At 45.5% G+C, this 144,179-nt stretch overlaps 4 protein-coding genes and 1 long non-coding RNA gene across 7 annotated transcripts; 3 read left to right on the forward strand and 2 right to left on the reverse strand.

Moving 5' to 3' along the window:
- Window positions 1–357: 357 nt before the first annotated feature.
- Window positions 358–19,753, reverse strand: DCTN4 (dynactin subunit 4). Of its 2 annotated transcripts, XM_069969116.1 has the most exons (14): window positions 19,567–19,753; window positions 17,928–17,998; window positions 14,971–15,149; window positions 12,338–12,381; window positions 10,813–10,920; window positions 9,522–9,542; window positions 9,314–9,387; window positions 7,729–7,841; window positions 6,590–6,699; window positions 6,399–6,472; window positions 5,975–6,029; window positions 5,002–5,109; window positions 3,519–3,616; window positions 358–2,567 (listed from the first exon to the last, which is right to left on the reverse strand). In XM_069969116.1, the coding sequence occupies exons 1-14, from the start codon at window positions 19,699–19,701 to the stop codon at window positions 2,345–2,347; spliced, it is 1,413 nt and encodes a 470-aa protein (XP_069825217.1). In that variant the 5' UTR covers window positions 19,702–19,753; the 3' UTR covers window positions 358–2,344. The 2 variants fall into 2 exon arrangements, with proteins under 2 accessions (XP_069825217.1, XP_069825218.1); XM_069969117.1 differs by lacking the exon at window positions 9,522–9,542.
- Window positions 19,754–34,161: 14,408 nt separating this feature from the next.
- Window positions 34,162–49,791, forward strand: SMIM3 (small integral membrane protein 3). Its single transcript, XM_069953684.1, has 2 exons — window positions 34,162–34,168; window positions 49,072–49,791. Exon 2 carries the CDS (start codon window positions 49,099–49,101, stop codon window positions 49,273–49,275), a length of 177 nt encoding a protein of 58 aa, XP_069809785.1. The 5' UTR covers window positions 34,162–34,168; window positions 49,072–49,098; the 3' UTR covers window positions 49,276–49,791.
- Window positions 49,792–71,198: 21,407 nt separating this feature from the next.
- LOC138790473 (protein NDNF-like) lies at window positions 71,199–88,339 on the reverse strand. 2 transcript variants are annotated; one of them, XM_069969118.1, is made up of 4 exons: window positions 88,230–88,339; window positions 82,226–82,435; window positions 73,452–73,552; window positions 71,199–72,802 (listed from the first exon to the last, which is right to left on the reverse strand). In XM_069969118.1, exons 1-4 carry the CDS (start codon window positions 88,313–88,315, stop codon window positions 71,454–71,456), a joined length of 1,746 nt encoding a protein of 581 aa, XP_069825219.1. In that variant the 5' UTR covers window positions 88,316–88,339; the 3' UTR covers window positions 71,199–71,453. The 2 variants fall into 2 exon arrangements, with proteins under 2 accessions (XP_069825219.1, XP_069825220.1); XM_069969119.1 differs by having other exon boundaries at window positions 82,226–82,440; window positions 88,230–88,321.
- On the forward strand, window positions 84,262–128,326 carry LOC138790499 (uncharacterized). The gene is made up of 3 exons (XR_011363100.1): window positions 84,262–84,326; window positions 127,495–127,616; window positions 128,228–128,326. It is a non-coding gene; the product is annotated as an uncharacterized lncRNA (long non-coding RNA).
- Window positions 128,327–129,069: 743 nt separating this feature from the next.
- LOC138775156 (zona pellucida sperm-binding protein 4-like) lies at window positions 129,070–135,562 on the forward strand. The gene is made up of 10 exons (XM_069955846.1): window positions 129,070–129,141; window positions 131,123–131,399; window positions 133,069–133,259; window positions 133,527–133,624; window positions 133,909–134,036; window positions 134,474–134,663; window positions 134,739–134,889; window positions 134,966–135,044; window positions 135,148–135,261; window positions 135,424–135,562. Exons 1-10 carry the CDS (start codon window positions 129,070–129,072, stop codon window positions 135,558–135,560), a joined length of 1,437 nt encoding a protein of 478 aa, XP_069811947.1. The 3' UTR covers window positions 135,561–135,562.
- The last annotated feature ends 8,617 nt before the right edge of the window (window positions 135,563–144,179 follow it).

Consider the following 144,179-nt stretch of genomic DNA (forward strand, 5'->3'; position numbering starts at 1 on the left):
GACCTCCAACTTCATCATTGTTGGCTGCATATAAATTGTTTGACGTGGCTGATAAAGCTTTTTTTTGTTGGCCTTAATTTCACTTTTCACTCAGATGCTTGGTTGGTGCAGAGGTGAACTTGCCCTTTCAAAGCAGAAAGGAGCCATGTTTCTTTTTCTGCATAGGAACTGCTATATATGAGTGATTGGTCAGGGTCAAATAGCTTGCTCAATTGTTCCCATATATCTAATTCAATCTAATGGAGTGTAATAACAACCCTCCTCCAGATCCACTGTAGTTATCACCAGATTGTACGTAATAGGAGCCTTAGATAAATAATATGGCAGTAAAATGAAGCAGTGTCTGACAGCGCCCCCCCCCCCCCCCCCCCCAGTAACAAACATCATATATGTACTTAGTGTTTTCCAAAAAGAAAAATACATGATAATGCCGAGCATCACGGGTGGCATCAAATAAAGCGTTAAATAATAATAGGTTTTAAGGCAAAAGTGGAGAACGTTTATGGACTATATGTTCTGGAAGGAAATGTAAGCATATATTATGGGGTTAATGTATGACATAGACCTACTTAAAGGGGCAGTACTGGACTATTTTTGCTGCTTGTTTCTTTCATGGAACCACTAGGGGGCTTTGAAGGAATACCAGAGAAATATATTACTGTATAAATATAACAACCTAAAGTTTAAACACTAATAATGTAAACAACCTAGCAGTCTTCAAGGGCAAATCCACACTTCTATGGAAGAGATCTGAGGAAGTCTTTGAGCTCAGATCCCATGGCACATTAGCATCCAATCACTATCTGGCTTCTTGTCCAATAGTGTGCACATACACGTCCACACCACTGCAACTATGTCTATTGCCCCCTGTGTGTAGGGTCCTCCTGCAGTCAATACTTCCTTCCGTTTTCACTGTTAGGGTAAACAAGTAATGACAGATTAAAGCTGTGACTGCAGGATCAGACTACACAGGGTTTATCTGTAGTCTGTTACCATGGAGACGCGTGAGGCTGACTAGAAACTATAAACACAAAACCGGAGGTTTTAACTGCATTATAGCAATAAATAGGAAATGGTTGCAATATGGTATGCGTGCCTAGAGAATAGAGAACCCACTACAGCAGGCTAGGATCTGTTTATATTTGCAACCCTCAGGCGTCTATATCAGGGACGTTCACAATACTATGTTCAGGCACATTCGGAAATGACTTGAGTCAGATAAACTGCCCTAAATATCACTAGTACAGATGAGTGACTCTAAGGGGTTAGAAAAAAACACAGCTACTTTTTTACAAAACAGCACCACCCCTGACCTCAGGTTGTGTGTGGTATTACAATTCAGCTCCATTCACTTCAATTGAACCGAGCTGCATAACCCACATCCAAACTGAGGACAAGAGGTTGCCGTTTTTGGATGAAAGCAGTCATGTTTTTACAAGCCTGGATAACCCCTTTAAGATTAGTCAAATCTGAATCCATCGAATCGGCCATCAATTTATTGAGTCTTGCAATAGTCACCCTACTTTCCAAGTGTTCTGACTCCCTGGGGAAGTCCAACACAGTCCTAGGAGACCTTTGAACTGACTTCTGATTTATTAGATTTGTCTTGGGTGAAGTTTACTGTGGATTAGATCATCTTTAATCACTAACCATATGCTTCTCTTATGGCAAGTTAAAGGGGTAACTATCCCAAAAGCCCAGGCCTCACCTATGAAAAAACAATTCTGACATGTCCCTGTGAGTTTTTTTTTTTATACATTATAGGGACCCTTTACTTTATAATACCAAGTCAGTGGCTAGTATTTAAAAAATATTTTTTGTATACTGCCAGGATTATAAAGCAACAGTGACACCTGCAGGCTACAGATAGAAATGCAACCACAATACTATAGAATTGAAAATGCACAGTCTTCTAGAACAGCAATTCCCTAACATAGGGGGAAGGATCCAAACAAGTGATCACTACCCCTATACTAGCCTTGGGGAACCCTAGTAGAGAAACAATGGCCTATTGCAAAGTAATATATAGTAAATGTCATAAAAACCAATGACTACTGCTCAGAACCACATCTTTTTGTGATATCAGTAATGAGGCGGTTTCCAATACAAATAAGATCCATGTTAGTGGTCTCCCATGTTTACACGTGTTTCATACCTAGTTTGTCTTTCCTTCCAGTGTTAAGGGGATCACGGAGTTGACACAATAAGTGCAGTCCCACATATTACTGCCTCAATCTGTCCACAAACCTCCCAGAACAAGTGCATAAAGCAGCTATTTCTCCAGGTAGAAAGGACCATACGGACTGGTAACCTGCTCCTGTGCAGGAAAAGATCCAAGTGGTTCCTATGGGGCGGTGGGCACCACAGGCCCCAGGTCAAGCTCCACATGGTGGGTCAGCCACACAGCCTCAGAGCTGGACTCGCTATCCTCTGTTGGTCGGATAGGGGTGGGTTGGTTTCTGAAGTCGTGCTTGAGCTTGAAGCTCACAATGACTTTTCCTTTCTCTTGGAGTGGAGTCACCTTGATGAACACTCCAACTTTATTAGCCTTCCTGAAGGCAACAACGCTGTAGGAGACATCAGATGGTTATTACAAGATTAAACATATGCAAAATCTTAAAAAAAAAAAAACAACAACATGTAATGTATGCTGCCACATGAAGGTTAACAGACAAAATTATTCTTTACATATTAGTGGCCGGCTTGGGTTAAAGTCGCACGAAGTTTTCAGCAGCAGTCTTGACACATTTTCAGAACACTATTCTGGAGTCTGTGTGATCTGCCCTTCCTGATAACTTGGATGCTTCCCCCCCCCCTCCCCAGTCTCCACTATCTAATCTGATGTGCACATATGTAGTCTGGTGAAAATGTATATTAAAGTATTGTATTGCCCCCCCATACAAAATCCCCAATATACACTTATTACAGGAAATGCCTATAAAGTTTTTTTTCCCCACACTTACTACTGCATCAAGGCTTCACTTCCTGGATAAAATGGTGATGTCACGACCCGACTCCCAGAGCTGTGCGGGCTGTGGCTGCTGGAGAGGATGATGGCAGAGGGATGCTCAGTGTCCCTCCAGTGCCCTGTGTCCCTTAGTGTCCCTCTGCCATCATCCTCTCCAGCAGCCACAGCCCGCACAGCTCTGGGAGTCGGGTGGTGACATCACCATGTTATCCAGGGTGTGACATCACCATGTTATCCAGAAAGTGAAGCCTTGATGCAATAGTAAGTGCAGGGAAAAGAGCACTTTATAAGCATTTCCTGTAATAAGTGTATATTGGTGATTTGTATAAATTTTGGGGCAATACAATACTTTAATTCAAAGTTTTGCCAGACTTCTCCTTTAAGGCCCTTTTAAACATTTAAGACTACTTGATTTTTTAAAAAGAAGTAAATTACAAATCTCTGGCACTAGTTGATTTGAAATATTTTTTTTTTGCTGGAGTACCCCATTAATGATTAGAATTATAACAATACAGAACAGGCTGCAAAAAAGAAATGAAAGGAAACTTACTCTGGATCATCCTGGAAATCCTGTGGTTCTGCCAGTTCGTCATATTCCGCTGTAGCATCTTTCCCAGCCAGAACCAACTCCTTTGTGGGTACAATCACCTATAATAACAGGATATATTTAGTTAAGATAAAGGAGAAATAATTGTATAAAAGAAACTGAACTTTCCTTTTCATATTCCACCAAGACCCGCTAAAGGTCCCTTCACATGGACAGGTTTTTACCCATTATGAGCAAAGACTGACCATCTCTCATTGAAAGAATGGTTTTAGGCTGTGTTCACACATTGCAGTACTGCAGCTGTTTAAAGGTGTTTAAGAACTTTATATATTGCTGTCCTTAATATAAAACATCCTGGCCCAGATTTATCAAAGGGTGAAATATATACACTGCTGTAAGCTGCCCATAGCAGCCAACCACAGCTCTACTCTTATTTTACCAGAGTTGAAAGCTGAGCTGTGATTGGTTGCTTTGGGCAGTTTACACCCTATGATAATCATATCCTCCTTATGCTTAACTCTTTCCTCAACCTGTCTCGGCAGGGACAGCCCTCTCAACCAACTACTGGCCACAGGAGCTGCCCCATCTCAGCCAGTGAATAGCTAAAAGGGCTGTCACTGCCAACATAAGTTCATTCGTGAAAATGGTGGCGGCCAGCGAGGGGAGTGCGGAGGGGTAAGCATAATATGTTTCTTAGGTTTTATATATGGGCCGCAATATATTAAAAGTTTTAAGCACTGGATAATCCCTTTTACTATGACTACACAGTACCATGAGGTGTGAACAAAGCTTGACATGAGTGAAAGGCTGCGCCACGATTTATGTAGCTCTTTTTCTTCCACAAATGTTGTCAGCATATCCAGTTTTCATGGACAGATTGGCTCTCCGCAAGACAACAGCTAAATGGCAAATCCCTGTTTGTGTCGCACTGACCGAATAGATATATACTGAGGGGTCGCGGCCACGTGAGTTGTGATGCGACTCTATCTGCAACGCAACCGCCATGTAGCCTAAAGACGTCAACAGCCAAAAGACAAGTGTTTGCCGACTGCTGGGCCATTCACTATAAGAATATAACCAATGCCAGTGGTTGGCAGAGGTTTCTTGTATTGGGCTTAATTCATATGAGGCGGAAACACTGTGGATTTGCTCAAGGAAAATTTAAAGCAGAAAACAATCCAAGGAAACTGGGCAGGATTTTGTGTAACCCAGACCTATGTTCTGGCACTGTGCTATGCACTCGACTGTGGCATCGAATTCTTGACACTCATTTCTGAAGGGATTAGGTCAATGGTGGGGTAACCTGCAACCCTCCAGCTGTTGCAAAACTACAATTCCCATCATGCCTGGACAGCCAAAGCTTGATAGGAATTGTGGTTTTGCAAGGAATTGTGGTTTTGCAACGGCTGGAGGAGTGCAGAGAATAGAGGAAGGGGGGAAGGGGGGTGTCATATTAGGACCCCTTTGGAGGGGGGTGAGGCTCTACCTTGGCCGTGCTGTTAATGTCATGAGGATCTCCTTCTTCGCAGGGCATGAGTGTCAGGTGGGTAAGGTTCTCCACCGGGTTAGTCAGTGTCAGCAGTACCTGGCTCTCCTGCAATGAAATAGATCTCTTATAAGCAAAGAATGATTGCCACCCGCAAGGACACAACATGTACGGCAAAGGTGGCTGAACTGGTGATGTGAAATTCCAAGTAGACTTTTCCTTTAAAAAAAACAATAGATAAAGCAAAGTTCCAAATGTGCGAGAAAAAAAATCTCAGTTCTCTGAACAGAGAAATTTAGCATGAGCAAATGTGATAATGTCTGCTGAATAATGCATGAGGAACGGCACACCGCATAGTGTGAAGTGTCAGCTCCGCTTTCTATTAACAGTACAGCCTGACACCTTGTACACCCCAAATGCTATTATATCACCGAAAGCCACCCTCTGGGCTCAGACACAGATGTGAACACGGCCTTACAGATCACTTTAGCTCCAATAAATTTAGGGTGGATGTATCACCTTGATACTATGCTCTAGTTAAAGTGATTGCACCTGTCACTTTAAAAAAAAAACAAACAAACATATGACACGTCAAAAGTCTTGGGTGAGGTGAGAAGAAGGTGGCTGATCAGACAGAGAAGGTCTAATAGACTTACACTGGTCACATGGCACAACGTCCACACTGATATACCTTTTCTCATAGGACAGTAGGCCATAACCTCATGGGTGGTGGGAGATGAGATAGAAGCCTTGACTTACCTATCAAGTGCAGTGTGGATCCTCTGGAGAAGGCACACTGGCTCGCAGATTACACAGTTCAGGATTTCCCTCCCCCATCCCACATAGCACTAGATAAGCTCCACTCTCACTTCCCCTGTTCTGTCATGGCGTCTCTGTTACTAGAGACAGACTAAGCCCAGGTAATGGACAGCATATTGCATAAAAGGGAAACATAGATAAACCGTGACCTCACCTTCATATGACGTAGATTGGGAATGGACATAATTCTAACTTCTGGGACATAGCTCCTGCATTAAAAACACAAAAACAACCAAGTCACATGGTGTCTATAACATTAGATGGAGGTAAAACAACTGAGGGTGAATGCCGCTTGGTTTTAAAAAGGTTGATCTCTCAGGAAATAAAAAGATATAGAACAATCATTGTGGGCTCTGCCGATCCACAACAGGGAGGGGGAAACTTCAGCCCTCCAGCTGTTGCAGAACTATAGTTCCCACCATGTCTGGAAGGCCAAAGCCAAAGGCCAAAGCTCTGACCTATCTTAGCATCTAAGCATGATGGGAATTGTAGTTTGGCAACAGCTGGAGGACCGAAGGTTCCACATCTCATGCACCAATTTTTTTTTAATTTTGTCTTCAGATTTAAGAGAAACTTACAGAGCGACCAGCTGGATCTTGAACTTTATAGAGGTTGGGTTGAACTCTGGCTTGCTCAGATTATGCTCACATTTCTGAGAAGACAAAAAAATACAATAATATATATATTATAGATACACACATATGTTAAGTAAAGATCCCATATGGGTGAGTATGTGATAATGTAGACACTCAAATACTGTGACACTTACCCGGCAGCGGAGAGAGCGCTTTATTAAGAGATGCTTGTGACGGGGGTGAAGCTGGGAGGCACAGATAGGCTGGAAATCTGCCTGCAGCAGGCGCTGGTCCAGAGTGGTGACTGGGAAAAAGGAGGAGGAGTATTTATACAGGGTGAAAGAGATCACTGTAGTGTTGGTGGGACCTGATGGCCTTTCCATCTTAAGGGTGCCTTCACACACACCGGATCCGCTACGGAGTTGCAGCGAAATCTGCTGCAGATCCAGTGTCAGTACATCCCTATGAGAATACATACTCTCAGCGGGACGTATGTAAGTTAACCCCCCGGCAGCAGGAGCATACATCACCTCCTCCCCGCTTCGGCTTGCTTCAGGGGTTCTCGGCAGGATGTCCCCTCAGCCCCCATGAGTAGCTGCGGCGGGGCAGCGCACTGATTGGCTGAGCGGGACGAACAGACGCCGGAAATCCCCGAAGCAAACCGGAGCAGGGAGGAGGTGATGTATGCTCCGGCTGCCAGGGGGTTAACTTACATACTTGCAGCGGTATGTCAATCCCGATGCGAGTATGTATTCTCATAGAGATTACTGACACTGACACCGGATCCGCAGCGCATTTCGCTGCAAATCTGAAGCGTGAAATCCGCTGCGGATCCGGTGTGCGTGAATGCACCCTAAAAAGAAAATTATCAGCAGGTCAGAAGCATCTAAAACGCACAGGGAGCTGAGGATGAAGCGAAGTTTACCTTCATCCTCAGCATGGTTTTAGGGACTTTGTAGCTTAATCCATATGCTAATAATCCATCCCTCATCCATCTGCAGTGATGAGCACCAAACTAACGTCACTGCAGAGGACCCACAAATATTCACTAGAAGGGACGACTGGGGTGGATCAGTGTATTGAGGGAGGTGGTCACCAAACCGCCTCATTAGCATATGGATTAAACTGCAAAGTCCCAGAAAATGAGGGGGGGGGGGGGGGGGGGGGGGGGGATCAAGGTAAGGGAGGTATCAGCAGGTTAGATGCTTCTGGGACTGGGCAGCAGCATTGGGTGAGCAGAATCCCACAGATCAGACAGAAAGTGATGCCATACCCTGGCGATGAGCCATCACTTCATATAGAAATAATAAAAGGGGCTGCCGACTCTTATTACCTTCTGTCAGATTGATAGGTCGGGTATAATAGTCCTCTGGTAGAGGTTCCACCTCCTCCAACGCCTGCGCAGGTTCTATCTTGATCTCCTTCTGATCTTCTCCTTCTTTCAGCCTGGAAACAAAAGACGTTTTATGTCAGCACGTCCCCCGCAGGAAGGTTAGAGGAGAGATGAAGAAGCACACAGCTATGCAAGCAAAGTATTGGCTTCCTTATTGTGGTTACCTCCAAGTGGATGACAGGTCGCAGTAGATCAGACGCCTACACTCATCCTGGGCTTATTCTTTCAGGATTGGAATTTTCAAGCAATAAATTATTATTACTGATCATGACCATAATGCTACCACCATGTTTCTCTGAAAATAACACAGGGTCTTATTTTTTTTTTTAAAAAAAGGCACCAGGGTTAATTTTTCGGAGAAACAAAGATGCCCTCACACTGTAGCCATACTCTATACAGTAGTTAGCCTCATTCTGTATGTCCCATTGTTCTCCTGTAGTTTTTTCCCCATAATGTATACCTCCCTCACCGCTCTGCAGGTAGTCCTATATACCTCCCTCCCCCTGCAGGTAGTCCCCATACTATATACCTCCCTCCCCCCTCTGCAGGTAGTCCCCATACTGTACACCTCCCTGCCCCTTCTGCAGAAAGTCCCCATACTGTATACCTCCCTCCCCCTGCAGGTAGTCCCCATACTGTGTACCTCCCTCCCCCCTCTGCAGAAAGTCCCCATACTGTATACCTCCCTCCCCCCTCTATGCAGAAAGTCCCCATACTGTATACCTCCCTCCCCCTGCAGGTAGTCCCCATACTGTGTACCTCCCTCCCCCTGCAGGTAGTCCCCATACTGTGTACCTCCCTCCCCCTGCAGGTAGTCCCCATACTATATACCTCCCCCCTCTGCAGGTAGTCCCAATACTGTATGTCCCCATACGCTATGCAGACCATGCCCCTCCTCCACTCCCCCCCCCCCACCCAGTACAGGGAGCTCTTAAACCAAAGCACTGCTCTTAAACCAAGTCACCATTTTGAAAAACTGTGAGCTCAAACCAAAATGCTCTTAAACCAAGTTACTCTTGAACCAAGGTACCAATGTACTAAAATCTATACTTTATAAGTGTCCCAGTCACTTCTGTCATGTCCCTAGGACATGAAAAGTTTAGTTTTTTTCATTGGATGGGTTCTGGGAGTTCATATGTGAGTAAGAACAAATTCAAGGTAATACACAGGACAAAATGCTAAGAGGCAGCGAGCCTGTAATAGAAGGCGGCAATGTTCACTCCAAGCTATTCAGTCTGGAGGGGCCAAGAGGCAAAGAATACCACAGACAACCTCTGCGTCATGCACTGTGCCCCTGGGCCCTACACTAAGAATAACCCTGTATTCCAGGTTTGCCCAATAGGTTCCTTTAAGGAACGTTTTTACTCTGTTGAAAGATTGCGACACGCTATACCCCTGGACTATGGGGAAGACGGAAACTTTCCGCAGCAATGATGGCTGATCCTTGGGGGGGGGGGGATCCCAGTATTCTCATTTAGCCATAGATGCTTATTCCGCAGTATTGATGAATGGTTTATGTACTCACGTCAATCCAGCTAGAGGTGTAATAGGAACGCCAGGCCTTTGACGTTGCAGCCTTGTACCGCGGCCATATTTGTCCTGCAGAGTACAATAAATTCTGTTAACTCAAATACTGAGCGAGAAAATCACGACACATGCATTGTTAGGTATAATGGAGTGCGGTTTGCTTAATGCTGCCCGATAGTATGGATGGTGACAGGTCTATAACTTACCGCTACATGTATAGTGTGTTGCTGCAGAACAGTCCCAATATTTTAGCAAGGAGAGCAATTAAAAAGGTAAAGAAGAAAAAAAGAGCGACAGTCGCATTAAAGAGCAAACAACAATTTACCACTGTACATACATAATATCCTAAGCTGTAACCTGGTTTATAGGGGGCTCCAGGGGGCACTGTACCGAGGCTCAGTCTCCTCACTACATGGCCGGCTGGGATGTGAATGATAGGTTTCCTTATTGGTGGTTTGCATTCTGTTCAGTCAGGAACTGTCCAAAGCAGGAGAGGTTTTCTACAGGAATTTGTTCCTGCTCTAGGCAGTTCCTGACACAGACAGAGATGGCAGCAGAGAGCACTGGGTCAGACTGGAATGTATGCACCACTTCCTGCAGGACATACAGCAGCTGATAAGTACTGGAAGGACTGGAGATTTTTAATTAGAAGTAATTTAAAAATCTATATAACTTTCTAAAACCAGGTGATCTGAAAGAATAAAAGATCTCCTTTAAATGACATCAACCAATTTGGTGATATCCATGTGAGGACAGCATTGTTCCTGAATCCTTGCTTTCTTCTACAACAAGTGGCCTGGAGTTAGGGATCTTGAAGATGCTTTGTCCCTGATCTCAGTGGCTACTGGAATTAAGGAATTGAACGTTCCCCATTTAATACTGACGCAATCTGAACTATCCGTCCTTCTCCAGGGGTCTAACTGCGCTAACACAAAGTTTAGATATCTGCCATCTGGTAAAGCTGCTGGCAGGTACATATAAACATACATGGTTCTACAGAGTCTACCTGAGGTAAAACATCACTCTGACACGGATCTACATCTTGGCTAAGGGGCCTATCCCACGGAGCGATAATCGGCCCGATTCGGAAAATTATCGCTCCTTGGAATAGAGAGAACAATCAGCCGACGATCGAGTCATCAGCTAATCGCTCATTTAGGTTCAAACCTAAAATCATCGGTCCCCACCCGCACATCGCTACTTGGAATAGATCGGCGCTCGTTTACATTATTTATCGAGCCCTGGTCGGCCCGTGGAATAGGACCCTAACAGAATGGGGTCCTGGGTACAAGACCATTCCCCTCCAACATTCATATGCAAAATAAGACAAGTCCCTCTAATAAGATCCTGATGTGGTGTGCATGACACAGGGATACACAGGAAACTAAAGAGGTAGTCTGTATCCTGCTCCAACACCTCAGGCCTTTGTATCTGACCAAAAAGAAATCTGGTGCAAGAACTTTGTAATAACTACTAGATAAGGGATTCAATACTTACAGAGAAAGCTAGGGGCATGTAGTTCCTGCGCCGCACCAGCTTCTTGCGGTCCCGCTCAATCTTCTCTTTCTGGGCCAGTTGCTGGTAATACTCCAACAGTTTGTTAATCTTGAGAAGGAAACCACAAGAAACATTAACACTTTATATAACTGGAGCAAATCAAACATACTGAAAATTAGAGATGAGCCTAACTCCAGTATGCTCCAGTCCGACCAGTCGGCATTTGGTTGCTGAAGTTGGATGCAGCCCTAGGAAGTCCGGGAAACCATGGATACAGTCATAGGCCATAGGCTGTATCCATGTTTTCCCAGACTCCCTAGGGCTGCATCCAACTTCTTCAACCACCGGTTACTAAATGAAGACCAGTTGGACTGGAGCATGCTGGAGTTGTACTCATCTATACATAAAGTCATCAAGGGATTGTGTTCTTTAGAAGACTCAGATCTTCTAGTCTTAAAGTATCACTGTCGTTTAAATTTTTTTTTGCAGAAATCAATAGTACAAGCGATTTTAAGAAACTTTGTTATTGGGTTTATTAGCCAAAAAAATGCATTTTTATCGTGAAAAAGCAGTTTGAAGCTCACCCCCCTGTCTTCATGGTTCTCTATGGAGAGGGGAGGGGTGGAGGGAGATGAGGCACCAAAACAAGACAACAAAGCGTTATTTACAGCTACATCACCGGGCTATCTCCTCTGAAGTTAGCACTGACCTATCTGACCTCTGAATACCGGCTTTTACAGAGTTCCTGCTGTGTAATCCTTTGTTCTCTGCTGCCAACTAATCTCCCTCCTCCCCTCTCCATAGATTACACAGGGCCTGACTGATGTAAAAGAGTCGAGATTTCCTGATACTGAGCAGTGACAGAGAGAGGAGGGAGGGGTGGCCTGGGGAAAGTCTTTTTGAATGCAGATAATAGCATATTTGCCTAATAAACCCAATTACAAAGTTTCTTAAAATCACCTGTACTATTGATTTCTGCAAAGAAAAAGGAAAAAAAAAATACGACAGTGATACGTTAATAAAGCTCTCATTGGCTCCAGTTCCACCAAAATTACAGGTACCTGACTGGGCAGCCACATACATATTATTCTACCTATCATTACCCCCAGGCATTTGGACCGCAGGTCTGAATCTCCACAACTCCACTGCTTAAGCAATCGATATAAAGAAATGCTGAAAGTCCCATAGACTTGCATTGCAAGCGTATTGCTATGCAAGTCTATGACATGTCCAGCTATACTCTTGCACTGCCCAAATTGATGGACCTGAACTGGTTAATATTGTGCACACTCTGAGCTTAGGTCTCCATTCCTTTGGCTTCTTCGATACCCCCCAGCCCAGTACAGACTAAACAACACATTGCCAGATGCGTTAGGATTGGTGCCGTTGGCTTTGCAGTGTGCTGGATTATTTGCTCTGTATTGGTAGATGTTTTGCCAGCACAACGTGGAGATCAGATAACCCGCAGACGCTACAAGCCTGTGTAACAGGATCTGTACTGTACACATAATTCGCCTTTACTTACCCTCTGGGTGTGGGGATTCTCAGGCTCCTGCCAACCACCGCTGGCTGCAAAACACAAGCAAAGAGGATCAGGACAGAAGCGATAGCGGCACATAGCAGCACATACATTCCTTAGGGTGTAGCTCACAGTTTATGTCATATTCCATACAGAACTTGGCTGGGGTGTAGTAAAGATATTAGACATGAATTGTATTCTATATGTTCTATAACAGGGCTGTCCACATAGTAGCCCACGTGTACGTGCTGCAGCAGGGAGATAGGGCCAAGGCAAACATCAGGCAACGGCACACTTATAGAAGGAGGAAAAACTAGAGCTGCCGCCGCCAGCCCTCACCCGGAGCACTGCAGCCGCCGCCAGCCCACACCCGGAGCACTGCAGCCGCCGCCAGCCCACACCCGGAGAACTGCAGCCGCCGCCAGCCCACACCCGGAGCACTGCAGCCGTCGCCCGCCCACCCAGACCTGTCATGTTTTCATGTATTATAGCCTCCATACTGTACTGTGTGGTGCTAGCCAGTACTGCATCCATGCTCTACTACTACCCCCAATACTACTCCCCATACTGGTCTACTACTACCCCCATACTGCTCCTAATACTGCTCTACTACTACCCCCAATACTGCTCTATTGAATGCACTACCATTGCTGCTACTACTACCCCCAATACTGCTCTACTACTACCACCACTCCTGAATTTACTACTCCCAAAACTGCTAATACTAGGCCCACTACTGCTACTCCCCTTATCTACTAATACACCCCTCATCTTCTATGCTTCTACACCTCTTATTCACTATGCCTCTACTACTACAACCAGAATAAAATAAATAAAGAAATAAAAATAAAAAAACGAGATTTTATTTTTTTGGCCATATCTCCCAGCCCTAGGAAAAACACATTGGTTTTGGTTCCAGTTCCATGTAAGCAATGAATCTGAAGGGAGCTGCAGCCACTTTTTTTTTACAAGCCCCATTCAGATGAATGAAACCATCTCAGAAATTTCTGCATCATCACTGCTGCCTGTGAACGTCCTGAAACGACAGAGGAAACCTTCCCAGGGAGAATAAGAATGGGGACAGACATGGGTCCAACCTTTAGGACAAGCATTATAGTTGTGAAGACAATTTTTGACATTTCATGCAAGAAGCACACAGTGGGGCTCTTCACTCCCCAGCTCAGCGCTCACTCCAACTCAATACAGGAGACTAGCTTCATCACTGCAAGTGAAACGGACCATAGGTCTAATAGATGTAAAAAGGTGTCTATAAAATGCATGTGTGAATCTAGCCTTCAAAAATTATTTTACATCTACTGGTGCCAGAGATTTGTAATTTACTTCTAATAAAGTTTCACAGTACTTATCAGCTGCTGTATGTCCTGCAGGAAAAGGTGTGTATTATCTCCAGTCTGGAGAGCAGGAGAGATTTTTTATGGGGATTTGCTCCTGCTCTGGACAGTTCCTGCTCTGGACAGAGGTGGCAGCAGAGAGAACTGTGTGAGGCTGGAAAGAAACCACGACTTCTTCCAGGACATACAGCAGCTGATAAGTACTGGAAGACTGGAGATTTTTTAATAGAAGGAAATTACAAATTTCTGGCACTTTCTAAAACCAGTTGATTTGAAAGTTGTTGTTTTTTTGCTGGAGTACCAGAAATAAGCCAAAGGGATTTGCCACTAACTATACTGTATATTCCCTGGCACTTAAAGGGGCATGGTCATTCACTAATCCTTTTGATGTGTCAGACATTTTAACTGGTCAGTGTCAGACCAAATGATCAGGAGAAGTGTATGCGTAGCGCGTTATCCCCCACCTTCAGTTCACATGATCAAAACAGCCGCACAATGGAGCGGTCTGACACAGAGAGTGAAGGGAGGCATCTACTCCTTCTCATACACTCAGACCCTCAGAAGTTTTCCAAAATGTCAGAAACTGGCCAAACCACATACAGGAGGGATAGCCAGGTCCTCCCTCCATGATGTGCACGCACCTCTATGACCGCCGCAGGCCGCATATCTACAGGAGCCTGACAGTACTACAGCGTATACATCAGCTCCAGCGTGTTTACGGTATACGAGACAATGAAGACCATTGTTGGGCGATGAACACACAGTATAACTCAGAGTCATCCTCCTGCCCCAAATATAAACTGCATGATACATCAGAGCTCCAGGCCCAGCTGTGCAAGGAAGATTTAAAGGCATCTTCCAAGATTTCCAGTTCATGGCTATTCCTAGTATGAATAATGAGGATCCGAGTCTTGAGATGCTACCAATCTTCAGACTGAAGGAGTAGTAGAGTAAGTGCCGCTCTCCTTGTCTCACTGTAGGAGTCAGGTTTTATAGAAAGTCTATGGAGTCTGAACCAAGATAGACAGAGAATGATAGGTGGGGTCGTACATCTTTGCTGCTGCACTCTTCTGTTTTGGTGTATTTCAGCCATGGTAGCGTGCATGTGACTAGTGGCATCGCATGTACTGACCATTTTTTGTTGTTGTTGTTTATATCTCTAACACGTCAAATCTCTAACAAATCTCTGACCATTTTTTGTTGTTGTTGTTTATATCTCTAACACGTTTTTTTGCTGTTTTTAAAATGACAGTAAGCTTCCAAGCTCTGCTTACTCAACGTACTCACCCACTGACTTGTCGGCCATGCCAACATCTCTGGAGGTCCAGCGGCAGAAGCCACAAGCGAGGTAATAGGCTTTCTTCATGGTGGTTTTTGCCGGGTCATCGGGAAGTGGAGCTGGAATGCTTGTGGCTCGGGTGGAGAGGGTGTGCATACAGCAGGGGCAGTCAAAGCAGTTAGCGCACCTGCACAGCGACAGACATAGCATCAGGTCAGTCTAAGGGGGCATTCACACACTCCATGGCTGTATCACTACAGTGGCAGGAAGATCTGAATAGGTATGAAGGTCCTGGCATCATAATGAGTTACCGATGCCAGCCTGCAGCTTCACGCCACATAGCATCAGTGATCTACAGAGTGTGTGAATGCCTCCTAATACTGTCATACATAGGATCTCACTATTTACAGGTTGAATCCTAAAGAAGAGATCAGCTCCTCCCTCCTGCAGATCATTTACGGACACCGGTGCACAGTAAGGGTACTATTACACGGAACGATAAACAGCCAAATCGGCCCTATCCGGTCGATTATCACTCCGTGTAATAAAAACTACGATCAGCTGATCGTTGATATAGGTTTGGACCTATAATTGGCGGTCGCCGACCGTGCATCGCTACGTGTAATAGCGGTGCGCGGCCGGTGGCTGAAGATATGCAAAGAAGAATACATTACCTATCCAGGCTGCAGGGCTCCTCTTGCGCTCTGCTTCTCGCCGGGTCCCACACGCTCCAGCTTCAGAGCGTCCTTTCTCAGCTGACAGGCCGCTCAGCCAATCACAGGCCGGGACTGCCACAGCCAGTGATTGGCTGAGCGGCCTGTCAGCTGAGACAGGCTGCTCTGAAGCTGGAGCACGCGGGACCCGGGGAGAAGAAGACCGCAAGAGGGGCCCTGCAGCATGGATACGTAATGTATAAAGTTAAGCAAGGGCTGCAAGGACAACGGTAACGATGTCCATGCAGCCCATGTTAAACGATAATCAGGCCTTGTAATAGGTCCAGTAAACGAGCGCCGATCTAGCAGATCAGCACTCGTTTACAGTTATTATCGGGCCCCCATCGGCCTGTGTAATAGGACCCTTAGTAACTTATCGTTTCTAGTATAATAAATCTCACTTCATCCGCTCATTATAACTACCACAGCTCCCAGTAAGGCTGCACTCCCACAGAACAGACGCATAATGTCACCCATTGGTGACCATGTGGGACTGCAGCCTAACCAGCCATGTCAGACTATGATTGGGACAAAGTTTCAGGTTCTAGCTATGGACTCTGTGCGGGTCCCACTTTTAGCCACAAACCTGAATTTTTATGCATTTTTGCCAAATCGATTTGCCTTTAAAGGGGGTTATCCAGTGTTAGAAAAAGATGTCCGCTTTCTTCCAGAGACAGCACAGCTCTTGTCTCCAGTTTGGGTGCAGGTTTTGTAACTCAGTTCCATTGAAGGGAATGGAGCCCTACTGTAAACCACAGCTGAGCTGGAGACAAGTACGGAGCTGTCTCTGGAAGAAAGTGGCCGTGTTTTTCTAGGGCTGTATAACCCCTTTAATGTAAAACTGCATGAAAGTGCTTGTGATCACACAGTGTTGGAGGGTATTCACAAAAAAAAACAAACAAACAAAAAAACACATTATGATTGTGAAATATGTATAAATTGTTCTGCAGAAGGGGTTAATATTGACACACATCAGTAGCGCAGATCAAGATCACAACAGATGTAGTGCACATGTCCAGCCAACACTCCATTTAACCAGGGAGCCACAGGACCTCCATTTCTGTGATTATTCTGGACCCCAGTAGTCTGACCATTGATCACATACCTATGACCTAGGTGGTGAGTTTTGATGTGAAAACCCCTTTAAAAGAGGTTATTCAGGCTTAGAAAAACATGGCCGCTTTCTTCCACATACAGCACCACTCCTGTCCTCAGTTTGGGTGTGGGTTTTGCAGTTCAGTTCCATTAAAGGAGAAGTCCGGCAAAAATTTTTAATAAAATATTGTATTGCCCCCCAAAAGTTATACAAATCATCAATATACACCTATTATGGAATATGCTTATAAAGTGCTTTTTTCCCTGCACTTACTACTGCATCAAGGCTTCACTTCCTGGCTAACATGGTGATGTCACTTCCTGGATAACATGGTGATGTCACGACCCGACTCCCAGAGTTATGCGAGCTGTGGCTGCTGGAGAGGATGATGGCAGAGGGATGCTCAGTGTCCCTCCAGTGCCCTGTGTCCCTTAGTGTCCTCCTGCCATCATCCTCTCCAGCAGCCACAGCCCGCACAGCTCTGGGAGTCGGGTCGTGACATCACCATGTTATCCAGGAAGTGACATCACCATGTTGTCCAGGAAGTGAAGCCTTGATGCAGTAGTAAGTGCAGGGAAAAAAAGCACTTTATAAGCATTTCCCATAATAAGTGTATATTGGTGATTTGTATAACTTTTGGAGGGCAATACAATACTTTAATAAAAATTTTCGGCACACTTCTCCTTTAAAGTGAACGGAGGTGAACTGTAATACCACACACAACCTGAGGACAGGGGTGGCGCTGTTTTTGAAAGAAGTAGCTGCGTTATTTCTAATACTGGATAAGTGAATGTACCATCGGGCTCGGGCTCAAGCACTGGAGGCGGGCCGACCCACCCCAACTGGGAGGAAACCCTTGCCCCTCTATTATAGGGCTCCATTGATTCTAACGAAGTGGCGTCATAGAGGGGCAGAGGTTTCCTCCCACTGAGGGTGGGTCGGCCCGCCTCCAGTGCTTCAGCCCAGGCCCAGTGGTACATTCACTTTTCTCTAAAAAAATAAATAAATAAATAACTCCTATTACCAAGAATAAAACACATTGAATTGCTAAATCTGAGTCACCTATAACTAGCGAAATAAAACCTGAGTGTGTGAACTCCACCCAACCTACAAAAGGCGTCATGTCAGATAAATGGACTAAGATGGAGCAACAAACCTGTTCTTCTTCAGCTTGGCCTCAGCCGATGGCATATTCTCTAAGCAGCTGGGACAGTAGTGCGAGTCCACCTGCAGAGGAGAAGGGAGGGGAGAGTAATATACCAGTGACTGTATATACAGCGAGAAGGCACCAAGGAGCTGCCACATACAAGACAATCCAAAGATGTCACCGTCATACTGATCAGCCTTAACAGCAGCCCCCCACTTACTCTCTTAGGCTTGTGTATATCACTGGTTACCCCCTTTAACCCTCTAAGGACCAAAGCAAATGTCACAGGTCATTAAAGTGACTGTACCACCAGGCCCAAGCTGAAGCACTGGAGGCGGCCGACCCACCCTTAGTGGGAGGAAACCCCCGCCCCTCTATGATAGGGTTCCATTGATTCTAATGGAGTCATGGAGGGGCTGGGGTTTCTTCCCACTAAGGGTGGGTCGGTCCGCCTCCAGTGCTTCAGCCTGGGCCTAGTGGTACAGTCACTTTAAGGGGTTAAAGTGTCACTGTCATTTAATATTAGATTTTTTTGCAGAAATCAATAGTACATTCGATTTTGAGAAACTTTGCAATTGATTAGCTGAAAAATACATTTTTATCATGAAAAAGCAGTTTGAAGCTCTCCCTTCTGTCTTCATGGTTGTCTATGGAAAGGGGAGGGGTGGAGGGAGATGAGGCACCAAAACAGACAAAAAGTCAACTAAAGAGTTAATTTACAGCTACATCACCGGGCTATCTCCTTTGAAGTCAGCTCTGACCTCTAAATACCAGCTTTCAAACAGCTCCCACTGTGTAATCCTTTGCTCTCTACTGCCGACTAATCTCCCTCCTCCCCTCCTCCCCTCTCCATAGGCTACACAGGGCCCGAGGTGGCAGCAGAGAGCACCAAGTCAGACTGGAAAAAAATACACCACCTCCTGCAGGACATACAGCAGCTGATAAGTACTGGAAGATTTTTTTGTTTTAATTTTATTGGTAAACTACCGCTTTAAAGGCGTATTCCTATCCACAAAGGAGCCCTGTGACCTGCTGGAGGTGATCAGGAAGCTGAAATATAGTGTAACAGCCGCCTCAGCCATTTGTCAGCTTCCTGAGCACCATAAGCCAGTCACAGGTAGGGAGGGTATGGCAGGATGGGTGCAGGTCCTATAGGTAGAACTGTAATCCTTTACAGAATACGCTGTCACAGATAGGGGCACCCCTTTAAAATTAAAAGGAAAAAAATCCTTAAAGGGGAAGCTGTGGCTCCTCCTGACCTAAAACTTGTGATTCACATACACTTGTGCTCTATGACCTGAATCCCTCTCATATACTAATAAGATTAGGAATGATAACCGGCTAGGCCTTAAGCCACGGCCTTTCCTAGAAATTCACCCCGGAGCCGGTGCTGTATCATTCCGGCTTAGGTGACAGTAAGTGACAGGCGGCCGTCCAACCAGCTCTTAGAACTTTACGATATTCTACCAATCACAGGGCGCTGTTAGAAACCACGCCCCTTACAGAGGAGGGATAACGGATTGACACATCAAGCTGACCAATCAAAAAGAAGCCTGGGCAGCTTCCTGTTATCCTATTGGTCGTTATCAGCGGACATCAGCAACAAGGATGCCGGATTAGAAAAAGAAGCTGCTGACGGCCGATTTACCTCGTGAGAGACGCATTCTAGGGAGCGGAGCTCGCTGCAGTAGCGGCAGAAGTACAGCTGCGATAACGGGGCTCGGATTTCCTTCTCGCCGTGCACCAAGTACAAGACTCGCTCCAGTTGCAGCAGAGACGCCATTTTGCCGAGTGCCCCTCCCTCGAGGTCATGTGACCGGGGTGGCTCTAGTGGCTTACGCGCTCCTCGGTTACGTAATACATCTAGGTCACGTGATATAACTTTTTTTTTTTTCCTTCTTGTTAACTTTATTAACAAGTACAAGAGCAACAATAATTTTTCATTAATAATAGAGTCATCTCTAATAGTGTTAGCAGGTCATATAGCTCATGGGCCCTGGTTAGTGCAAAAGTAGGACTCGAATCTTCAGCTGTATGGCACTATTTTATACCGGTACCGGTACGTCATGCGTCCTTAAGAGGTTAAAGTGTCACTGTTATTTTTTTGTTTTTTTTTCCAGAAAACAATAGTACAGGCGATTTTACGCAATTTTGTTATTGGGTTTATTAGGCAAATATGCCATTATCTGCATTCAAAAAGACTTACCCCCGCCCCTCCCCCCCCCCCCCCTCCTCTCTCTCATCAACTGCTCATTATCAGGAAATCGGGCCCTGTCTGTTCTATGGAGAGGGGAGGAGGGAAATTTGTCGCCAGCCGAGAGCAGAGAACAAAGGATTACACAGTGGGAGCAGTATGAAAGCCAGTATTCAGAGGTCAGAGAGGTCAGTGCTGACTTCAGAGGAGATAGCCCGGTGATGTACCTTAAAATTAACTCTTTGTTGTGCTGTTTTGGTGTCTCATCTCCCTCCACCCTTCCCCATAGAAAACAATGAAGACAGGGGGGAGGGCTTCAAACTGCCTTTTCATGATAAAAATGCATTTTTCAGCTAATAAACCCAATTACAAAGCTTCTTAAAATCGCTTGTACTATTGATCTCTGCAAAAAAAATAAAAATTTAAATGACAGTCACACTTTAAGGATAACAATCACTGTTTTGGAGCGTCCGTCACACACAGCCCTGATCTCAAACCTATTGGAAATTTATGGGCAAAGCTGAAAAGGCAGGTGTGAGCAAGGAGGCCTAGAAACATGGCTCAGTGACACCCGTCCTGTAAAGAGGAATGGGCCCAAACTCCCACCGACCATTGTAAGAAGCTAGTGGAAGGATAGCCTAAAATGTTTGACCTAAGTCATACACTTAAGGGGCAATGGTACCAAATATTAATGAAATGTACGTAAACTTTTGACTTTGCAAAGAGTTATAAAAAATGCGTGACATTTGGCAAATAGAAATCATTTGGGTAATCCTCCTAATTGACCTAAAACTAGAAGGGTTAGTACCAGCAAATACATGTGGTATCATACAGTCCCCAAACACACCAGCATACTATATGTAAGTGTCAGAGCCAAATAATACTGCCATATTAGGCTTAATAATACCATATAGTGCACAGATGTGGCCATATTATGCATAGACAATGGGCTGGTCCTATAAATGCTGGATTGGTGAGAAATCTGGTGACCGGGGACAACACATGTGGCTGCAGGATGTTCTGTACAAATCACTCAGCTGTTAGTGTCCCTTGTATCACTGCTAGGGATGAACAGTTGTCATATCATGTGATGGCTCCCGATCATCACATCAGCAGGGGGCAGTGTGTCCTCCCCACATCATCACACCAGCGGGAGGTAGTGTGTTCCCCCCACATCAGCAGGAGGCAGTGTGTCCTCCCCACATCATTACACCAGTGGGAGGCAATGTGTCCTCCCCACATCATCACACCAGCAGGGGGCAGTGTGTCCTCCCCACATCATTACACCAGTGGGAGGCAATGTGTCCTCCCCACATCATCACACCAGCAGGGGGCAGTGTGTCCTCCCCACATCATCACACCAGCAGGGGGCAGTGTATCCTCCCCACATCATCACACAAGCAGGAGGCAGTGTGTCCTCCCCACATCAGCAGGAGGCAGTGTGTCCTCCCCACGTCATCACACCAGCAGGGGGCAGTGTGTCCTCTCCACATCATCACACCAGCAGAGGGCAGTGTATCCTCCCCACATCATCACATCAGCAGGGGGCAGTGTGTCCTCCCACATGACACCAGCAGGGGGCAGTGTATCCTCCCCGAATCATCACACCAGCAGGGGGCAGTGTGTCTTCCCCACATCAGTACACTAGCAGAGGGCAGGGTGTTCTCCCCACATCAGTACACCAGCAGGGGGGCAGTGTGTCCTCCGTACATCATCACACCAGCAGGGATCAGCGTGTTCCCCCCCCCCCCCCCCCCCCCCATGTCATTTGTCAGTAAGGTCTGTGAGATTTCCTCATAGTGTCTTCCATCATAGCACTGCATGCTACAGAGCCTCTGTACGTGTCAGAAACTGTCCAGAGCAAGAGTAAATCCCTATCCTACTCAGGTCTGTTCCTGCCAGGGAGAGAGGTGGCAGCAGAGAGCACTGTGTCAGACTGTAAAGAATACACCGCTTCCTGCAGGACATACAGCAGCTGATAAGTACTGGAAGACATTTTTTTTTTTTTTTTTTTTTTTTTTAAATAGAACTAATTTATAAATCTGTACAACTTTGAATTATTTTCTTTTTTTCCAGAGTACCCCTTTAACAATAAGTATACACTACATAAGAGATCTGCTACATTCTGTGTTGGATTCCAATGCACCTGAGTATAATGGCCAGTAATATAAACAATTCTCGGGCACAGTTATGGGCACACTAGTTGCCCTGGAATTACCAAGCATATTTTGAGTGGATTTTGAAGCAAATTAATAACTTTAATTTGCCCCATGTATATGCTTTGCAATGTTTTAGTGATATGAGCCAGTACACAAGTGCAGTTCGGAGGATTTGTGCCTAAATAACGACAGGTATAATCTGGTGTCCATATGTGCAATTGCAAGAAAAAGAAGGACTACTGTATACATCAAGATCCTGAAAACCAACAGCTATCTTCTTATAACCACTACCATCAACTACTTATGAGAAAATCCATCCTGTACAGTTTTTCCGTAGACGTCACATTAATAATGATGAGACACAGTCTGAACAGCTGTCGGAAGAATTCAAGTCCCGTCCTATAGATAGAGACTATCCAGAGGTCATGCTTACACAAGCGTTAGGAAAAGTCTGTGCTATAGAACATACAAAGTAATAAAAAACAACAACCAAAATTTTCTCTTTTAATTACAGCCCCATGGAACGACAAATCAAGGCGACCCATTGAAGAGAACGGGCCCATTATCCAAACAGATGATACATTGTAAGTGACAAGAGAAGAATCAACGGGATATAAGTATGAGGGAGACTCCTAAAACAATAGGGAAAAAAACATCGTCAACTAGCCGTAATTTAAAGTGAACAAAGATTGTTCCTATGTGAACTGTTCCCACAACATATTCCTAGAAAGAATAGCAACGAATGATTTTATCAACACACGGGGAGAGATTTATCAAACTGGTGTAAAGTAGAATTGGCTCAGTTGCCCCTAGCAACCAATCAGATTCCACTTTACATTCCTGACAGACTCTTTGAAAAATGAAAGGTGGAATCTGATTGGTTGCTAGCGGCAACTGAGCCAATTCTACTTTACACCATGTTTGATAAATCTCCCCCATTGTGTTGTAGCTGTCTGTTTAGTGGATCAGTTTTTAGATGGTTACTTTAAACTTACAGTGGTCCTTCAGCTTACAATGGCCTCAAGATATAATATTTTCAACATACAATATTCCTTTCTGGACTATCGTAACTTGAGACCAGACTCAACATACAATGCTACAGACAGTCAGGATCTACGGCAGAGGTGAATATAACTACATGACTGACCAATAAATGTGGCCATTTTACTAGTAAAACCCCAGTATTAGTGAAGTGCATGTAGTGACTGGCTGTCTAGTGGCGCCACCCTACAGTACAGTGTGATACCACATGTCCTGTACTGCTCTTTACCTGCGCCAAGATGAGTTGCTCCTTTGGGCACCTGTTGTTATAACTTTCAAAATCTCAATCAACAGTAGATGTGATATAAAGCAGGTTTGCAATATACATTCATTATGTTTTTTTATTGTTATCCTGCTGTAAAACAAAGCTGAACTTACCAGAAATCCAGGTCCAGTCTCCCGAAGGCAGATTTTCTGACTTGCGCTGGTTGAAAAAAACCCAGGAATTCCGGCCAGTGCAGATAGTCACAGTGCCCGTCAATCACATGACTGCCTTTGTGAGCGCTCAGATGGCCCGGGAAACACTGGACTTCCTGTTTTCTGACTCTTTGAGAAAAAAAAAAGTCAGAAAACAGGAAGTGCCGTGTTTTCCATGATAACTAAAAAAAAAAAAATGATGAATGTAAATTGCACACTTGCTTTATATCACATCTACTTTTGGTTTAGATTTTGAAACTTATAACGACAGTGACACTTTAATTTATTTTTTTTCTGGGACCCTGTGTGATCTGTACAGGACTCCGGGCCTCTACATAGAAAGTAATTTGCAGCCTTCAGTAGCTCTTTCTGACTGCTGTATGTAAGGATTTGCTTTATCCATATTAGTTATCTGTTTATTTTCCTTTAAATCATAATTTTTTCAAATTTTGTGGTGACATTTTCAGGACCAATTACCAGTTCCCCATAGAGTTTTGGTCTCAACATACAATGGTCGCCTTGGAACCAATTAATAGGGTATGTAGAGGGAACACTGTACACAAACACATGGTCAAACACGTTTTGGAAACGATAGGGGGGGGGGGATTATCAGTTTTGATCCATTTTTTTATAATCAAAGTCAATGGAAAAAGAGATCCAAATGGACGCACACAAATGCATCTGTTTTTTCATCCATTTTTTTCCCCTAAACAGTTACGTTAAACGGACTGCAAAAACGCAGTGTGAACCCAGCCTTACTTGTACACACATAGTTGTTTTTTTTACTATTTGAGCAAAATTATATGCCCACTATGAAAAAAGGTTTTTCGAGCACCTCAGATCCCATTGGACACTAGGGTGCTACTTTTACTTCTACACCTTTTATAGCTACGTCCCTCATGAGAGGGAGGTAACGGCAAGGTCTTTATATTTTAGTAGTTACCTATAACAGTTGTCTTTCCTGTGTCCTAACTGCTCTTAGTACTCAGATACCCCCAGGACTTATAGTACAGCCAAATTGTATGATCAATAGACCCTCACAAAAAAACATGCAAAGCACCCATCAGAACTTGCAGGGATAAAGAAGAAATAGTAACTTGACAACAGATGGCTGGAACTGGAGATGATGGAATGGATGATGACAAAAGCAATGACTGCATGAAAATAGATGTCCCTGACTTTTCTCTAGATCTTCCCCTGACCTCCATCCTAACCCCACGCTATTTCTACAATATCCTATGAAGATTGTATACTAACTGTCCCTAACAGGAACATAATAAAGATGCTAAGACAGTGGGAATAAAGGGAGTGCGGAAAACTATAACATAAAAACGTACAACAGGGCAGCGTCCCCCACATATCAATACATGCAATGGAACGGTGTGCATAGTAACTGTCCAAACAGACTAATAGACAGGAGAAGGCAGAATAACAGAGACTCATATTCTGTACATCTGTATTCATTTTGCGGTCTGGTCTGAGGTCTGGATTTATGCTGCGGTCTGGTCTTATAGGATCCGGTCTGGGCTATATAATTCTTTTAGAGTCAGGTTACAGTAAACATAGCGTGCATATCACAGTCAGACTCACAGGACAACGGCAAGGAATTTCCTAATTTCCATATTGCTGCCAGGTGTGAAGACAGCGAATGTAATGAGGAGCTGCTGGATATAGAGTTCTCCTGTGTATTAGCACAGGGTCACCAGGGGTGAAGATCCACCTCTCTGAACATGTCTGTACATGGATGCAATTAAATATCCTCATCTGTGTATTCTGGACTGTTATCCTGCATTTACACGGAACGATTATCGTTTGAATTTTCACAATAACGATGGCATTTGAGCGATAATCGTTCCGTGTAAACACAGCGAACGATCAAGCGACGATCGTGAAATCGTTCATTTTGATCTTTCAACATGTTCTCAAATCGTCGTTCGTCCTTCGCAAAAAATTCGCAGATGGCTTATTGTAAACGGTCTTTCAAAGATTCACCCTATGTGAAAGATGGGCTTAAGTGATCTTAAAAACGATCAAATTTTCTAACGAATTATTTGTCTAAATGCTGATCGTTATAAAAACCAAATCGTTGTTTCAAAATCGTTAAACAATCGATTGGGCGAGTTATAGCTTCGTGTAAACGCAGCATTACCCTTGGGATTCCAGGTAAGGTTGCACTGTCTACCCTAGGTACATAATACTAGTGTACAGCCTTAGGCTATGTTCACACTACGTATCTTTCCGGTCGTAGTGCAAACCGCGAATATACGCAAATAGTTTTGAGGTTGATGCGTTCGCTTGAAAGTATACGATATACGGCCGCACAGTTTACACTACATATGAACTTACGACCGGATCGTATACGGCGCCGTGAAAAACGAACACGACTATTGTTTGAGGACGGAAATGTTCCAACTCACGGCCGTGGATTTCCATGCGGCCCCGTACGGAGTACTTATTTCAGTCAAATTGAACTTGATTTTTCGATCCAAAAGGTTCTGTGAGTTTTATTGGGCTGGGCGAAGATTTCCAAGTAAATTACCTGCCTCAGATCGCTTCGAAACAAGCTAGGGAAGCATAACTCTACTACGGGCGTATGTTCGTGGTTCGTACGCATCCGGCCGCATGTCGATTTTTCCCACGCCCGTAGTTTCAGCTGCACATGTACGGCGGCGTACGAACTGCGGCCGGAATCGTACGCAGTGTGAACATAACCTTATAATACATCAGCATTGGATACAAGTGTAGTGTATGCTGCATTTATCAATTGGCCCGCAGCTATTTTCGTGATTCGTGCATGGGAGACAGATAACTCTGTCCGCATCTGAACTCTTATCGAAGGACGAGCATGTTGAAATGAGTCTACCATCAGCAAGTCAGGACACCCCTATATGGAATACATAGTCACCCCTGCCAAAATCTCTGGGTTTCGACAACTTTTATCTCATCTTTTTGTCTCATCCAGGGGAGATCACAAAAAGTTTGCACTCTACATTTAAACCCATCAAATAACACGGCCAATAGATAAAGGAGGAAATCCCAGCGACGCCAACAGTCAGGATTTCCTTTATGATACAAAATAATTGTCTAGTCGCATGCCCAAGCTTTTCCTGTTTGTTAGCCCGATACTGTGGTGAGCATCGGCGCCGGAAGGAAGAAGTAATTTCTCTAACCCTTGTCTAAACAAAGAAGATTAAGGGTGCCTTCACACGTACCGGATCCGCAGCGGATTTCACGCTGCGCTGCCTGTATGTGACTCGGCCCCTTTAACCCCCTGCCGCCCGCAGCTCCGGCCCGCAGCATACATTACCTGCTCGGCACCCCGGCTGTGTGGGAGGCTCCCGGATGCCCTTGCTCCCCTTCAGCCAATCAGTGCACAGCAGCACTGATTGGCTGATGGGGACCGACGGGAGCCTCACACAGCTGCGGCGTAGAGCAGTTAATGTATGCTTTGGGTGGGGCAGCGCACTGATTGGCTGACCGCCAGGAGATGCTGGGAGGCCCGAAGCAAGCAGGAGCCTGGAGCAGGTGATGTATGCTCTGGGCCGGGGCTGCGGGTGGCGGAGGTTAAAGGGGCCAGGTTACATAAATGTAACCTATAGACCTTCACAGTACCAGGATCCGCAAAACAAAAGTCTGTGGAGCCGCGGTTGCGAGTCTCAAAACACAGGAATACCCACAGGGTGCCTCCATGATGGGGAGAGCACCACACCACCCTGATAAGTGGCCCCTAAAGTCCCCCTCAGTTGCGTGTTTTGGAACATAAATAGGGAAACAACAGGGTGGCCCCTTTTGTGTCAAAGTGTAACTCAAGGTGCGAGTATTGTGACATGACAAGGGCTTGCCAAGGCAGGTATCCATCCACAGACAGCCGTTTTGGGGTATTTGCCCCTCGTCAGTGCGGAGTAGGATTCTGGCTAGTTGGGGCAATGACAAATCGACCAACAAAACACAGTACTCAAGGATATCAGTGAACAAATTTTTGGGGGCATCAGTGGAGACTCTTGATAGAGTACTTCATTGGAATTTGTTCACTGATCTCCTTGAGTTTAGTGACTACTGTGTTTTGTTTTGTCAGTACCAGGATCCGCAGCGGATTTCACTGCAAATCCGCAGCGGATTTCCGTTACATGTGAAGGCACTCCAAGATGGGTTCTTGCAACATTGGACTTTTGAATTTTGACAGGATCAAGCTTTCTGGAACGAACAGTAGGAACCCTGGCTCCTGCTCGTACCCCTGACTTGTCTTATTCCAACACTTTTTTTTGTTTTTTTGTTAGACACATACATTTACTTTAAGATTACTGTGATTGGATCAGAGAGGGGTAGTGACCAGACTGACATACTCCCACACATGTGAGAGGGTTTGGCATAATAAAATAGCAAAAACTAGTTAAACGAGTACTCCGGCACCCCCCTTCCCCCCCCCCCCCAAAAAAACCCAGACATTTACAGAAAATATACGTACCATCCCACCGGTGACTATCGCCATTCGAATTTCCCGCTGGCCGCGTCCCCACCATCTTTGTCTACCGTCCTCACTTCCGGGTCCGAGTGCAATGAATGGAAGAGAAAAGGCTGCTGGTGCGCATGCCACTAGTGATGAGTGAACATCCTGATGTTCGGTTCGAATCCCGAACACAAACATAGAAAAAAATTATTGCGATCGGTTCATGTTTGTGTTCGCCGAACATTCACAAACAAAGAACAGACATACAGTAAACGCGTATGTTTTGGTCTACGCACATGCGTACAGATTATCAGATTAAAAGGTGTAAATTACGCAGTTGCGTACTAATTTGCATTCCTTTGCGTACATATTGCCATTTTGACCATTCCCATCTTTTTAACCTTTTATCATTTTTCCACTTTATGCGCATCCACATAAAAATACGGATTACGGATACACTATAGAATTTTTTTTGCAGATTGCGGACATAATATACGATCCTTATCCTTAAAAATGACTGAACATGAATGAGGCCTATGCCTTCTTTTTCATGTTGAAGTCCCTCTGAATACACTGTAATTAGGCTGGGTTCACACTACGTATATTTCAGTCAGTATTGTGGTCCTCATATTGCAACCAAAACCAGTAGTGGATTAAAAACACAGAAAGGATCTGTTCACACAATGCTGAAATTGAGTGGATGGCCGCCATATAACAGTTAATAACTGCCATTATTTCAATATAACAGCCGTTGTTTTAAAATAACAGCAAATATTTGCCATTAAATGGCGTCCATCCACTCAATTTCAACATTGTATGAACAGAGCCTTTCTGTGTATTCAATCCACTCCTGGTTTTGGTTGCATTATGAGGACCACAATACTGACTGAAAAATACGTAGTGTGAACCCAGCCCAAGGGTGCGTTCACACCTACAGGATCTGCAGCTGATTTTCTGCAGCAGATTTCAGTTAACTGAACACAGCATCAAATCTGATGCTGTGTTCAGTTATTTAACTGAAATCTGCTGCAGAAAATCAGCTGCAGATCCTGTAGGTGTGAACTCACCATAAGGGTGCCTTCACATCTACCGAATCCGCAGTGGATTTTCATGCTGCAAGTTTGCAGCGAAATCAACTGCAGATCCTGTACTGTGAAGCTCAATGGGTCCCATACACGATGGCCGCCCTGGCCCCCCCGCACGCCTGATCGCCGCCCTGGCCTCCCTGCACGCCCGATCGCAGCCCTGGCCCCGAGCATACATCACCTGCTCGGGTCGTGGCTGTGTGATGCTCCCGGCTCCCCTGCACGGCAGCACTGATGCTGATGGGCAGCGAGGGGAGCCGGGAGCATCACACAGCCACAGCCCGAGCAGGTGATGTATGCTCAGGGCTGCGGTCGGGCATGTGGGAGGGGGGGGGGGGGGTTGTGGGGGCCGGGGCAACGATCAGGCGTGGGGGGGTTTAAGGGGGTCGGCGGCGGTGCAGGGGTTAAAGAGGCCGGGTCCCATGCAGGCAGCAGATCCGCTGCCTGTATGGGACCCATTGAGCTTCACAGTACAGGATCCGCAGCTGATTTTGCTGCAAACTCGCAGCATGAAAATCCGCTGCGGATCCTGTAGGTGTAAACGCACCCTAAAAATAATTCCTGGAGTACTCCACTGACAATGATGACCAGATTTCCTGAAATTCTTTAGAATCAGCCATATGATACAACTGTGTCTACATATATACAGTATGTATATCACAACTTTTCAGGACAATCTTTAGCTGTAGACACAGTTGTATCATATGGCTGATTCTAATGAATGTCAGAAAATTTGCTCATCAGTGTTAATGGAGTACTCCAGGAATAAAGGGGTCTGAATACTGTCCGTACCCACTGTATTTATCCCGTGCATTGAAGGATTCCTGGCAACAGCAGTACAGTATGGACGGACATGGAGAAGACTGGAGATGTGCGTCTGTGTAGTAGTAGTACTAGTATTAGTAGTAGTACTACAGTATAGGACATGATGGATAAGGCAGGAGATGGCGGCTTTGTGGGGGTAGTAGTACTAGTAGTAGTAGTACAGTATGGAACATGATGGAGAAGACTGGAGATGTGCGTCTGTGTAGGGTAGTAGTAGTAGTAGTAGTACAGTATGGAACATGATGGAGAAGACTGGAGATGTGGGCTCTGTAGGGGTAGTAGTAGTAGTAGTACAGTATGGAACATAATGGAGAAGACTAGAGATGTGCGGCTGTGTAGTAGTAGTACAGTATGGAACATGATGGCGAAGACTAGAGATGTGCGGCTGTGTAGTAGTAGTAGTAGAAGTAGTAGTAGTAGTACAGTATGGAACATGATGGAGAAGACTAGAGATGTGCGGCTGTGTAGTAGGAGTACAGTATGGAACATGATGGAGAAGACTAGAGATGTGCGGCTGTGTAGTAGTACTACTAGTAGAGTATGGAACATGATGGAGAAGACTAGAGATGTGCGGCTGTGTAGTAGTAGTAGTAGTACAGTAAGCAACATGATGGAGAAGACTAGAGATGTCCGGCTGTGTATTAGTAGTAGTAGTACAGTAAAGAACATAATGGAGAAGACTAGAGATGTGCGGCTGTGTATTGGTAATACTAGTACAGTATGGAACATGATGGAGAAGACTAGAGATGTGCGGCTGTGTAGTAGTAGTACAGTATAGAACATGATGGAGAAGACTAGAGATGTGCAGCTGTGTAGTAGTAGTAGTAGTAGTAGTAGTACAGTATGGAACATGATGGAGAAGACTAAAGATGTGCGGCTGTGTAGTAGTAGTAGTAGTACAGTAAGGAACATGATGGAGAAGACTAAAGATGTCCGGCTGTGTATTAGTAGTAGTAGTACAGTAAAGAACATAATGGAGAAGACTAGAGATGTGCGGCTGTGTATTGGTAATACTAGTACAGTATGGAACATGATGGAGAAGACTAGAGATGTGCGGCTGTGTAGTAGTAGTACAGTATAGAACATGATGGAGAAGACTAGAGATGTGCAGCTGTGTAGTAGTAGTAGTAGTAGTACAGTATGGAACATGATGGAGAAGACTAGAGATGTGCGGCTCTGTAGTAGTAGTAGTAGTAGTACAGTATGGAACATGATGGAGAAGACTAGAGATGTGCGGCTCTGTAGTAGTACTACTAGTACAGTATGGAACATGATGGAGAAGACTAGAGATGTGCGGCTGTGTAGTAGTAGTAGTACAGTAAGGAACATGATGGAGAAGACTAGAGATGTCCGGCTGTGTAGTAGTAGTAGTACAGTAAAGAACATAATGGAGAAGACTAGAGATGTGCGGCTGTATATTGGTAATACTAGTACAGTATGGAACATGATGGAGAAGACTAGAGATGTGCGGCTGTGTAGTAGTAGTACTAGTACAGTATAGAACATGATGGAGAAGACTAGAGATGTGCAGCTGTGTAGTAGTAGTAGTAGTAGTAGTACAGTATAGAACATGATGGAGAAGACTAGAGATGTGCGGCTGTGTAGTAGTAGTACTAGTACAGTATGGAACATGATGGAGAAGACTAGAGATGTGCGGCTGTGTAGTAGTAGTGGTACAGTATGGAACATGTGGAGAAGACTCGAAATGTGCGGCTGTGTAGTAATAGTAATACAGTATGGAACATGATGGATAAGGCAGGAGATGTGCAGCTGTGTAGTAGTAGTACAGTATGGAACATGATGGAGAAGACTAGAGATGTGCGACTGTGTAGGGGTAGTAGTAGTAGTAGTACAGTATGGAACATGATGGAGAAGACTAGAGATGTGCGGCTGTGTGGTAGTAGTACTAGTACAGTATGGAACATGATGGAGAAGACGAGATGTGCGGCTGTGTAGTAGTAGTACAGTATGGACCATGATGGAGAAGTCTAGAGATGTGCGGCTGTGTAGTAGTAGTAGTAGTACAGTATGGAACATGATGATAAGGCAGGAGATGTGCGGCTGTGTATTAGTAGTAGTACAGTATGGAACATGATGGAGAAGACGAGATGTGCGGCTGTATAGTAGTAGTAGTACAGTATGGAACATGATGATAAGGCAGGAGATGTACGGCTGTGTAGTAGTAGTAGTACAGTATGGAACATGATGATAAGGCAGGAGATGTGCGGCTGTGTAGTAGTAGTAGTACAGTATGGAACATGATGATAAGGCAGGAGATGTGCGGCTGTGTATTAGTAGTAGTACAGTATGGAACATGATGGAGAAGACTAGAGATGCTAGAGATGTGCGGCTGTGTAGTTGTAGTAGTACAGTATGGAACATGATGGAGAAGACTAGAGATGTGCGGCTGTGTAGTAGTACTACAGTAGGGAACATGATGGAGAAGACTAGAGATGTGCGGCTGTGTAATAGTAGTAGTAGTAGAGTATGGAACATGATGGAGAAGACTGGAGATGTGCGGCTGTGTAGTAGTAGTAGTAGTAGTAGTAGTAGTAGTAGTAGTACAGTATGGAACATGATGGAGAAGACTGGAGATGTGTGGCTGTGTAGTAGTAGTAGAGTATGGAACATGATGGAGAAGACTGGAGATGTGCGGCTGTGTAATAGCAGTAGTAGTACAGCATGGAACATGATGGAGAAGACTAGAGATGTGCTGCTGTGTATTAGTAGTAGTACAGTATGGAACATGATGGAGAAGACTAGAGATGCTAGAGATGTGCGGCTGTGTAGTAGTAGTAGAGTATGGAACATGATGGAGAAGACTAGAGATGTGCGGCTGTGTAGTAGTAGTAGTAGTAGAGTATGGAACATGATGGAGAAGACTGGAGATGTGCGGCTGTGTAGTAGTAGTAGTAGAAGTAGTAGTAGTAGTACAGTAGGGAACATGATGGAGAAGACTAGAGATGTGCGGCTGTGTAGTAGTAGTACAGTAGGGAACATGATGGAGAAGACTAGAGATGTGCGGCTGTGTAATAGTAGTAGTAGTAGAGTATGGAACATGATGGAGAAGACTGGAGATGTGCGGCTGTGTAGTAGTAGTAGTACAGTATGGAACATGATGGAGAAGACTGGAGATGTGCGGCTGTGTAGTAGTAGTAGTAGTACAGTATGGAACATGATGGAAAAGACTAGAGATGTGCAGCTGTGTAGGGTAGTAGTAGTAGTAGTAGTAGTAGTACAGAATGGAACATGATGGACAAGGCAGGAAAATTATACATTGTTTATTGTATATGGTATATCACAGCCATGTAGAGATAGTAATTGTAGATAAAGACAGATTTTTAGGAAATGTAAATTGCAGTTATTTAGTTCTTATGAATTCTCTTATGTCCCCTATGCCCCATCCTCAGGGATAAGCATCAATGTATAATTGGTAAGGGTCCGACCTTGGGGACAAACAATTGCCTATTCATCAGTTGTCAGATCATTTCTTATCCTATAGATAAATCCTTCCATCAGTAGCCTGGAGAGCCTTGTAACCTACAGCACTATGATAGATGGTTGATGGATGTTGTAATGGCTATCCTTCTGGAGAAAACGTTCCATCTGTACGGATAGGAACACATTAGGTGTATCTGTTCTTTTAGCTTTGTGTCTCTTTACTGAAAGGAACAGTTTGCATTTGAGGTTGTGAATCGTCATTCCCCGGTTCGCTCAGTCCTATGCGCAGTACATTCTGCAATGTTTCCTATTAGAGTGCTGGCGTTGAGTGACTGGTGTCAGTGCATATTGTATCTCCATCACTAGGTGGCTTGTTCCTCCCCAGATCACTGAGCTTTTATCTCTGGAGGGAGGGGGTGTAGGAGTTTACCCTCCTCCTCCTCCCCTGAAGGCAGACACATCCCCTCAGTGATACAGAGAGAAGGAAGCTCAGCAGGCACATTGCAGCGTCTGAGCGTGTCACCCACAGTACCGGGATCCCATAATGTGTGTGCGGGGGGTGCGCTGCCCCTCCTGAGTTACCGAATCTCAGTCGCTTCAACTTTCTTACATGCTGACTTCTATGGAGTAACACTAAGCGGGTAAGTGCCATATATAATCCAAACTGCATCTACTAAGTCTATAGGATAACTAACAAAGTAAACGTGCCCAGCAAAGTCTACTCTCTCGACTTCCTTGGAGTATAGATCTCCAGGGCGTGCGGCGCCTCCATACTCTCTAACCAACCGGAGATCTAAAGATTCTTATACGATAAGTCTGAAAATGTCACTTCTGGTTAGTAATATTGTTATAGTTGTGGTGTTTATGGTGTCAGTAAGATCCAATGCTTTGATAGTCCTGTGATGGTGCTTTGGGTACACTTCAGTTTATACACTTTTTGTTTATTTTACGTTACGCTAAACCGACTAAATATATATATATATATATATATATATATATATTACCTCTGTAAATAGTCAATTCTTTATTTAACGAATTTATACTGTGAAATAATCCCTATTATGGGTAATTCAATCAGTATTCTGTAGGAATGTGCGGATACTGTGTATTGCGGCCAGGAAGACATTTATTAAGACAAGTGACAGCTCCTGTCTGAGAAGTTTTAGACGAATATGAGCAAAATGCCCCCAAAATAGCGAAAAGGCACAAAAACAGCAAAAAGGTATATACATGTAAATCACACATAAAGGCTACGTTCCCACAACAGGATTTTGCGGTCGTCTTTTGATAATGTAATGATCATGATTGTTATTTGCGGCAGTGTTTTAGAGCTAAAATGACGTCCGTCTGGAAAAACGGCCGTCGGGTGTGAACATAGCCACAGAGGGGGAGTTTAATCAAACATGGTGTAAAGTGAAACTGGCTCAGTTGCCCCTAGCAACCAATCAGATTCCACCTTTCATTCCTCACAGACTTTTTGGAAAATGAAAGGTGGAATCTGATTGGTTTCTAGGGGCAACTGAGCCAGTTTCACTTTACACCATGTTTGATAAATCTCCCCCAGATTGTTTGATGCTGTGTAAATCGGTGTAAATAAATGATTGAATAAATCCGCAGCAAACATGCGACATGTGAACGTATCCTTATACCATAAAATAATAGAAATAATAATATCCCATAGGTGCCAGCAAGACTTTGCTTTATACATGGTTTTAATTTACTAAGGAAATGACTCCATAAAATTGAGTTAATGGTGACGGCCATTTTATGTGTTTTTTTCTTTCTTTTTACATTTTTATGCCCATTGCAACATTCTTGAAAAGCGTTAAGTAATAGGAGTCATAAAATGCTGCAAATTTAATAAAGATGTGTGATGGGATCTGGTACAAGTTATGACCGTACATAAATATCAGTCATGAGGTGTTGTGAGGAATAAAATATGCATAAAAAACAGCTAATTTTTAAGCGGACGTGCAGATCCTTACTACTCATCGATACTCTAAATTAATGCATTTTATGGCTCTACTGATAAACCTGATCCAAGTGTTTCTTTTTTTCCTCTCCCTGAATGGAAACCTTAAGGGTGCCTTCACACGTAGGGGATTTTCAGCTGCGGATCCGCAGCAGATCCGCAGCGGATTTGAGTAAATGAATGAACACAGCATCAAATCTGCATCATTAAATCCTCTGCGGATTTAATTCTGTGTTCATTCATTTACTCAAATCCGCTGCGGATCCGCAGCGGAAAATCCGCTACGTGTGAAGGCACCCGGGAGCTGCGTTCACACTACGTATATTTCAGTCTGTATATTTCAGTCAGTATATTTCAGTCAGTATTGCAACCAAAACCAGGAGTGGATTAAAAACACAGAAAGGCTCTGTTCACACAATGATGAAATAGAGTGGATGGCCGCCATATAACAGTAAATAACTGCCATTATTTCAATATAACAGCCGTTGTTCTAAAATAACAGCAAATATTTGCCATTAAATGGCAGCCATCCACTCAATTTCAACATTGTGTGAACAGATCCTTTCTGTGTTTTTAATCCACTCCTGGTTTTGGTTGCAATACTGACTAAAATATACATATACTGATTGAAATATACGTAGTGTGAACGCAGCCTGAGGCTGGGTTCACACTACGTATATTTGAGGCTGTATAGCAACCAAAACCAAGAGTGGATAGAAAACACAGAAAGGCTCTGTTCACATTGTAATTGTGTGGATGGCCGTCATTTAATGACAAATATTTGCTGTTATTTTAAAACAACGGCTGTTATATTGAAATAATGGCCGTTATTTACCGTTATATGACGGCCATCCACTCAATTTCAACATTGTGTGAACAGAGCCTTTCTGTGTTTTCAATCCACTCCTGGTTTTGGTTGCTATGAGGACCTGACTTGAGGACCAAATACTGCCTGAAATGTACGTAGTGTGAACATAGCCTAAAGGTGTATTCCTATATCAACTTATATACTTTAGCTATGTTCACACTACGTATGTTACAACGGCCGTGATTTCTGCGGTACTTACGTAGTGCTACAGGCTGAGGGAATCCCGGCCGGAGTGTATACACATAGTATACACTTCGGCTGGGATCCCTAGCGGCGCCGTAGAAAAATGACATGTCAGTTGTCTGTGCCCGCTATTCAGTGAGTAGCGGCTGCAGAAAACCCTATCAGTTCACACAATACAGTTCACACATTACAGCTCCGGTCGCACACTTCTTTGTGTGTTGTGGGGAGTTCTGATGCGGGCACGCACTGATGTGCCCACATCAGAACTCAGCGGAGGCAAGGGGCGGGGGAGCTATACTTACCCATCCCAGTGCACCCCCAGCCCCCCTTTGTCACCCTGGATTCCTCCTGTGTTATATAGCTATATTAGTTGAGATGGGAATACGGCTTTGAAATGGGTATTGTAACCTTACAACACATGTTAAGGCTATGTTCACACAACGTATAGAGACGCTGCAACAACGGCCGTACTTTTACGTAGTGTGAACATAGCCTTAAAGTTCTAATCAAGCAGGTCTGTAGGGTGTTAAAGGGGTTGTCCGGCGAAAAAAATTATTCACAGAATAACACACATTAAAAAGTTATACAACTTTGTAATGTATGTTATGTCTGTGAATGGCCCCCTTCCCCGTGTTTCCCCCCACCCACGCTAGACCCGGAAGTGTGGTGCATTATACTCACCGCATGTCGTGTCGTCCACGGTCTCCGATCGTCAGCAGTGACGTCTTCTTCGTAAGTTCGGCGGATCTTCCCGAGTGCCGGCCGCCCTCTGCAGCGTCATCCGAAGCTCAGCCGCGATTGGCTGAGCATAACTGTGCTCAGCCAATCGCGGCTGAGCAGCTGATGACGTGGCCGCGTCATCAGCCGCTCAGCCGCGATTGGCTGAGCACAGTGATGCTCAGCCAATCGCGGCTGAGCGGCTGATGACGCGGCCACGTCATCAGCTGCTCAGCCGCGATTGGCTGAGCACAGTTATGCTCAGCCAATCGCGGCTGAGCTTCGGATGACGCTGCAGAGGGCGGCCAGCACTCGGGAAGATCCGCTGGCCTCCCGAAGAAGACGTCACTACTGAAGATCGGAGACCGTGGTCGGCACGTGACAGGTAATGTATAGCGCACCACACTTCCGGGTACACGGGTGGGGGTGGTGGGACACGGGGAAGGGGGCCATTCACAGACATAACATACATTACAAAGTTGTATAACTTTGTAATGTGTGTTATTCTGTGAATAATTTTTTTCGCCGGACAACCCCTTTAAGACCCCAATGGGTCGCTAAAACAAGCCAGGAAAAGAGCGAGCCAAGCATGTTCTCTTCCAACTCTGTGTCACGAGACCAATAAATCATGTACAACGTGTGACAGTGCCACGAATATTCAAACACTTTTACAGCTCCTGGCATCATGTTAATACATCATGCCACATAGGGAAAGACTCCACTACAGGGCTTCCCCGTCCATGTCATCCATGTTTTACAGAATGTGGGAATAAGCCCCTGGTAACCCTTTTACCATCAATATTTTCTGAGGGCAAAGGTGGCACCCCCAAATGTTACAGTAGTGGAAGCTATTATGCCAGGAGCTATGAACATACCAAAGGCCTATGTATAGGGCAGCCCATGCTCTATAATGGGACACCTGATGATAAAGGCCCACACTATGTTATCTCCTAAGGGATTGAAAGGACCATATGCATTAGAATAAGTTTGATGAGTTTAACCAAAAAGGTAGTCCATCAGGTTGTCCATTGTGTAATCCGACCAATAACAGATCACCATCATCTTGAAAGTAGTCTGTTGTGTTTGAAATTTTTGTCCAATTGTAAGACTAAATCTTACAACCCTGAATCTCTACCGACATAAATCAGGCATGATAGATTTTCACTACCCAACCTCTTTGTTCTCAGAGATCTAAAAGTAGTCTGGTGGTGGCTTAGGGCCCTATTACACGGGATGATTATCATGCAAATTATTGTTATATTGTTCGAATTTAAAGGAGAAGCCCGGCCGTTATGAAAATCAGGCAGCTGGAAGGGGGGAATTTGATAACAAGTATGAACTTACTTCTCCCCGAGCCCACGGAGATCTACGGGACTGGCCTTGGGACCTTAGGGATCTCCAGTTATGACACGATGTCACGACCCGTCCGATGGACCTGCCGCTTAGCCAGTCAGTGACTGAGGCGGAGTGCGACTCCAGTCACTGATTGGCTGAGTGGTCAGAACAGACATTTTTCCCCGAGTTGCGATGCCATTACTCGGCGGGGGGGTTAATGCCTTCCAGCGGGGGTCCTGAGGCTGGTCCCGCCGCTCACCACGGGATAGAGGAGAGGTGACTTCATACTTGTTATCAAATTCCCCCCTGACGGCTGCCAGCTTTTCAAAACGTCTTGAATTCTTATTTAGGCAATAATCGTTTTGTGTAAATACAGGCAATGATCAAACGTCTAACGGGAAATCATTCTTTGTTCGTTCGGTGCTGACACCAAAATCGTTGTTATTCGCTCGCTGTAATTCCGCATTCGTTCACTAATCATTTACTAATCGTTCAGTGTAATTTCACATCTTTCCTTAATTTTCTGGGATCAGGTGGAGTAAACGATCATAGTGACTACTGATTATCATTCTGTGTAATATGGCGAACGATTTCAGGTTAACGATAAACAATCTCCTTTGCAACCCATTATCGGTAAAAATGGTCGTCTAATAGGACCCATAGCCCCCCTTATAGGGAACACAGGGACGATCAGGGAGGACAGGAGAGAGACCTCTCGGCTGAAAAATCATTATTGAAGGTGTATAGGAACCTTCAAGTCCTTTTGTTCAGGTACCATCTTTTATCCACGAATTATCTTTCAGGAAAGAATGTTCTCAGAATATGCTTAGAACATTCCCAGAAAGATCAGTCTTCCTTCATCTGCATCCATCTTTTGTGTGAGACATTCAGTTCAGTCAGTATTAATACTTTCGGAAAATCTTTTAGGAAATTGGTGTGAAAATCCAGAGCAGTGTGTTATTTCTGAGGTAAAATGAAATATTATGTCTGGTATACAGGGCCTGTCTCACAGAATAGGTAGCCTTATTGGCCATGGTAACTAGTCACACTCCACATGCGGCCTAGTACATTGTGTTGCATTCTGATGGCCAGAATAAGGTTAAAATCTCTGACAGATCCAAGTCAGTAGGATATATTGGAAGCCTTTATGCCAACATACTTGATGCCAGGGTGAACAGAGTCATAGACCAGTGCTAAACACCATCCAGGCCATAGAACTGCTCAGAATAGTACAATGTACAAGATCCAGGTCAAGTCAAGAGGCCTGTCTTTTGACCTTCTTCTGAGATGCAAGTAATGGGTGTAGAACCCCTTATCTTTGGCCTGATAAGCGTATTAGGTTTTTACACTCGTGTTATTTGACTCCAGTAATAATCTGTTGCAGACAGATACCTGCAGGCATAAAAACAGCATTGTAATATCCCACATAATAACATGGTAGAAATAAGGGTTAAAGTACAACCTGTCTGATCACTGCTTCCCTCAATGGGAAAGCGGGAGGGACGTGATATTTTACATGGACGCAGTTAAAACAGTCAAGGTTTACTGAGGAAGATCTCCAAACTTCTATTTCTAGTCGGGGGCTGTAGTTGTGTGTGGAGCTCAGGTGGTAGTTGTGTGGGGGGCTGTAGTTTAGTGGGGGCTGTAGATGTGTGGGGAGCTCTGGGTTGTAGTTGTTTGGGGAGTTGTACTTGGGAGGGGGCTGTAGTTGTGTGGGGAGCTGGGAGTGGTAGTTGGGTAGGGGTGGTAGTTGTGTGGCGGGCTGGGGGTGGTAGTTGTTTGGGGGGCTGGGGTAGTAGTTGTGTGTATGGCTGGGGGGGTAGGGTAGTTGTGTGTATGGCTGGTGGGTAGGGTAGTTGTGTGTATGGTTTGAGGGGTCGGGTAATTGTGTGTATGGCTGGGAGGGGTAGGGTAGATGTGTGTATGGAGGAGGGTTAGTTGTGTGAATGGCTGTTGGGGAGTCGGGGGATGGGTGTTGTCTGGAGGGGTGGGAGGCTAAAGGAGCTTTATGTTACCTCCAGGGGGGGGGGGGGGTTGCCGAAAAAAGGTTTCACAAGGGCACCATTTACCCTAAGACCGGCCCTGCCCAAAGCTAGATGGTCACTGACTTCTGTTCATGTCTCCTGTTCTCCTATACTGTCTCATCCTTTGGATTTGTCGTCTGGTTCTCCACTGCTGTCCTCTATGATTTTGTCACATCCTCCACATTGTTGACTTTCTGTTTTCCATATTTTTGTGCCACGGAGATTGCGCCCTCTGAGCATCTCCCATATAGTAGATGGCCTCCTGTGTAGTCCCCCTTTAGTAGATGCCCCCTTCTTTGCATTCTCCTATAGTAGATGGCCCCCTGTGTAGATCCCTGCTATAGTAGATGGTCTTTGGTGCAACCCATATAGTAGACAGCCCCCTGTGTAGTGCCCCCTTTAGTAGATGACCCTCTGTGTAGTGCTCCCCTTTAGTAGATGACCCTCTGTGTAGTGCTCCCCTTTAGTAGATGACCCTCTGTGTAGTGCCCTCTTTAGTAGATGACCCCCTGTGCAGTGCCCCCTTTAGTAGAGGGCCCTCTGTGTATTGCCCCTCTTTAGTAGATGCTCCCCTGTGTAGTGCCTTCTTTAGTAGATGCCCCCCTGTGTAATACTCCCTTTAGTAAATACCCCCAGTGCAGCTCCTCTAATGTAGATGAATTGGAAAAAAAAAAACACCTACCACACACTTCCCGGACGCTGCAGGTCTCCCAGACATCCTTTTTCTCTTGCCTGGCACAGTCAGCACCTGTACCGAAAGAGGGTGGCCGGGAGACCTGGGGCGGCGGGGGAACGTGTGGGAGGTGAGTTTTGTTACCTTCCACATGCAGGTGCACTTTACTGGGGGCCCACCAGAGAATTGTCCGGTGGGCCCCTGAGTGATGTGCAGCTTCAGTGAGATCAGATAGGGGTGGTTTGGATGGCAGTGGGCCCCTAGGCACCAAGGGCCTCGGGCGGCAGCTCGAACCACCTACATCATAATCTTCTACTCTCTATGAGGCTTCTTAACATTGGTGACCCTGTTTCCTTTGAAGCTAAGCCAGCTACACCACTACTCCGCACATCCATGTGTGTTGCCACCGTACATCATGAGTCATGACCCAAGTGACATCAGCACAATCTGTATGTATTAGGAGTGGCGTCACTGCTTCCCAGACGGTTTATAGGCATACATGGTGGATTGGGGTGTATACTGGTGGTTAATTGTAGATTAGTGAAGGTATCTAAGAAAGGATCCTAAATTACCCATCCATATTAAGATGTTTCACGGACACTTGAGGTCAACAAGAGAACTTGGACGGGAACGCAGAGCAGAGAGTTGGTTAATTGCATGATATATTCTGATAATAAGTTCTTTACAGCCCATACTGATTCCCGAGATGGGAATATGAGACCCTCTGTAGACCGCTATAGTGTCCTGTAATGCATTTAAAGTTAGCTGGATGCATTAGCTATTTAGTGGCTGCCGTTCCCTGCGCTATTGACTTCATCAGTATTCTGGAAGAGTTCTGTACTTGGGCAGGACATCAAAGTGTCTGCATTCAGGAAATAATAGAGTCTGCTAGGAGAGAACAAAGAAATGTTCTCATATAAAATGGTAGATTCAGGTTGGCGGGGGCCTCACTGCCACCCCTGGCATCCAGACCCAACCTGACTCTCTACTTCTGACTATAAAGAAAGGCAGATGCACATGCATGTACAATGCATTATACACAGAGCATTTGCCGTCACCCCTTCACCCCTTTTCAGCTGAATAGGATCTCCAAACAACTATCTACCTAGATTGATTGACATAAAGAGCTTGTATTCCAGCACTGAACCATGTATTTCAAATAAATAAAAGAAGGCAGGGGTGACATAGGGAGGAGGCATGCATCCCAAGGCTTACCACAGCCTCCCTGACCCTTCAGGTCTGAGCATGAGCTAGAGCCAACAGTTTCCCTTTAAGGGTACAAACCCACTTGCCGGATCCGTATTTGCAGCGAGACTCGCTGTGGATCCCGGCTCTATACTTTCAATGCCAGACAAACTCGCAGCAGGGATGTACATCCCTGCTGCGAGTTTGTCCGCAGCCGCCCCGTTAAAACCCCGCTGGCTGGACACTATACATTACCGGGTCCCTGCTCCTGCTTGCTTCGGGGCTCCCGATGTCTGCACGTCCCGCTCGGCCAATCAGTGCGCTGCAGCGGGGGGGGACGTGCCGGGAACCGCCAAAGCAAGCAGGAGCGGGGACTCAGTAATGTATAGTGTCCAGCCGGCAGGGGGTTAAGGGGGCGGGCTGCGGACAAACTCGCAGCAGGGATGTACATCCCTGCTGCGAGTTTGTCTGGCATTGAAAGTATAGAGCCGGGATCCGCAGCGAGTCTCGCTGCAAATACGCAGCAAGGGGACTCGCTGCGGATTCGGCAAGTGGGTTTGTACCCTAAAGGAGAACTATCAGCAGGTTAGACGAATCTAACCTGCTGATAGCCCCCAATTGCGCATGGGGCTCCGAGGAGGAGGATATGTCTCTGATGTAACTTCTTGGCCCTGTTCCCTTGCTATTAGCAGTGTAATCCTCGGTCAGGAGCACTGTTAGGAGCACTGCACTGCCACCATTGCCCGAGCCAGTCCATCCGCTTAATTGATTATCATTAGAAGCAGCGGGCCGGCTCGTGCGATGGGGGCAGGGCAATGCTCCTAACGGTGCTCCGGACCGAAGAAGTTACATAGACAGTTAGGAGACATACCTTCCCTCTCAGCGCCCCATGCGCAATAGGGGGAAACAAGGCTAATTCTCCTCGCACTCACGCACACATATATAAATATATATACATATATATATATATATATATATATATATATATACAAACTGGTATACAAAATACCTTTGTAGCATTAAATACATTGCACAAATCAATAGTGCAAGCAAATTAAAACAACCTTGTATTATATCTTATCAGAAAAAAATACCTCACAGCCATACGCACAAACTCATTATTTACTCAGAAAAAGGAGATGGATTATCTCAATGAAGTGTCGGCTGCCCGATAGAAGCCTGTTCGGAAGTTAGAGAGGGAAAGAAAATCCAGTAGCCTGTAGTAAGTGTTATAGCTCACTCAGAGCTTGATTCATAGATTCAGTGCTCTATAATGTCTTCCATCCTGCTCACAGTCTGCTATAGAGATATAGAGGAACAGGATCCCTTCTTCTGTGTGCAGTGTATGGGAGACATCATGGCAGCCAGCCCCCACCCTCTAGCCCAGGAACAACTGGAAATTAGAGCCTGAAAAGGGGAAACTGGTGGAAAATACCAGATACAAATAGTGTAATGGCCAGATAAAATTCAGGCACGCTTTCTTTCGTGAAAAATATGAGAAAAATATGACCATAGTGAATGCTGTGTATAAAATCGAAATGAGTCCAAACCAGTGTGTGGGTATTGTGTATATACTTACATAGAGGTAATGTTATCCCTGAGGAGAGCAACATAAAGGTGTGTGTAGAACATTTATGCTCCACTAACACTTCTGGGAAGAAGGACATAGAAAGCTGCTCCCTTGTGCCACATTTTGGATGGTTTTACCCCCTTTACGCCTTGGAAACCTTAGGACATGGTTGGAGATTTAATAAGTCAGGCCAGAAGACTTCCCCAGATGGAGAATGGGTCACTTCTCTAAATCCCAAGTCATGTTCTGAGGCTTCTTAACCCCTTCACTTCCATAGTTCTTAGCGCACATGCCCCGTGCAGTAGAAACGTGTATATGTATACGTTCCTCGATTAAAGGGACTATAAATGTGTACTAAATGCTCCAATGCGGGCGGTCCCGCACACATTAGTCTGGCCGGCTCCAGAGCTAATGACAGGCAGCCACGGTCCCCTTAAACGTGGCGATGCACAGCAATCGCACTGTTTAAGGTTGTCAGTGACAGGACAAGGACCTGTCACTAAAAATATTTATAAAAAAATTAAAAGTTAATAAATGAATATAAAAAAATTAACATATTACATATCGTAGTGTGACGAATTGTCCCATCTATTAAATTATAACAATATTGTCCCCGCAAAATAAACAACGTAAATGAAAAGCTAAAAAAAAACACACACACCAGGATTGCTGATTTTTTTTTTTTAATTATACATTAGAAAAAAATTTATAAAAAACAATCAAAATTTTTGCCTTACACCAATATGATATCAATACAAACTAGAGATCATGGCACAAAAAAATTACACCTCAACCAGCCCTGTAGGTGGAAAAATAAAAGCGCTACAGCTCTTAGAAGACGAGGAGGAACATTGCTTCAATTTGACCCGGACATCCAGGCACTGATCACCTCAGTCATGAAGGGGTTAAAATACGCTCGGAGACAAAACTTCCTCTTAAAGGTGATACAAGAAAGCTGCTTTTTATATCCTTCTTTACTTACAGTGTACCTATCATGACAGCAATGTCTGCCTTATGTATACTGGCAATGTTGACTTTAATATGGCTGCTCCCATTATGGACAATCCCTTTAAGGAGTTAATATTTTTTTTCTTATCATGACTTCAGGGGAATTTTCTAACACTGGAAATCATTTTCTGTAACCGATCCAAGAGTTAAAAATAAAACTTATTACTGAGATAGTAAAAACATTGTACTCATTTAGCCAAGATCAAAAAGCCGCTCCTACGCAGACACATATTTTCAGTGCAATTATCTCGGTGATATCGATGAAATCACTCGGAATAATTGTTTCCATCCTTCGTCTGTACAAAAACGAGTGCGGCGCCCTGTCCAAGATCACCAGGCCGGGCGTATCGCTCGCCTACTGCTTGTTTATCTTTTCCTAATTGCTCGGCAAACAGTGTAAGGAGAAGAGCAAGCAATGGAGATGCAGCAGGAAGGAAGAGCAAACACATCTATCAAGGCATCTCAAACAGACCCTAACAACCATAAGCATCTCGCCTTTACAGATAGCATTGACAGTGTTTTATAGATAAGGTTTTACTCTGAACCAACGTTTAATGGGGACTTATAGTCATAAACTAGATTTAGGAATGGTGCTTTGATGGGAGGTTGGATCATACCTCCCAAGTGTCCCTCTTTTGGAGGGACAGTCCCTACTTTTGACCCATGTCCCTCTTTATCCCTTACATGTCCCTCTTTGTGACCTAGAAATGAGATTGGCATGAATAAACCTTCTATGTCGCTCTAGAAAGTGTCCGCTTTCTTACCTTATAATAAACCCAAACTTGCATATTATTCCATCATGTGGTGCAAGTTGGATGCTAAAAACTGTTATATCCAGATGAATCATGTGACATTATGGCCCCTGCCACACATGCAGACTCATTGATTTCTATGGCCTCATACACACATCTGTAGGTGTTACGGATCTGTTTTGGGGACATGAGCCGTGCTGCAAAAAAAAGATTAAAGGGTCACTTGCGTTTACATTTTATTTGCAGAAATCAATAGTACAGGTGATTTTAAGAAACTTTGTAATTGGGTTTATTACCGGAAAAATGCATTTTTATCATGAGAAAGCAGTTTGAAGCTCTCCCCCCTGTCTTCATGGTTTTCTTTGGAGAGGGAGGGGCGGAGGGAGATGAGGCACCAAAACAGGACAACAAAGAGTTAATTTACAGCTACTATCTCCTCTAAAGTCAGCACTGACCTCTGTATACTGGCTTTCACTCAGCTCCCACTGTGTAATCCTTTGTTCTCTGCTCTCTGCTGGCGACTAATCTCCCTCCTCCCCCCTCCCTCCAAACCAAGACTGAGGTCCCCTGTGATTTTACACCTATGCCGTCTCCTATGGATATGGGATAAATGTCGGAAAACCCACTTTAAGGAGTTACATCATTTGCTGAGAGGGCAGTATAGATTGCCAGGCATCAGAGGCTTGAGGCCTGCAGTGGCGCCCAATTTACTATTGACACCATGAGTGATCCCACTTGCCACCCACCCCTAAGGCCAGCCATGATAATACCAGTTCAGATAAACAGAAACCAGATCTGCCTTTGGTTAACATTTATCCAAGGCAGCGCTAATAATGTTAGTTAATACTACTCAATATTAACAGTGTTATCTCTCCTATGTATTATATTACATGATTACTTGGGCTGCTTTGTAATCTCATTGCTTTAGCCATTACGTTTCTTTAAGGATGTGTCTGTGCATGTAAAGCATCTGTCTGCAGTAATGTGGGCTTGTGGTTAACCCCTTATCGTACTTTTAATTCACCCTTGAGTCCAGAGCGCTGTACATGAAAAGGGATTAACATACAGAATATAATATAGGGATAAAGGACCCAACCAAAGGCTGTCCAGGCATGATGGGTATTGTAGTTTTGCAACAGCTGGAGGCCTGAAGGTTCCTCCTCCCTGATCTAGATGCTATAGTTGCTATTGACTGCAGCTTCTAGGTTGCTAAACACCTGGGATCAGACTTATCTCTGATCCCAGCCATTGCAGTATAACACAACCAGCACCTGCCGCATATGGAGCAGCCTGAGCCATATCTGACTAGGTGACTAAATCGAAAGCACATAGGGGGAGATTTATCAAACTGGTGTAAAGTAGAATTGTCTCAGTTGCCCCTAGCAACCAATCAGATTCCACTTAACTTTCCTCACAGAGTCTTTGAGAAATGTAAGGTGGAATCTGATTGGTTGCTAGGGGCAACTGAGACAATTCTACTTTACACCAGTTTGATAAATCTCCCCCATAAACTATACCGGCATATTATTGTATAGTATATCAAAGTAATAGGCCGTATTCACATTACTGCTTTTAGTTTACATCAAACAGGGACAGATGTCACAATAGATTTGGGGAAGGGTTTCTGATCTTTCTTTCTATTCTTAGCCCCAACAACAGACATCCCAGTTATTATCAGTAATGTGCACGTAGCCGAAAGCAAGACCGTGAGAGAATCGATTTTCTTCCTCTTTTAACCCATTTGTATCTGTAGCGCGTGCAGCCACTTCCAGCAGACAGTCAGCGACTGAATTGTGCAAGTGCGAAATGAGAGGAAAATTACTAGAATTTAGTTTTTCGGTTTTACTTCCCATTGAAGGGTCATAAATTATGAGTTCTGTCAGCTGGACGCTCTCTACATGACTTGACCTAATGATAACTTTTTTTTTTATAGTGGAATTTTTGGGGAAAAATTAAGGAAAGCATCTGTGGACTATTTCACAATAGTTATTGTTCATGCAGGGGAAGACGGAGGGAAGCGGCGTGACGGAGGGAGTTTTTTTAATTCACTTCTAGATATGACTTCTGCTATTTTTTTTAACTTTATTTAGAAGCATATGAAACGTTTCCTGTACAGATTCTTATCCATATTAGATTCCTGTCAACAGATCACAACAAGAAAAGTTTAAGGTTCTCGTATACCTCAGACTAGTTGGCTTTAACCACTGCTCTTGGTGGGTTCGGCTGTCAGTGTAGGATTTATGGGGCTCTCCCGAACAACCGGTGGTGATAGGGATCGGACGTGATAGGAAATCTCTACCCGACCTCTTTGTTCAGGGAGAGATGTACCATAGTGAGAGCTCTCTCCTTCTTTGGAACGCTTGGCCGTGCTGAATGTTCCTGTGTATGGGGAAGAAGGAGTGGCGGGCAGGAGAGATAACTGATGGGCGAATGATAGTTCATCCGTCAGTTAGTGAAGATACCTTGGGACCTTTGGGTTGCAACCTCCCAAGAACCCTCCAAGCTGAAATAAACACATTGATGAGCCAAGTGCAATGGAGTCAGCCATACCACATCCTAAAAATTTCCACATCCACCAGAATTTCGAAAATGGTCACTAAAGACCGCCATAGAAGAAGGATGGCCAAACCGGCCCATTTATAAAAATCCTGCCAACTGTCTAATGTGTATGGGATGCTCCTGACTTTCCCATAACTGGGAGAGAATCATCAGACATGTTTGATGTCAACTGCCTGATCTTTTTGGACTCCATTTCCCCTGCCTGATCCTTTAATGTTTGGCCATAGCTATCCCATATTTATGGGAAGCCTTTGCACCAGACACTTGGCTCCACACAGTGCTGGCATTGGCCATGAAGCTCTACCAGGGAGGGAAAACAGATGATGGTGTTCTGTATTCTGCTGAAGGGTCTGCAGAGAAACCACTTTTGACATTGGACATTTGGGAATAGGACATTCTCCGAATTGTAGTAGATGCAAGTACCAGCTCTAGGACCCATATTTATGGGTTCCTTGACCACTGTGAATACCCATTGGGTAGATAATTGGAGAGGTGACCACCCAAATATTTCCCCGGCCAAATCCTTTAAATTTCTATAATACAAATAATTGCCCTTTACTCTTTTTGGGTCTATAAGCTGCTTTTGACCATGAATATTATGAATGTATCCTCCTTCTTCTTTTTGGTTTTACTTTTCCCTTTATTGTATAAATCAATAATTAAATGCATTAAAATTGCAATCCCTCTTTATCTTGCAGACTGTCCTATCTATATCAGAAGCCATCATGACCGATCTTGTGACTCCAACTGCGGCAGAGATCCCCAAACATATCCTGGACATTTGGGTCATCATTCTTATTATACTGGCCACCATCTTGGTGATGACATCCCTTCTCCTGTTTCCCGCTGCCGCCGTCATTATGTACAGAGTACGGACACATCCGATCAGAAGCAGCCGATAGCGCTACAAGCTGTAAAATTATCGGGACCGTTTTGTCGACCAAAGCTATGGATTGGAGGGTCTACAATAAAAGGAAGACACCGTTACCGTCTCCTCAGCTTAAGTGGCGCTAAGAAGTTCCAAGAACCAAGAACCAACAGTTTTCTGCCATGCATTGTCGAACATTTTAAAGACCGCCCACTTGTCAATTAGCATAAACTCCGCCCCTTTATCAGTATGGTTTGCGGAATTATTGGCCAGCATGCCTGCAGGTTGTATATATGGACACAAACAACACAGTATTAAATCCAATGTTATGAAGAAGCACTAAGAACAACCCAATTTATTATGTACACAATTTATTGTCCCTTTTTATGGCTACCTTTTTTTTTTAATCATTTTTCAGTCCTTGATGTGTTTTCCATTTGCTGTGTCATTCTAAGAATCCTAAAAATAGAGGCTTTTCTGCTCTGTCATAGTTGTGGTTTACGCTCAACATCAAGTTGGCTGAAATAAAATATCCAACAAAGCAGTAAAAGAGGCATAGAGGAGTGCAATGTCTATGCCGCTAGTATATGGGAAATCCATTCACCTAGAGGCGGACCTTCCATAGAGGCAGAACATGTGACTGCTATAGGGGCCACTGGTGAGAGAGACTCCTGTATAGCAAAATATAATCCAACTATTCTCCTTATTATGTTTCATAGATGGTCCAGAACTAAGCTTGGAAAACAAAGAATCCTATAGAGACCCCATGGATCTGGGTGCTGGGTGTTGCGTAATACGGGACCATAAAGTATAATTGTATTAGGCCCGTGATCGATCGAGTTTTGTGTCCCTACACATGGTCCTATATTCAATCCATTCTAGGCTTCATTCACACGTCCCGTAAAATTGTCCATGGTCGCGGTTTTAGGAACTATTTAAGTGAAAGCAGCCATTCACACGATCCATGCCGCGACCCCCACCGCGATCCGCACCACAAAAAAATGGGACATGTCTTAGTGTCCATCGCAGCACCGATTCGGCCGATTATCGTTCCGTGTAATAAAGACAACGATCAGCCGATGATCGTTGTCATCGGCTGATCGTTGATATAGGTTCTGACCTATAATTGTCGGGCGCCGACCACGCATCGCTACGCGCAATAGCTGTGCGCGGCCGGCGCTGACGATATCCAAAGAAGAATACATTACCTATCCAGGCTACAGGGCTCCGCACGCTCCAGCTTCAGAGCGGCTAGTCTCAGCCAATCACTGTCCGGGACCGCCGCGGTAGAACTTGCACTAACACTGACTGACATGTCCTTTCTCACTGGTAATTCATTGGTGGGCCCTCAGAATCATTTCCTCGGGAGGGCCCCAGATACCCCCAGTTCAACACTGTCCAGGTATAATGGTAATTGTAGGTGTGAAATAGCTGGAGGGCCACAGTTTGACAGCCATGGTCTTAACCATCTTTAAGTACCCCATTAGGAGGACTTAACACCTTCTTTCTCTGTGGGATTGCTTTTCATGCCTGCAGAAGCTTCCTTAATACCCAACAAATCTGTGCAAAGTGATACAGCAGTAAAACTTAGTAGAGAAGGGGGAGAGGGGGAGTTGCAGCTGCAGTTTTTCTCTTTGTCTGTGAAGCTGCATGTTGTAGAGAGGGAAAGCAGTGGGAACACATCTTATCTTGTAAGTAATGCCCTCCCTTCACTACAAAAATGGACCCATTTAAAGGAGAAGTCCAGCAAAACTAAAAAAATAACCATCAGGCAGGGGGGTGCAAGAACATAAAGAATGTATACTTACCAATCTCTGTGCCGGCCCCCTGCAGCTTCTGCTGCTGCAATGTTACCTACCCGGCTGATGGATTGCCCGCTCAGCCAATCAGTGTCTGGGGCCCCCTTACTGCAGGAGCCCCATAGCAGTTGCATGGTCTGCCCTCATGGAAACTACACCACTGCCAAAAATCACCATGCTGTTTAAAGGCGTCAGAAAGTTTCATAGATTTACTTCTACTGTCACGGACAGAGGTGTCAGCAGAGAGCACTGTGTCAGACTAGAAAGAAAAGACCACTACCTGCAGGGCATTCAGCTGATAAGTACTGCAAAACTAGAGGTTTTTTTTAAATAGAAGCAAATTACAAATCTATATAAGTTCCTATAATCAGTTTATTTAAAAGGAAAAAGAAAACTCTCCAGAGTACTCCTTTAAGCCTGTTGAAAAGTAGATAGAAAAGACTTTTGCCCTAAATACTCAGTGTTACAGCTATTTAGATATCTCAGCATCATGGGAACACCTTCCCCATTAATATTGTTAAAGCAGCTGTATAAACACACCAATGTGCGTAATTACTTCTAATATAATATAACTGGCTAATGGCTCGTTCAGCTGGATATAAAACTACACAAACACCTCACTCATGTATAGCCCCGGGGTAAGGCGATTATATTACTGGGATACTAAACATACAAAAGAATACAAATTGAGTCTTTCACTAATCCGAAAACTTCAGCTTGCCTTCTCAGTTTAGTCTAAGTTCGGGTACATATAATTAAGTTCCAAATCTTTTTTATTTATTTTTTTATTATTAATTTAAGGGATTGTCTAGAAAAGCCATTTAATTCAGAGGTAATAGAGGGATTAGGATCTCTATCTATAAACCAGGTGAGTTTCTCTTCCACTGGAGGATTTGACAAATCTGCCCATTACACAAATACCATATTGATTTTAAAAGACGGTGTAATGCTCGATTTGGCCTGCGGGGGCACTGCAGTTAAATTTAAATGCTGTATCTAAAGATACACTTTCAATAGCTATGACAGATTTCTTTCAAATTCACTACATACATAAAAAAAAAAAATGAATGCTTGGCTGAGCGGCCATGTGTTCTGAATGTGGAGAGGGAGGCTAAGCTGCTTCTGCCAGAGACCTGCAGTGGTGACATAAGTTATCTCACCAGGAAACGAAAGGATACCTATTGAAATCCAACATGCCTGATCCATTTCATCGCCAACTTTATGTGCCTGGGGAAGAGTTGGGAGACCACTATACATAGTACACAGTCGGCCGTTCCTAACTAAATCAATGCATTCATCTGAATTTTCTCTATGTATGGGTTCATTAGTCTTCCTACCTCTTGGAGTGTTGGTAGTGGAGCCCCTTGTGTTCACCACCTTTATAACGCTCTCAGTTTGGTGGAATTTCCTTAATAACTGTGAGTTAGAAGCAGAAAGGTAATTGAAATGAGCAAAGTGTAATGCCTCATTTCCCCTGCGGGGGCACTGCAGATAATTACGCCTTTAGTTTTCCTCACAGTTCAGTTCTGCATCGGCAGTGAGACATCTGATTATCCACTTATTGTCACAGGAGCCTTCTAAGAAATAGGGATTCATTAGTAATCATGGTCCTCTAGGTCCTGACTCAATTTTGTTTCCAATATCTGAAGAAAAAAGTATTTTTTTTTTCATTAGAAACAAAAGGCAAGAATTACTTTTCTATATCTTATTATAATTAGAATTTTTTAAGTGAAAGTCTTTAATAACAGGAAGGAATTTGTTTTCTTAGGCCCCTTGGAGACTTTTATGTGCAGTTTCTACATAGAGTATTGATTGTCTTTGTAGAGTTTCTGTTTTCAATTACCAGACTGCACTGGTTCAGCACAAAGCCCGCCGGGGGGTTATGCTTGAAAATAATTCATGAACTTTCACGGTTTCTGCTAGTCGGCGGCTTTAGACTTCATATCAATTAGAGTTCTCTGGTTATAAAGAACCTTAGTCAATAAGCTGATCACAAAGTACTTCCCTGCAGTGATGCTCAGGGAATCATTTTTTACCTGTCGGGAAAGATTTTAGTAATTGTTCAATTCCCTGCAGCTCCCCCGCAGGGCAAAATGAGCATTACACAGTTCCATACATTAAAATCAACAAGCAGCCTTCTAGAGAAAGTAAAGACAAGTAAAGTTAACTAATATTGTATATGAAAGTAGGCTTTCAAAATTGGTCAACCCCTTTAAGTTGCATTTTTATATATGCCAGCATATATTTGCATAGATGACCCTTGAAACTTGATGTCTTCTTCTTGTGTATGTTATAAAAAGACAGTCCCTACATATGCCCAAAAATTGGCCCACAGCTGTCACCATCTTATTGATCCAATTTTAGTGGAAAGCCTACTCTGAAACTGAATAAAGAATCAAATAGGGGACCAGTAAGTTCGTCACTCTTTGGCCTATTCACCCCCCCCCCCCCCCCCCCCAACAAAAAAAAAAAAAAAAATCATGATAAAACTCTGAGCACCAGTTTTGGACTAGGACATTTTTGAATTGCAAAAAAAAAGAAATCCCAATGGATCAATGAATCTCAAATGCTTGACTTTACTACTAGTTCAAGAAAGGGCCAGATTAATGTAGGTTCAGGCTTCTGAATAAGGGCCAGTTCACATAACGCAAAAGCGGTGAAACTGTCGGCCACGGAATCCCGTCTGCCTCAGTGTGATACTGTTTCTCTATAGGAGGGCTCTATGCGAAGAAGGAGAAAAAATGGGCTGTGTACTTGCCAGCTGAACCAGTTTTCCTGCTTTACATGATCCACACTTTTCCTGAAAGGTAATTCAAAGCTTCGCTTTCATTTCTCACCACTGTGTGTGGAGACACACAGTGCTTCTCTCACACCCATAATGAGATCATGGCCCTCTTCTTCTTCCAGATGGTTCATGCTCACTTTTCATTCCTATTGTTACTATCCAGTGATTATTAGTAGGGCCGGATTAAGGTTGGTGGAGGCCCCGGGCGACAACCTCCCCCCCCCCCCCCCAAAAAAAAACCCCAAACTATACCATGATCTATACAGATGGCTGCTTACTGTAGGCGACTTAGCACAGACTCCTCCTCGCTCCTGGCTGTATGGCTCAGCATCCTCCTCTGTTATGCAAGTGGTCACTAGAGGCTGCAGTGCAGGGGAAGATGCCAGGCTCTAGAGACACTTTCTGTACGCTCACGCTCACGCTCACAGCACTTTCTGTACGCTCTTACCCAATGTGTCAGGGCCCTATTACATGGCCTGATATCCTGGGGTCTCTCATGTGCTGTATGTGAGAAGACCCCTCTTCTCACATACAGCACATGAGAGACCCCATTGCCTGAGGAAGGTCCGAAGCGGACCGAAACGTTGCACTATATATTGTTGGTCTCATCTCATGCATTTCCTATGTACGGTCGGAGTAAATACCCTGTATCATCTTGCTAAATAAAAACCTTCACTTATTCTTGCAACATCGAGTGCCGTGGTTTTCTACTATACAAGACTAATGGGTGAAGAACCCAGTTACCACTGAGCACCGGCTTTATAATTCAAGGCAGAGGTGTGCAGCACTGATTCCATACATCTATTATCAGATAATCTATTTTTTATCATTCACAGCCTGGTTTTCTTATTAACTGTGAACCAGATAACACAGTGTGTAAGATAACTCACTTCTTGCGGATTATTCTATTGAGAATTATTATCCTTCTATTTGTCCATGGGCTGAAACTTGCTGAGCTTATAGAAAAGAGGAGGAAATGTTCATTATTACACACAGCGGGGAACAAGGGAATAGTAATACATCAGAATATTACACATTTGTCTTCTGAACACAGAATTGATATAAGAGAATATGTTATGATCTATCTATCTATCTATCTATCTATCTATCTATCTATCTATCTATCTCCTATCGATTATCTATCTACTTATTATCTATCTATCTCTCTCTCTCTATCTCCTATCTATCTTCTATCTATTTATCATTTAGGTAGTGCAGTACTCTGCCGGGATAACTAGTAGTGACTGTGTAGAAAAATAATCTTGTACTCATTGTTGAGACAAGAAGAAGGAAAGAAGACGACATTATACCAAACAAGTCCAGTGAGTGTCAGGTTTGTTGGGTGAAGCTGACTCTTCAAGGTTCCCTAAGTAGGCTAAGCAAATTCCAATGGGGTACTTCAGCTTCTGCTCTTTGCTCCACTTCAGACAAATTTAGGCGTGTGGGTAATCCTGACTAGTTTAAGAATCCCAGGCGAAGTCAAGGTTAAACCCAGGTGACATTTACTTCATCTCTGGGTTTATCAGTGCATAGTAGTTTCTCTCACAAACTGTAACAGAAATTCTGCCTCTCTCCAACAAATGACTAGAAGCCAAGGCCCTGTCCTAAGCCAGGCCTGGTTGTGAGTGCAGTAGCAACTCTCTTCCTATAACTCCTTCACTGCAAACAACTGGACAAAAAGTCCCTCCAACCAGGAACTAACTTCCTATATAGGAGTGACCAGAAGACATGAGCGGATTTCCTGAAGTTCGGGTTCGTATGAATCTGAACTATCGGCATCTGACTCCCGCTGTCTGCCGGCTCCGTGCAGCGGGTGGATACAGCCTAAGGAACACCATTAGCATAGGCTGTATTCCAGTTTTCTTAAGGCTGCACGGAGGCGGCAGACAGTGGGAGTCAGATGCCGATAGTCATACGAACCCAAACTTCGGGAAATCCGCTCATCTCTAGTGACCAGGACTAACCTCCTATTGGGTAGGGAAAGTTCTAGAAGAAGTGAGGTGTAAGAGTGTGATAGGTAGGAACAGTGTGTGGCACCCAAGCTACTGATTGGCTAACACAGAACAGTGAAACAAACCAAGTAAACTCTTTTCCCTCAGCTGTGCACAAAGAACAGGGGAGAGTGAGACACCAAGTGGTGATTGTGGGGAAAGGCACCCATCATCCCAGAATGTGACACCTGACAGATACCTTCTTTCAGGTGGAAATCAAAACATCTGTACATATCTATCTCTCAATCTATGCTTAATCTATGTACTTACCTTTCTTTCCTTCTTAGTGAATGAGCAAACACTTGCTCATTGGTTGATCAAACAATTTTTCACGTCATGACGGCTAACTAACCGCGTGTTTATCGAGCCGTGTAATAGCCTCTGCTTTAAAGATTTAATGTGACTTACTGAAATTTGAACAATGAAATAATTTCTTATTCTCTTGATGGGATTTGTAATCCTTGGAGACAGTATGACTGCAGTATGAGGAAAGTGACAGATCACAGCCAGGCAATGCCAAAAAGGAATTCCAGACTGTATACACACAGGCCCCGTCATGTATAAAGAAACACCGGCCGCTTCTCAGAAAGTGTCAGCCGGATGACGAGAAGGAGCGAAACTGAGAAGCTAAGAAATCTGGGAAGTGGCTCCTGCCTTTCAAGGAGTTCTGAGATCCCAAAGGGCACCATGAGGTGAACCGTAGTCATAGCTATAGTCTCAGTTCATGGCGTGACATCATCAAGGCCTGGGGCACTGAGGAGACTAATGGGTTTAATATTACTGTGAAGCCTCTCTTAAAGACCACCATATTGAGAAGACCCCTTATTCAGACCAGATTTTGTGTCCACCATACATTATGCTTGGTAGCCCCCATACTTTTTAATGAAACAGGGTTTGTAACCTTAACTTGACAGCTATTAATCACATTATATAGGCGAGCCCCCCAGATCATGTCCTAAAATGCTACCCCAAGTACCCAGTGAATTAGTTGACAAAATAAATTAAGACCCTAGACTCTTATTTGTTGATGTATAGAACATTATACCCTAGTGAGGCAATCTTATTGTCTAGGACTCTAGAATGTCCTCCACCATCTTGTAATGAACCAATTTAACAAAAGAGAATAAAGAGATTCTTATTGATTCTTGGTTAAAGGGGTATTCCAACTTTAAATTATCCCTATCCCCAAGATAGGGGGTAAGTGTCAGATCAAGAGAGATAATAAAATTTGCTGCACACACACACCACCATTCCATTAATTCTCTATGAAGCCATCACGATCTCACATAGATGTCAATTTAAATCGGAAAATCGGAATACCCTTTAATTAAATGTTCTTTAAAAGAGAACCTATAGCCAACACTCCCCCCCCCCCCCAAAAAAAAGAGATGTTACTAGTATAGAATAGTTTAGGGTGTCCAATTATACATCTTAATACTCCCTTCCATTCCTGAGATATGTGGGTTTACAGTTTCTCTGATAATCTAGTTAATAGTCAAATGGGCGTGAACTTAATTTTTATAAAGAGAAAGAATATCTGATGATCGGGGTAGTTATACAGTTAAGGGGTATGTATTAGGCATACAGGCACCTCGATGTGCAACATTCACCTTCTTTTGACGGTATAATCACACCCATCACCCTTCACTTTTATCATTAAAATTAACTTCCCGCCCATCTGACTATTAACTGAATTGTTAGGCTAATTATAAACCCACATTATAATGCACACGGTCTTGTTAGCAGCTTCTGATTTTGTAGTCGATCCAGACCAGCGTTTAGGAAGCTTTCACAGTAAATGGTTTGTCCCCGGTATTATATAAATATTTTCTCAGACGAGGCCTCAGTTTCCACTAACAGAGCTGACCTCTTCATACTAACCCGGCGAGTCTTCACCCATCACTGCTGACAGTATGATCTCATGGAGAGGAGGAGATACACCGCAGCATATACAGAAACATTAGCCAAGAGTTTTTATTGAACATTGTGTTTGAAAGTTTTTATTGTTTTTTTTTTGTGTGTGTGTGTGTGTGTGTGGGGGGGGGGGGGGGTATTTTAAGTTTCATTTTAATATGTTCGCGTTTTTTTTTATGTCGGAGCCAAGCTATTCTTTATTGAGAAAGGATCAGAATGTGATTTCTTATTCTTGTTATTTCTAGTACAGGTAGATAGATAGGAGATAGATAGATAGATAGATAGATAGATAGATAGATAGATAGATAGATAGATAGATAGATAGATAGATAGATAGATAGATAGATAGGAGATAGATAGATAATAGATAGATAGATAGATAGATAGATAGATAGATAATAGATAGATAGATAGATAGATAGATAGATAGATAGATAGATAGATAGGAGATAGATAGATAGATAGATAGATAGATAGATAGATAGGAGATAGATAGATAGATAGATAGATAGATAGAAGATAGATAGATAGATAGATAGATAGATAGATAGATAGATAGAGAGATAGATAAATAGGAGATAGGTAGATAGAAGATAGATAGATAGATAGATAGATAGATAGATAGATATAGGAAAAAGAATATAAAAGCAGCACTACCTTGTAAAACGTAGTTTGGTGCCAGCAGATTCCCCAACCAGGGGTATGAATGTCCATATACAACGAATAGTCCGCAGCACTGCGGACTATTCGTTGTATATAGATAGATAGATAGATAGATAGATAGATAGATAGAAGATAGATAGATAGATAGATAGATAGATAGATAGATAGATAGGAGATAGATAGATAAATAGATAGATAGATAGATAATAGATAGATAGATAGATAGATAGATAGATAGATAGATAGGAGATAGATAGATAGATAGATAGATAGGAGATAGATAGATAGATAGATAGATAGGAGATAGATAGATAGATAGATAGATAGATAGATAGATAGATAGATAGGAGATAGATAGATAGGACATAGATAGATGGATAGATAGGAGATAGATAGATAGATAGATAGATAGATAGATAGATAGATAGTTAGATAGATAGATAGATAGATAGATAGATAGGAGATAGATAGATAGATAGATAGATAGATAGATAGGAGATAGTTAGATAGATAGATAGATAGATAGATAGATAGATAGATAGGAGATAGACAAACAGATGGATAGAACAACTTGCTGGCATACAGAAAATGTATATATACACACCACTAGACGGAAAGAGTCCAAGGACAATAAGAGGTTTTCTGGGCAAACAGAAAACTTAGCAAACCTCTACATACATTAAAACAATAGTACAGTCCATATCTATCTATCTATCTATCTATCTATCTATCTATCTATCTATCTATCTCCTATCTATCTTCTATCTATCTATCTATCTATCTCCTATCTATCTATCTATCTATCTATCTATCTCCTATCTATCTATCTATCTATCTATCTATCTCCTATCTATCTATGTATCTCTCTATCTATCTATCTCCTATCTATCTCCTATCTATCTATCTATCTATCTATCTATCTATCTATCTATCTCCTATCTATCTATCTCCTATCTATCTATCTATCTATCTATCTATCTATCTATCTATCTCCTATCTATCTATCTCCTATCTATCTATCTCCTATCTATCTATCTATCTATCTATCTATCTATCTATCTCCTATCTATCTATCTATCTATCTATCTATCTATCTATCTCCTATCTATCTATCTATCTATCTATCTATCTATCTATCTATCTATCTTCTATCTATCTATCTATCTATCTATCTATCTATCTATCTATCTATCTCCTATCTATCTATCTCCTATCTATCTATCTATCTATCTATCTATCTATCTATCTATCTTCTACCTATCTATCTATCTATCTTCTATCTATCTATCTATCTATCTATCTATCTATCTATCTATCTGTCTCCTATCTATCTATCTATCTATCTATCTATCTATCTATCTCCTATCTATCTATCTATCTATCTATCTATCTATCTATCTGTCTCCTATCTATCTATCTATCTATCTATCTATCTATCTATCTATCTATCTATCTATCACCTCTGCTAATCTCCTCCATCATTCGGCCTCTGTAACTATGTTTTCTATTCTAATTTGGCTTTTAATTATATTTCTGTGATTTTCTCAATCATCTTTACCCCGGAGCGCTCGACAAATATCCTGATTTCCATTTGCCGTAATGTAATAAAGGCTTCAGAAAATAAAAATGTGTCTTGCCGAAATCGGGTAATTACAGGGAGTTGGCCTTTTAGGAAAGCGACTGCGTCACAGCATTAATACTCAGACAGCTGTAACCCCGCGTGACTCACTTATAAGTCGCTGATAAATACATTTGTTGTACAGCGGGAGACTTCGAGCTGCTGTCTTCGTCTTTGCCAGTTTTCTTCATTTGTTTTCCTATGTTTCCAAGGTATTTGGATACAATAGAGTCATAAACATCCAACATGGCACATAAAAGTCCATAGAGTATTTAATAAGTAACTTGATCAGAGGATTATCTCCTGTACAGGCTGAGGCACTAGGCCAGACCTAATCTTTGAATTGTAAAGTGCTGCGGAATCTGTTGGCGCTATATAAATAAAAATTATTATTATTATTATTATTATCTTTACATACACAGTTTACAAGACTGTTGCCTTCTGTGTATTGCATTTTCAGATCTGTCCACTAGAGGGCATAAAACAATGTATACAAATTGGCAAATCAATGTAAAGTGCTGCGGTGCTGTTGGTGCTATATAAATAAAGAATTATTATTATTATTATTAGCTCCTCTCTGTACTGCCGCTCATTGGAGTACTTCACTTTAAAATTCTAAGGCCACAGAGACAAGTGCATGAAGTCTAGTAAAAGGAGCTGTAGTAGAGAACCTTGGCATTAGGAATAGGTTCGAAAATTGTCGGCAGCAGTCTAGTCTGCCCTTTTAGTATTATTTCCTGTCCTATTATCTTAGGATATATATATGTTTAGGAATGGAGTGGTAGGTCACGCATGTACGTGGTTCATCTGTTCATTCTGTATAGGAGCCACCAGACAGCCGAGTGCAATGCTTGACTATCTCTAGCAGCTCCCATAGAGGGTATATAGAATAGCCACTGCATGCTAATGGGGGGGTCTAAGCAGTCAGACCCCACGTACTCAGACACTTACGCCATATACTGTGGATTCCTTGTTCTACCCTAAATTTGTTTATAGTCAGTCCAGTGGGTTTCTGGTTCATTTTTTTTATTGTAATTTGGTCTTGTTCCTTAGTTCAGTCTTGCTTAGTCTTGTTTTTTGTCTTTGGAGTCTAGTGTTCTCATGTGTTAGGGTCAGTGATGTCCTTTGTTAGGGTCAGTGATGTCCTTTGTTAGGGTCAGTGATGCCCTTTGTTAGGGTCAGTGATGCCCTTTGTTAGGGTCAGTGATGCCCTTTGTTAGGGTCAGTGATGCCCTTTGTTAGGGTCAGTGATGCCCTTTGTTAGGGTCAGTGATTCCCTTTGTTAGGGTCAGTGATGCCCTTTGTTAAAGTCAGTGATGCCCTTTCTTAAGGTCAGTGATGCCCTTTGTTAGGGTCAGTGATGCCCTTTGTTAAGGTCAGTGATGCCCTTTGTTAGGGTCAGTGATGCCCTTTGTTAAAGTCAGTGATGCCCTTTGTTAGGGTCAGTGATGCCCTTTGTTAGGGTCAGTGATGCCCTTTGTTAAGGTCAGTGATGCCCTTTGTTAGGATTAGTGATGCCCTTTGTTAGGGTCAGTGATGCCCTTTGTGAAGGTCAGTGATGCCCTTTGTTAGGATTAGTGATGCCCTTTCTTAAGGTCATTGATGCCCTTTGTTAGGGTCAGTGATGCCCTTTGTTAGGGTCAGTGATGCCCTTTGTTAAGGTCAGTGATGCCCTTTGTTAGGGTCAGTGATTCCCTTTGTTAGGGTCAGTGATGCCCTTTGTTAGGGTCAGTGATGCCCTTTGTTAGGGTCAGTGATGCCCTTTGTTAGGGTCAGTGATGCCCTTTGTTAGGGTCAGTGATGCCCTTTGTTAGGGTCAGTGATGCCCTTTGTTAAGGTCAGTGATGCCCTTTGTTAGGATTAGTGATGCCCTTTGTTAGGATTAGTGATGCCCTTTGTTAGGGTCAGTGATGCCCTTTGTTAAGGTCAGTGATTCCCTTTGTTAGGATTAGTGATGCCCTTTCTTAAGGTCAGTGATGCTCTTTGTTAGGGTCAGTGATGCTCTTTGTTAGGGTCAGTGATGCCCTTTGTTAGGGTCAGTGATTCTCTTTGTTAAAGCTAGTGATGCCCTTTCTTAAGGTCAGTGATGTCCGTTGTTACGGTCAGGGAAAGATCTAGATAAAGGTTAGGAAAAGTTAGGTACATGCTTGTGTTCTGTTTTTGCTCATCCCCCATCTTGAGCTCCAGACTTCCATCCTCATCTGTCATTTTGTACCATAATCTCTTTCCAATTATAATTCGGTTCCTGTCTTTTATTAGTGTGAAGGCCAGGGGGAAGACCAGGACCCGGGTTGCCACTTGCAAGGTGGTATGGTCACGGTTATGGCACGAGGGTATGTGGCTAGTCCACGGGAGCCTGGTCACGGGGCCCAATTCTTCTTTGTCCCTAGTCAAGGCATCAATGATGAGACCAATGCCAGGGTTCGGAAACAACAGTAGTTGTATGTTTATTTGAACGGTAACTCTAGTAGTAACAGTCTCTGGATGCAACCAGGAATAATCAACTTGGCAGTAGGCAGAATTAGGTAGGACTGAAGAGATGGGTGGTGTTGCAATAGGCCGTATTATATAAGTGTCTCTTTGGTTAGGAAGAATCTTTACTGAGGATGGGAGTAGTTGTTCCCTTGAGATAATGATGCTGGGTATAGTAGTGATGAGGAGAATACTTGCCGTTAGCGGTGATGAGAAGAATATGGAGAATTGGAAGATGAACCCAGATCTTGGAATGGACAGGACTTCTGAAGAATACACCAGGTGACTGGAGTAGATAGATATATATCTGACAGAGGAGTGGCAGCGAAGCGTCCGCACCACAAGGCTGGCGGTACCGGACCTTCTCTTCACAGGACAGCAAGGAACAAGCTTCTCTCTTGGGGGCTAGAGAGGAACAGACTAAAACCCCAAGCCACAAGCTTGATGGCTATTGGAGTTCCTATGGCAGCCGGGGAAGTCACGTAATACTAGGCCTCTTGCATCACCACACCACATGACCAACAAATATACAAATCAATATACATAACAGCATTATCATAATATAAGATGCAATACCAGACTTAAACACTGGGGGCAACATAAAACAAGCTTTTGCAGTGTGTATTACTCTTTCCGGCACTTAAAGAAGCAGTTAACTTTTTTTTTTTTTCGCCCCCCCCCCCCCCCCCCCCCCCCCGGGTAGCCGCTGTCATGTATACTTATAGAAGATGATCGGTGTCCCGTTCCCGTCGGTCAGTTCTCCGTCCCGCTGTGCCGTTCAAATCGGGCGCGCTCATTTCCGCCGGCTGCTGCGAGTCCTCTTCTCTGACCAGTGATTATACGCCTGAAGTCACTCGCTTCCATGCATTCGCTATGGAAGCGCGTGACTTCCGACGTTCAAATTACAAGGCCGAGAAGAGGAGTCACAGCGCCGGCGGAAGTGAGCGGGAAGTGATGGGAACTGACCGCAGCAACGGGACACCGATCATCTTCTGTAAGTATACATGACAGCGGCTACCCGGGGGGCCGGAGAAAAAAAAAGTGAACTGTTTTAAACTAACAGAATACTTTTAGAAAGAAAGAACCTATGTGCTGGGACACTGCATTAGTAAGTTAGTATTCTTGTTACTTGTTACCTGCTTGCTTTTATATATGTGTTCTTCTGACTAGCTGGGGGTTAGAAAGTTCAGACATTCTGTAAGTCATGGAGGTATCTGAGCACTGGGAGCCACCAAAGCCTACTTGACTATTCATATCAATAGGTTGTCTTCCCTGCTTTTTGTATGGAAGACAAAGAATGGAAGACCCCCTTCTATTAACTAACAATGTGTGTGTGTGTGTGTGTATATGTATATATACATATATATATATATAATTTTTTGGACTACCAATGTAACAAGCTGGCCCCTGATTCCCCCTTTGTTCTTTGATGGCAGCCCTGAGCTGGACAGTCATAGATTAGACACCGCTGATATAGAAGCTCTGATGCTTATAAAAGTTTTTATTATCTGAGGACTAGATGCTGTGTTCCTTTTTATGCTTGACATTGTGTCATTGTGTACCGCCAGAGAGTTCATCCCATAGATGAATGGGCGATAAATTATAGCTGTGCCTTGCTCTTTTTTAGGCTCATGGCCAAGGAGCTTGGTGGAAAGCGGATCGCAGTGTGCAAATCATTCCTGGTAATAAAGAATAATGTAAAATGTAGCTGCCTAACAGGATACTCATTTATAAAGCAAATCAGCGAAAATTTATGAGTCACTGAGAAAGGCCATACTTACTGATACAAGGGCGGGTTATACTACAGATCCCAGGGGGGAGGCAGACAGGCCGTGATGTGCAACAAGAATGGAGTCTCTGACGCAGATAAGAAGGAAGACTTATAGTAAAGATCTTTGATGGTCTCCAGAAGAACAACACCTATGAAGGATTTGGAGGTGGAGATTAGATACACCGGATCCTATTGCACCAAAACAGCTAAAGTCATGTGGGTGGTATAAAAGAAGAGAAATAAATAAGGATTTTCCTAGAGGGACAACACGTTAGAAGTGGGGACCAAGCACCATTGCAGTGGGAGTTTTGGTGGATTGGGGCAAGTAAGTATTTTTTATAATATTTAAAGCACTCCAACACATTTTTTACCCCTTTAATGTGAATGTGCCACCGGGTGCTATTACCAAGCACCGGCCGGGCATGAAGCACTGGGGGCAGCTGGCCGGCCCCCATTATGGGGATCTGCCCTCCCCTCTGATGCGTCTCCATTAGAATCAATCCATGTCCTGTCGGTGGTATAAATACAGATTTGGATCCTCTCTTCCCAGTTGTAGGCTTGTTGTAAGCCCAGGTGAGGCCATTGCTAGTGTGAGAATGCTAGAGTAGGGACCATGGGGGACATTTATGAAACATATGCCCGAGGTGTACGCCAAGGAGAAGGGGCAGATTCACCCCTTCTTCCTGGCGCACGCCTCCCGTACGCTCTGCTTGCCCGTTAGGCGGGCTGGGGGAGCTTGCAGGAGCGTGATAACACAGTGAGGAGGTGTGGCCTCCTCCCGCGCCTTATTTATCATGATTTATGCCTCGCAGGCATAAATCATGATCATAATTTACACCTGCTGGAAGTGCAGATTCGGACACTCGGCCGTCCGGATTCACTAAGAGGTGTGCGCCCCTTAGTAAATCCTGCCGAGGAAAAGGAGGCAGGGCCTAATATAAGACTGCCGTCAAGTACGCCGGTCTCCATTAATCCCCCCCCCATGTCTCTGAGGACACTTTAATGTGGTGCCATGGTACATTCTGTTTGATCAAATGCTTTGCTAAGATCCTATCAGTTTTTTTATTGTGTGTACACCGGGGGTAGTATGAACGGAAGGCACTTGCACCTGTAGGTTGCTGTTGCACTTTTTGTTTTTTTAGGTGCTCGGTAATGGACCGGCGGCAACAGCACCCCGCACTGGTCTATTTATGTAAAAAACACAAAAGCGATGTACCAATGGTACATTTGCTTTAAGCTACCTATGGAATGGCCATCAGCCGAAAGTTTTGCTGACAACTATCTCTTCCAGTCCCTCCAAACACAAGAAGGTCCAGCATGGACTAGAGGCTGAAAAGAGGGGTGAACTGCTGCCAGAGTCCTCTGGCTTATCTCTCCAAGAAGAATATGATCAGCCATTGAATTATAACATACCTTTTCTTATTCTCCTCTGACTTAATCTGTTGAGAGACTCTTGCTTCATCTGTTGGGGCTAGCACCACTGACTGATCCCATCAGAATGAATTTGGACCCTCCAGCCTCAAATTTCTGCCTGTCACCATGGCTTTAAAGACTCCAAATTGTTGGAAATTGTTGGGTATAGACTTTCCTGTTTTCAATGTGCATACAAGTTTTTAGAGTAGTAGAGACAAGTTGACAACCTGGGGTAGGATCTCCTGGAACCTCTGTGGCCGGATGGTGTAAATTCATTGGAGGCCCACTGGGTTTATCTCAGGGGGATGCCAGGGGTGGGTGGACAAAAGAAACTTCAGCCATAGGCAGAAATAGGGAAAGAAATAGACCTGGGGGAAGGGTTCACACCAGTTACTTGTCTGTGCAACATGGAGTACTGATAATTTTGCAATGTTGAATTGCTCAAAATAATTTTTTTGCTGTTAGGTTGGATGTGTAACCAATGCTTATTGTTTCAAGAAAAGACCTTAAAGGGAACCTGTCACCCCCCGTGCCGGGGTGACAGGCTCTCGACCCCCCGTTAGAGCCCCCTATACTCACCTAATCCCGCCGGGTCCCGCTTCTGGAGATGGTCGGGTCACAGAGATCTCAGCCGCTGCAGCCCAGTGCGCGCGCTCCTCAGATGAGTCCAACACTCATAGAGAATGACGGAGCGCTGGACTCTCCTGTCATTCTCTATGAGTGTTGGACTCATCTGAGGAGCGCGCACGCCGGGCTTCGGGCACCGATATATCTCCGTGATCCGACCATCTCCAGAAGCGGGACCCGGCGGGATCACGTGAGTATAGGGGGCTCTAACAGGGGGTCAGGAGCCTGTCACCCTGTCATCGGGGGTGACAGGTCCTCTTTAAAGCTGTCCATACATTCAGGGCCGCTTCTGCCATGAGGCGAAATTAGATTATTGCTCAGGAGTCAGGTTTGTAGTGTCTCTATAGGGCGCATGTTCCATGGAGTGGCCATAAATGATGCTGTCTGGTACTCACCACTGACTTCATTGACCCCATGACCTGCAAATGTTAGCTGGACAGAGACATAGAACACAAGGAAGTCAGGACTGGAAACAGGTATTGTTATATGCGTCAGACATCACTACACTACAACTGATCTCTACCACTTTATATGGAGTACAAAGTGTAATGGTAGAATGACCATGAATAAGATCACCAGAAGTAGTCACTATGCATTGACTCATGCACTCATGCCTTACTTACTTATGATTTTCAATAGGCTTGGGGGGGGGCTACTATTTCAGGTTTCGCCTCAGGCAGCAGAAAACCTGGAATCGGCCCTGTGTACATCAGTAACCATACCCTAAGCTGGACCCATTTCATACCTATGTTATACAAGTTGATATTTTTTCCTGGGACCATACAGTTAAATGGGTTATTCTAGGGGGACTATGGAGATGTTGAAGCTAGATGACCTGTATCATATGCAGACTGTGGATTGTTACGCTTCTTCCTCATCACTTTTTACTTCTTTTTTTTTTATACCGACTGTAGTTCCATTCTGACCACTAGAGGTCAATATGTCACCACCTTATGGCTCTGAAATAAGCTGAACCAGTTGCATCCACAACCACTAATCCCTTCCCACATTAATAATGGGAATTGTAATGAATACATGGAGTCTGTGTTTAGGAAGCTTTTGGCTCATGATCCCCATATTAATATTCTGGGTGTGCTGTATACAATAAAAAAAATATGCTGTGATAAATTGTGGGAAGAACCGAAACTCCTCCAAGGAATTGATGCTGGAGATGTAGTCAAGTAAAGTATTATTTCTGGCTGGTGGCATACTGGATATAGTAAATCACAGTAAAACTTACAACCACTATTCATACAAATGGAAATGGGGGGTGGGGGTGGGGGGGTCCTATTATGCAGTCTGTTTCCAAACCTAAAATACTGCATTTGGGCAGAAGGAATCCTCTGAGTATCATATTGGCGGCTGAGTGTTAGGCGGGGCTTCAGAGCAGAAAGATATAGAGATACTCCTTTAATTACAGGATACTTTTTGGTACTGTCATTTACTGTCATTTTTTTGAGTGCTCTTGTGTGGCACTATTATGCCAAATCTGGTCCCATAAATACTCGATTGGTGATAAATCTGGTGACCGGCAGCCAGGGAAGTGTTACGTTCTGGAGGAGACATTGCTGGGAAACCCTTTCTGTGTGGGGGCGACCATTATCCTGCAACTGGGAGCCATGAGAGACAACACATGTGGCTGCAGGATGTTCTGTACATATCACTGAGCTGTTAGTGTCCCTCGTATAACTACCAGGTGTGACCAGCTGTCATATGTGATGGCTGCCCACATCAGCAGGGGGCAGTATGTCCTCCTCACATCATCACATCAGCAGAGGGCAGTGGGTCTTCCTCCCATCATCAGTCAAGCAGGGGGCAGTGTTTCATTCCACAAGGCCTCCATACTCAAACCCGACCATTGTTGGATCTCAATCAGACCTGTATTAATTACTAGAGGATGCGTTTACAGTATAAAGTAGTATTTATTTATTCTAATTATTTAACTGTGTATTATGTACCTCTGTACTGTATGCATAGAAAAAAAAAGCGCTGCGGAATCTGTTGGCGCTATACAAATAAAATTATTATTATTATTATTATTATTATTATTATTATTATGTTTAGGTTTCTTTTTCACAACATCATTTCAAACTTAGGTGGCTGGCTTTAAAATTTAGGATTTGTAATGGGCGCCATAACACCAAATTTTCTTCGCTTAGCACCCGAAAATGGTCCGGGCAGACAGTGTAATGAAGGGGCCGTCTGTGTCTGGATGGTAGAAAAGGGTGTTGTTTATTCTATATAACTGTGTGGTCTTAGCCATCTTGGATCTGTTCACCATATGTACCCTCATGGAACCTCTTTGCCCAACATCTCCTAAAAGAATGGCCTAGATGGTTGGACTATTCATCAAATTGATCATCCTGTTTCTCCGAGTCCAGTGATGCTCCCCTGTCAAAGTCTGTTAACTGGGTAAAATATCTCTAAGTGTTTCATACAGTCATGTCTAGCAGTCAATGATTTCGCACCAAAAGGTACATTACCCCAAAGTAGCTTCTGAGACCCCTTCTATTGGGCAGTGGGGGGAGCACTGTTACACCCTATATGTTCAGGGGCATATAGCTATACGTATATAGCTGTATTACATTCAGGGGGCAAAATGTGTGTAGCTGTATTATTTTTGGGGGCACAGTATGTGTAGCTCTGTAACATTCCACCCGCGCCCGCTAATAGCCACGGTCCGCGGCTGCAGATAGCAGCTGAGAGTGGTGGGATACAGAGCGACCCCTCAGTGACGGGATATAGAGCGAGAGTCAAGGGACGACCCCTCTCTGTGTCCTTAAGGGGTTAAAGTCAATGGGGTCCGTCAGGCACCATCGTTGTCCGGCATGTAGTAGGTATACCTACTCTGTTTTGTTCAGTCTTTTGAAAGTCAATGCAGATGTAAACCCAGCCTTAGGCTAGTCTGAGCCCAGCCTAAATTGCATTGAATAACAAAAGATAGTAAAAAAAAATTGTTTTTTTTTACTCAATTTTTATTTAACATTGTAAATATAATTCAACAGAAACAATAAAAAAAATATAATAAATATTCTTTATTGCTGGTATTATGCCAAACAACAAGTGAGCACAGGCACAACCCCAAGATGGGTGTGATATGATTATTGCAGACTATAGCATTTTATGTTATATAACGCCAAGTATACCTTTTTTTCCTAAAATAAAAAGTAAAGCAGCTTTGCAATAGATTTTAATAAAACTAATTCCTATTGAATTGATTCTACAGCTCCTGCATGGACTATGTTTCCATGGCAACAGACAACAAGCAAACTATGTGTAGTGTAGTCCTGCAGTCTTATACTTTTTTTTTTCACTTGTCCCATACCTTTTACTAACCTATATTTTATAGTTTAACCAGAAGTAATTATGACTGCAGGGCCAGACTACACAGGCTTTGTTGTCTTTTACCATGGAAATACTTTGTCTTGGAGTTGTAGAAACAAAACTTGAGCAAAATCCCACCTCCTGCAGCTATAGACAGAGCATCTCTCCTTTTGAGGAGGCCACCAGCCACCACATTCAGGCGAAGAATTAATGGAGGACTCTCTCTCTCTCTCTCTCTCTCCATTCACTTCTATGGATGTTGTTGTGGTGCTATACTGTTTACGCAACTGCCATTAAAGTCAATTGAAGTCTCTTTGGCTGGTATTGGCTTCAAGACCACCAGCAAGCAAGCAAACTTTACAGGGCTGGGGACTACCCTTTATGAGGTGGCATCTTGTATATTCTTTATCCTTAATATTGGATTGTATAGGACATATCAATGCTATATAAATAAAACAGTGAGTATAATAAACGAATACCAACAGCGCTGTACATTTCCATCCAGTGTCCAATTAAAATAATAACATACCAAGTATTATACATTATTTACATCAACCTGCCATCTGGAGAAGTGAAGTAGTGTGAACAGTCACATGGACAGCCATTTTCTTTTTGATTAAAAGAGTAAAAAGATTGTCTGCTATTTGTTAGAATTTTTCTCATATTACCTAATCACAGGTTGAATTCACAGTCCACATATAATAATGCGTCATATGCTCACATGAAGGAGTAAGTAGAGAATCACAAAGCATCTCTATTCACAACACCAGGACCACAGACATGACCATGAAATGATCACCCCAAAAGTTACAAATTGTCACACAGCATCAAGAAGTTTATGCCTACGTGTTTCCTCCATCAAACAGTGGGATCCTCAGGGGACAGAAAACACAAGATGACAAATGTTGATAAATAGACAATGAGACAGATGTTCGGAGAGTAAATAGGGCCACGGTGATAGTAATTTTGTAAATGGCCACCAACATATTTTACCCTTATAGTCTTATTTTTTATGTACCCTGAAGAATCACACTCTTTGGTGTGGGAAATGTGCAGGGATAAACTTTTTCTTCCAAGAACCAAGATAGGATCAGCATATGTAATTGCTAAAATCTTTCCTTCTATCTTGTTTCTTGGAAGTCTGTCTACACACGCAATTGGAGTGGAGGATCATGCGTATTGGAGCCTGGGACCGGTGAGCTGGCATCATACACAGTTTCTGTATAAACTGTTTGTCCTATGTAAGAGTTAGTTGTGTTACTGTTGTTCATGCACTGGGGAAACCTGCTGTACTTTTTTGTTTTCTATATATATTCATTATTGTAACTTTTAGGATGATCATTTGCAGATTGGTTCTGTGGTCCTGCTGTCATGATTATGAGGTGCTATTTGATTTGAAGTGAATCATAGTAAAGGTGGTATACAATGTGATTCTGTCTTTGCTGATCACAGCTTGTCTAGAGATTGGGCCTGGTAACAAGTGTTCAGTTCCCCTGTGGCACCACCACATGTCCTACAAAGCATTGAAATCAATGTGGTGACCATGTATTGTACGGTACTCCAGAGAGACACTCTTTGCCGCTGCTCTCCACTCCACTCAATAAGGGTCCTATTGTCTTAACTTAGCAAAAGCCACCACAAAGCTGACGTTACTGTTGAAAAAATATTGTTCATATTGGTGCAATGAAAGATGGAAACGGAGCTGCTCAATAATTTCCACGATTGTTCGATCAAAATATGTACGTGATAAGTAATCGCCATAATATCTTATATGATGTTGAGAAGTAAGCTTGCAGTCTGCAATGTTCTTGAGATCAGATGTCCTCAAAATGAACTCAAGTACACCAATCCTGAGCCTTTACAACCTGACTTGGGAACTTTATTGTGTTATTATGGAGGCCGATAAAGTACAAGTCTACAAGATAGGATTTACCAGGTTTTAAATCGGTTATATTTTCTTCCAAAGTTGTTTGACTTCCAGCTTGTCGGCAAACCACCTTCTCAGCCCTTGACCGGGCATTGGTGTTCAGGCAGCTGTTCTGGTGTTTGTGTATAAGCTTCAGATCCAAATGATGTTCTAGATGTCTGGTGTAGATACAGTACTTGGTTCCGGGACCACTTCCAGTCCAGGTCACTGTGGCAGAGGAGCATGTTCTCTTAGATACAGACATGTTGATATCAGGAGGTAAGTTGGAAAATGGCAAATGGCTGTGTATAGTGGTAGTAAAGAGCTTCACCAAGCCTGGACCACCTTTACTGGATTTTAGGCTGATGATAAAGGGATCTCTTGGATTTCCGAGAAGTTTGAAATTGTGGGCTCCTTGAAGACTTTTAGAAACTTCAATTCGTCCATTTATCATGATTTGTATATGAACTTTATGGAGGCAGGAATGGACAAAAAGCCATCTTAGTCCACGGGAAGATGGATCAATGCTCATTATCTTAACACCTTTACGTTTCAGGAAAACGTTCACCATTTCTTCATCTGGAAGCTTTGGTACCTGGGATTTTGGTTTGGGCTTGGTCTCAGCAAAAGTACCGGTATAAGCCACGCTAGTCCCATCCTTAGAATTCATAGCAAACACGTCAAAGTAGTAAAGACTTTTAGGCTTTAGGCCATGTACAGTAGCGTTTAGAGAAGTCCCCACGCACATCTTTTGACCCCCTGCCGAGATTTTAGAAGACAAAAAGTTATCATCATCCACCTTCACGCTCTTATAGGACTTTGGGTGTGAAGATACTTTGCTTTTGGACTTTTCTATAATTGTATTCAGTGATTTCTTTCCCTTGGTATCCAAGTATTGTTCATGTTTTGCATCCAGCTCAGTGGCACACAACGTCTTGTAGTTATGTCTCCTATTAATAAACAGACAGTACTCAACTTCGGCCCCAGAGAGTCCCAAGCTCGGTTCCCAAGATAAATCAACTTTGTTTTCTTCCACAGAGAGGACATCTACCCGAGGGTCCTCAGGGAGAATTGGCCATGGAACAGACTCGTCCCCTTGGTTCCAGACAAAGACCTGAAAGCTGGTGTCGGTTTCAAGTGACATGAAGTCAAGAAAGTAATAGCCATCTGACGTCACTATGGATGAGAAGGATTCTTCTCCATTTCCTTTGAAAGAAAATATTTTCTGAGGGCCTATGTGATGATACTTTTTTTTAGGAATAAGGTGCTCTGAATAATCTAGAAAAAAAGAATGGAGAACTTATATTTACTTTTTTATATGTTACTATTTACTGCACAGAAATTTTTTAAAAGTGAAGATAAAGCGTCTATATTGATGATTTATTTAATAAAGTCTATTAGAATTATTTCTACATGTAATTAGTTATACATGTAATTACTAAAAATGGGCCACAGAGAGTGCCAAGCCTTTTCATGGATATGGCATAACCACCTTAGATTGAAAAAATATTTCAAGCTCCTTAGAAGAAGGGGTCTAGAATTGTAAAGAGATAAAAAACAGTTCCCCCAATGGGCCAAGTAAAAAATTATTTAAAGGGGTTATCCAGTGTTAATAAAAACATGGCCACTTTCTTCCAGAGACAACACGATTCTTTTCTCCAGTTCAGGTGTGGATTGCAATTAAGCTTCATTCACTTCAATGGAACTGGGTTGCAAAACCTGCACCCAAACTTGAGACAAGAGTTGTGCTGTTTCTGGAAGAAAGTGGCCATTTCTCATCTCTCTCCTGAGCGTCACATAATTTAGACACGTATTGCTCATGGAATATGGTTCCTTATGACCATCCAAATATACTGTGTAAGGATGGAGAATACTGATGGCAACATGCACACCTACATCCCATACTGGTACAAGCTCTACATCATACCCTGAGTGGAGAGGACGGACAGTGTCCACAGGATGGGCGATTCGCAGGGAGTCACTCTTATAGTTACAGCGTTCTGACTTTTGTTCACCGAAAAATAATACCTGCAGAAGGATGACATGAGATCCATAAATGTATTCAATCATATGTAAAGGATTTAACGGCAACTTAAAATGAAGGGGGGAAAAAAAGCCAAAAGGAAGCGTATTTTCAGTATGTTTGTTGGATCTGTGGATACTTATATGGTTGTATCACCACCAGGCCTGTGCATTGACCATACATTGGATTAATTCTTATAACTAGTAATCTTCTCTTCTGTTTCATTACACTTTTGCCTAGGATTAGTGACATCAATGTACCACACCATAAGGCATGACAAGCGTCTATCACCGTTAAGTGTTCCTGTCTGAGTGTTCTAAACTTGTGTCCTAGGGGGCGTCTGACTCTAGTGAGTGTTTCTACCTTGGTGTGCCAGGGGTGGTGTCGGTCAACGGTGAATGTTGCCGCTCAGGTGTGCTAGGGGGTATTTCCCAGGTGGCATCTGTCATTGGTGAGTGTTCCCGCTCAGGCGTGCTAGGGGGTATGTCCCAGGTGGCATCTGTCATTGGTGAGTGTTCCCGCTCAGGTGTGCTAGGGGGTATTTCCCAGGTGGCATCTGTCATTGGTGAGTGTTCCCGCTCAGGCGTGCTAGGGGGTATGTCCCAGGTGGCATCTGTCATTGGTGAGTGTTCCCGCTCAGGTGTGCTAGGGGGTATTTCCCAGGTGGCATGTCATTGGTGAGTGTTCCCGCTCAGGTGTGCTGGGGAGTATGTCCCAGGTGGCATCTGTCATTGTTGAGTGTTCCCGCTCAAGCGTGCTAGGGGGTATGTCCCAGGTGGCATCTGTCATTGTTGAGTGTTCCCGCTCAGGCGTGCCAGGGGGTATGTCCCAGGTGGCATCTGTCACCAGCTCGGGTGTGGTGGGCGTTTTACCCAGGTGGCATCTGTCTTTAGCGAGTTAATTATACTCTCCTGTGCCACAAGTTTTCTGTCTATGGTATATCCGCATATCATAACCTGTTGGGGTCCTTGAGGATGGGTTTGGGAAACACTGTCCTAGTAGAAGATGGTCTTCACTTGATCCCATTTCTTAATATAACTATAAATTGTAATACTGAGCCTGAAATACCCTGCATTGCCATAGAGTGAAATGGTAATGGCCTGAAATACCCTGCCTTGCCATAGAGTGATATGGTTATGGTTACGTATAACCCTGGCGTGAGCTTTGCCTCTTACTTCAAGCTATGTTATTATTGAAGTCTTGGGAGAAGCTCCTGACATATTTCCAGTGGAAGCTCGCAACGTTTCTCATTGTATAAGCTTACACTGGGATCCGCCTTGCAGTATAATGACATATTTTGGCCCAAAAGAGGCCTACCAATAGTGCTGGCCTAATCCAGGTAGAATGTAGCTTTGGAGCACTGTATTAAAACAAATCTCTGACCCCTATAAAGATATACAGTATTAAGAATTTAATTAGTACCACATGTTCACCTTAAAGGGGGTATTCCCATCTGGGGTAGTGAGAAATCACAGGGGGTCCGACCATTGCCCCCCCTATCTTGATATCTAAGACCCCCAAAATCTCTGCTGAAGGGATCCTCTGTGGAGCCCCCTGTGATCTCTTAGTTTTGCCCTTTCCTGTGCATACCGTGGATATGGAATCGCTACCTCAGATGGGAATACCCCTTTAAGTAGTTAACATTTAGGTTAGGCATCATACTAAGAAACAATATAAAAGATTCTGCTTAGTGATCCATGGTTTCCTGAAAATATTTTCTGCTAGTAAATTGTTCAACAGTAAATTAAGGATTAACATCTCAGGAACGTAAAAAAAAAAAAAAAAAAACTCTAAAGAGAAGTAATAGCTGCTCACATGCACGGAAGTAAAAATGGTTAAAAGTTAATATATAATACACAATATACATAGCTGGGAAATGTTGACTCAGCATTTAGCAGTAAATGAACCTTATATAACACGTGTGGCTTGCTGGTCACCAGTTCAAGAATGACGATGGCCTTAAAGGGGTACGCCAGAAAACAAAAAGTTATATAGATTTATAAATTACTTCTAATTAAAAATATCAAGTCTTCAAGTACTTATTAGCTGCTGTTTGTCCTGCAGGAAGTGGTGTATTATTTCCAGTCTGACACAGTGCTCTCTGCTGCCACCTCTGTCCATGTCAGGAACTGTCCAGAGCAGGAGAGGTTTTCTATGGCGATTTGCTACTACTGTTCTGGACATGATGGTCACAATGGTCAACAATTGGACATTATTGCTCTATCCAGCAATTTGCCCTCAATGTTGATAGCTAGAAACCCCCCTAGAAAATAATTACAACCTGTATTCATAGGCCTCAATGAGTGCAGTCATTTCTATAGACACAAGGCTGACTCTGCACACATTCCTCCATAAGGGAAGAATAAACACAGTAGAGTGAACGGGAACCAAGCAGTTAACGTGGACTTGGCTATTACTCTCCTATTTGTTTGCATTCAGTTACTGGGAACAAGTGAGTAAACTTTGTCCTACGACAGCCCAACCGGTGAACTCTTTATCACACGAAAACATCATCATATCGTGTAACACGGGGCACAGGAACGGGACAGGAATGTGCAATATATGACTTGGCCGAGCTTCCAGAGCATTTCACAGGGAGAAATGATCTCATCCTGGAAACTGCGCCCGGGAAGTATCTGTAAATACATAGATATATAGATATTAGAGATGAGCGAACCGGGTTCGGGTTGGAGTCCATCCGAACCCGAACGTTCGGTATTTGATTAGCGGTGGCTGCTGAACTTGGATAAAGCTCTAAGGTTGTCTGGAAAACATGGATACAGCCAATGACAATATCCATGTTTTCCACATAGCCTTAGGGCTTCATTCAAGGTCAGCAGCCACTGCTAATCAAATGCCGATCGTTCGGATGGACTCGAACCTGAACCCGGTTCGCTCATCTCTAGCCATGACCCATGCATTGAAGTGCTTACTGCATCACTGTTTCTGTGGGTGTTAGTGAGACCTTGTCCACTCACCCTGTTAGACCACTCGCTGGCTCTCCTCCTCTGCTATAAACCACAAGTTGGCCATGAACGTTAAATAGTTGTGGGCAGAACATTCCTCTGGCCGACAGCTATCCCTCCACTGAAAACATTTGACAAGTTTGCTTGTTTATTTTTTTAATAATAAATCTGGGAACAAGGAATTAAAGGGGTACTCCAGCGGGGGGGGGGGGGGTGGGGGGGGCACTTTTGTGCTGGGATCGGGGAGGAGGTGGCCAAGGGAAAAGACGTCCACTCACCTCCCTGGTGTGAGTCCCAGAACAAAAGTGCCCCCCCCCCGGGGGAGTACCCCTTTAAACATCTTGAAACTCAGCCAGCCCTACCCTTCTTTCTCTTTATAACTGTTCTCAGGAAAGAGTTGGGAGACCCTTGCAGTCGCTGGTCAGCCAGACCCAGGTTAGGTCAACCTCTATGTAGTGTGTATACAGGGGGCAATACCAACCTTGGTGCACTGTGTGGTGGCTGACACTCTAAATGGATATACTATAATGGGGCAGTATAACTGTGAGCAGTATTGTTGAGGGGACTCTGGCACTGGCATTATTGGAGGCCACTGTAGTGGGCATTGATGGTGGACTTTGTCTTGCACTGTGTGTTGGGAGGTGGGTAGTGGGTAGGTCTAAAAGGGTAGAACAAACTGACTATACCACCCAAATGGTCCCCCAAATTTATGGATTTGGACACAGGTCTGTTAGGACCCTATTACACAGGACGATTATTGTGCAAATTATCATATCGTTCAAATTTAAACGATAATTGTTTTGTGTAAATGCAGGCAACGATCAAACGACCAAAGAGAAATCGTTCATAGTTCGTTTGGTGCTGACTCCAAAATCCTCGTTAATCGTGCCCTAATCGTTCGCTGTAATTCCGCATTAGTTCACTAATCGCTCAGTGTAATTCCGCACGGTTCCTTCTTTTGCTGGGATCAGATGGAGGAAATGATCATAGTAACAACTAACGACTATCATTCTGTGCAATATAGTGAATGATTTCAGGTTTTGTTTGCGATAATTTATTGTTAAAAATCGCTTTGTCTACTACAGCGGTGGGGAACCTCCAGCCCGCGGGCCCCATCCGACCCCTGAGACCTCCCGATGCGGCTCCCCTGTAGCGTGCACGCCGTGGGACAGGAGCCGGCATTCACAGCATCTTCCTGTGTCTGTGACGACTGTTAGACACAGGAGGATGCTGTCTGTGCCATCCCCACCAGAGCGATGCACGTCTTCCTTCTCCTGCGGGCCGCACGCGATGACGTCATTTTTTTTTATTTGGGACAGGCACTAGGGGTTAACTATGCTACCAGGGACATGACTGGGGGGTGGGTTAACTAGGCTACCAGGGCCAGTTGGATTCTGCTATCTGATTTACGATTTTGTATTTGCTTACGATGCTCCAATTGTCATGGAAACTTTCCTTCTTGTCTGTTTGTAAGAAAAACTATAATAAAAATGATCTGATTTAAAAAACTAGGCTACCAGGGACATGACTGGGGGGGGGGGGGGGGTTAACTAGGCTACCAGGGACATGCCTGGGGGGTTAACTAGGCTACCAGGGACATGACTGAGGGGGTTAACTAGGCTACCAGGGACATGACTGGGGGGGGTTGACTAGAATACCAGGGACATGACTGGGGGGGGGGGGGCGGCGGGTAACTAGGCTACCAGGGACATGACTGGGGGGTTAACTAGGCTACCAGGGACATGACTGGGGGGTTAACTAGGCTACCAGGGACATGACTGGGGGGTTAACTAGGCTACCAGGGACATGCCTGGGGGGGTAAACTAGGCTACCAGGGACATAACTGAGGGGGTTAACTAGGCTACCAGGGACATGCCTGGGGGGGTTAACTAGGCTACCAGGGACATGACTGGGGGGGCGGGGTAACTAGGCTACCAGGGACATGCCTGGGGGGGGGGGGTTAACTAGGCTACCAAGGACATGAATGGGGGGTTAACTAGGCTACCAAGGACATGGATGGGGGGTTAACTAGGCTACCAGGGACATGACTGGGGGGGTTAACTAGGCTACCAGGGACATGACTGGGAGGGGGTTAACTAGGCTACCAGGCACATGACTGTGGGGGGGGGGGGGTGTTAACTAGGCTACCAGGGACATGCCTGGGGGGGGGTTAACTAGGCTACCAGGCACATGATTGTGTGTGTGTGTGGGGGGGGGGTTGTAACTAGGCTACCAGGGACATGACTGGGGGGGCGGGGTAACTAGGCTACCAGGGACATGCCTGGGGGGGGTTAACTAGGCTACCAGGGAAATGACTGGGGGGGTTAACTAGGCTACCAGGGAAATGACTGGGGGGGGGGGGGGGGGGGGGGGGTTAACTAGGCTACCAGGGACATCACGGGGGGGGGGGGTAACTAGGCTACCAGGGAAATGACTGGGGGGGGGGTAACTAGGCTACCAGGGACATGACTGGGGGTTAACTAGAATACCAGGGACATGACTGGGGGGTTAACTAGGCTACCAGGGACATGCCTGGGGGGGTTAACTAGGCTACCAAGGACATGAATGGGGGGTTAACTAGGCTACCAAGGACATGGATGGGGGGTTAACTAGGCTAACAGGGACATCACTGGGGGGTTAACTAGGCTACCAGGGACATGACTGGGGGGTTAACTAGACTACAAGGGGCATGACTTTGGGGTTAACTAGACTACAAGGGGCATCACTGGGGGTTAACTGCAATAGCAGGGGCACTAGGGGAACAATACTTTGCCTTGCCCTGGGCGCTGCAAACCCACACTACAAACTGCCGCGCACAGAATGCGGCCCTCGAATGATTTTATTAATGTCCGACTGGCCCTCGACATGGAAAAGGTTCCCCACCCCTGGTCTAATAGGACCCTTAATCCTAAGGGCCATATAATTCTGAGGTTGGGTTAACAAAAGCATAATATGGACCCATTATTGCATCTGTTTTAAAATGCATCCTTATTCCACTTGTGACCCCGGCCTATAGCTGGCTCTGGTTGCACGGGACACTTTTGTCCCTGAAGTTGTTGCAAAACTACAATTCCCATCATACCTGGGCGGCCAAAGCTTTGTCTTTGGTTGTCAGGGCATGATGGGAATTGTATTGATGAAGGTTGCCCATAACTGCCCTTATCTGAAGTAACTAATTCTGGGGTGGCCGACTACAACCCGTTCATTTTAGCAAAAGAGCGCCGATCTGCTAAATTGTTTACTGAACCTATTAGACAGCTCGATAATCGGGCAGTAAGGGCTTCATGGACATAATTAATGATGTCCATGCAGCCCTTGCCCAAACATCTGATACCTTACCTCTCCCCGCTCCCGGTCTTCTCTCCTGCAGCTAAGGTATCAGGTGTTTGGGGAATCGTCAGCCGTCTACCGCGCATCGCTATTAGACGTATCGATGCACGGTCGGTGCCCAGCGATTTTAGGTCCAGACTTAAACCAACGATCAGCCGATGATTGTTTCATCGGCTGATCGTTGTCTCTATTACAGGGAGCGATAGGGCCCTTAGTATTTCACAGGTGATATAATTATACTCATCAGTGCATCAGGTATCACAGGTGTTCTTTGTATGGGATATCCTCAAAACATGACCTTTTGGTGGCCATGAGGACTGCAATTGAGAAGCACTGGTTTATCCCATGCATAGTCCCTCACCACTGACATTTATAAGGGTGGGCACTTTGCAGTCCTATTTAGTTCAATGGAGTGCAACTGTGCACATGGCCTGCTGTAACCAGCCCAGTCATGTTCCCAATGTGGTTAAATAAATCGGGTGGTATACCATTAGAAAACCATGGCTTACTTCCAAAAACAGCATCACTCATGTCCATGGGCTGTGTTTGGTTTTGAACTTTAACTTCATTCAATCATATGAGAGTGAACTGCAGTACCAGCCACAGTCTATGGAGAGGAGTGGCGCTGTTTACTGCAAGGTCGCACTCGCAGCCGTATCTAATCTCAAACCAATTGTAAAATATTTGCAGAAAATGATTGTGACCTACAGAATGCCCAAGAGATCATTGAGCCAACTCTGTACAACATGCACCAAGTGAGTAATAAATGCACTGTCTGTAGCCATCTGCGCTATGACTGTACAGAGACTCCCAGAACTGATGTATTACTCATTACATCCTATTCAGGGTAAGGTAATATAAGGACAGGACCAAGCTCTGACTAGAAGACTATTACGGTCTTCATGATGACAACAAACCCACCCCAGTGTTGAGAGGTTCATTGCAGGTAACACTTACCATAGTATTTACGAGGGCTCTTGCGGCCACAATAAATTCTTCATGTTACAGTGATACAGAGGCGTAACATGAAGCTCCTCTTCCCATTAGGCGTAAGAGAGCCCCCAACTATCACACATTTATAACCCCCTAACTATCACAAATGATTTATAATACTGCAGGACCCTTTGGGCCAACTATAGCTATTGGTTTGGGTATGCAAAAGAAGAGCCCGTGGAGCCTCATCAAATAGTCTAAAAACACAGGACTAGCCAGATATCCCTCCGGTGAGGGCCCAGCAAAGGGGTGGCTCCTGTAAGGAAACCACCAAAACCACCATATTAAGTGGCCCTATAAGTCAGTGTAATGACAAGGGAAAAACCAAGGCCAGATATCCATCCACATACAGCTGTTTCGGGGTGTTGCCCCTCATCAGTGTGGAGCCGGATTCTGGCTAGGTGGGAGCAATGCCTAGTAGAGCCATAAGAGGAACAGATCGCTGATGTCAGGGATATCTGGCTAGTTCTGTGTTTCAAGACTTTTTGATGAGGCTTCACAGGCTCTTCTTTTGCATATTCATGTTTCTCAGGGGGCAATGCACCTAGGATTTCACTGCATTGAGCGCTTTCACTAGCAGCCGGCTGTGTTATCGTTTGGCTGGTCTCCCTGAGATCAGCGATCTGTTTCTCTTATTGGTTTGGGTAGAACCACAATCCCTGCACTACTTAAAGTTACTAGTGAACTGTACCAGGAAACATTCAGAATATCTTTAAAAACAGCCATTTTCTTTTATGGCATAATTACTCCTTAAAGGAATACTAGACCTAGAAAGGGATAAGAAAAATACACAGGAGATAATCTTCTTCTCGCTCTATGTAGGACACTGTCCTTGAAAAACAATCTTGTAGGAATCCTGTAGAGAATACAGGGGTTAATATACTACTTATCTCTTCCGTTTATAGAGAAGGAGCAGTTAAGAGGTGGGGCTTAACTAAGGGGGAGGAGTTTAACAATGCAGACAGGACAGAGGGAGAAGGCTCCTGCTGCAGCCAGATGGTTTACAGTCAGACACATGATACCGAGGAGGGCCACATGTCTTCTCTCTCTTTAGTTAACCTATATATGGTATTAAAAAATGGATTTTGGACCGCCCCCCATAGTGGATGATGAAGCACCACGCAGTACAGATTATGTCAGATGCCAAGTGTGAACCTATAACAATCAGTTAGCTTGAATGCGCTCCAACAGTGAATAGTGTAGATCCTATAATAATTGAATCCACTAGTACTATACAACATGATGATACAATAGAATACATAGACTATTGAGGTTAATAGTTGACATCATATGTCTGGGATAACTATGATAATACCATTCATCTTGTGTCTGGCCTGTACTGACTCATCTTATAACTCTAGACAAAGGTATATGGAAGTGTTTGCTTACCTGACTGGCTTGTCCAAGGATAGAAATCCATCCACTAGTTGCCCTACGGCAAGAGGCCTCCTGATATCTCCCATATGGTTAGAGTGCACTGAATAAATGGCATGAGCCATATGACCACCCAGACCGTAGTCCAATGGGTAAATGGAAAGAAACAGGACCAGGATGACTTTCTCCATGGTTGATGGATATGATGCTGTCACATAAGTCCGTCTGCACTGAAATAAAATATGACGTTAGCTATAAAAGTCTATGGAAAAAACGCTTTATGTACCATGTATTTAAAGACAACATAATGCATTATGGGCCTTTTCCTATACATCTGGTCTTAGACTAAGACTATTGTATTGTATTGTATTGAATCAGAAGCATTGCCATATATAATGTATGTGCTGTAGAAGCAGATGCTGTATATAGACATTCACATACACAGTCCAATGCCCTAGGATAATGTAAATGAATGCAGGAACAGAATATGCAGTCTTCGTTTTTTAAAGTACCAGACGTGATGGTGTAACCATCTTGTGGGAGCCACAATAATAGCTATCTCATTCAATTAGGAACATGGCACTGGACCATGGGTTTTGCAGCTCAGCACACTTAAAGTGAATGGAGCTGATGACAGTGTGTGTGTGTGTGGGGGGGGGGGGGGGGGGGGGAGGGGGGGGGGGCGCTATTTTTCAGGAATAGTCGTGCGATTTTTAATCCTGGATAACCCCTTAAACTTATCATTAAAGGACCAAAGTGGAAAATCCCTTTAATTGATGTGACTTGCAAATTTCTAATATAAAGTAGTCATGCATTTTCACATTTATTTAGTCAGTAGTCATCTCTCTGTACCTCACTATACACATGGCTAAATGTTTATGTATTTTGTATGATAAGGAGAGGAGTAAGCTGTAGCCAGACACATCTGGCTGCGGCTTATCTCTCCCAGAAGAATTGGGTCGGAAAGTAAAAGTACAACACAGCCAATCCTTCTTTCTACCGACTTCATTTGCTGGTGTAGAATTGGGAAGCTGACATACACTGCCTTAGACAGTCAGTCAAATCTGCTGAAGGGCCCAATCAGAATATTCTTTATGGGGAGTGGTAAACGAATGCCAGACAGCTCTGGCAGCAGCTTTTCCTTCTGAAAACAAAGGGGTCGGGCAGTGATTTTCTATTACACCCGACCACTATCTCCACTGACATCATCGGTGGAGTGTTGGAAGAGCCCCATACCGCCATATAAGTATAAAGTCGATCTTATCCTGGTAATCTCACAGATGTGGCACCCTGTAATAGTGCATACTATCAACCTGTCATGTATGTGAACTTATAAAAACTAGTGTCACAGAATCACATTTAAAATATAACCTTTATTAAGTATTAGGATAAAACAATTTAACAAAATAGTAATGACCAGGCCCTGTCCGTCCTCTATGAGGCAGGCAGCCACTGAGTTCGCACCAACAATCAGTTGGTTGGTGTATATACGGTACCAGTCTTGAAATGTGTGTCTCGACATGTTTTACCTGGACAGTTGGTTGGGTTCCTCAGGGGACTAAGACCAAAGATACTAGTCAGATGATATACAATGATTTATACTAGGCGTGATAACCAATTTATCAGTGTGTCGGTATCTGGAATGTCAAAAGTTTTAAATCCAAAACACCTATAGACTGGTCAATCTGACCTCCGATAAACACTTGAAGCATCATGTTTCCAGTCCAATTACAGTGTATGGTCAACAATTAAATCACCACATGCCCCATATCACAATATATAGATGAACTCCATGCAGCAACACCTAATACCAAGTCAGGCAGATACCCCCACACTGATAAATCATTGTATATCATCTGACTAGTATATTTGGTCTTAGTCTCCTGAGGAACCCGGCCGACTGTCCGGGTGAAACTCGTTGAGACATACACGTTTCAAGATCGGTATATACACCAACCAACTTGTTGGTACATACTGGGTGGGTTGACCTAGGTCTTGGATCCACAAGTAAGCCTAGTGTGTATAGTAACCTTGACAACCATAGTAGAATCTACAATGGCAGCCATATTGTTTATCACCCATCTGTCTGAACAGGATTTCTAACCTCTTGACAGAGGTCAGTGATGTATAACGCTTTGTGATAAGCTTGCTCTTTACCAAATGGCTGAAGTATTTTTCACAATCTTAAATGTCGTTCTTAAAGGGCTGACGTGTGACACGTAACTTTTATTACTGCCATTGGGAATATTAAGTAAAATGGCATCATATCTCTGTCTAGCATTATCGAGAGGGGGAAAAAAATCGGCAGATCGTGCGCCTTTCTTTAAGAATTTGTGATATTATTTGCTCGCTTTGCGCCCTTACAGTTGCCATGGAAACCGAGAGATAATCACAAACCCATCTAGTTAGTCAGCGAGGTAACAAAAGGCTCCAGATAAGGAGAAGGAAAGTGTTTTCTGCGGCTAGATGTTCAGCCTCTCAGCTTCCATCCTGCTTTTTATGATATATTCCTATTAAGAAGCTCAGGTGTGACAGGGGGCGACCTGCCAATTTCCAGCCGCACCCATGGCTATAACACCTTAGATGGCCCTGTCACAGCTTGCAAGAGTAGGTTTATAGGAGATACAGATGATAGAAGACTATATTATGTAGGAGTGTATGTCCCCTATACTGATGATAGATGAGCTGTATGCAGGGGTGTCAAACTCGTGGCTCTCCAGCTGTAACAAGACTACTATTCCCAACTTTGGCTGATGGGCATTGTAGTTTCGCAACAGCTGCAATGCTGTAAGTTTAACCCCTCTGATCTAGGGTCACCACAGGTATTTGTCTAGAGCTGAATCCACAATTTTGTTGGTTGCTATTAGAAACCATCAACAAACTTGTTGACAGACACGCCCCTAACAGCTTGGCTAATATTGGTCTGGGTTTATTTTTCCAATGTAAAGTGTAAAGGTGGCCATACTCCTTCAAAAGCTGTCAGCAGAATGTTTGCTCGGCCGACAACTATCTCTCCCAACCCCCCCCATACACATCAACTTTCACGTATGAAGAAAGCTGCTACAAGACAGCTTTGATGGCGGTTTATCTCTCTGAGAAGAAAAGAGTTAGGCAGTAAAAAAAAAACTAACAAGCCTGATCCATGCCTTTGCTGACATCAAGTGTTGAGTAGAGGGTTAAAGGGTATTCCCATTGCAACTAACATAAGTATAAATAATACTAAGTATAACTATATTAGATGAGATGGGAATAGCCCTCAAGAAACCTGTAATTGTCATGCTTCCTGAACCACCACAAGTCATCAGGACTTCTCCAGATTGATTTTCTGAGCCCGACCAGCCATAATTGATAATAAGGTTACGGTAGCATGAAAATAACGGGTTCCCTTTAAAGGGGTTTTACGATTTAAAGGAGAAGTCCAGCCAATTTTAAAATCTGTCAGCCGGCAGGGGGGAATCTGATCAGAAGTAGGAACTTACCTTTCCCCGTGCCCATGGTGAGCAGCAAGACCGGCGAGACCCCCCCTAGTTGAGATGACATCACAGTGACTCGGGCGGGAAGCCACTCCAGTCACTGACTGGCTGAACGGCCAGTCCATCAGCTGGGTCGTGACATGTTGGCACCGGAGATCCCAGAGCCTGATGGGGGTCCTGAGGCTGGTCTTGCCGCTCACCCCAGGCACGGAGAGAGGTAAGTTCATACACCTGATCAAATTCCCCCCTGCCTCTGCCCGACTTCTCCTTTAAAAATACTTGTCCCCTATCCACATATACAGTAGGTGACAAGTAGGAGATTGAGGGAAGTCACAAGCCGGGTTGCCAATAGAGAGATCCCCAGGGGGGCACAGAGGTTGGACACCCCCCCAACCCCCCCCGCCCGCAATCTCATACTTGTACCCTCTCCTGTGGATAGGGGACAAGTATTTTTAAATCGTCAAACCCCTTTAAGTGTAAAGACTGCACTATACAGAAAGGGACACTGGGAGATTTCAGTCCTGAAGCCCGTAGAATTGTAAATGCAGCTATAGATTTGATTAGTGTTATGCATCAAACCTATATCAGGACTGGAAGCTAAACACTGGGGAAAGTCATGGAGAAAGGTATACTTCTCCAATTCTTTTCATCCACTGCTGAATTTGGCTTCAAAACTATAATACAGGCTGGGACACACTCACTTTTTATTTATTTATTTTTATTTTTTTTGGGGGGGGGGGACTTATGGTGGACGTGGTCATTGTTGGGAATATTAAACGGACGGTTTAGGAGTAAGCGAGTGCATGGCTGGCTGGAGAGATTTGAGGTGGCATCTTTTCTGGACGATGCATAGGGCATTCTAGGGGGCATCTGAGACACTCTATGGGGGTATTAGAGGGTTATACATTAATTTGTATCTATGGTCGGACTATGCTTGTTCACACTAAGGGATTATAGTCAGACACATATAAAAAACATTGAAGCATTGCACCCACCAATGTATTAAAACCATCTACTGCTATCTGTTAAAAGAGTTTTTACATAATGGTAGGATAGGTAATACGTTCTTGATTAATGGAAGAACCTCCCCTTCCCTGATCACAGGGGTCCTGAGGGTGCTCATCATCTATTAGGGTCCTGAGGGTGCTCAACATCTATGCAGGTCCTGAGGGTGCTCATCATCTATGGGGATCCTGAGGGTGCTCATCATCTATTAGGGTCCTGAGGGTGCTCAACATCTATGGGGTCCTGAGGGTGCTCATCATCTATGCAGGTCCTGAGGGTGCTCATCATCTATTAGGGTCCTGAGGGTGCTCAACATCTATGTGGGTCCTGAGGGTGCTCATCATCTATGTGGGTCCTGAGGGTGCTCATCATCTATTAGGGTCCTGAGGGTGCTCAACATCTATGTGGGTCCTGAGGGTGCTCATCATCTATGTGGGTCCTGAGGGTGCTCATCATCTATGTGGGTCCTAAAGGGTGCTCATCATCTAAGTGGGTCCTGAGGGTGCTCATCATGTATGGGGGTCCTGAGGGTGCTCATCATCTATGGGGTCCTGAGGGTGCTCATCATCTATGGGGGTCCTGAGGGTGCTCATCATCTATTAGGGTCCTGAGGGTGCTCAACATCTATGCAGGTCCTGAGGGTGCTCATCATCTATGGGGATCCTGAGGGTGCTCATCATCTATTAGGGTCCTGAGGGTGCTCAACATCTATGGGGTCCTGAGGGTGCTCATCATCTATGGGGGTCCTGAGGGTGCTCATCATCTATTAGGGTCCTGAGGGTGCTCAACATCTATGCAGGTCCTGAGGGTGCTCATCATCTATGGGGATCCTGAGGGTGCTCATCATCTATTAGGGTCCTGAGGGTGCTCAACATCTATGGGGTCCTGAGGGTGCTCATCATCTATGCAGGTCCTGAGGGTGCTCATCATCTATTAGGGTCCTGAGGGTGCTCAACATCTATGTGGGTCCTGAGGGTGCTCATCATCTATGTGGGTCCTGAGGGTGCTCATCATCTATGTGGGTCCTAAAGGGTGCTCATCATCTAAGTGGGTCCTGAGGGTGCTCATCATGTATGGGGGTCCTGAGGGTGCTCATCATCTATGGGGTCCTGAGGGTGCTCATCATCTATGGGGGTCCTGAGGGTGCTCATCATCTATTAGGGTCCTGAGGGTGCTCAACATCTATGTGGGTCCTGAGGGTGCTCATCATCTATGGGGGTCCCTGTGGTCAGATCTCCACCAATCTGCCAACATGGGAAAACTTCTTTAACAAGAGTAGTTTAGAAGACAAGTGATAAGAAACATAATCCATATACTGAAGCATCACGTATTCCTAGAGAACTTAAAGGGGAGCTCTGATTTTATGTTCATTGAACATGATGCGCACAATCATAAGAGACTTAAGGTTGTTGATTGAGTATTGGAATATTGATCTTTGTTTACAAATCTTGCATCCAGGAGGAAGTTCTCTAAAGTTGGCATTCCCCTTTAAGGTGCTATCTTGTCAGAAAGTACAAAAAAACGAGCACTTTTCCCCTTACCTGAGAAGGTGTCCTGTCCTGGACTGTCTGCACTGTATCAGATCTGCCCAATGGATATCGTGCTGTACTCTATTTACCTGTCCCATGTATGGCAGCACACACAGAAATAGCAATGTTCTCCTGACGCGGCCGCGCCCCGTACAGACACACCTGCAGGTTTGCATGCAATCAGTAAAAATCTACATATGATAAAAACAGGAATGCCGGCCTGTATAATAAGTATGTACTGTACCTCGGAGATATTTAACCCATGGATAGTAAGTCACAAAGGGTTATTGAGACAAAATACAAGTACGCGGCTTTCTTAAGAAGACGCCATCTCCCCAGGACCATATTGCACAGTCTGGTGGTAGAACTTGCTGGTAATTAGGTGGTTGGTCAAGGACAATAAGGTGATAGCTATAGACACTGGCGTAGTAGTCGCTGAGCAGCACTGGGTTAAAGTATGTGTTTGATGTGTATGTATTAAATGCTTGTATGGTTGTAAAAGCGACGTTTGAAGACTGGTGTTCAAACTAGTTCAGTCGATGCTTGAGGGCATGAATGATGGAGACCTGCAGAGAGCAAGTACCTGTAATACACTCTATATCATGCAGAGAGAGACTAGGAAGATAAGCTATGTGGCAAAGATGGCAGCTGCAGTGGCGTAGCTACCATAGAGGCAAGGTAGGCAGCTGCTATGGGGCCCGTGGGGGAGGGGGGCCCAGGGATGCACAGGGAAAATAAGAGCTGTCTTGTGTCTTTCTGCTTAACCCCCTTATGTACTGCAGTGTATAGGTGACCCAGTGTTTACTTACATGCTGCAACACAAAAAAAGGCTTAATAGGCAGAGGACAAGAAGATCCCTGCTTCACTGCTCTGATAACCCCTGACCTCTGTTCTACAGCTGCTGCAATCAAGTAGGAAAATGTGCAGAGCTCTACCCAAAGGTCAGGGGTTATCAGTACAGGAGCAGTGAAACAGAGATCTTCTTGTCTTCCTTTTTAACCTTTTTTTTGTGTAGCAGCACGTAAGAGAACATTGGGTCACTCACACACTGCAGTACATGAGGGGTTAACCAGAAGGTAGTCTGCTCCTGCTCCTACAGTATGTATTTAACCATGATGGCTCCTAATTGGCTTATAGTTTAAATACAGTGGACTGACAGAACATGCAGCCATTGGCTTTCTGCTCTGCCAGTAACTTTCGTAGCTGCAGGCAGGATTCTGCCTCTGGTCACAAGAGAATTAATTTTCTGGCCACATTATGTGTGTGTGTGTGTGTGTGTGTGTGTGTTGTGCAAAGGGAAGGGGGGCGGGGGGCCCCTTACAGTTTTTTGCTATGGGGACCCATGAATCCTAGCTACACCTCTGGGCAGCTGCCTAAAGGCGCCCACACATGTGGTGATGTGAAAGGGTGGATGTTCTTGCAGTTACCTATCCACTCAACATATTGTAAGTATTGATCGCATGATCAGACCTGTTCTCGTGACCATGAGAATTATATAACGTATCACTAGGCTGGAGCGGACCTATAAAACTCTTCAGATTCAGCAACATTCTCCAAACCCGAACGATTGACATTTGATTCCTTGTGGCTGCAGAAGTTGGATGCGGCCCTAGGGCTGCCAGGAAAACATGGATACAGCCTAGGGCATGGGTCTCCAAACTGCAGCCCTTCAGCTGTTGCAATACTACATTTCCCATCATGCCTGGACAGCCAAATCCAGAGCTTAAGCTGTCCAGGCATGATGGGAATTGTGGTTTTGCAACAGCTGGAGGGCCGCAGTTTGGAGACCCATGGTCTAGGCTGTCATCACTAGATTGGAAGTACCTGGTCCGAATAAATAGAGTGAGTTAAATATACAATGGACTCTCATGTCTCAGTCATCAGATATTTATCACCTAACCTGTGGATAGGGAATAAGTTGAAATCCTGGGCTAACCCCTTTAAAACTTTATTCACATGACACGCGGTGACCCCTTCGCCCAATATATGCCAAAAGTGTCAGGCGTCGTGCACCATTTTTCTACCTGTATTGCTATTCAAAGGGAAACTCCGACAAAATGGGGGAGATTTATCAAACATGGTGTAAAGTGAAACTGGCTCAGTTGCCCCTAGCAACCAATCAGATTCCACCTTTCATTTTCCAAAGAGTCTGTGAGGAATGAAAGGTGGAATCTGATTGGTTGCTAGGGGCAACTGAGCCAGTTTCACTTTACACCATGTTTGATAAATCTCAAAGTTTTTACTTTCAAATCAACTGCAGTTACCTATGGGTGTGCTGCTACCTGTGCACCATCTCTAGCCAAGTGTTAAAGGGGTTATCCAGCGCTACAAAAACATGGCCACTTTTCCCCCTACTGTTGTCTCCAGTTCAGGTGCGGTTTCCAATTAAGCTCCATTTACTTCAATGAAACTGAGTTTCAAAACCCCACCCATACTGGAGACAACAGTAGGGGGAAAGGGGCCATGTTTTTGTAGCGCTGGATAACCCCTTTAAAGGGGTTATCCAGTGCTACAAAAACATGGCCACTTTATATCAGAGACAACACGACTCTTGTCTCCAGTTCAGGTGCAGTTTACAATTAAGCTCCATTCACTTCAATGGAACTGAGCAGCAAAACCCCGCCCAAGCTGGAGACAAGAGTGGTGCTGTCTCTGGAAGAAAGTGGCCATGTTTTTGTAGCACTGGATAACCCGTTAAAGTAGCTATAGGGTCTGCTCAGGGGATCAATGGGTATAAATGATCCATTATGTAGAAAATAGTGGTCATCTTATGCACCCCTATAGCTGATAGAGACAACCAGTAGCTCCCAGTACTTACCCCCCAGTCCATGCATTGTGCAGCAGTGTACACAGCCCATCCATATAAACCATACAATGAGGTGATAGCTCTATTTGCTGATGGAAAATGTTGACGTTGAGGACGCCCTAAAGCGTAATGTACTAGTTGAAAATGTCACATATTTCAAGAATGACAGCAATGAATATGTTTTACTGCTGCGGTAAAGAATGCTTGACAGCACAAACACACTGGGAGACATGGAGCTAGTAACCTAAGGGGAAGGCACACGAGCGGCCGGCCGCCTACCAGTGACACCATCTTCCCCATGGTGGCCAATGGCTTCTCCCTCCATGTAGGCCTCCTTCCTGGAACTGATGATTTTACCACAGTGCACAATAGACTATCACATCTATACAATATACAATGACCTCCTCAGGATATACTAGAAGAACCTGCTGTTGTATTAGACAGAATAGGGCTGGGTAATGGGGTGAGGGGTCATCCACAGCTACTAGTTTGAGTGTCGGTATAAGATCTAATTTAAAGGGGAAGTCTAGTCAAAGCGATGTCATAGAAACGCATCAGAAGATTGTTGACGCCTGTGATCTCACACCCCTGACTGACCGTTCATATCCATGTCAGTAAGTGACAGCTGTCAGCTTTCCAGGAACAGAAATCTCTGAGCGGTGCCAAAGGGCTTTAACTTCTTAAGCACCAAACCTTTTTTTTCACACATTCCATCAGTCAGAGCTTTTTATACTATTTTTAGCTCCATTTAACTATTTCAAGCCTTGTTTAGTTCATATATATTGTTTACTATAGGAAATGCAAAAAAAAAGCTATTCTGCCATTGTTTTTTTCATGTTGTTAATGGAAATTTAGGGGGAACTCCGGCAAAAAAATTTTATCTTTCAAATTAGCTGGTGTCAAAAAGTTATATAGCTTTGTAATTCACAAAAAAAAACAATTAAGTCTTCCAGTACTTATCAGCTGCTGTATGTCCTGCGGGAAGTGGTGTATTAGTTCAAGTCTCTGTTCATTTCAGGAACTGTTCAGAGCAGGAGGTGTTTTCTATGAGAATTTGCTGAAGCTTTGGACAGTTCCTGACTTGGATTGAAGTGGCAGCAGAGAGCACTGTGTCAGACTGGAAAAAATACACCACTTCCTGCAGAACATAAAGCAGCTGATAAGTATGGGAAGACTTGACATTTTTAAATAGAAGTAAATGACACATATTTATAACTTTCTGAAACCAATAAACTTTAAAGAAATTTTATTTTGCTGGAGTACCCCTTTAATAGAAGGAAAAAATCTATTTTATGGGTTGGGATAATGAAAACCATGTATTTACTTTTAAAGCTCATAGGTTTATACCCAAAAGCTGCATAGAAAAAAATGCATCCATAGGATGTTAAAATAATACAGACTGTGCCTAGTTAAACTATCCTTTAAAGTCTAAATAATACCGTCATATAGCAAAAAAATACCATATAGTACCCACATATCACTGCTATTGAGTATCCAAATAAAATTTTCAAGTGCCAAGCTAATATCAACATAAAATGCCTGCTAATAATACAGAAAATATAGACCACATAATACTGCCACATAGGGTTAAAATAATACTGCCATATACAGCTACATAACTCCACCATATAGTAACCAAGTAATATACAGCTTCCATACATTATTCCCTTTAAGGGAAAGCATAATGCTGCCATATAGTTCTCATCTAATACTAAAACTCAGTCCCGGGGGTCTACATACACGCTGTATGGGTTAATTTTAGGGTAGTAAAATGGTTGAAGGCGACAGGATCTGTCAGCAGAATAAGAGATGAGTAAGCTGGCATAGTGTGCTGACAGGCCCCTCCTCCATTTATAAAAAAATTTTTGTTCCATAACTTCTCCTATACATAACTAGAGGGTCACCAAACCTTCATTATACAACCAGATAATCCACCCCCCCCCCCCTTAACCCTTTAAGGACAGAGCAAATTTCGATTTTTGCGTTTTCGGTTTTTCCTCCTTGTGCATAAAAGGCCATAGCACTTGCATTTTTCCACCTAGAAACCCACATGAGCCCTTATTTTTTGCGTCACTAATTGTACTTTGCAATGACAGGCTGAATTTTTGCATAAAGTACACTGCGAAACCAGAAAAAAATTCAAAGTGTGGTGAAATTGAAAAAAAAAACGCATTTTGTTTATTTGGGGGAAATGTGTTTTTACGCCATTCGCCCTGGGGTAAAACTGACTTGTTATATATGTTCCTCAAGTCGTTACGATTAAAACGATATGTAACATGTATAACTTATATTGTATCTGATGGCCTGTAAAAAATTTAAACCATTGTCAACAAATATACAACACTTAAAACCGCTCCATTCCCAGGGTTATAGCACTTTTATCCTTTGGTCTATGGGGCTGTGTCAGGTGTCATTTTTTGCGCCATGACATGTTCTTTCTATCGGTACCATGATTGCGCATATACGACTTTTTGATCGCTTTTTATTACAATTTTTCTGGATTTGATGCGACCAAAAATGCGCAATTTTGCACTTTGGGATTTTTTTGCGCTGACGCCATTTACCGTGCAAGATCAGGAATGTGATTAAATAATAGTTCGGGCGATTACGCATGCGGCGATAGCAAACATGTTTATTTATTTATTTATTTACTTTTATTTATAACCTGGGAAAAGGGGGGTGATTCAGACTTTTATTAGGGGAGGGGGATTTTTACTAATAATGACATTTTTTTTTTTACTTTTACACTTATACTAGAAGCCCCCCTGGGGGACTTCTAGTATAAGTGCTTTGATTTCTCATTGAGATCTCTGCAGCATAGATATGCTGCAGAGATCCATGAGATAGGCACTCGTTTACTTCCGGCTGCTGCAGCCGGAAGTAAATGAGTGCCGAGCCGGGGACGGCGCCATCTTGGAGCGGTCCCCGGCCGGCTTCATTTACGGAGATCGCTCCTCCGGGATAACATCCCGGAGGAGCGATCTCCCCACTAGACACCAGGGATGACGCTGCGTCCGGTAATCGGATGCAGCTGTCAACTTTGACAGCTGCATCCGATTACTGTATTAGCGGGCACGGCGATCGGACCGTGCCCGCTAATACCTGCAGTCCCGGGCTACACGCGGCACCCGGGACCGGCGCGGTTCAGAGCGGGGCCGCCGCGCGGCCCCACTCTGAACTCCCTTACCGGCATCAGGGCGTAAATTTACGCCCGATGTCGTTAAGGGGTTAAAGGAGTTGTCCATCGAATGAATATTCCTTTCAAATCAACTGGTGTCAGAAAGTTATATAGATTTGTAATTTACTTCTATTTAAAAATCTCAAGTCTTCACATACTTATCAGCTGCTGTTTGTCCTGCAGGAAGTGTTGTTTTATTTACATTCAGAAACAGTGCTCTCTGCTACCACCTCTGTCCATGACAGGAACTGTCCAGAGCAGTAGGAAATCCCCATAGACAACCTCTCCTGCTCTGGACAGTTCCTGACATAGACAGAGGTGGCAGCAGAGAGCACTGTGTAAAGAATACACCACTTCCTGCAGGACACACAGCAGCTGATAAGTATGGGAAGACTTGAGATTTTTAAATAGAAGTAAATAAAAAAATCTATATAACTTTCTGACACCAGTTGATTTGAAAGAAAACTTTTTTTGCTGGACAACCCCTTTAACACTGGCCGTCCCATGTGCAGGAACCTAAAGCAATGTATTTCATTGATGATAGTTCTGTCAAGTTGCATAACTAGAAGCTTTTGGATCCTATGACCTTTCAGGGCTTCAGGCCGGGCCTAGAGACTTTGTGGCTGTCACATTACAAAAACAACTAGATCAGGGGGAACCATTATCATTGCACAAATCATTAGCGCACCCCTGAATAAAGATTTCAAGGACTTTCCCCCCAGAAACAGCACCTCTCTTGTCCATAGGCAGGTACTGGTACTGCAGTACTCCGGAGAATTAAATTTTTTTTTTTTTTTTTTTCAAATCAACAGGTGCAAGATAGTTATACAGATTTGTAAATTACTTCTATCAGCTGCTGCATGTCCTGCAGGAAGTGGTGTATTCTTTCTAGTTTGCCATGGTGCTCTCTCCAGCCACCTCTGTCCGTGTTAGAACAGTCCAGAGCAGTAGCAAATCCCCATAGAAACTTCCCCGTCTCTGGACAGTTCCTGACATGGACAGAGGTGGCTGGAGAGAGCACCATGGCAAACTAGAAAGAATACACCACTTCCAGCAGCTGATAAGTACTTAAAGACTTTTTTTTTTTTTACTTTAAGTAATTTACAAATCTGTATAACTTTCTGACACCAGTTGATAAAATTTTTGCCCCTGGAATATCCCTTTAAGCTGAAATTGCAGCGCAATACCAGACACAACCAATCGATATGAGTGGCGCTGTTTCTACAAAATAAAAACCTACTATATTTTCTAGGTCATTTAGTCATTCGATAATATAATTCCAATAACTTGACTAAGATTTCTGCTCACTGCTGGTTAATAAAGACAATGGGGGAGATTTATCAAACATGGTGTAAAGTGAAACTGGCTCAGTTGCCCCTAGCAACCAATCAGATTCCACCTTTCATTTTCCAAAGAGTCTGTGAGGAATGAGAAGTGGAATCTGATTGGTTGCTAGGGGCAACTGGGCCAGTTTCACTTTACACCATGTTTGATAAATCTCCCCCAATATCCTCTACTTTCATACAGTGCAGATTTGTGTAGAAACGCTACCGGCAAAGACTGAGGAGTCAGGGCTGTGGAGGAATGGGTCCTAATGGTGCGACTGGGGACTGTCTTTCAGATCTAAATGTTTCCATTTATTCAAAGCAAGAAGAGATTTTGAATTGAAGCACAAAGTTTAGTAGAAAATTTAATTAAATTTTTTTTCTTTTATATATGTACAATGGTTATCTATACATTTTAGATGATACTATAGGAATCAAGGTAAAGTTTTTCATATAATATTTTTGGCATGGTCTATTATTCATTTCCAAAAACCGCCAGCAGAGGGCGCTGACAGATCTAACAATACGTTTGTCAGCCTGATGGATAACACAGAAGACCAATTCCAACCTTCAAAACGTCTATGAGCCTCACACAGGGAATAATGGTGAAAAATAAAAGTGTAAAATAAAAGAGTGTTTTTGCCAATAAAAGTCAATGATTACTGTGATTTATCTAAACCAAACAGAAAATTAGGATCCAGACTTTTAGTGTTTGTTGTGGGGAACATTGGCGGACTTTATTCTTCTCAGGAAAACAGAGAGTGGGCAGCGCAGTAACCCCCCTCCCCCTCCTGCAGTGGGGGGCGCTGTTTGGTCCCTGTACTCAAAGAAACCCCTGCCTTATAAAGCTGATGGCCTATCATCGGCAGCCTCTTCCAACAGCTGATCAACGAGGATGCTGGGATTTAGAGAAATATTTTGTAGGAAGAACAACAACTCCCATCAGTTCCTGAAGGTCTATAGCTGTCAGGTCGTGCTGGGAGGTGTATTTTACAATCTATGGGGTTGGGTGTTACATTTGTTTAGTCATGTAAAATGAATACCCCAGAACACCTAACCCCATAGATTGGGAACTACAACTCCCATCATGCCCTGACAGCTATAGACCTTCAGGAACTGATGGGAATTATAGTTCTCCCTACAAAATATATTTTTTAAATGTTAAATGGAGAACTACAACTCCCAGCAATTCCTGAAGGTTTATAGTGCTCAGGGCATGCTGGGAGGTGTAGTTCACAACTCCATATTTTCTGTTATTTTTAAATTCTAAGGCACCGGATTCCCCACTTCACTTTATTAATATGATCATTTTATTTTTAAACTTTAAACATTTGCTACCGAGTGCGGCACTCCCTGCTCCTCATGAACTGGTACTGTTATTGGGGCATAGTGCAGCGCTCCTACCAAATAATGTTCTACTGAATACAAAAATCCTCATACAGTGACTCACAGGTGACATCTTCTTTGATCTGAGAAGTCACTTTCCTTTTCCTCTTCATCAGGCCCAGACCTCCATGATGATTTCTTGCAGCCACAATTAGTCTCTTCACAACCTGCCAGACAAACATCTCAGGCTCCGCACTTTTCTAGAAACTTTCTACCCCTTCTCCCTCCTGTAGGCTCCCATACAGTAGTAATTCTGCTGTTTGATTCAGTAAAACCAGTAGGTATGTGGGTTGCCCCTGAATGTAGGATCCCCTGCTGATCCCCATATAGTAATAATGCCCCCTGCTGTTCCCCCATATAGTAATAATGCCCCCTGCTGTTCCCCCATATAGTAATAATGCCCCCTGCTGTGCCCCCACATAGTAATAGCCCCCTGTACACTCCCCCAGTAGTATATAGCCTCCCTGTTGCTCCCCCAGTAGTATATAGCCCCCCGTGTGCTCCCCCAGTAGAATATTGCACCCCCTAGTAGTATATAGCCCCCCTGTGCGGTCCCCCAGTAGTATATAGCCCCCCTGTGTGCTCCCCCAGTAGTATATAGCCCCCCTGTGCGCTCCCCCAGTAGTATATAGACCCCGCTTTGTGCTCCCCAGTAGTATATAGACCCCCGCTGTGTGCTCCCCCTCCCATATAGACCCCCTGTTGCTCCCCCAGTAGTATATAGCCCCACTGTGCTCCCCAGTAGTATATAGCGCCCCTGTGCTCCCGCCCCTATATAGCATATAACATAAAAAAAACAAACACTTTTACTCACCTGGATCAGGGCGTCTCCTTTTCTCTTCGCTCTTGTGGTCACACTGCAGCGGTCACAAGAGGCCGTTCTCCCCTGTCTTGGCGTCGGTGCTCCAGTGACGTCACTCGAGTGCCTAAACCAGAGACAGGACAGAGCGGCCTCTTGTGACCGCTACGGCCACAAGAGTGACCGATAGGGAGGGAGCCAATGGCTCCCTCTCTGTCAGTGCTGCTGCATGGTAACTATGAGCGCTCGTTACAAAAGCTCATAGTTACAGTGCAGAAGGTGCCAAAATCACATGGGGTTTGGGCGGCTATTGAGGGCCTGACTCCACCATACTGTTATTGGTGGCCAATCCGAAGGATAGGCCATTCTCTTCAATAGAAGTGAGCTGCAATACCACACACAAAGTGAGGACAAGAGTGGTGCTATTTCTGGAAGAAATTGGACATGTTTTTCCAATTCTGGTTAATCCCTTTAAAAAAAAAAATAGAATGCTGACGCTGGTCTGATGATGCCTGATGACGTCTGATGACGGTCCCTGCAGGTAAGTGCTTTCTGCCCTAGGTGCTTATCAATAAATGGCTGAGCGGGCATTTACATGTGTCACCAAAAAATGGTTAGTGAGGACTCGGGACAGCAGCTGCGCTGGATCAGCCGGGCAGATATACCTTATTTTTATGACACCCTAAACCCTTTAAAATGTTTCTTCTTCCTCTTTTCAATCCCTTTAAAGGGGTTATCCAGTGCTACAAAAACATGGCCACTTTCCCCCTACTGTTGTCTCCAGTTTGGGTGTGGTTTTGAAACTCAGTTCTATTGAAGTAAATGGAGCTTAATTGCAAACCGCACCTGAACTGGAGACAACAGTAGGGGGAAAAGTGGCCATGTCTTTGTAGCGCTGGATAACCCCTTTAAGCAGACTGCTTCTCATCTCTCTCTCTCTCTATACCCTTGAACATATGACATATGGGACTCTGCATTATTTCCCGGACTCTGCTCATTCCTCTGCTGCCGTGATACTGGGTCATCCAGGAAACTTTGTCAGTTTCTTTACTGTTCACTGTCAGGTATCAACCGGACCACACTAAATGGTCAAATAACTTGGCTCCAATGTAACTTCTATACCTGGGCCCCCAACTAATCCATGTTATTTATATTATTCATCTCCTCCTAGGAACAAAGGGATTTTCTGAGTCACCTAAAGAATCCAAGTGCAAACACATTATATACACTGCATCTGTTTGTACACCAATGGGACAGCACTAGTATCGGGTAATGTGACACTTATGGGTCCTGACAGGCATCACTGGATCCTAATCACTTTCTCCGCTAATGTGCAGGGTAATATGCAGTGTCCCAGAGTGGGTGTAACCCTACTGTTCCTAGCACACTTGTCGTCAGTTATTATGTATGTCTATGCTCTGGGCTGTTTCCTATGTACTTTGCACAGTTGAAGGGAGTGTAAAAGGTTAACATTGTAATTATGCTATGTTATGCTTGCCACATTGTTATCCAATCCTTGAGCTGAGTACTTTACACAGTTCCACCTATCACACTAAGGTGTAGTCTGTTCCAGAAGATTCCCCACCAATGGAAGATTTTTCCTGTCCACTCCTATAAAGCTCCTTAAGGGTCCTTAAGTGGGGGGTTCAATCCAGCAGTTCTAGTCAGTTTTTATGTCAGAGAGAGTGTGTATAACCTGTTCCTGCTAAAGTTTACTCCAGGGCCTGGCCTGGAGGCCAGGTCCCGTGCCAGGAACTCTATGTCTGATCCAGTTTTTCTCCTAAAGTGTTCCAGTAATATGATGCAGTGATAAACCCAAGGGTGGGGTAACTACCATCCAGGGATAAACCTTGCCTATGTCTGGAGTGACTATTCTTCGTGTACAAGTCAGGACATGCCAATACCTAGAGGTTCGACTGCAGTGGAGTAAAGTGCAGTAAAGCTGAAGTACTCCATTGACTCTATTATCTGCTCAGTCATCTCTGGAAATCTTGAGTCACTAGCTACAACCAGTTGTGCAACTGGCACTGTGCCTGGCACCCTGTGATCTTTTGGGGCAAGAGGTGGTATTATCCAAACCTTAAGCAGGGAAATCTTCTATTAAGTATTGCACAGTTAAGTCACCTTGACACAGTTCTGCTACTTCCCCTTAGTAGCCCCTTAGTCTTCCCACATGTTTAGTCCTACAACTACAAGCCTAACTTAATTTAACTCACAAGTCAAGTCCGAGTCCATAAAATATATATACCTATAGACCTAAACAGAGCTCAAGTGATCTGTCCACTGTGTGAAGGATTATATTTGTTATTCCACCTTATCTAAAATATATATATATATATATATATATATATATATATATATATATATATATATTTAAATGGACTCCAAAGTCTGTTCTACTCCAAAGTCGTGTGTCAGTGTATCCGGGGTTGGGCATACCACTCCGGGCCACTGTGACAAGTGCCTAGTTGTTACCCCAAACACCTAGCCCCTAGCTAACACCTGGCGCCCCTGGGTCACTGCAGATAGTTGTCAGCTGATCAGTTGATTGACCAGCAGCTATCTCCACTATTCACACTATACAGATAAATGTTCAGCTTAGGCAGCGGTCATGTGCTCTGAATGAGGAGACAAGGGGAGGCTACTACTGAACCCAAAAACAAGAGTCAGTCATCGTCTGTCAGTAAGAGTCAGTAGGGTATCATACACATCAGGAGGGCATCTCACACACATCAGAAGGGTATCATAGGGCATCACACACACCAGGAGGCCATCATACACATCAGGAGGGCATCACACACATCAGGGGGTTATCATAAGTCATCACACACATCAGGAGAGCATCACACACATCAGGGGGTATCATACACATCAGGAAGGTATCACACACATCAGGAGGGCATCACACACATGAGGGGGTTATCATAGGTCATCACACACATCAGGAGAGCATCACACACATCAGGGGGTACATACACATCAGGAAGGCATCACACACATCAGGAGGGCATCACACACATCAGAAGGTTATCATAGGTCATCACACACATCAGGAGGGCATCACACACATCAGGAGGGCATCACACACATCAGAAGGTTATCATAGGTCATCACACACATCAGGAGAGCATCACACACATCAGGGGATATCATACACATCAGGAAGGTATCACACACATCAGTAGGGTATCACACACATCAGGAGGTATCATACACATCAGGGGGTATCACACACATCAGGGTATCACACACATCAGGAGGGCATCTCACACATCAGGGGGTATCATACACATCAGAAAGGTATCACACACATCAGGAGGGCATCATACATCAGGAGGGTATAACACATTAGGAGGGCATCTCACACATCAGGAGGGTATCATATACATCAGAAGGGGCATCACACACATTAGGAGGGTATCATGGGCATCACACACATAAGGAAGCCATGTCACACATCAGGAGGGTATCACACATCAGGAGGGCATCTCACACATAAGGAAGGCATCTCACACATCAGGAGGGTATCTCACACATAAGGAAGGCATGTCAGACATTAGGAGGGCATCTCACACATAAGGAAGGCATCTCACACATCAGGAGGGCATCTCACACATAAGGAAGGCATGTCAGACATTAGGAGGGCATCTCACACATAAGGAAGGCATCTCACACATCAGGAGGGCATCTCACACATAAGGAAGGCATGTCAGACATTAGGAGGGCATCTCACACATAAGGAAGCCATGTCACACATCGGGGGGCATCTCACACATAAGGAAGGCATGTCAGACATTAGGAGGGCATCTCACACATAAGGAAGGCATGTCAGACTGCATTGACCTCCATGACCTTGACCCCTTAGCACATACCCACCGCCGCCAGGAAATAACAACACAAGACAACTTCTTCCTTTGCTGGGTGGAGATCGGCCACAGCTTTTATTAACTTTTCTCAACTCTTTTATCGTAAACCGGCACTCTCCAGTGCCAACTCAAACCGGTCCAAAACAGCCGTGGTATGCCACCGGCGGACTCCCGCCGTACATGTCTGGCTGTTCCCCAAACCATCAACAGAATATTCAGGCCAAGCTGTGACTTAGATAAAACCTGCAGACAAATAGAGGTGAAAGAAATCTCCATCTGTATATCAATCTCTTCAATTTTTTTTTTTTTTAAATATAACAAAAAAGGGGAGAGAGGGAGGGAAAATCGCTAAGTGGTGCAGTGACAGTAAAACCGCCCCCCAAGCCCATATATACAGGTACCCGCCTCCTTTGCCAAACATCGCTCCCATAGGGTCAAAAGACCGCGAAGGCCCGGGATTGGATATATGCTAATTAGAGATGAGGAAAGGAGGAGGGGGGAGAGGAGGAGAGAGGAAACCTTTGGCAGAGAACTTAACCCTTTCCTGGCGGCCATCAGCATGCAGCATGTAACCATGGAGAATGGCACATGCAGTCCGCCTGCGCCCTTCCTAATCAGTCGGGCACCACACAGACTGCATTGACCTCCATGACCTTGACCCCTTAGCACATACCCACCGCCGCCAGGAAATAACAACACAAGACAACTTCTTCCTTTGCTGGGTGGAGATCGGCCACAGCTTTTATTAACTTTTCTCAACTCTTTTATCGTAAACCGGCACTCTCCAGTGCCAACTTAAACCGGTCCAAAACAGCCGTGGTATGCCACCGGCGGACTCCCGCCGTACATGTCTGGCTGTTCCCCAAACCATCAACAGAATATTCAGGCCAAGAAGGAGCCCTGTGACCCCTACACAGGGCTACGACCTCCACCCAACAGGAAGAGTGCTTGCTCGATCCAGTCCTGTAAACCGGACAAGAAAATGTCATGCCCAATCTCACTTAGGTGAACTCCATCAGAGGACATTAAACCACGGTTATCACCCTCCAGTTGGTGATGTCAAACCACGACACCAGAACGGGCTCGCACAAACCGTGACATTCTCGCATTGAGAGTCTGCCTGGAACGCTCAATCGCCAGAGGGTCCCTTGCATACTGCCACACCACCCGAGGAACGACCTCCGACCACACCAAGACAAATTCCGAAAACAACGGACCAAAACGCAGGATGTCAGCACGCATAAGTGCCATGAGCTCATTGATCTTGGCGTGACAGAGGTCGTTCCCACCAGCATGTACCACTAAAATGACCGGGCCAGAGGTAACCCCGGCAATGGACATGACCTCCGGGAGAACCTGAGGCCAACGCAGCCCCCGGATGCCCCTCCAGAAAACTTAGATGTGACGAAAACCCAGACTCCTGCCACCAGGACGAATCTCGGCACGCTGGCCAGCCCGGAAGATATAGGAGTGACCGAGAATCCACACGGTCGGGGGAACCACGTCTAAAAGGAAAAAGACAGTGATGTTACAAAAGCAAATCCGGCCTAACATAGCAAGCGTAGCACGCCGAGCGCCAGCGACCAATCCGCATAACCGCCGACTCGGGCAAACCCGCTCTCGCCGCCTCCGTCGCCGCCCCGATGCGGAAGGAGTGCGTACCATACTCCCTCGGGGACAAACCCAATGCAATCAACAGCTTGCGCAACTTATATCTAAATTGAAAAACCGTAAGCGGCGTGCCATCCTGATGGACCAAAAAACGTTCGGAACTGACCCGTATGTTGTTATAATCATTGACTAAGCGCACCGGGCAGACCACGCCATCAACCGACCATAGCGGCAGACACGCACCCCGACCATACTGATCTGTCTTCGACCGCCTAATTTTAACCCGAACCGTCCCTTCGCCGACCATCACATCATCGCCGCGCAAACCCCCTGGTTTAAGCTTAGAAGGAGGCAAGAGCTCGCCTATCCGTAGCGCGCCAAAAAAGGCGAGGCCGAAAGCCACAGCAAACAGAGCACTCTCATAAGGAGAACTGCTCGCCGCCGGTAAATCTTGGATCATACGAACAAGTAACTGATACGAAATCGGACGCCGCTGATCCACCTTCACCTTTTCCTTTTTCCACCCCTTCAAGGCTTGTCTAATCAGGAAAGCCCTGGTGACGTCCCCCCAACCCAACAGCTTAAAGTAAAATGACACCCCAGAAAGCTTACGCTGCGCAACACAACCAGACGCCCCAGACGCCCTGATAGCCATCAAAAACTCAACCGTGATCTCCAACCTTACAGACTCGTCACCAGCCGCATCTCGTCCCCGGGCCAACGAGCACCACTCCTCCCACGCCTTACCATGTAATCTCCAGGTCGCAGGCGTCACTGAAGCGGCAATCATCTCCATCATCCGAGGTCCACGAGATTCCAAAGGTTCTCCGGGCAAGGGCAGCCCGACTCCTTGGCCCCAGGCAGGAGCTCTCTGAAATCCTGCCAATTAAAACGGGACAACGAATCAGCAATGGAGTTCTGCACGCCTGGTACATGACGAGACCGGAAGTAAATATTGTAATCTAAGCAACGCAGAACTAAGTGCCTCAAAAGATTAATAACCGGAGGAGAGGAGGAGGACAGGCTATTAATGCAGCGGACCATCCCCAAATTGTCAGACCAGAAACATATGTGTTTATTGGCGAGGCGGGGGCCCCAGATCTCGACAGCCACCACAATAGGGAAAAGCTCCAGCAAGGTGAGGTTTCTGCAGAAACCCAACTCGCACCACTCCACCGGCCATGCCTCTGCGCACCATTCATCACCTAGGATAGCCCCGAAACCAGCAGAACCCGCCGCATCAGTAAAGAGGGCCAACTCGTCATTGGTCACCCTAGTACCCATTAAGCAGGTGCGGCCATTATATGAGCCAAGGAATTCCTTCCAGACCCTGAGGTCCGCCTTCAAAATGCCGGTAATGCGGATGCGATGCTCGGGGAGACGAATGCCCTTGGTGGCCAATGACAGCCGTCTACAAAAAATACGCCCCATCGGCATGACGCGGCAGGCGAAAACAAGAAGGCCCAACAAAGACTGCATCTGCCTAAGGGTGACCTTAGATACGGCCAAAAACCCATCAATCAAATCCTCCAATTTTTTAAATTTATCCAGAGGAAGGCGGAAAACCATGGCCACAGTGTCTATCTCGATACCCAAAAAGGTAAGAACCGTGGCAGGGCCCTCCGTCTTCTCCCCCGATAAAGGGACCCCAAAACGGTGCATGAAAAACTGAAACGTGGACAACAGAAACTGGCAGGACGAATCCTGCGGCGAACCCACAAAAAGGAAGTCGTCCAGGTAATGTATAACAGAACTGGAGCCAGTTTCATAACGCACCACCCACTCCAAGAAGGAGCTGAAAATTTCAAAGAAGTGGCACGAAATGGAACATCCCATAGGCATGCACATGTCATAGTAGAATCTGCCTTCCCACCGGAACCCAAGCAAGTGAAAACAATCAGGATGGACAGGCAGCAGTCGGAAGGCAGATTCCACATCAGATTTGGCCAAGAGAGCCCCTCTTCCCACTTTTCTAACTAACATGACTGCCTTGTCAAACGATACATAAGAGACTGATGCATCATCCGCCGAGATGCCGTCGTTGACCGACGAACCCTTCGGATACGACAGATGATGAATGAGTCTGAATTTTCCCGGCTCCTTTTTAGGAACGACTCCCAGAGGAGAGATCCTCAGGTTATAAAAGGGGGGCGCATCAAAGGGGCCAGCGACCCTACCAAGCGCAACTTCTTTAGCAACTTTTTCACCAGTGACCACTGCATGTTCGCGGGCCGACTTTAAATTATCAGAAAACTGAGGTTGACCTGAATAATTAAACGGGATAAAGAAACCAAACTGAAAACCTTCTAACAAAACAGCAGCCTCAGAACTATTGGGGTAACTGTCTAGCCAAGGGCGCATCGCGAGTACGCTCACTGGCGTCCTTGACCTCGGCAGTTGCTGGCTTACTAAGTTGTCGGATGGAGGGCCTGGGGCATCGCAAGGCTGTATGAGCTCCCCCACAGGAGGAGCATTCATGTTTGTATTTGCACAATCCTGCGAACCTGCAACTGCCCTCGTTAAAGAGCCAACAGGAACCTGGTCTGCGCACGGCCACCGACCCTGAGGCTGAAACTCCCCCGGGACCAGTGGCCTCGCAACGCCAGGCGCCGCCGGAAGTCTTCATCATAACGCCACCAGGCGGATCCCCCATGTGACTTGTATGCACTGTAGATGCTGTCAAAATAGACAAACAACTCTGTGCATCGCTCCGGGTACTTCTGACCCATGACACAGCCTAACACCGAAAAAGCCTAAATCCAATTATTCATGGTCCTAGCGACACGGGGCTTTCTGAATTCCGTGGTCCTATTGTTGTCAGGAAAAGCTCGACGTTCCTTATCCACCGTAAACTGGTCGGCTGAAATGAGGGACCAAATGTCCACATATTGATTCGCCCATATCTTTTCTTTAGTTTCCGCATCCAAATGCGCACCCAAAGGGCTGATACCACAGAAGAAAGCCTCCTTGTAGATACCAGCCCTAGGTGGGGGAGGCTTAGAAACCGCAGATACAGCCGGGGTGCTCACGGCGGGTGAGGAAAGCTTACACAAAATAGATTGCAAAGCAGAGAGTACCTCATTGTTACCTGATTCACCCGCGCCCCAAGCCCCCCGTGAAACTGAACTCACCACTCCCTGAAGCGACCGGTTCAGATGACGAAGCAGGCGGAGGAACGATCGGTCCCACCGGGTCAGAAACGGGGATGACCGCAGGAACAGGAACCACCGCAGGCTGGGATGACCTCCTAGATGAGGGAGAATATTCGCGCCGACTACGGTGACCCCTTGGGCTCCGACCAGAGACCTCCAAGGCGCTCGTTGAACCGTCAGAAGTCGACGGGGACCGCCAGCGGGAGGACCTGGAACGCCTACGGCTGTCGGAGACCTTGGATCGTCGTCTGGAGTTGCGATAATGGTAACCAGACGACCGGCGGCGGTGGTAGTGCCGCGGGCTCTGTGAAGCTGACGAAGAGTGGGATCTGCGCCGGCTGGAAACACTCCCGCGGGATATCGCTCTGGCAGGTGGGCACTGCAACAGGGGCTCAGTGGGGGGAGGAGGGGCTAGGCTGCCACTGGCTAGTACAGGAGCAGCAGACACATGCCCTGCGGTAGGGACAACAGGTGGCAGCGCAATCTCACTAAGGGAAGGCCGGGCCAAAGTAGAAACAGCCACCTCAGATGCTACCGAGTTGCTAACCGGCGTAGCCTCTGGCTGACTAGTGGTGGCTGGCTGCTCTGATGGGAGAGGGGCATCATCAGACGAAATACTGGCTGTACCTCCCATTCTCAGCCAGGGAGAGGCACAAAATAGGCTAGGAAATAAGACAGTGGCCGAGGATTGCTGTGTGGCCGCCTGCACAGCCACACTGGGATAGGAGGGGTTAACAATTTGCCGGCGCTCAGAGGTGGTCGGGGCCGACACCGGCAGTGAGGGCAGAGGTCCTGGAGCGGAGCTGGCGGCAGTAGCCACAGCAGAGCGGGCGGGGGAAGGAGAATGCCGGGAAGGGGAGCGGGAGCTAACCTGAGGAGGACGGGCAGGAGCAGTGTGCACAGCAGCGCCGGCACGGCGGGACCTACCACGCGCCGAACCGGAAGCCGGAAGTGACGTGCTGGGGCTGAGCCGGTCGGGAGCGCGTGTGCGCCGCGCCGAGCGCCTACCAGTGGCGGCAGACGGAGGTGAACGGAGAACCGGAGGGGGGCTGATCGCAGACAGGAACCTGCTGAGCCAGCCCTCACCCTCCGTAGCGGCACGCGCCTGCAGCGCGGCCATCAGAGACTCATCAGCCGCAGCCTTGGACGACCCACTTCTCAAAAAATCACTAAGTGGTGCAGTCAAGGCCGGCGTCAGCACCTGGCATACTCGGGCAAGTGCCGGGGCCCACGGCCGCCCAAGGGGCCCCCGACACTTGCCCAAGCAGTGAGACAGACGCCCGCTGCATCACCGACCCCCGGGGGAGCGGGTGCTGCCGACCCCAAGTCTGGGGCTGGAGGGGCTGGGGATTGGGGAAGGACCTGCCGTGTTTGCTGCACTGGGGAAGGACCTGTGGTAACATCATAAGGGGGCGGGGCTGAGAACGGGAGAGGCTGCATATGGATGAAGGACCTGTGATCATTGTCATGTGACATGAGGAGGCGGGGCTCACTAAACCTTCCCTCTGTATGCTGTGAGTTTTAGTCCTTCTCTTATATCTCCTCCTGTAATGACCTCTGATCTCCCATAATAACAGGCTGTCCATGCTGGGAGTTGTAGTTCTCCTCATATCTCCTGTAATGGCCTCTGATCTCCCATAATAACAGGCTGTCCATGCTGGGAGTTGTAGTCCTCTTGTATCTCCTTCTGTAATGTCCTCTGATCTCCCATAATAACAGGCTGTCCATGCTGGGAGTTGTAGTCCTATTATACCTCCTCCTATGATGTCCTCTGATCTCCCATAATAACAGGCTGTCCATGCTGGGAGTTGTAGTACTCCTCTTAAATCTCCTCCTGTAATGTCCTCTGATCTCCCATAATAACAGGCTGGACACGCTGGGAGTTGTAGTCCTATTATACCTCCTCCTATGATGTCCTCTGATCTCCCATAATAACAGGCTGTCCATGCTGGGAGTTGTAGTACTCCTCTTAAATCTCCTCCTGTAATGTCCTTTGATCTCCCATAATAACAGGCTGGACACTCTGGGAGTTGTAGTCCTATTATATCTCCTCCTGTAATGTCCTCTGATATCCCATAATAACAGGCTGGACATGCTGGGAGTTGTAGTCCTATTATACCTCCTCCTGTAATGTCCTCTGATATCCCATAATAACAGGCTGGACATGCTGGGAGTTGTAGTTCCCCCTAGTATACCTCATGTAATGTCTCTTATTGTAACTCCATTCTAGCCTGCTCTATGGTGAAGAAGCTAGAATACAGACTCCAGGGGGACGACCTCCTTCTAGCACCTCCATTCTAGTCCATTCTAGCATGGATGCGCTCTCACCAACAGGCGCAGAGCAATGACGTCATCACGCCTGCTGGTGGATCCACAAGGCGCACACAAGGGAGAAGAGGACCCGTCCCCCGCCCAGATTAGTGAGCATGATTTTATTTTTTTATTTTCTTGTGCTGAGGGAGATCAGGGGGCATTTCTATGGGGCAGAGCAGGGGGCATTTCTATGGGGCAGAGCAGGGGGTGTTACTATGGGGACAGAGGGCATTATTACTATATGGAGGGCACAGCATGGGGACATTATTACTATATGGGGGGCACAGCACGGTACCTACAAACCTCCTTACTTTACTGCACATGACACCAAACAGTGGAGTTACTACTGTATAGGAGCCTATGGGTGGGAAAAAGGGAAGGAAGTTGCTGGAAAAGTGCGGAGCCTAACATGTTTGTCTGACAGGTCCCGAAGAGATGAATTGTAGCTGGAAGAAATCATCATGGAGGTCTGGGCCAGATGGAGAGGAAACGGAGAGCGATCGCCTCAGATCAAAGAAGACCTCACCTGTGAGTTACTGAATTACGTTTTTTTTCGGTATTTTGTCAAACTTTATTTGGTAGGTGTGCCCCGAGGTGTGCTATACAAAGGGGCCCGCTGAGGCTCTCTCGCCCAAGGGCCCACAAAAACCTGGAGCCGGCCCTGGGTGCAGTGACAGTAAAACCGCCCCCCAAGCCCATATATGCAGGTACCCGCCTCCTTTGCCAAACATCGCTCCCATAGGGTCAAAAGACCGCGAAGGCCCGGGATTGGATATATGCTAATTAGAGATGAGGAAAGGAGGAGGGGGGAGAGGAGGAGAGAGGAAACCTCTGGCAGAGAACTTAACCCTTTCCTGGCGGCCATCAGCATGCAGCATGTAACCATGGAAAATGGCACATGCAGTCCGCCTGCGCCCTTCCTAATCAGTCGGGCACCACACAGACATTAGGAGGGCATCTCACACATAAGGAAGGCATGTCAGACATTAGGAGGGCATCTCACACATAAGGAAGCCATGTCACACATCAGGAGGGCAGCACACTGATCAGGAGGCTCGCGGTCCTGCTGACATCAGTGGGGCCAATAGATTTTTTACTATTGTGTCTGGGAACCTTTCTTTATGTGGGTGTATTATTGTATTGTGTCATTTTTCTCTACTTTTCCTGCACATTTGAGCACTCGGCATTGGTTGTGCAGTAAAATCCCTCACTGTAACAATCATGTGACTGGAGCCGCTGCAGTTATAGCCATGTACATAGCCATGTGACTGGGAGCGCCCCTATGAGGGGAAGACTTAGAAGAGGACATGTTGCATACAATGTGGACAATATAGGGAAAATTCTACAAAAATCCACCTAGTGACAAGTCACATCCATGTAAACCACACCCACAATAGGCCACATCCCTTGAAAAAAATGTTGGCAACTATGGGTGTAGGCAAAGTAGGCAAAAACACTTCTATTAGCCACAATATTAGATTTTAAAACCAGTCCCTGACTATTTCACATCCACACTGCTTTTACTGTAAAGAACCCTTTTTATTGCTGGATTTTACCCTTTGTTGCCCTCACTACACTGTAGACCATGGATCTCCAAATTGCGGCTCTACAGCTTTTGCAAAACCACAATTCCCATTATGAACGGACAGCTAAAGCTTTGGATTTGGCTGTCCAGGCATGATGGGAAATGTAGTATTACAACAGCTGGAAGGCCACAGTTTGAAGACCCTTGCCCTAGACAAAAGACCCCTCCCACCAGGAACCAACTCACTATATAGTGTTGACCTCCTATTGGTGGGGAAAGTGCTAGAGAAAGGAGAAGGAAGCAATGTAATAGGACAGTGTGTGTGGTACCTGCACCAGTGATTGGTTGAACAGTATAAACCAACAGTTAACACTTTACCTTCAGCTGTGCATATAAACAAGGGAGAGTGAGACACCAAGTGGTCATAGTGCGGAAAGGCACCTATCATCCCAGAGTGTGAAACCTGACAGAGTTATCCTTTATACAGGTGGTATAACAGACGTACTGGGAAACCACAGAAGGAGCAAAGCTTCTTGACAGCCATTAAAGGGAATCCGTCAGCTCCCGGGCACTATCTAAGGTGCTGACAGTGTGCTGTAGCTGGCAGCCCCCCAGTGAGCATGGGGCCTTTTTGGTAATTTTCCGTGCAGCGGATTATGTACAATCTTATGTCTCCTACTGTCACAGAGCTGTTGTTCGTGCCACACTTGTCATGCATCTTCCTCCCTCTTCATGAATAATCAATGCTGCCCGGCCTCCTGCTCGCTCAGCTGTCAATTTGAAGATCAGTCCTCTGTAGGCAGGTTATGTCTGAAAGAATCTTTCCTCTGTAATGTGTTGGAGCTGTGGTCTAGGGGGTAACTTACCTGTCTAAAGACCTGCCAGCAGTTCATTCTCTGGGTCGAATCCCCTCATGGAATTTAAATAGATGTCTTTTTTTTCCCCTCATTATTGTATCATTTTTAAGGCTATGTTCACACACACACAGTAGTTTTGCTCAGTATTTTGCTCAGTATTTTGCAACCAAAACCAGAAGTGGATTGAAAACACTGAAACAGCAGTGGATTATAATAGGGGCGTTTTGGGCGGCAGCCCGGGGCCCTGAGCTCCTGGGGGGCCCATGACCACCCAAAAAGACTTATACTTTCAATGGTGTACTGTCTCCTGGCTACACTTCTGCCATGATTTGCAAAAAATCACAGTTTTTTTATGGCAATTTTGCACAAATCAGGACATCATGACATTATCTATCCTGTACTATGAACGCCAGGCTAGTGCTTCCATAGTTACAGTGGGGTGGGGGGGCCAAGGCTTAGTGAACAGCCCGGGGCCTATGGTAAAGTTAATCCGCCCCTGCACTGAAAGGCTATGTTCACACACTGTTTAAATTGAGTGGATGGCTGTCATTTAATGGCAAATAATTACAGTTTAAAAAAACAAAAAAAACCAACGTCCGATATTTGCCATCAAATGACGGCCATCTGCTCAACATAGCCTTTCTGTGTTCTCAATCCACTCCTGGTTTTGGTTGCAAAATACTGACCAAAATACTGAGCAAAAATACTGTGTGTGAACATAGCCTAAAAATGATACAATAATGAGAAAAAAAAAGACATCTATTTAATTTCCATCAGGGGATTTGAACCAGAGAATGAACTGCTGTCTGGTCTCTAGACAGGTGAGTTTGCTACGCCCTGGCCCCTGGGGGCCACTTCCGCAGTGCAGATGTTGTGAGGGTGCAGGAACCGGGGCAGCTGTAGGATGTAGTGTGGTCACGGTGTAGGCACGAGGGTGATACAGCTGGAAACCGGGCTCCTGACCATGCGGGAATACTGGGCGTGCGATTCTTCGTTGTCCTTAGTCAGGGCACCAATGAACACACCAATGCCAAGGTTCAGAAACAACGGTAGTTGTATATTTATTGTAACGGTGGTAACTAGTAGTAACAGTCTCTCCGGATGCAACCGGGAATAAGGCAATCTTGGATAAAGCAGAGTAATGGGTGATGCTGCAATAGGCTGTGAGAGTAGCGTGCTGAATGATGGGAGTAGTAGTGAAACTGAAGCTGAGATGCTGGGTGGAATGAGACTTGAATGAAATACTTGCTGTTGATGATTTGAGCAGATGATGATGAGAGGAATTGAAGAATGACTGAAGAATCGACACCCAGATGAGAATCTTGAGACTCGAGACAGGAACACAGCCAGTGGACTGGAGCAGCAGAGCACACAGAGGCCTCTCTCCTTAGCAGGGAGAGAGAGGACAAAAGCACAACTTGTCTCCTGATGGTGGAGGACAAGACTAGACTCACGACCTACCCCCTCTGTGGCAGGGAATAGACTCAGGTAGCACAGGAAGTCACATGGTAACCCCAGCCAAAAGCTCGATGACCATTGATGTTACCATGGAAGCAGGGCACAGTCACGTGACATCCAGCCATTGCATCATCACACCATTAGGCATATACAGAGGAATATACATGAGGAGTACCATCCTTGAACACTAGGAGGCGACATAATACCTTTTGACACTGATACCTGAATACACATGCAATAAATGAGTGAAATAGCAGACCTGAATACTGAGAAGGGTGAAACAATACATGCAGTTTGCAGTGGACCATAGCTTTCCAGAACAGAACTAGTTATAATAAAAATATGAGCATAAGAATGGCTGTTCTGGGACACTGCATACCTCCCGACTAGAAATGAGCCGACCTCGGCGAACCACAAGCTGAGGTAGATGTGGCCGAATGAACATAGAGGACCAGGACAACAGGACCAGAGGAAGGAATGTTAGTGTGAGTGAATATGTAGATGTGTGTTTCCCATGCTCAAGGCACAGGTGACAAGAGAGCGAGAGAAAGAAAAACCCTAGTGGCAGGACTTCACCTAGGGGTGCCTAACGTACTCTGGTTACAGGTAGTTAGTGCGTGGACCATCTGACATGGAAGTCAGGACAACTTAACTGCTGGTGGGCGACCCTCAATATTCCAGTCAGTTTGACAGTAAGTTTCCAATGGAAATGAGTTACCCTAGTGGAAAGAAAACTGTGAACACCTGTGTACTGCCTTGGCGTGTCTGTGTGAAGTGACTTGGACACCTGGAAGAGAAAAGAACAAAATAATAAAAGCAAACATACATGGGGGCCCCTTACATACCGGTCAATCATACAACACAATTATTCAATAGGCCAAACACACGAAAAGGTGCAATATGTATGGACCAGTGTGAATGTTAGGTATGACTATGTGTGATTACTACTGTGTTGGGACAAGACAGAGGTGAACAAACACTGGAGACAAAAGGAAGGGAAACACAACAGACAACAAATACTGCGAGGTCTTGAGGAGAACTGGCTCACATAACTCTGAAGGAAACCTTGAGAGAAATCTGAATGAAAATCTGAAGAAAATCTGCATACGAACTGGCTCAACTAAATCTTTCCAGCTATAGATATGATAATAATACACAATGAGATTATGCATGGAGAAAATAGAAGATTCTTCTGAAAAATACACTTTTTAGAAAATACACTTTCTCTGAGGCTATAGACAGTGGCGTAGCGACCGCGGTCGCAGGGGTCGCCGCCGCGACCGGGCCGCTATCAAGGGGGGGCCCGCGAGGCCCCCCCTTACCACTGCACTGCCCGCCTCCCACTCCCTCTTGTGACCGCAAGCAATGTGTTGCTTGCGATCACAAGAGGCAGGGGCCCCCGGCTGTCTTGCGGCCCCCAGGGAGCTCTGTGTGCGGCGGCGGGGGGGGGGAAGTACTTCCAGCGCAGGGAGCATCGCGTTAAGAAAAAAACAGGCCCCGCGAAGCTCCGCCCCCTCCGCGCTAAGCCCCGCCTCCCGCCGGGGGAAGCCCGCCAGCGCGTGTGACCTGGGGGCTACAGAAATCATGCAGGTGAGTATAGATTTTTTTGTTTTTAAGGGGATGATGGGGGTGTAGTGGTATGATGATGGAACAAGAGGATGATGGGGGTGTAGTGGTATGATGATGATGGAACAAGAGAATGATGAGGGGTGTAGTGGTATGAGGATGATGATGATGATGAAGGAACAAGAGGATGATGGGGTGTAGTGGTATGATGATGATGATGGAACAAGAGGATGATGAGGGGTGTAGTGGTATGATGATGATGGAACAAGAGGATGATGGGGTGTAGTGGTATGATGATGGAACAAGAGGATGATGAGGGGTGTAGTGGTATGATGAAGGAACAAGAGGATGATGAGGGGTGTAGTGGTATGATGATGATGGAACGAGGATGATGGGGATGTAGTGGTATGATGATGGAACAAGAGGATGATGAGGGGTGTAGTGGTATGATGATGATGGAACAAGAGGAGGATGAGGGGTGTAGTGGTATGATGATGGAACAAGAGGATGATGGGAGTGTAGTGGTATGATGATGATGGAACAAGAGGATGATGAGGGGTGTAGTGGTATGATGATGATGGAACGAGGATGATGAGGGGTGTAGTGGTATGATGATGGAACAAGAGGATGATGAGGGGTGTAGTGGTATGATGATGATGGAACGAGGATGATGGGGATGTAGTGGTATGATGATGGAACAAGAGGATGATGAGGGGTGTAGTGGTATGATGATGGAACGAGGATGATGGGGAAGTAGTGGTATGATGATGGAACAAGAGGATGATGAGGGGTGTAGTGGTATGATGATGATGGAACAAGAGGATGATGGGAGTGTAGTGGTATGATGATGAAGGAACAAGAGGATGATGGGGGTGTAGTAGTATGATGATGATGATGGAACAAGAGGAAGATGAGGGGTGTAGTGGTATGATGATGATGATGATGATGATGAAGGAACAAGAGGATGATGGGGTGTAGTGGTATGATGATGATGATGATGGAACAAGAGGATGATGAGAAGTGTAGTGGTATGATGATGATGATGGAACAAGAGGATGATGGGGGTGTAGTGGTATGATGATGGAACAAGAGGATGATGAGGGGTGTAGTGGTATGATGATGATGGAACGAGGATGATGGGGATGTAGTGGTATGATGATGATGGAACAAGAGGAGGATGAGGGGTGTAGTGGCATGATGATGATGATGGAACAAGAGGATGATGGGAATGTAGTGGTATGATGATGATGGAACAAGAGGATGATGAGGGGTGTAGTGGTATGATGATGATGGAACAAGAGGATGATGGGAATGTAGTGGTATGATGATGATGGAACAAGAGGAGGATGAGGGGTGTAATGGTATGATGATGATGGAACAAGAGGATGATGAGGGGTGTAGTGGTATGATGATGGAACAAGAGGATGATGAGGGGTGTAGTGGTATGATGATGATGGAACGGGGATGATGGGAATGTAGTGGTATGATGATGATGGAACAAGAGGAGGATGAGGGGTGTAGTGGTATGATGATGGAACAAGAGGATGATGGGGGTGTAGTGGTATGATGATGATGGAACAAGAAGATGATGAGGGGTGTAGTGGTATGATGGAACAAGAAGATGATGAGGGGTGTAGTGGTATGATGATGGAACAAGAAGATGATGAGGATGTAGTGGTATGATGATGATGATGATGATGGAACAAGAGGATGATGGGGGGTGTAGTGGCATGATGATGGAACAAGAGAATGATGAGGATGTAGTGGTATGATGATGATGGAACAAGAGGATGATGGGGGGTGTAGTGGTATGATGATGGGACAAGAGGATGATGGGGGGTGTAGTGGTATGATGATGAAGGAACAAGAGGATGATGAGGATGTAGTGGTATGATGATGATGGAACAAGAGGATGATGAGGATGTAGTGGTATGATGATGATGGAACAAGAGGATGATGAGGGGTGAAGTGGTATGATGATGAAAGGGCAGGAGGATGAAGGGGTAGTAGTATTATGGTGGAGGTGGTTGTAGTATGATGATGGAGGGGCAGGAGGAGGGGACAACATGGGGGGCATCTGTAAGGGGGATAAAATGGGGGGCATCTATATGGTTGATAACATGGGGGCAATCTATATGGGGGATAACATGGGGGGCATCTATAATAGGGACAACACAGGGGGCCATCTATAAGGGGGAAACATTGGGGGGCCATCTATAAGGTGGACTACACAGGGGGTGTATACAATAGGGGGATATGTACTATAAGGGAGTCACATAGAGTCAGGCTACCCACTAAATGAGGGTGTAAAGGGGCCAATACAGATGTGCAGTTTGTAGAGAGATGAGGATGGTGTCAGTGTGAGGAGCCTAATATGTCTGTCTGGCAGATTCTGTGGATTCGTGGCTCCAAAAAGTTCTCATATTGGCCCTGGGCAGATGGAGAAGATGAAAAGGGAAGAACTCCGATCAGAGAAGACGTCCCCTGTGAGTCACCTGATATATTTGCACTGTAATGTATATGGTGTATAGAGCCTGTGTAGAGCTGGGGCCACCTCTTTATGACTGGATGAGGTTATATTGGTCTATGTACAGAGGATTTTATTCAGTAGCAGCGGTTGTGTTAGTCAGTATGAGGTAAGGGAGGGGGGCCCAAGTTGACCTCTTGCACCAGGGCCCAAGAGACATTAGCTACGCCCCTGGCTATAGATATAAATATGTAGACTGACTTCTTTACTCAGAGGAGGAGGAAACTGTCTCTGACATGAAAATATACACTGTGGAAAAAAAAAAAATACTTCTTCAAAAGACACACTTTACTCTGAGACTATCTAAATGACTTGTCTGCTTACTCAGAGGTAGGAAAATATATATATATGACTCTGACAAGAAAATAGACCTTTGACTACTGAAGTGCAATACTGAAGTACAATAATAAACCTGACAATCACATAATCTGGAAAATGCTTTAGGAAGGAATGGATAAGTGTCTCTGTGTGGTAGAGTCTCTTTAGGCAACATAGAACATCGTCCATGTAAAGGCTCTGGGACAGGCACTGAAGAACAGTTTGGTCAATGAGTGTCCATCAGCACATAGCTGGATGATAATAAGGGAACTTGGGCAGGAGGACCAGGCACGAAACTTGAACGTTGCATAACAAAACAGTTTAAGGACTTTGGTCTCTGTAGCGGATTGGTAGTGTTCCCCGAGTTGAGCGCTCAGACCGTCTCAGCATGAGGTTGGCTTCACGAGTAACTTGCTCTGGAACAGATTGGGAGTCATTGACAGCAGCTGGTTGAGGAGAAGGGACTGCAGGAGGCGGAGCCGCAGGAGGCGGAGCCGCAGGAGGCAGGACAACTGGGGTGCTCATCGGAATCCCCTGATAGCCAACAGCCATGAGGAATGGTTCGGTTTGGAGCATATCTTCAAGAGAGACCGGCTTAGATGGAGCCTCTGAAACTGGCGGAAGTGCTTGTACAGGTGCTGGACAGAATGCTGTGAGGCCTTGCAGATCCTCTCTTACACAGCGCTTTATCCTATTCCGGTGTACAGTTTGAGGGGCCAGACCTGGCTTCTTGACCTCATACACATCAGTCTCTGGATAGGGAATAGCAGAAATGACATAGGGTTCAGGCTCCCATAAACTCTCCAACTTGTGAGTGCGGTGATATTTCTTTAGCCAGACTCTGTCCCCCACTCTTAGTGGTGTGGCATGCGCCCCTTGATTATAAGCATCTTCTTGACGCTGGTGAGCCTCTCCCATCTTCTGGTCGACAATCTCTCGGGCGTCTTGAATCCTCCTCTGATGCTCTTGGACCCAGTCAGTCTCAGGCAGAGGGTTAACAGTGTCAGTTACTTGAACTCCAAGCGCGCGGTCTTGAGGAAGCTGACCTTGGCGCCCAAACATCAGATAGAAAGGGGAGTAGCCCGTAGAGCAATGGGTGGTGTTGTTGTAGATCTCCACCAGCTCATCCAACAGGTGAGGCCATTCCACCCGCTTGGCCACTGAAGCTGTTCTGAGCATATTGATGAAAACCTGGTTGATTTTCTCGCAGAGACCATTGCCTTGCGGGTGATAGGCTGTGGTACAAAGCTTTTTGCATTCGTGATAAGTGCACAGCTTATGGAAGAGTTGAGATTCGAAAGCCGGGCCTCGGTCTGTGAGCAGGGACTCAGGACAGCCGTAGTGTTTCACATACTCTTTGTAGAAAGTGATGGCTGTGGTCCTTGCAGTCAAGTCTCGGACGGGTACCACGACTACCCACTTGGAATAGTGATCGACCATGGTCAGGGCATATGTGTATCCACATCTCGTTGGGGACAACTTCACATGGTCTAAGGCAACGAGCTGATTTGGCCGGTGGGACACAATGGAATGCAAGGGGGCTCTAGCCTCTCTTCCTCCCGCCTTGGAGATGTTACAGGCGGGGCATTCAGCACACCAGTTCTCAATGTCAGCCCGCATCCTGATCCAATAGAACCGTTGACGGATGGTCGCCTCAGTCTTATGGACCCCGAAATGTCCGGAACGGTCGTGGTAGGCATCCAACACCAATTTGGCGTCCTGCCGGGGAATCAAGATCTGATGGCATCGCTCTCCAGAGACGGGGTCCAATGAATTCCTCAGAAGTAGGCCCTTATGGAGGAAGAGCCGATTCCTCTGTCTCCAGAGACGCCTCAGTTCAACGTCTGGATAGGGCCTCTTGATTCTCATGGGGACTCTCCCAGTAGACAAGTAGTCGTAGATTTCCCCCAAGACTCTGGACTCATTCTGGATGGTTTGCCATTGGGACAAATCTTGATAGGGCCCCGGGTCAGGGGACGCCTCGCCCGTTTTGACCGCCGTGGTAGTACTCTGGGTAGCGAACCTCTGATAAAAAGGAGGCATCTCCACATCTTCCCAGTCGTCATCCTCCGGGGCTTCCTCCCCTCTAGGCAATCGAGACAGCAGGTCAGCATTCACATTGGCCTTGCCGCTTCGATACTTGATATCGAAGTTGAAATTGGCCAACCTAGAGGCCCAACGCTGTTCCAGAGCGCCCAGTCGCACGGTATTGAGGTGAGCTAGCGGGTTGTTATCTGTATAGACAGTGAATGGGGTAGCCGCAAGGTAATCTTTGAACTTTTCCGTGACGGTCCACACCAGCGCGAGCAACTCCAATTTGAACGAGCTGTAGTTACTGTCATTCTTCTCAGCACCTCTTAAACTTCGGCTGGCATAGGCAATAACTCTTTCTTGGTTACCTTGGACTTGAGACAGGACAGCCCCTAGGCCTTGGAAGCTGGCGTCTGTGTAGAGACGGAAGGGCTGACTATAGTCAGGATAAGCCAGGATGGGAGACGAGATCAACAGGGCCTTCAGGGTTTGAAACGCCGTCTCCTGACGTTCAGACCACTCTATGGGTAGCCGTCGATTATAGTTCTCTTGGGGACAGCCATGGAGTAGTTCATTGAGTGGTTCAGCCACCTGGGCGAAGTGGGGTATGAAGCGGCGGTAGTAGCCCGCAAATCCAAGGAAGCTTCTCACCTCTTTCACCGTCTTGGGAATGCCCCAGCTTTCCACAGCCGAAATCTTCTCGGGGTCAGGTTGTATCCCCGCGGCACTGACGACATGGCCCAAATAGTTCACCTGCGGCTTGAGGAGATGGCACTTCGACGGTTTAATCTTGAGGCCATGGTCAATAAGAACTTGAAACACCTCGGCTAAGTGATGAATATGGTCCTCATAAGTGCGAGAGTAGACAATGACGTCATCCAGGTAGAGCAATACACTTTGGAAGTTGACGTGACCGAGGCACCTCTCCATTAACCGCTGGAATGTGGCAGGGGCGTTGCAGAGCCCAAACGGCATACTGGTGAACTCATAGAGTCCCATGGGGGTAGTGAATGCCGTCTTCTCTCGGTCTTCCGGAGCCATGGGCACCTGCCAATACCCACTGGTGAGATCCAACGTGGAGAAGTAGGCAGCTGAACCCAGAGCAGCAATAGATTCCTCTATACGAGGCATCCTTGTGAGTAATGGCGTTCAGTTTCCGGTAGTCAACACAGAATCTGATGTTGCCGTCCTTCTTTTTAACGAGGACAATAGGGGCAGCCCACGGACTTTGGCTCTCCTGGATGACGTTGGTGTCCTTCATTTCCTGGAGCAGTCTCTTCACCTGCTGATAGCTGGCAGGCGGAATAGGCCGGTGCTTCTCCTTGATAGGAGGATGATCTTTGGTATTGATTCGATGCTGGACCAGACCAGTTTTACCAAAGTCAAGTGAATGCTTGCTGAAGGCCTCGTGATGACGTTTGGCAACTTTGAGTACCCCCTGAACATACGCGATTGGGGTGTTGGCATCCCCGATGTTGAGGGCATCCCACCAAGGAGCGTGGGACTGTTGGGATTCTCCTGATGATGTCCTAATCGACCTCTGGTGGGCAATAGTCTCTTCACATATGAGGTCCTCAGGGTCGAGTTGGTGGAGCATGGCAACCGTAGTAAATTTAGGTAAGTCGACTGAAGATGCACTGAGGTTGACCAGCCGTACTGGAACCTGACCATTGGAGACGGTCACTAGACTTCGGGCAGCCATGACAAGGGGTTGCCCCTCGATCTCGATGGAATCCAGTAGAGCCTCGTAGTCGGCGTTGTCTAGGCCCGGTCGAGCCCTGCACCAGATAAGGGTCTCGCTGTTAGCTGGGATAGTGATGGGGCAAGCATCTTTAGTACGGACACGGCAAATCTCCCCCCGGTGATTGACAAACCTCTGCTGAGCGGTGAGCGCCTTGATAGTCTTCTGGATGGCTTGTCTGTAGGGGGAAGAAGCTTGAGACAGAGAGTTATGCAGGGCAGCTACTAATTCAGAGAATACATGGCGAATGACATTCATGCCCAAGACTGTAACACCACTGTCCCCTTGAGCCTCAGTGACTATAACCCCCTGCTGGGCTAACCTCCGGTTACCAATGCATATAGTGGGTTCCCAGTACCCTAGTTGTGAGATAGGCCGACCATTACTAGCAATCAGTTTTAGCCTGGCCTTCTCCACTGGACACAACACCCTGCGGTCCCAATGTGCTTCAAAAACATGTTTGGGGATGGTAGTAACCTGGGACCCAGTGTCCACCAAGGCCTCGAGAGGCACACCGTCTATCCATAGAGTCACATGCGGGCATTGCGATAGGAATTTTGAGAGCCATTGTGACTCCTGCGGGCCTGAGATTCTACCTCCCGGGTGTTGGCCCTCGGACCCGGGGGTGGCCCGTTTAACTGAAAGCACTGAGATTGGTAGTGTCCATGTCGCCGACAATAGTCACAGTAGGGCCGCTCTCGTGGTGTGGCCCTGTGAGGCATGGAGGGGGCAGAGCGTGGGTGCCTGGGAGGTGACTCTAGGGACAGGGCCTGACTGGAGGTAGAGTGGGAGGAGGAGATGGATGAGGTCCCCTTTAGCTCTTGAATGGCTTGACACAGAGAGCTGACTACGTGAGTAAGGAGGTCAGGAGTAACCAGGGGGCTGGTGAGAGAAGCTTGCATGGCCTGAACAGCTGGAACAGGTGAATTAGCAGGCGTGGGGACAGGCCCAGGGGTCACACCTGTCAGTACTGGCTGACTCGAGGTCGGGGGAAAGTTATGGCAGGGGGAGTCAGTTCCGATTACCCTCAGAGCCAGGGTTTTGAAATCCAGGAAGGACATACTAGGGTTCTGCGCAGCCAACATGCGCAGCTGGCTTTGAATGAGCCTAGAGTCTATGCCCTCTATGAAGCGGTCTGTGATTATGTTTTCTGCTCCAGAGGGGTCAATGACATCCACCTGTTGTAGGGCCCGATAGGCAGACTGGAGGGCAAGGGCATAGTCTCTCAGGGTCTCACCTGGTTTCTGGCACCGATCATAGAACTGGAGGCGAACTTCTGTGGGGGACTGTACCTCAAATTCCCTCCGGAGGCGATCAAGAATCTGCTGCACCCCGGCTTTCTCTGTGGCAGGCCATGACCGGACCTCCTCTGCAGCAGGACCTTCTAGTTGTCCGAGTAGGAGCTGTACCTGCTGGGTAGGGGAGAGAGAAACCAGTTCTAGAGTACGGGAAATTTTCTCTTTAAAAGCAGCCAAGGTGTGGGGCTCTCCCTTATAGCTGGGCAGGTGATTGGGCCCAATGAAAAACGGCACTCCAGCGGCACTAGCAGATGCAGGGGGGGCAGCTGGAGGAACAGGTGCGCCAGCGGGTGACGGGGGTGGACTGCTTGACCCGCCGACGGCGTCATCCTCTGAGCTGGACATGCTGGGGAACTCTCACTTATCTGGCTGTCCCAGCGCAGAAGACGGGATTCCTGGATGAGCTGCACAAGCGGTCCGGACGACTGGCGGTGAGCTGAGATGACCGCGGCAGGAGCAGCGGCTTGCAGGAGACAACGGCTTGCAGGAGACAGCGGTGGAGCGGGCGGAAGCTGGGCCCGGCGGCTTCCGGCAGGCGCAGCAAGGATCTTCTTCCCCCGGCAACAGAGGCAATGGCTGAAGGGCCGGGGGCGGAGCTGGAGCGGCGCGCGCGCGGGAGCCTGGGAACTGCGGCCTTAACCCCTTCCTGGGCCACCGGGACAGGTACAAAGTCTCTTTGGGGGTTGCGGCACAGTCTTGGGGCACACAATGCAAACGTGATCCTGTTCGTGACGCCAAATGCTACGCCCTGGCCCCTGGGGGCCACTTCCGCAGTGCAGATGTTGTGAGGGTGCAGGAACCGGGGCAGCTGTAGGATGTAGTGTGGTCACGGTGTAGGCACGAGGGTGATACAGCTGGAAACCGGGCTCCTGACCATGCGGGAATACTGGGTGTGCGATTCTTCGTTGTCCTTAGTCAGGGCACCAATGAACACACCAATGCCAAGGTTCAGAAACAACGGTAGTTGTATATTTATTGTAACGGTGGTAACTAGTAGTAACAGTCTCTCCGGATGCAACCGGGAATAAGGCAATCTTGGATAAAGCAGAGTAATGGGTGATGCTGCAATAGGCTGTGAGAGTAGCGTGCTGAATGATGGGAGTAGTAGTGAAACTGAAGCTGAGATGCTGGGTGGAATGAGACTTGAATGAAATACTTGCTGTTGATGATTTGAGCAGATGATGATGAGAGGAATTGAAGAATGACTGAAGAATCGACACCCAGATGAGAATCTTGAGACTCGAGACAGGAACACAGCCAGTGGACTGGAGCAGCAGAGCACACAGAGGCCTCTCTCCTTAGCAGGGAGAGAGAGGACAAAAGCACAACTTGTCTCCTGATGGTGGAGGACAAGACTAGACTCACGACCTACCCCCTCTGTGGCAGGGAATAGACTCAGGTAGCACAGGAAGTCACATGGTAACCCCAGCCAAAAGCTCGATGACCATTGGTGTTACCATGGAAGCAGGGCACAGTCACGTGACATCCAGCCATTGCATCATCACACCATTAGGCATATACAGAGGAATATACATGAGGAGTACCATCCTTGAACACTAGGAGGCGACATAATACCTTTTGACACTGATACCTGAATACACATGCAATAAATGAAAGAAATAGCAGACCTGAATACTGAGAAGGGTGAAACAATACACGCAGTTTGCAGTGGACCATAGCTTTCCAGAACAGAACTAGTTATAATAAAAATATGAGCATAAGAATGGCTGTTCTGGGACACTGCAAGTTACCCCTAGACCACAGCTCCAACACATTAGGGAGTAGAGATTCTTTCAGAGATAAACTGCCTACAAAGGACTGATCTGCAATCTGACAGCTGAGCGAGCAGGAGGCCGGGCAGCATTGATTATTCATGAAGAGGGAGGGGGATGCATGACAAGTGTGGCACAAACAACTGCTCTGTGACAGTAGGAGACATAAAATTGTACATAATCTGCTGCACGGAAAATTACCAAAAAGGCACAATGCTTACTGGGGGCTGCCAGCTACAGCCCACTGTCAGCACCTTAGGTAGTGCCCAGGAGCTGACGGATTCCCTTTAAGTTTGTGACGTTTTACAGGTATGTAAATCCACATGCACATGTAAGGAAAATTGCCTGACCCATAGGCTTGTATTAGGCACAGACACCCTTCAGGATTTTTCCTGAAGACTGTATGTTCTGAAAATTAGGACTGTAAAATATAAAGCAGGTCCAATTCTCAGAAGAAATTCCGGCACAGATGCCCCATAGAAACATATAGGAGAATCTGGAATTTTGGATGGCTCTGCAAGTCAGGCCAACATCAGCACCTGGACAAGTACCGCTGGGTGCTACACCTGGCCGTTTAACTGTATACACTCCTTATCAAGAGCACATACAGTTAAATGCAGTGCTGTTTTTGACAGGGCAATGAGCGATTGGCTCCCAGCCCTGTCGATCACTCTTATGGCCAGAGTCAGCATTATGACTCTGGGTACAAGAGGCTGCAATGACATCACTTGCGCATTCGCAGAGGAAAAAGCCAGAGGAGAGCACCGCTGGAGCAACTCGACAATGTGGGCCCTAAACAGCTGCTCCTCAGGGGGTGTGAGGTATAGGCAACCTGCCAATCACCCTCTCCTCTTCCCTGTACAGTGTCTTGAATGCATGCTATCAGACGTCTTCATGTGAACACCAGGATTTCAATACTTTACTAACGCAATCATTGACCTTGATGGTAAAGGGTCTTCAGGAGGCAACCAGAATATCCACTACATCCTCGGGAGAAGATCACATGTATTTTGTAGTCCAAAGGAAGCATTTAGGCCCAATTCGGGCCCTCTGTCCCTCTGTCTCCGTCTCCCCCTGTATGTAGTCTTCCTGGTAGGTAGTCACACTCCTTTAGGTATTACCCAATATATAGTTTTCCACATGTAGGCATCCCCCTAGGGTAATCCTATCTGTTAGTTAGCTCCACCTCCTCAGTAATTTAAATAATAATAAAAAAAAAAACATACTCTCCTGCCTGCAGCGCTCTCTCCGGCGACTCATCTCCCTGCTTTGCATGAGTGATGTCTCTCATACACTGGGAGCCGGAAGGAGAGAGCACCCTCTTGCGACCAGAGGCAGAGTACTGCCTTTAGCCACAAGAGGTACTGTCAGAGAGGGGAGCCAATGGTTCCTCCCTCTGTCAGTGCACTACTGTATTTAACTATAAGCACTCATTAGGACTGCTTATGGTTAGATACATGGAGAGGGGCGAAGGCCTCATGGTTTGCCAGGACTGTCCCTTTAAAATGGGACAGTTCTGGCAAACCTGGGACTGTTGGCAACTATGGTCATGTAGCATATCAAAGAAGACAGAAAGTTCTCATGTGGGCTCATAACAGTTGAATCTGTGTTTGGCACCATGGACAGCACATCAAATTGCTGTGCATCAGAAGGGAAAGTTGCAGGTAATTGCAATTTTCTGTGTTGATAAATTTTGAACCATAAGAGATATTGAAAATTAGATTGCGGGAAGTGATTTCTGAGACAATTCTGGTCTTCTTGGATATACTACATGACCACCTTCTTATTGTAAAAAGGGATATGGGGGCTTTCAACATGGTGGCCATATTCCAGATATAGCCATAAAAGATAGACCCTGTACCCAATACTTGCAGGGTTATTCAGATAAGTCATTTTCTCTTTCATTTCTTTAATGGAAAAAAAAAAAAAGAAAAAACAAAAGTATCTAACCTGCCTATAGCACACGGGGCGCTGAGGACAAACGTGAGTGCACTGATCCTTCTTATAAATATAGGGGGCGCTCTGCAGTGACGTCACTGGTGCTCATCCCTGCAGAGCGCTGGATTAATATTCATTAGAAGGGATGGGCCAGCTGGGGCTGATCGGGGCTCTGTGGTGATAGCCCCGCCCCCAGGGCACCAAACTGCCTCATTAGCATATGGATTGATAAAAATGGCAACAAGGAGAAAGTAAGAAACTTCTCCCTATAGCGCACAGGGCGCTAAGGATGAAGGTAAATCAGCAAGTTAGATGCTTCTAAACTTCTGATAGTTTCCCTTCAAATAAATGGATGTCCTTACACTTTTGACACGCTCATTAACTGCATGTAGATGTATGTACTGAAACTGTTTTGGAGTTTGCATTACTATGAATGATGATGCACAGACCGTATCTACAGAACATGTGAACGTAGCCTAAAATTAGGGTGCATGCACACTATGGAATTCCCACGTATGACCCGCGGCGGATTCCGTCACTCGTACCCGCACGTGGCGGCGCGCATCTCCGCCCGTGCTACAGACACTATTCTATGCACAGGCGGATTTCGCATTCCGCCGAAAGAAGTGACATGTCAATTCTTTCGGCGGCATGCTTAATCCGCCCGTGGATAGAATAGTGTCTATGGCACGGGCGGAGATGGGAGCCACCGTGTGCGAGTGTGAGCGACGGAATCCACCGCAGGTCATACGCGGGAATTCCGTAGGCTGTGTTCACACATGTTGCATTTTTATTGCAATGCTGCAGCCTTTTTTTTTTTTTACACTGAAATGACACAATACTGTAATGAAACTGCAAGGTGTCAACATAGACTAACCCCTTCAAAGTCCATACAGATGTAGCTGTGCTCTACACAGGACTGCAGGTACTGCATAATCTTGGGACTCCACACTATTCTTTGTGCTATGATCAGGTTGCAGTAGATCCCAGTATATGTGCATGCATGTGGGAACAGCCACTAGTGATCCTCATCATCCACCTCACACCTGACGTTAGTTTATCCCCCGTCCTATCACACAGCGGCTCTGGGATCACTCACAAGGTATAAAGCTGGGGCTATGGCAGACTGAGGTATAGGTGGCTGCTGGCAGGATGGGCTTGTTTGGAGCAGGTGTGGGGGTTGTGCTGGTGCTTTGGGTCTATGGGCTGGGGTCTGTAGTGTGTGCAGTACAGGATTACTGGGATGATCCTTCCCATCTGCATTGTGGAGATGATGCTATGGAGTTCTCTCTTCCGTCTTTGCTGGACAATGCATTCTTTGCATTGAACATTATAGGTAAGAGCTGGAATGTCTAAAAGCTAAAAGGAAATGTTTTGAAGGGGTTATTCATGCTTAGAAAAAAAAGTGTCTCGCTGTATATCTCTGCATATGTCACTGCTTGTATAACACAGTGCACCAACACCTTGTCCTCATGCAGCGTGTCATTCACTAATGGGAGCACGCTGTATTGTCTGTCTGTCTGTCTGGCATTTGATTACTGGTGGTTGAAGTTGGTTGTAGCCCCAGGGAGTTCTGGAAAACATGTATACAACCTATGACATGTGGCTGTATCATGTTTTCCCAGACTCCTTAGGGATGCATTTAATTCTGGCCACCAGTATTCAAATACTGAATGATTGTGCTCGAGCATTCTCCCATCACACTCATCTCTAGTGCTAAGGCCTTCCTATCTAAAATACTGTGCTACACAATCTGTAACATCATACTGACGTTTAGTAACTTATACCTGACCATCTACTCTGATTCTAGGCAAGAATGGAACCTCTCACAATCTGCACAATGACTCCACCTGTGGAACCTGGATTATAGAGAAATCTAACAGATTGATGGTGGTCGGTTCTTCCTTTGATGGCTGCTATGTGCGGGAGGAGGTAAGTTGTAAGGAGATTTAAAGTTGGCCATAGACTGGACTCCTGAGCAGGGATGACTCTAGGGGTCTGTTCACACGGGGAGCATCAGTCACTTTTGCTAGGGGTACTAAGGATCTCTTCTGTCCATCGTCATGAGTCCTAACAATTGTACAGTACTGTTGGGGCTTTCATGTGGTCAATTATATGGTGGTATGTATTATGGTGCTGCTACAAAGTATTGTGTATGTATGGAAGTCTTTGACCAACATGGCACTGTATGACAGAATACCATATGGAGAGCAGTTACAGTACAGGGCAACATCCAATGTAAGCCAGCCCAGATAATATAATGGCAAAGGAGTTAACTTGAAATGGACTTGACTTGCCAGTCTGTTAAAGGGGTTATCCAGAGCTAAACAAACATGACCACTTGTCTCCAGTTTGGGTTGGGTTCCATTCCAACTTCCATTGTCCTGAATGGATCTTCACTACAAACCACACCTGAGCTGTAGACAAGAGTGGTGTTCTCTGTAAGAAAGTGGCCATGTGTTTGTAAGCCTTTTCAAAGGCTCAAACTTCATGGCATATTGGGATTTCTTAATGCAACGGTCAGAACTGTCCTGTAATTGCAGAATGGAAACTACGTGGTGACTGTCGCTCTGGAAGAAATTCTTGATGGTGTGAAAACTCGGTATCACAAGAAGGATCTTATGTGCCCCATTCTTCCTGCTCTTCCAGGTAAGTCTACAATAAACCAGAACTCTGTTTATATAGTTGAAAAAGATAAGTCAGTTTAAAGGGGGTTATCCAGTGCTACAAAAATATGGCCACTTATTCCCCTCTCTCATCTCCAGATTGGGTGTGGTTTGTAACTCTGTTCCATTAAAGTAAATGGAGCTTAATTGCAAACCGCACCTGAACTGGAGACTAGGGAGGGGGGAAGCTGCCATGTTTTTGTAGCCCTGGATAACCCCTATAACCTTACTGTTGCAGTGTCCCACAAAGTTCTAACCACCTGTCAGAATGTAACTCGGGTGTCACACAGTGCGGGCAGCTGTGCTTTCCACTGGAGACCTACAAAGGTTTAGTCATGTCTAACCAATCACAGGTGCAAGACACTCTTTACACCTCTACACTCACCCTGATTTCCTGTGACACGGCCCTAGGCAGGATAGATGTTTCTTGTGGTTAGTGAGTTGTGGTCTAGCTGGGTAAGAGATGAATTGTTTCCAGGGACTGATACCAGCACTATGCAGTGCTAATCCTTAGAAGTGGGGTAACAGGAACATTAGGACCACCCATGTCTATGCCAAGGTTCTCAGTCAGGACAGTCACCCCCTAAAGAAAGGTGGAGGGACTGATCCCCAGTAAGGCAAAGTTGCTACAGACCAAAGTACCTTACTGACTCGTCCACTTGGGAATTCTTTAGTAGGAGCTCCACCCAGAGACAGACCTGGGACTCTTAGTACCCAGCATGGCACTTGCTAATCTTGTTGTGCAGAAGGCGGTCAGAAGCAGATGTCTAAATGTGGTCACAAGGCTTCAAGTACCTATTCTACACACAACCTGTCAGAGTACATCTACCCGGCCCCTGTACTTGCACACAAGCCTTATCTACTTTTTTTTTTTTTTTTTTTTTTTTTTTTTTTTTTTTGCCCTGTGCAGTTGTATTCTTAAGTATACTTAGGCTCTGATTAAGCCTTGAACTGTCATCTCTTGTGCCGCACCCTGTCCTCACACCGTTCTACCAAGGTCTGGTGCCCATGTGTCCAGGGATGGGTACTGCCACTCCTGGCTACCACACCAGAAGCTGACCTGCTGCACACAACTCCTGCAACCTGCACCCCGGGCCACGGCACTGTTGCTCCAGAAGGTGCACTGGCTGTCCTATTTAGTGGAACTCTAACTATTAGCATAAAAAAATAAATAATTTTTTTAAATTATTGAAGCCATTTATGATGGGCTTTAGAAATCCTAACATGGATGTAGGAAAACAGGGGGTCTCTATCTCTGATAGGTGGCTGTGGACCTTGTTGCCTATGAAACCTACACAGGTTGCATAAATGGCTAACTACTCATGAGGGCAAGCCACCAGGGCAGAACATTCTGAGTTATTGTGTACTTTATTTATTCTCATTGGCAGGGGTGATTCTAGCCTCTCTGCTGCCCGAGGCGAACTATAGAATGACGCCCCCCCCCCCGTCAATCCGCCCACATTATAATCCACTACTGCCCCCCCCACTGCTGTCCCCAATAAACATAATGTTTGGTCCCTTGCTGCACAGAGGATGTCAGGAGAGGAGGGGGCTGACTTTATAGGAGAGGTCCCAGCAGCACAGAGGATGTCAGGAGAGGAGGGGGCTAATCCTATAGGAGAGGTCCCAGCAGCACAGACGATGTGAGGAGAGGAGGGTGCTAATCCTATAGGAGAGGTCCCAGCAGCACAGAGGATGTCAGGAGAGGAGGGTGCTAATCCTATAGGAGAAGTCCCAGCAGCACAGAGGATGTCAGGAGAGGAGGGTGCTGATCTTTTAGGAGATGGTCCCCCTCTTCCCCCCCCCCCCTTATAGATGGTCCCCCTCTTCCCCCCCCCCCCCTTATAGATGGTCCCCCTCTTCCCCCCCCCCTTATAGATGGTCCCCCTCTTCCCTCTCCCCCCTCCCTTATAGATGGTCCCCCTCTTCCCTCTCCCCCCTCCCTTATAGATGGTCCCCCTCTTCCCTCTCCCCCCTCCCTTATAGATCATCCCCCCCCCCCCTCCCTTATAGATAGTCCCCCCCTTATAGATCATCCCCCCCCCCCCCCTCCCTTATAGATAGTCCCCCCCCTGCACAGCAGATAAAACAAAAAACAGCACACAACTCACCTGCCCTCCGTTCCCCCGTCGAGCCTCTCTGGTCTGGTCCCGGGTGATGCGCGGCTGCCGGAGGTGTCCCGTCCTGTCCCCGGCAGCGCGCGCATCACAGATCTCCCCGTGCGCCTGTGGCTGTGACTTCCGGCGCACGGGGAGCTCTCTGATGCGCGCACTGCCGGGGACAGGACGGGACACCCCGGGCAGCCGCACATCAGCCGGGGGACTAAAGGCTGCATTCCCACGTTCCGTGATCCTGACGGATCACGGACGTGGAATGCATGTACTGGAGCCCCCCCCCGCCCCCGGGCAGTATCTGTAATGAGATGCTGGGAGCGGGGGGGACTGTATTCATAAGCGCCGCACTGTAGTATCAGCACGGCGTGGCTGATTTAGTACAGCGCGGCGCTTATGAATACAGTCCCCCCGCTCACAGCATCTCATTACAGATACTGCCCGGGGGCGGGGGGGCTCCAGTACATGGTACAGTCAGTGGCGGATTATAATGTGGGCGGCCACCCGAACCGCTCATATTATAATCTGCCACTGAATGCCGCCCCCATGGTGACAGCTAGTGGCGCCGCCTGAGGCAGACGATTCAGGTCGCCTCATGATTGCGGCGCCCCTGCTCATTGGTTTAGTGTCTAATCTTGTCCTTCTGATTTCTCCTCTCCAGCTATGGATGCTCCTAGTGCAAGTGACTGCGCTTCAGTCCAGCCAAGTGACCGCCTGCCATGTGCCAATGACCCTGTATCCAGAGAGCAGTGTGAAGGCCGTGGATGCTGCTTTTCTCAGTCTGATGTACCGCGCTGCTTCTATGGGAAGAAACGTAAGTTGCTGCTATAAAACAAAAGCTATTGAGACTGATCTAGTAGTACATTGTAAAGTGACCCATTACATGGTGCTGTATGACGCCACTACTGTGGTGGGTCGAAGTATAGCTCAGCCAAATGGTAGGTTGTTGTGCCCTTCGGGTACACCAGCTTTTATTTTAAGGTGGCTGACTATACCCTTTCCCCTGTGGTCGGTGACCTACCGGGCTGTGGGGGGGGGGGGGTTCCTTTGGTACTTATCAAAGTGGCCTGGAGTAGAGTTGTGACCCCCCCCCCTGGACTATCTGTACTGCCACCCACAGAAAGGGTAGACCATGGGTCTCCAAACTGCGGCCCTCCAGCTGTTAAACTACAACTCCCATCATGCCTGGACAGCTAAAGCTTTGTATTTGGCTGTCCAGGCATGATGGGAAATGTAGTTTTGCAACAGCTGGAGGGCCGCAGTTTGGAGACCCATGGGGTAATGACTGTAAAGGTGTCTGAACAATAATCGGCGTCCTGTTATAAATATCTTTACTACAGGAATACTTAGTACACCAGCTGACAATAGGCTTTGACTTGACACAATCTGCACTTGGAGCTTTAGAGGCAAGAGCTGTGCTGACTTTGCTGTGTGCTGAGAAGGTTCAGAGAGGAGTTTTGTCTTGAGAGTTCTAACCAAGGGTAGAAGTGTGCTCTGCCAGAACTTTAAGTAGAATACTTGTGCCCATGTTTCGACCTCATTGATACCACCTATTGCCCTACAGTGTCAGGAGGCACAAGCCCCAGACCTTGTTACCTGAGTTGAGCAGGGTGGCAAAAATTACCTGGTTACACCCTCGCTGCAAGATAGAGTACGTAGGCTTGTAGCAACTTTACTCTGTCCGGATTAGTTCCTTTTTCAGGGTACTATCCTGCACCTTAGAGATGTTCACGGTGTGGATTTGGGTGATTTACTTGTCCTCTCTCGTAGTTTAACACTTAATAACTAGAATAAGAGTTGCTTTTAGGAAGTCTCTGCGTCTCCCATGTGTCTGTCCACTACTTCACTCCAGACTAGATTGGACTGTACTATCGTCCCTGACAGGGGATCTGGCCGGGCCAGGGCCCAGCTAAACTACAGAAGGGACAGTCTTGTGTCCTCTCTACAAAGACTCTCTAAGTGTGGGTGTGTACTTCCTCTCCACATGTGACAACTTCCTACAAGGTGTGTAATACCTCCTGTGAGTGGTGAAGTGTGGAGAAGAAAAAAGAATAAAGATGGGTTCAGAAGGGAAGAGCTCTTATTGGTGCACAGATTAAAAACACACAATAAACCCCTTGCTGTATAGCAACATCTAGTGGCAAAACTTAGGCATAACTTCATTACCACTTCATTACCACTTTACTTGAAGTACAGACTTTTGCAAGGGGTGTATAGACTAGCAACACCCATTGTGGGATACCACACTGGTAGTTATAACGTATTAAACATGGGCTTGCAGGGATAGCAGTATACTCACAAGGAATAAGCTATCTCTTCCAGAGACTGACATACAATTGCTGCTTGGGTTGTAATATCCATATTTACTCAATTGGCAACTCTTTATATAGAAGGGTAATACACCAGCCTCTGGTCCCAAAGCACATACTGCAGACAACTCCTTTACTGAGCTTGTAAGCACCTAGCTAAGAGTCGGCAATACGCTGCATGGGAAGTTGGGAATACTTATAATCTTGGCTAAATCTTAGATCTTAATGAACCTTCCCTATCTGACCATTCTGTATATGGTCACTAGATGACATAACACTTTGTCCTCCCCGTACACAGTGACTGCCTACTGCTCTGCTGATAATAACATGGTGGTTGCCATCTCCAAAGACCTGACTGTACCATCCCTGATCTTGGACTCTGTACGGATAGTGGATGTGGATTCCAGCTCGTGCCCCAACCTGAGAGTAGCAGCAACTGCATCATTTATTGGGTACCAGTTCCCCTTGTCCTGTGGGGGTCCCAAACAGGTGAGTTTAAGTGTGGCTCTGACTTTATTGCTAAGCACTATAAGATGGCCTGACCCCCTGCTGGGAATGAGCAATTCATAGGGTAGGACTTGTGAAGGCTCAGCAAACATGGCTCAAGCACTTTCTGGAGATCCCCACTAACATCACTAGATGCATATTGGCTGATGGCTGGTTAATAGTGGTGCTGGCAACTAACTGTCTATGGAATGAATAACTTTGCATTGCCAAGCTAGGATGGAAGTCTAAGACCACTGGTTGATTCAACAGGTGGATGGCACATCCATGGTGTATGAACGCACTGTGGAGGCAACCAAAACCATAAGGACCTGGCAGATGGGATCAATCACCAGAGACAGTACAATGAGGTAAGAGGAATATTCCAGGCCTATATACCACTAATACATAAACCTTTTATCTTCGGTGAGGGGTAAGTTACAGCCAGACTGCTGATAGGGGCTCATCCCTCAGAATTGGGTCAGACATAATGGATTTTTACTGCCTACCTCAACCATCTGACTTGGGAGGCCCCCATACACTACATGAATATTGGCTGAACCTACTGCTGTTGGCAGGTTCACACCTCAGTTTTAAAGTGTATGAGAATCTTTTAGATGCTAGTCGGGTTACGAAGGTATTCTTCTCGCTACAGGGTGACTGTACGCTGCACCTACACCCAGATCGGAGCTGCCCCCCTACAAGTAGAAGTTCTGACCCTTCCTCCACCTCTTCCTGTATCTACATCTGGACCTCTGCTCCTGGAGATGAGAATAGCTCAAGGTAACTGGACACTGGGCCAAGGAAAACTGATGGCCCTAATATGCCTATTAAAACAGATCCAGAGTAACCATAGACTACACATTACTGGCATCTGTAGATTGGAAGATATATAAATAGTAGACACTACCAGAACATCAACTACTTAAGGTCACATCTGTAAACAGTCCACGACTTGGTTGCTTTGAAACAATTTAGCTTGGTTATGAGGGTGGACATACAAGCTGTGGTTCTATAGACCATGGGTCTCCAAACTGCGGCCCTCCAGCTTCTGCTAAACCACAATTCTCATGCCCGGACAGATAAAGCTTTGGACTTGGCTGTCCAGGCATGATGGGAAATGTAGTATTGCTGCAGTTTGGAGACCCATGCTATAGACAGACAAGTGGTAATTGGAAGAGGAGCTAATGTGTTTACTAGAAGCCAAAACTGTCTTGCAGATGAGCGGTACGCCTCATACTATGCTGACCAGGATTATCCCATTGAGAGAATACTAAGAGATCCTGTACATGCTGAAGTCCGGATTCTGCAGAGGACTGACCCCAGCCTGATTCTGGTCTTGAACAACTGTTGGGCCACCAATTCTCCTGTGCCTACTGAGGCTCCACAATGGCCCATCTTGGTCAACAGGTGAGGACTGAATGGACAATGAATAGAACTTGTCTTTGAGGCTGCCGTGGTATACCTAATGTGTTCCCTTTCCAGCTGCCCTTTTGAAGGAGACTCCTACCTCACCCAGCTGGCTCCTGTTGGCCCTTCCTCACAGAACCTGCCTCTCCCAACACACTACAAGCGCTTCATTGTTAGCGCCTTCACCTTTGTGGATTCTGCCACCCAGACCGCTCTTAAAGGATTGGTAATGTTCCATATAACACTTAATGGTAACCAACACAACTCAACTTCTGGTGTCCAACAACTTGTATTGTCTACAGGTGTTTCTCCACTGCAGCGCTTCTGTATGTGTCCCATCTGCTACTGAGTCCTGTGCTGTCACCTGTCCCCAAAGGCAAAGTATGTAAAAGTTATTAGTGTTTCAGCTCCATTGTCTCCTTACTCTTGTGACTTCTTCTGATCAATGGTGTTTTGGGGTATAACTCTTAACCTTGTCTTGCAGAGAGAGCAGTTGGATCCTTGGCCACAGAAGATGCTCTTACCATGGTCTCTGCTCATGGCCCTGTAGTGTTTCTCCCTGAAGAGATGAGAACAGATGAGGTTCTCGGTATGGAGGGTAAGGTGCTATACAGAATAAATGGATATATAGTACAGTAGTCAAGATTTGACAGTATTGGTGCCCAACTACATGTACCTTGTGTTCGGACATTGTAATGCTAGGATGGTTCCATATGTGTTGTAGTGTCATTTCCTCTAAAGTCTACCCTTCTATACACAGGTCCTCTTGGTTCTGATCTTGCCCTGGCTTGGCTACAAGGAGCAGCAGCTGCCGGTTTTGTCGTGATGGTGTCTCTTCTTGGTATCTACAAGTATAGAAGACAAAGGAAATGTGTAGTGTCCACTATAAATGCCTAAATAAAGTGGTGCTTTCTAAAAAAAAAAGTGTTGTGTATTAGGGGAAATACTGAGATTTTGCAGCTCGACCACCTATTACTAACAAAGTAGGCCCTAAAGCTGCATTCACATGGTCTGTGTAATGACAGTGCTGCAGCGATTTCATGGAACATGTGAATGCAGCCTAAAGGTGTCTCTGTTCAAATTTTTTTTTTTTTTTTTTTGCAGAAATCAATAGAGGTGGTTTTAAGAAACTTTGTAATTGGGAAAATGCATTTTTATAATAAAGCAGTTTGACGTCCCCCCCCCCCCCCCCCCCCCCAATCATCATGGCTCTCTATGGACAGGAGAGGGTTGGAGGGAGATAAGGCACCAAGACAGGACAACAAAGTTTAACTTACAGCTACATCACTGGCTATCTCTGAGGTCATCTCTGGCCTCCACTGTGTAATCCTTTGTCTGCTCTCTGCTGGTGACTAATCTCCCTCCTCCCCTCTCCATAGAACAGACAGGGCTCGACTGATGTAAACAGTCGAGATTTCCTGATAATGAGCAGTGAAGGGGGGGGGGGGGGACCTGGGGAAGTCTTTTTGAATGCAGATACTGGCATATTTGCCTAATAAACCCAATTACAAATTTTCTTAATCGCCTGTACGACTGACACTTTAAGCTGTAACGCAGTGTCAATAACAAGTCCACAACTTGTCTGTCTAGAGTTTCTTGGGGAGAAGGTCTCAATTGAATTCCCCATTGAGTAACACTGATCAGACTCAAATTGTGTTGCATACTTATAGGGTAATATTGGTCATAATTGTATTGCTCCCTTTGGGCTTACTAAGGTTATGTCAAAAGCTAGAATACAGGGACGTCTCTCCTTGATCTGTGCTAAGTTAGTGGTGTCCCACCACTTTTTGGTCTCAGACCTGAGTAAAAGTTCTTTTGTCAGCTTATAGGAGAAGTATTGCCACAAGTGGTTTTTAATAAGTTAATTTCCCATTAATTATGGGAAATGCACATATAGTGATATTTCCCTAAACTTAGTAGATCAGGGCGGCTTTAAATTTAAAAACTGATGTCACAAATCAGTTGTAATTCATGTGGAAGGTCTAGCAAGGGGGTGCAGTATATGTAATATAGTGTTAGGGAGTGGTTACAGGACACTATCCTTTTCATGGAATACTTTGGGGAGCAAGGACACTTGCTCCCCAAATGGACTGCACCGAGGAGGGAGAGGTGGCTGTGCATCCAACTACCTCCCTGCGCAGTGCTGTGGGACACATACACACTGTACTACTCCATGTTCTCATAGTATGAGCAGATGAAGGGGCAGTAGTACCAGGGCCCAGACGTGTAGCTAGCCTTTCCTGCACCCGGTGCAAACAGTCAGTTTTGCGCCCCCCCCCCCCCTTAGTTTTTTGCAACAGTGCCCATTTAACCTGACACAGCATAATGCCCTGCATAGGGACTCAGCAATTTATAGTCCCACATCTCCTATCATTGCCAAAACCAGTGTGTAACCCAAGGGTCTAGTAGTTTACAGGGGAGTAAGTGAAGACTCCAGGTGACAAGGGCAGAGGAGGACGATGGACACACTGGAAACGTGGGGAACAGGTGAGAAATATTTTCTGTATGTTTAGGGGTAAGAACTCTTCTCTGTACTTCCCCCAACACAGTCCACCCTCTACATGTTCAGCAGCCAGATGGTAATCACTGTCACAGCTGCTGCAGCTCCTCTTCAATCTCATCCGAGCTCCTGCCTGAGAAGCAAGGCAGAAGTCCAGCCATGTAACATATTAGCCCAGCACTGGTGGGTTTAGTGGGAAGGGGCTTTATATATTCAAAGGGGAATGAAAAAGCTGCTGCAATATGGCTGTACAGCCACAGAAAATGACAGGACACAGTAGTGTGAAATCCACTGTGGATTCCAGGTAGTCAGTTTGAATGGGTTTACCTACTGGTAGAAGTGTAAACCCTGTCCGCCCTACTTTACCTGTCCACGCTCTGGCCTGCGTCTCCCTACTCCCAGTGGCTGTGGTAGGACAGCGCGCTAATTGGCCGAGCTGGACCTACGTGAGCCCCAGAAGCAGGCTGGAGCGCGGACAGGTAAAGTATTCACCTGTCAACAGTGGGTTAAAGGGGATGGGGTTTACATACTCAGAGCGGAAACAAAATTCCACTGAGTATGTAATTATTCAAACGGACACTACTGGGAATCTCAGTGGATTGTGGTACATGTGAAATTGGTCTCAGACAGCTGAGCACTGATTATACGCTTGTATGTTCACACAGATTGAATACACATTGGATGTGTACCTATATATTCAGGGGCATAACTAAAATTCATGGGGCCCCAAAGCAAAAAAAAAAACTGTCCTGTATATTACCACACACCATGCTTGGAGATGTAGTAGTCTTGTATACTACCCCACACACCATGCTGGGATATGTAGTCCTGCGGTAACTATGTCCATGCAGCCCTTGTTAAACTATTATCTGGCCATGTAATAGGCCCAGTAAACGAGCGCCGATTATCGGGCCCCCATTGGGCCATGTAATAGTACCCTAAGTCTTCAGCTCCAGGACATGAGCTACATGATGGGAGAAGTGCAGTGTATGTGTCCCACAGCATCAAGGAGGGAGTGCTCCCCAAAGTATTCCATGAATAAAGGATGGTGTCCTGTAACCACCCCTTACGCTACATTTTATACACTTCCATTGACAATACAGTTCCATAGACTTCTACATTTACTGTGCCCCCTGCTGGACACTTCGTATGAATTACAACTGATTTTTGATGTCCTGTTTTTTTTTTAAGACTTTGAACCCTGCCTGATCTTCTAAATGAAGGGAAATAGCACTATATGTGCATTTCCCATAATTAATGTACATTAGGAATTTGTCTAACTTTACTTAAGTAAAAACATATTAAAAATACTTTTGGCCAGGAGTTATCCTTTAAACAGTGGTGAAGTGTTCAGAAGTTATTTTATTGTTCACCACTAGATGTCAGTGTTGTATATGCCTGAGTATTGCACAGCTGTAGTTACTAATGGGTTACTGTTATTTCTGTACCACATGGTTCTGCTTACCAATGAGAGCTATTCTTTTCTTCCACCTATTTTTATCCTCCTTTCTTCTCGCATTCTCTTCTCCACCACTCACAGGAGCTGTTACACACCCTGTAGGAAGTTGTCACATGGGGAGAGGGGTGTAGACCCACACTTAGCCAAGTTTAACCCTTCTACCTCTAATGCAGTGCTAAACACCAACAGAGAGGACAGGTCCGGGATCACCCCAACCCACACTGTGAACATCTCTAAAAGTGAAGGACAGTATCCTACCAGCAGAGGAACTGATCCAGATAGAGTATGGGTCTCCAAACTGCGTTCCTCCAGCTGTTGCAAAACTATATTTCCCATCATGCCTGGACAGTCAAATCCAAAGCTTTAGCTGTCCAGGCATGACGGGAGTTGTAGTTTCGCAATAGCTGGAGGGCCGCAGGTGGGAGACCCATGAGATAGAGCAAAGCAGCCAAGAGCCTACATACTCTATCTCGCATTGCAGGTGACACCGGGATACCCTCCAACACTTCGCTCAACTTGGGTAACTAGGACTGGGCCTTGTGTCACCCTAGTAGGACGGATCACACGACACTGTAGGAAAACAGGTGGTTACAACGACAAAGGTCGAAACATGTCGGGACTCCGTGGTTATTGCAATAGCACCTACAAAGAAGCTACACCGTCCTTGGGTCATTTCCCCCTCCAGTGCTTCAGCCTGGGCCTGGTGGTGCGAATTATGTAATCAATTTCCCCCCTGCAGGATTTTAAGAAGTGAGTGGTGGGGCTGGCCGTGGGACCCCTACTGGCTTCAGGATTTCCAGAGCTGACACGTCACTAATAGAGATGAGAGAACCTAGGTCATAGGCTGTACTGTTTTTCACGTGGGACTCGTGGGACACCTTCCCTACGGAAAGGAAGACAGCTCCAGTCACTGATTGGCTGAGCAGCCAGTCCATCAGCTGGGACAGTCCTCTGCCATGAGTCTATCACAACGCAGGGGAAAATGCCTTCTGGTGGGGGTCCTGCCTCTTATCGTGGGCATGGGCAGAGGTAACTTAGTGCTCGTAAACAATGGGAGAAAATTGATGTTAAATTGAGACAAGTTTTATTAACAGATACAACCTGTGGCTATGTTCACACAGCGTAAGTTTACTGTAAATCACGGACGTGATTAATAGGAAATATATATTGTGCTGCTGTCTATGGAATCACGGCTGGAGTGTATACACTTCGGTCGGGATCACTAGCAGCCGCACAAAAAAACTGAGATGTCAAGGCTGACAGGTCACACAATGGAGAGTGCGGCTCCGGCCCGCATCCCAATTCAGCACAAATGAAGATCATTCTGCCGTACCGACCGGGATGATTTTCACTACGCGTTTCAGGTAGTGTGAACTCGTCCTTGTGGTAGGAAGCAAAGATATCTACCTTTCTGATTTTCATTCACGTTGAGTGAAGAAGGAAGCATCAGCCTACATAGTGATGGTCACAGCTAGAGATGAATAAACTTTTTAAAAGTTCAATTTGGCAGGTTTGCTAAATTTTTACGTAAAATTCAGGTTCATCTGAATTTTTTAACTAACTGCACTAAAACAGGCAAACAATTACAGGTGTTCAGCTGTTCACTCATCTCTACTTACCTGTCCACGCCCCCCTACAATAATAATTGTCAGCTAATCGCTGGCTGCGGGACAGCGAAGGGGTTATCCAAAATCAGAAAGGCTGCTTCTGCACTTTCTAGTGTATATGCTATAAAGTTGATGGATAACTCTAAATGTTTAGGATTTGACACTTCAGGGGTTAATTAATTGATTTAGGATTGTCCATTGATGCAAGAATGCAGAGGTTATTGGTATAGAGGAAATGAAATATACAGCTATACTAATAAGACATGTACCGACCACTAGTATACAATTAGCTGATATCACCCTAAATCATGTGGAAAGTTTTTTTTAAAAAACAAAAGGTCTATGTATTCTACAATGTAATGTGTGCTAGCGGAAGTAGTTACCAATATAAATTCATTACGTAATGGAATGTGTTTAACATTAAAACATAAATGATCAATGTAGAAATGTCAAAATGAATTTCCTGATCGTTCCTCCGGCAGCACACCATGGGTTAACTGGATCTCATCTACCCGGATAGATCCTTCTCTCACTCTGAAGGGGAAGAAATTGTGATAGATAGAGATGATGATATATACCTCTTTAGGGTATGTTCACACGTATCGTCTCGCAGCAGAAATCTCACTGCGAGTTTTACAGCGAGATCCGGTACAAATCAAGGTCCTGGCAGGCCCCTGTCAATACATACTAGTATGTAATGCAGCCGCCTCTTTAACCCCTTCTGCTGCCGCTCGGCTTCCTAATCAACCACAAGAAGTTGTCTCTAGTTGCGTCATCAAGAATTCAGTTTCTGGTGTATATCATAGATACCCAGAATATGACAGTTTCAGAGGAGAGAATTTCAAAGGTCTTATGTGCGGTGCACTTTCTGGAGGAGAACAGGACCTGCAAAGTGAGAGTAGCAATGAAGATACTAGGCCTCCTAACATCTTCTATAGAAGCGGTCCCTTGGGCTCGAGCTCACTTCAGAGTGTTACAGAAGCACATTCTCCACTTCTGGAACAAGTCTACTCTAGGATTTGATCACTGAATGCCTATACTTCTGTCTCTCAAAAACAGCCTTCTCTGGTGGTGCACCTCTCCTCACCCGCGTCTAGGCACAACTCTTCTTCATCATCTAGTCACTACGGATGCATCCGTTTGGGGCTGGGGTGCCCATGTAGACAAGCTGGGTTCAGCGCAGATGGTCTCCAGAAGAGAATCACCTGTCATCCAATTTAAAGGAATTAAAGGGGTAGTGCGGCGCTAAGAAATTATTCACAAAATAAGACACATTACAAAGTTATACATGTATGTTATGTATGTGAATGGCCATCTTCCCCGTGTTCCCCGACCCCGCCCGTGGACCCGGAAGTGTGATGCACTATACATACCTGATTCGTGTCGACCTACCCCGTCCGCATTTCTTCTGACAGTGATGTAATCTTCCGGAGGCCGGACGACCCGCTCCTGCCGTCCCTCATGCCAGCCCCCCTCTGCCGCGTCATTAGCCAATCGCGGCTGAGCACAGTTATGACGCGGCAGAGGGGGGCCAGCATGAGGGACGGCAGGAGCGGGTTGGCCGGCCTCCCGAAGATTACATCACTGTCAGAAAAGATGCGGACAGGGATCGATACGAATCAGGTAATGTATAATGCATTACGCTTCCGGGTCTACGGGCGGGGGGCGGGGAACACGGGGAAGGGGGCCATTCACATACATAACATACATGTATAACTTTGTAATGTGTCTTATTTTGTGAATAATTTCTTAGCGCCGCACTACCCCTTTAAGAGCAGTGAGGCTGGCCCTGGTTCACTTCAATCACCTCCTAAAAGATCAACATGTCCAAATACAGTCAGACAACATATCGGCTGTTTATTATTTAAACAAGCAGGGGGGGGACAAGGAGCCCTCAAGAAAGGAGTGTACCCTGATAATGGCCTGGGCAGAAAACAATGTAAGAGCGATCTCGGCTATCCATATCAAGGGCTCCTTGAACATCCAAGCAGATTGGTTGAGCAGACATCTGATGCTCCCTGGAGAGTGGGAGTTAAACACCAGAGAGTTCAAGCAGATCACCAAATGGTGGGGTTCCCCAACGATAGATGTGATGGCAACCTACAGAAATGCCAAACTCACCCATTTCTGCTTTCTTTTCAGAGAAGGCAACCCAGTAGCCATAGACGGACTCTCGGTCAGCTGGAGAGAAGAGTTTGATTATGCCTTTCCCCCCTCTTCCCATGATTCTGAGAAGTCTGAGGAAGATACAGCAAGAGAGAGTGGATGCCATCCTTACTTTGCCCCACTGGCCCAGACGAGCCTGGTTTCCACTAGCATTGAGGTTATCGAGAGGAGAATTTTGGAAAATGCCTCAATCCAACGATCTCCTACTTCAAGCAGGCATGACATACCCACAAGTGAGCAACCTTCAATTAACAGCATGGAGGATGAGAGGTCTTCCCTAAGGCGAAGAGGGCTGTCGGAAGAAGTGGTGAACACCATTTTAGCATCTAGAAAGCCCAGCACTATGAGAGTATACTCTAGAACAGCGTTTCCCAACTGGGGTGCCGTGGCACAGTGGGGTGCTGGGAGAAACCGCCAGGGGTGTCGGGGGATCCCGGTTGGAATTGTGACACTGTCACTTTAAGCATCCCTAGAAGCTGCGGCCGCGGAGCTTCTAGGGATGCACCGATTACTTTGATGTTCCATGAGCGGGTGGAACATTAAAGTGAGCAGAATTTAATCCCATAGGCCACTGGCACTTCATGCCAGCCGCCTATGGGACTCCAGGACGTGACCTCTCCGGCAGGCGTGATCATCACGCCTGCCAGAGGTTTTGTCCCCGTGGCTCGCAAGATAGAGCCAGAAGAAAGAGCATGGATTAGGTGAGTAGGATGTTTGTCTCTTTTTTATAACTATTAGTGCATAGCAGGTGGGGGACTTACTAGGGGCATAGCAGGGGGCATTATTATTGTATGGGGGTACACAGCAGGGGGCATTATTATTGTATGGGGGTACACAGCAGGGGGCATTATTATTGTAAGGGGTACACAGCAGGGGGCATTATTATTGTATGGGGTACACAGCAGGGGGCATTATTATTGTATGGGGTACACAGCAGGGGCATTAATATTGTATGGGGTACACAGCAGGGGCATTAATATTGTATGGGGTACACAGCAGAGGCATTATTATTGTATGGGGTACACAGCAGGGGGCATTATTATTGTATGGGGTACACAGCAGGGGGCATTATTATTGTATGGGGTACACAGCAGAGGCATTATTATTGTATGGGGTACACAGCAGGGGGCATTATTATTGTATGGGGTACACAGCAGGGGGCATTATTATTGTAAGGGGTACACAGCAGGGGGCATTATTATTGTATGGGGTACACAGCAGGGGGCATTATTATTGTATGGGGTACACAGCAGGGGCATTAATATTGTATGGGGTACACAGCAGGGGCATTAATATTGTATGGGGTACACAGCAGAGGCATTATTATTGTATGGGGTACACAGCAGGGGGCATTATTATTGTATGGGGTACACAGCAGGGGGCATTATTATTGTATGGGGTACACAGCGGAGGCATTATTATTGTATGGGGTACACAGCAGGGGGCATTATTATTGTATGGGGCACACAGCAGGGGGTATTATTATTGAATGGGGTACACAGCAGGGGGCATTATTATTGTATGGGGTACACAGCAGGGGGTATTATTATTGAATGGGGCACACAGCAGGGGGCATTATTAGTATAAGGGGGCATATCAGGGGGCATTATAAGTATAAGGGGCATATCAGGGGGCATTATTAGAATAAGGGGGCATATCAGGAGGCATTATTAGTATAAGGGGGCATATCAGGGGGCATTCTTACTATATGAGGGCACAGCAGGGGATGCTATACATAGAAGCAACCCACATTCCCATTCGCTTTACTGCACATGACACCAAAC

The sequence above is a fragment of the Dendropsophus ebraccatus genome, chromosome 1 (genome assembly GCF_027789765.1).
Source record: "Dendropsophus ebraccatus isolate aDenEbr1 chromosome 1, aDenEbr1.pat, whole genome shotgun sequence".
Taxonomy (NCBI): domain Eukaryota; kingdom Metazoa; phylum Chordata; class Amphibia; order Anura; family Hylidae; genus Dendropsophus; species Dendropsophus ebraccatus.

Excerpts from the sequence above, each read along its gene's own strand:
- DCTN4 (XM_069969116.1), bottom strand. The coding sequence starts at position 19,701 with ATGGCGTCTCTGCTGCAACTGGAGCGAGTCTTGTACTTGGTGCACGGC. Across the intron at positions 9,388-9,521 it reads AACACACTATACATGTAGCG|GACAAATATGGCCGCGGTAC; the intron begins GTAAGTTATAGA and ends TGTACTCTGCAG. Across the intron at positions 6,700-7,728 it reads ACCTATCAATCTGACAGAAG|TCACCACTCTGGACCAGCGC; the intron begins GTAATAAGAGTC and ends CCTTTTTCCCAG.
- SMIM3 (XM_069953684.1), top strand. The coding sequence starts at position 49,099 with ATGACCGATCTTGTGACTCCAACTGCGGCAGAGATCCCCAAACATATC.
- LOC138790473 (XM_069969118.1), bottom strand. The coding sequence starts at position 88,315 with ATGGGACAGGTAAATAGAGTACAGCACGATATCCATTGGGCAGATCTG. Across the intron at positions 73,553-82,225 it reads TCCTTGGACAAGCCAGTCAG|GTATTATTTTTCGGTGAACA; the intron begins GTAAGCAAACAC and ends ATCCTTCTGCAG. Across the intron at positions 72,803-73,451 it reads GTCCGTCCTCTCCACTCAGG|ATTATTCAGAGCACCTTATT; the intron begins GTATGATGTAGA and ends CTTTTTTTCTAG.
- LOC138775156 (XM_069955846.1), top strand. The coding sequence starts at position 129,070 with ATGGCACTTGCTAATCTTGTTGTGCAGAAGGCGGTCAGAAGCAGATGT. Across the intron at positions 134,037-134,473 it reads GGAGATGAGAATAGCTCAAG|ATGAGCGGTACGCCTCATAC; the intron begins GTAACTGGACAC and ends ACTGTCTTGCAG. Across the intron at positions 135,045-135,147 it reads CACCTGTCCCCAAAGGCAAA|AGAGAGCAGTTGGATCCTTG; the intron begins GTATGTAAAAGT and ends CTTGTCTTGCAG.